The sequence below is a fragment of the Macrotis lagotis genome, chromosome 1 (genome assembly GCF_037893015.1).
Source record: "Macrotis lagotis isolate mMagLag1 chromosome 1, bilby.v1.9.chrom.fasta, whole genome shotgun sequence".
NCBI lineage: Eukaryota > Metazoa > Chordata > Mammalia > Peramelemorphia > Peramelidae > Macrotis > Macrotis lagotis.
Genome location: NC_133658.1, coordinates 347,891,600 through 347,996,750, shown reverse-complemented (window position 1 = coordinate 347,996,750; position 105,151 = coordinate 347,891,600). Strand labels below are relative to the sequence as shown.

General features: G+C 35.9%; 1 protein-coding gene and 1 pseudogene across 5 annotated transcripts; one reads left to right on the top strand and one right to left on the bottom strand.

The window, feature by feature from the left end:
- The first annotated feature begins 1,491 nt into the window (after positions 1–1,491).
- RALGAPB (Ral GTPase activating protein non-catalytic subunit beta) lies at positions 1,492–103,991 on the top strand. Of its 5 annotated transcripts, none has more exons than XM_074211949.1 (31): positions 1,492–1,602; positions 16,519–16,734; positions 18,139–18,341; positions 31,846–32,009; positions 36,564–36,750; positions 37,986–38,117; positions 39,600–39,778; positions 46,338–46,486; positions 46,615–46,831; positions 49,717–49,752; positions 51,007–51,208; positions 54,172–54,339; positions 55,777–55,891; positions 56,254–56,401; positions 58,839–58,903; positions 60,988–61,114; positions 62,728–62,849; positions 64,629–64,811; positions 65,978–66,129; positions 67,860–68,047; positions 69,206–69,312; positions 70,413–70,565; positions 70,792–71,001; positions 78,541–78,699; positions 83,497–83,662; positions 84,591–84,713; positions 89,711–89,847; positions 90,423–90,531; positions 93,107–93,185; positions 94,241–94,392; positions 95,039–103,989. In XM_074211949.1, the coding sequence occupies exons 2-31, from the start codon at positions 16,549–16,551 to the stop codon at positions 95,230–95,232; spliced, it is 4,512 nt and encodes a 1,503-aa protein (XP_074068050.1). In that variant the 5' UTR covers positions 1,492–1,602; positions 16,519–16,548; the 3' UTR covers positions 95,233–103,989. The 5 variants fall into 5 exon arrangements, with proteins under 5 accessions (XP_074068050.1, XP_074068049.1, XP_074068052.1 ...); XM_074211948.1 differs by having other exon boundaries at positions 62,716–62,849; XM_074211951.1 differs by lacking the exon at positions 49,717–49,752 and having other exon boundaries at positions 1,493–1,602.
- LOC141505784 (large ribosomal subunit protein eL34-like) lies at positions 73,648–74,001 on the bottom strand (annotated as a pseudogene).
- Positions 103,992–105,151: the final 1,160 nt, after the last annotated feature.

The following is a 105,151-nucleotide window of genomic DNA, read 5'->3' as shown; positions in this document are numbered from 1 at the left end:
AATGCTATATTGGGTGACTCACGGGCATTTTACAAGACTCTTCCTGTCCATTAGATGCCTTGCCAGGTCTATATAAACTCTTTCCCTTTGGGCAACCCTATTTTATTTCTAACTGGGATATCTCCATTTCAAAGGAAGGACTCCATTATGATTGAATTTCAGGCACTTTGAACTTCTGGGCAAGGAAACAATTTTGGCTGAGTCCTATGTTCACCTCTCACATTGATAGGTAAAATCATCCCCAATCTCTGACCCTGAAAGTCCTCCTTTTAAATTATTTATATTATTGTTGTTTGTTCTTCATTTTGTAAGAGGACCAATGACCTCACAGGGAGATGACTTGACTCCAAGGTGAACTGGATGTAAGTGAGAGAGTTGTAGGATGTTGTCAGCCTCACTCTTTCTCCAGTCATCAAAGATGCCTGTGGATGGTCTTGGCATTTTTTTGTTTTTTTTAGGTTTTTAAGTTATGTGGCTTGCCCAAGGCCACACAGCTAGGTAATTATTAAGTGTCTGAGACCGCATTTGAACCCAGGTACTCCTGACTCCAAGGCTGGTGCTCTATCCATTGTGCCACCTAGCCACCCCAGGTCTTGACATTTTTGATGCTGATCAAGGTCTAAGCCCTCCACAGGGCCTGCTTCAGCTGCTCCATGGGCCACTGGAACAAATTGTTCTTTCCACCCATTTCACCAGAGGAAGCCTTCCTATGCTTGGGGAACGTTATATGTAAATAATGAAAATATAGTTCAATCATTTTAGTTGTATAGGACTCATCATGCCCCCCCCCTTTTTTTTTTAGTAAAATTATTGGAGTGGCTCGCCATTTCCTTCTCTAGCTCATTTTACAGATGAGGAAACTGAGGCAAGCAGGGTCACGTGAGTTGCCCAGTCATTCGGCTGGTAAGTGCCCGAGGGCAAATTCACTGGGCCACCTGGTTTCAAAGAGAATATATGTTTGTGATACAGACCTATTTCCATCCCACGCTCGCACACGTAAGCATTAATCTGGAGGCTGGCAGTAATTTATGAAGGATGGTTTGAAGCCTTGGCTGCCCTTCCGGCCTTCCCGGCCTGCCACGGAGGGCCGCGGCCAGCGCGTGGGACCCACCTCCTCCTCCGGGCTTTTCCCGCCTCCCTCGGGTCCCCCTCCTCCCCCCGCCCTGCCTCTCAGCGTCGGCGCCGTCGCCCCCCCCGCCCCGCCCCGTCCCGTAGCCCAGCCCTATCCCCAGGAAGGGGCGGAGCAGAGGTTTTTTCGCGGGGAGGTCTGGGATGCGCGGCGCCTGCGCACTGGCGAGGTTTCCTCGGTGAGCTATTTGACGCCGCCGCCCCCGGCAGTCGCAGTCGGAAGTTGCGGGAGCTGAAACCTGTCGCCCGCCCGCCGGCCGGCCCTCGGGAGCGACCCTGCAGCCTCCGGCGCCCGGCCGGGCCGCGGCTCGCCTCCTCTCCGCCTCTGCGGCGGCCTGACGGACCGAGAGCCCGGGCCGCGGGGCCCCCATGGCGCCGGCCCCCTGAGGCGGAAGGCTGATCGGCGGCGGCGGCGGCGGTGGCCCTCCCCTCCCCGCCCCGGCCCAGCGATGCGGGCCGGGCCCCTCGGCGCAGGTAACCCGAGGGCGGCGCCGGGCCGGGCCGGGCGGCCTGCGGGACCAGCCCGGACGCGCCGCTTGCCCCGCCGCTCCGGACGGACGCGCTGGCCTTGCCGCGGCCGCGCCGGGTTCCGGGCCGGGGAGCGCGCGGCCTGCCCGCGGACGCTGTGGGGCTGGGCGGCGGGAGGACCCCGAGCCTCGGGCGGGGAGGGCGAGGGCGCCCGGGCACGGCGGCGCCTCGGAGGGTCGCTGCCGGGATGGCTGCCAGTCACCTCTGCAGCGCTGCCCGCCGGGGCGCCCTTGTCTCTGGCTCTCGGCTCGGCGGGGACGCCGGCTTCTGCAGCGTGCTGCCGGCTCCGGGGCTCCGTGGGGCGGCCCCGGGGCCCGATGATCTCGAAGAAAGTTCGGAGAGCCCAGCGGTAAGGTAACGTGCCCGGGAGAAGGGCCAGGACTGGGCCACGGCCAGCGCTGCCCGGGCTGCCAGGTGCCAAGACCAGCACCGCGCTCGGGGAGAGCGAGCTGGGTACAGGGCACTGGCCTGGTGGCGCCCTGGACACTGAACCGGGCAGTGCGGCTTCGCGCTCACGGTGCCCGACACAGGCCTTTAGCAACTTTCCAGCTCAGGTAATCCGAGGAAGGACACACGTCCCAGGAAGCTTTTGAAAATAGATTGTAGTGATGCCCTTTGTCTTTGCATTAATCATTTCCTGCAAACCCAACACACACACTCCCCACACCCCTATCATTCCTTCCAATAAAGAAAAGGAAGCAAAAAGTTAAGCAAAAACAACAGAAATAGAGATTGAAACCATGACTGACTACATAGACAATCTTTTTTACTAGTCTCTAACTTGTGTGTGATTTCTGCTTTTGCCTTTGCACCCCCCCCCCTTTTTTTGCAAGGCAATGGGGCTAAGTGGCTTGCTCAAGGCCACACACAGCTAGAGTCGCATTTGAACTCATGTCCTCCTGACTCCAGGGCCAGCGCTCTATCCACTTCACCACCTAGCCGCTCCCTGCCTTTGTACTTTAAAAGAAACAGATACTTTAGGTGTAGTTTGCTTTCTAATGGTCCTGATATTGTCTGGCAGTTCTTGTACTAGAGGTAGTTTCCCTTCCTTTTTTTGTCTAAAAGCCCCTAATGATGTGCTTATCAACATCTTAGTATTATGAAGCAATGAGTGGTGTAACACAGAAGACTGAGTTCCAATTGTTTCTTCCACTCTGTGAGCAAGTTCTCTCACACTTGCTCTGGAGCTAGGAAGGGAGTCATTTGATCTCCGTAAGTCTCAATTTCCTCTTCTATAAAATGAGGATAATTACCTATACCACAAGGTTATTGGGAGTAAAGTATTTTGTAAGCTATGCAGAACCATATAAATTAAGTTCTTTATTAAAGATTTTATTTATTTTGAGTTTTACAATTTTCCCTCCAATCTTACTTCCCTCCCCCACCCCACCCCCACAGAAAGCAATCTGTCAGTCTTTACTTTATTTCCATGTTGTACATTGATCCAAATTGAGTGTGATGACAGAGAAATCATATCCTTTAAATTCTTTAATTTCTTGTGAAGATCCTTTTCAATTTAACAGATTTGGTGGTGATTCTGAGTTTACCAACATTTACATGTTTGTTTTTGACTAAAACAGAAGAAACCCCCATCCTTCTTTTCCACATATCTTTGTGGATCCTTTAGGTGTGAATCACTTTTATTACTGTGGGTTAGTTTGCTCTGTGAGGATCTTATATTGAATATGTAGACTTCTTAATTCTCATGCTTCCATAGCTTCTCTTTATTCATCCACCAATTCACTGTTCAAAGAAAGCTTGAGAGTCATGTAATGTTACCTCCTTATGAACTCCTAATAAATGTTAACATATAATGTATTCATTGCTATGATTTCTAAAGGTTGTCTCCAGGAGAACAATCTTAGAACTGTTATAAAGATTATTTCCTCAGTTTAAAATTGAAAATAGTTAATAATTTATTCTGTTTTCTATTTAGTATAGAATTGCTAGATTGCTACTAGATTTAAAAGATGAAAGATTGGGATAAATATTTTGCTTGTAGAATTAAGCATAGAAATAGACAAAATAGAATTTACAAATGTCTGCCTTTTTAAAATCATAGTGAAAAGATTTGATGTGCCTTTTTCCTGAAGGGAAAAAATGTCTGTCTTGATTAGTCTTAAAAAAAATCTACTGTTGTATACAAATATTGGTATAGTTAGACCAGATGCAAAAGTTTAATGCTACATTTAACACAGTGAAATTCTACTGAGTTTAAGGATTATTTGGACGTGCTCTTCATATTACACAGTTGTTTTTTATAGAGAAGCCAAGACCTAATAATGCTTATATTAAATCCACATACTTAAAAGACTTGTCTCTTCTCATCTGATTTAGATGTGTGGAAGAAACCCAGTCCAAGTAAGAAAGATCAATTAGCAGTGAGCTGTCTATTCTGTTTCCCCAGAAAAGATGAAAAGTGTTGGGTAGTAATCTGCTAAGGGATGTCTCTGTCTATATACTTCAGGTTAGTCCTTTTCCAAAGATGTATTGGAATTGAGAAAGAGCCCTTCCAAACAAGATACATGTATGCCATCATGTTACCTGGAAGAAACTTGAAAAGTTCATCTCCTCCAACTCCATGTTACATATGAGGAACAAAGTTAGTCACAGGATCAAGACTAGAACATAGGAATTCTGACTCAAGCCAGTGTTCTTTCTTTTTGTTACACTGCCTCTTTGGAGTGAATTTTTTTTTAAAGTGGGAAACACAGTAAGTGAATGGAAGGCTTTGAGTCATGTTTTAGTAAGTTAAAACTGGAAAGAGTTGATCTTCTAATTTAGAACTCTAAAGGGTTTTAGAGATAATAATCTAGTTTGTTACCTTCAAATTATAAAAGAAACTCGGACTCAGAGAAGGAAAATGATTTGGTCAAAATCACACATAGAGCAGGATAGCAGAACAGGAGACTCTTAATCAAATGCTTTTTTTTTTGCATAGGGGAGAGACATACAGAGACTGTGTAAAAGATGAATTAGTGGGACCTGAGCTGGACTGAGTTGGAATTTTGCTGTGTTTTTTAGAGAAGCAAAGAGCCTTATGTATAGATGGGAAAGAATGGCTGTGGTGAGGGTTAAGGAAGATATGTGTCCTAATGTTTTCAGTAATGTGAGAGCTTGATAAATAGAGGGACTTTGGACTATTATAAAGCCAGTGAATAAACTCATATCCTAATTTGACTTGTCTATTCTTCTACTATTATGTGCCTGTTTTAAGTGATAAAGGTCTGTAACAGAAAAAGTAATAACCTCTAGCTCCGGAAGATTTTTAATCTTGTGACAACAGTGCCTGGTGCTTAGCACAGTGCCTGGTGCATAAAAGAAGTTTAATAATTGACTGGGGAGATGGGTAGGAGACAAATTGCTTACACTCTTCAAGCCTTAGTTAGTTTAAAAATGGGTGGTTAGGTGACACAATGGATAGAGAGCACTGGGCCAGGAGTCAGTAAGGCTCAACTTCCTCAGTTTAACTCTGGCGTATACTTGTTTTCTATGTGACCCTGGACAAGTCACTTAAACCTACTTGCCTTAGTTTCTTATCTGTAAAATGATTTGGAGAAGGATATGGCAAAACTATACTAGTATCTCTGCCAAGAAAACCCCAAGTGGGGGTCATGGAGAGTCAAACATGACCCAAAAAAATGTGCTTAATAATTCCTGTGCTATCTATCTAAACTAGTTGTTTTGAGTCTCAAATACAGTATGTAGAAATCATACAAAACATTTATTAAGAGCTTACCATGTGTTAGGCACTATAACGTTGTAAAAATGTACCAGGCATATTGTTACCTTCAAAATAATTATATAAATGCCAGTTGTTTCCCTCTCCAAGTACATAAAGTCCAGAAATGCTCTTATTTACCCTTCTCTGTCCTACATTCAGCCAGTATCTAAGTATTGCTAATTCTCCTTCCACATCATCTTTTAGACTTGTCTTCTTCCCCTCTCCAGATTTATTACACTCCCTTTAGTTTTAAATGCTCATTTTCTCTTACCTGCTCAAAAACCTTGTAACTGTTGCCTGCTGAAGTTCAGTTTCCTTAGCTTGTGTTAAGACATATAGATGTTTAGAAATATTCAGGCAAGGGATCCATATTTTGGCATAAAACCTAAGAGACAAGGAAAAGGACATTCAATTTGAAGACCAGAATACTGGGGTTCAAAATCTGTTGGTGCTTCTTACTACCTGTGTGACCTTTGGCAAATTTCTTTACCTCTCTGGGTTTCATTTTCTTCAACCATAAAATTTAGTTGATTTCTTAAGACCCATTCCAGCTCTAAATTTTTGCTTCTATGAATGAGTCTGTCTTTCCTGCCTTATACTATTACTCCCCTTCATGTGTATATACATTTATGATCTGTTCTTCCCCTCTACTACCCCCTATCCTTTTGAACAACAACTAAAAAAAAGGAAACAAACAGCAAAACACTCTACGTTAATACATATAGTCCATCAATACAAATTCCCTTCTTGTCTATACCTGAAAATTTGTCTTCATATTTAAAATTCACTACCTCTGGGTAGGAGATGGATGGTATGTTTCATTTTTGCTGGATTCATGGTTTCTCATATTTAACAGTTCCTAAGTCTTTCAAAGTTATTTTTCTCTATAATATTTGTCACCATAGTATAAATATTTTTGTACATAAAGGTCCTTTTTTCCCTCTTTTTTTGGATCTCCTTTGGGTATCCATCTATTTAAGGTATCACTAGATCAAAGAGAATGCACAGTTTAGTAACTGGGATCATACCTCCTCCATTTGCTAGACTAGTTAAAGACTACCCACAGTGCACCTGTGTGCCTGTTTTCCTGAAGTCCTTCCAATATTATTTTTTTTTCTCTGTCATCTTTGCCACTTTTGGGTGTGAGGTGCAGCCTTAAGATTGCTTTAAATTGCATTTCTCTATCAGTGATTTGGTACATTTTTTGATATGGTAATTGATAGCTTGAATTTTTTTCCTGTTCATAATCATTTATCTATTGGGAAATAGCTATTTTATAAATATGACTTGCTACAAAGACTTTTTTACCCTAGTTGTTTTCTTTCTGATTTTTACTATGTTAAATTTGTTTATGCAAAACTTTACAGTTTTACATAATTTAGGGTTTTGGGTTTTTTTTTTTGCAAGGCAAATGGGGTTAAGTGGCTTGGCCAAGGCCACACAGCTAGGTAATTATTAAATGTCTGAGGCCAGATTTGAACTCAGGTACTCCTGACTCCAGGGCTGGTTCTTTATCCACTGCGCCACCTAGCTGCCCAGAGAAATCATATTCTTAAGGAAGAAACACGAAGTATAAGAGATAGTAAGATCAGACAATAAGATACTAGTTTTTTCCTAAATTTAAAGTAATAGTCCTTAGTCTTTGTTCAAACTCCACAGTTCTTTCTCTGGGGACAGATGGTATTCTCCATTGCAGACATCCTTAAATTGTCCCTGATTGTTGCACTGATGGAACAAGTGAGTCCATCAAGGTTGATCTCCCCCATGTTGGTGTTAGGGTAGTACTAAATTATTTTGATGATTTTTACTTTGTAGTAGTTTGAAATTCCAGTGTTCTTTCTATTCCAGTGTGATGACAACTCATCATTCATATTAGTTGTCTTACTAAGTGCCACAGTTTGTATGACAATTAGGCATAATAATTCATTTCCCTTTATTGTATTACCTTTCTCTGATTGTTTTTTATAAACTATAAACTGACTAAGAAAGTAGATAGTAGAAGAAATCCAGAGGGTCCATATACACCATTATAAAATCAATAACTTATTACACTATTACATGTTCTTCAGGATTTATACCAGAGTAATTACTTTATAAATGAAACAATCTTAAAATCAGATCCTTAATTGACCTTCTCTCTGCCCTTCCCCTACCCATAGGATTTAAGACATCTGTCTTCTGAAGAAATATGTTATGCTGTATAAGCTGTACAAAATCTTTTTGGTAAAGAGAAAAATATAAAACTATGACTCTGGAAAATCTGAATTTAAACTCCTTGAACAACAGTTTCTTTTACAAAAAGAAATATTGGAATCTCTTAAGATCTTTTGTATGAATTGTCTAACAACAGCAAAATAAAACAAGATTTATGACAATCTCAAAAGACAATATTAAATCATAGACAAGGATATAGATCTAAATCTAAAGTCATAGTTCAAATCAAAAAGACAAGGAAATTTTTCTTGGAGGTAAAGATTGATAAAAATAGTAGCTAGGAAGGATTTAACTTATGCACCTTAAAGATGGTCCATTAAGTGTAAAGTTGAATGCCATTATGCCCTTATAATTGGTACATATATAAAGACACAAAAGGGAAAAATAAGAAATATTTTAAGGTGAAGGTTTTTCCCTTCCATTTTACTTTTCCTCTCTGCACCCCTGCCAAACCAGTTAGGAAATATTTGGATTATAAGTTTTTTAGTTCAATGATTAATAAAGTATTTCAAAGATTAGACTTTCGTGTGTTTTTTCCCCAATAATTTCTAAAAACTATGTAGCAAAAAGATTTTTCTATTAAATTAGTTCCAAAAATTAATTTTTCTATCAAACCATATACTTGGACATTCATGTTACATGACTCGGGATAAAGTCAACTACTCTTAAGAATTTAAGCGTATTTCTCTTTAAAAGTACAGGAGAAACTCTCAAGAAACAGAAAAAATTCTGTTAAACCATTTCAGACTACTGATATCTTGGGGTAAAGGCTAGGTTATAAATTTTGTTGGTTCTTCTAATGCATTTGCAATAGAACCCATTTAAGACTTGATTTTGGAAAGACTTAATTTTGGGGGGAGGGGTTGTTTGTTTTTTGTTTTTTTTGCAAGGCAGTGGTGTTAAGTGGCTTGCCCAGGGTCACTCATCTATGGAATGTTGCAGAATACAGAAGATTTGGGTTTGTTTTTTTTTAAGGTTTTTGTAAGGCAAACGGGGTTAAGTGGCTTGCCCAAGGCCACACAGCTAGGTAATTATTAAGTGTCTGAGACTGGATTTGAACCCAGGTACTCCTGATTCCAGGGCCAGTGCTTTATCCACTACGCCACCTAGCTGCCCCTGATTTTGGGGTTTTTTAGTTCAAAAACACCTATGAAATTCTGCCATAAATATCCTCTTATTCAACAGGATGACAGCTCCTTATATCCTTTGACTCCTTGCTTCTCACCCTAAAATTTCTTCTTATTTATGCCATGTGAAGGAAATTGTCCTTTGTTTGGGAATATGTGTTATGAGTGTATTGTGTGTGTGTGTGTGATCTCAGTAAACACCAATTTCAGGTCCTTCAAGTAGATAATAGTAGTATCCTGAGAAGCAGAACCTACATAGAGTTACCAAGAAATGAGACAGAGTTCTATGTGGAAAAGTTATTAAATTAAGTGTCAAATGGTTTACTCCCCCTCTTTTATCAATTTTTTTCTGGAAATGAGTTTTTACTGAATCTCCTTAACATTGTGGAAGGTATTAAATCCAAGAAAATTCAGCTTCCTCTAATTGTTGATTATTTTTCCCGGTTTTGGGATTTTTTTGCCTTCTTATAAACTGGCAGATACTACAAGATGTAGTTTCCTTAAAGCTCTGTGACAAAAAATTCAAACATTGAAAAATAATTTAATTTGTAATTATTGTTCTTGCCTTTAAAATATATGAAATTTTTTATGACCAAACTATATATACATACATATATATATATATATATATACACACACACACACACACACACACACACACACACACACATACACACACACACACACGTTATTTGTATATTCCTAAAATAACAAATGAACTTTATATCTGTAAAGGGCACTTTAAAAGTTTACATGATGTGAGATTACTTCAGCTTCTTCTTATCTTACTTTCCCATTGTTCTAGGGGAAAATAAAAAATATGCTTTCCAATCCTCATACTTCAAAATATTCAGCACTTTGCCATATCTAAGTCTCAGCCAATTTATAAGGCCCATTATTTTATTGTTGTAGGATCCCCTACTATCACTGCAGATTGCAAGTCCTTCATGTCTTAGTAGAAGGGAATTCATAAATTAACCCCATACACAAACACTATTTTTTTTCTTTTATTAAAGATTTTGAGTTTTACAATCCCCCCCCCCCCCCCCCCCCCCACGGAAAGCAATCTGTCAATCTTTACTTTGTTTCCATGTTGTGCCTTGATCCAAATTGAGTGTGATGGGAGAGAAATCATATCCTTAGGGAAGAAACAAAAAGTATAAGTGATAACAAGATCAGACAATATCAGTTGTTTGTTTTTTTTTTTTTTTATTTCTAAATTAAAGGGAATAGTCCTTGAGCTTTGTTCAAACTCCACAGCTCTTTATCTGGATACAGATGGTATTCTCCATTGCAGACAGCCCCAAATTGTCCCTGATTGTTGCACTGATGGAATGAGCAAGTCCATCAAGATTGATCATCACCCCCATGTTGCTGTTAGGGTGTACAGTGTTTTCTTCTCATCTCATTCAGCATCAGTTCATGCAGATCCCTCCAGGCTTCCCTGAATTCCTGTCCCTCCTGGTTTCTAATAGAACAATAGTGTTCCATCACATACATATACCACAGTTTGCTAAGCCATTCCCCAGTTGAAGGACATCTACTTGATTTCTAATTCTTTGCCACCACAAACAGGGCTGCTATGAATATTTTTGTACAAGTGATGTTTTTACCCTTTTTTTCATCATTTTTTCAGGGTATAGACCCAGTAGTGGTATTGCTGGATCAAAGGGTATACTCATTTTTGTTGGCCTTTGGGTGTACAAACACAATATTTTTATCACCTAATAAGCTCACTTTTTTTTTTGTATCTCTAGTAATTATTGAAGTTGAATATTCATGGCCTTTGAGCAACAACCTTTATCACCACATTGAAATTCTAGAGCTACTGGATTGTAGCTAACAACTACTGCTTCCCCTTAGTTGTTCTTTTACCCTGATTAACAAATAGTAAGAAAGGTGTATTGGGAGGGAGGGGTATCCTGGTATAGTAGAAAATGCATTGGATTAGGAGTTTGATTCCATCGATGAACTTGTTAGAAATTTTAGTGGGCTAGTAATCTTTGTGCGGCATCACTTGATTATTCTGGAGAGGTATAGGAAACAGGAGAGTAAATTAGTAAAACCTGGAGTAAGAATGGGACCTAGCTACCTAGGTTCTTGTTTTTTTACATTAGAATTTTAACTGGAAGTGACCTTAGAGATACCCTAGGCCTCATTAAATTTTTACAGAAGAGGAAACTGAGGGCCTCAAAGGACAAGTGAGTTATATAGCTAATTATTGACAAAACTGGGACTAGAACCCAGCTCCTCTGACTCTTAACACCTCCTACTATATCACATTGCTGAAAAATAAAAATGGGAGGTAACTTCCTCATGTTAAATATGGGTAGAAAATTCTGTCTTAACCATATTTCAAGCAGATCCTCATATGAGTTTAAAATGGGCAAAAGTTAATTTAGAAAAATGAAGATTGGGGTGGCTAGGTGGTGTAGTGGATAAAGCACTGGCCCTGGAGTCAGGAGTACCTGGGTTCAAATCTGGTCTCAGACACTTAATAATTACCTAGCTGTGTGGCCTTGGGCAAGCCACTTAACCCCATTTGCCTTACCAAAAAAACCTAAAAAAAAGAAAGAAAAATGAAGATTAATAAGCTAGTTTCTAGACATGGATGACATTTCTTCCTAAAGTCAAAATATTAGTCTTTAAAAACACAAGTCTAGATATAATTCAAATTTATTAAGAAACAATACTATTGCAGACAATATTTGGATTGGTAGTATCTCATTCTCACAAAATTACAGATAAACTCTGAATAAAACTTTAAAGTTAGTATATTGTATTAAAAATACCTTCAAAAAGCATCATACAGAAACTCTACCCTCTTTAAAAATGTCTGAATATCTTTTTGAAAATGATGAATATACTAAAACTTGGGTCTGAATTATATTATTTAAAATGAACTATAATGTATCTTTTTGAAAAAACTAGCATTCTAATTCCTTCCTGCTAAGAAGAAAAATGCCTTATAAATTGAATAAATGGAGACTTGACCAGATGGAAAGTTGCGTGAAAAATTTGTGACAGCATCATGGTTTAGTATAAAAGGGAATATAGAGCAGAATTCTAATCTCATTTTACATATTTATTGTCATTTGCTAATTGAGTAATTTGGGGCAAGTATTTTATTTACATATGTGTAATGTGTAAAATATTGTGATTTATTGCTAATTTAAAATGGAGGCAGAGTAAGGAATTGGAAAATTATCCTGGAGAAAAGCAAATGTGTTCCTCATTGGAAAACTACCTTAGGATTTTAGTTTATATAGACAGTAAGATCTGTGTTATATTTTCAGCATAGTGACTAGCACATTAAATTAAACAAATCAGTGTTGACAATGATATTTTACCTTATCTATATTTCTTTTTTGAATAGCTTAAAAATTAGTCAGCTTCACAGTATCCTTAGTGTTAGGTAGTTGACTACTGCTTAATTTGGGTTTGGGTTTTTCATCAGCACTTAGTTCTAGTCCTTTGCATATTAGTATAGTAGGTATTTAAGAAGTGTTAGTTGAATTAATGCATGAATCAACAGCTTCATTAAACAGTAGAATTAAACTGACTCTGCTGAGTTCAGCTGAATATTTGTTAATTAATGGAGGTTTTGCAAAATACTTTAAAAGTAAATAGAAATCAGGATACTGTCTTTCGAAGTGATCTGAAACCCTTGGTAATCCTATATTGAAACTACATCCAGTGTTCCCAAGTAGTATCTTCACCATGACCAATCTTCCCTTCCCATCCCAAACAGATAAAAATACTATGGTATTGACCCCACTTACCTTCTCCTAATAGTAATTGTACCAGCTTGGGAAGGACCTCTGGGAAAAGATAATAATAGAAGAATGTTACTGGTGATGTGACTAGCCCACAAGATTCTTATGGGAAGAAAGAGAGAATATTGCTTTAGCCAAAAAATTTTGCTATATTTGATTGATTTTTTTTTCTTAGTTTTATTAGTAAGGCAGTAGGTACCTAGGTATTCATTGAAGGTCAAGCAGTACCCAAGATGATGAGTGTATTAGAATCACAAATTCCTTCTGTCTTCCTCCTTAGAGAATGCCATTCCTATGATCTCTTAAGAAAGTTGGTAAAAGAAGGTATACTAGTGTTCTTAAACAAATGTTGACTGGCATTTTTACTTTTTTTTTAGTTTTTTTTTGGTTTTTTTTTTAGTTTTTACAGGGCATTGGGTTTAAATGACTTGCTCGAGATCACACATCTAGGTAATTATGTGTCTGAGATTGGATTTGAACTCAGGTCCTCCTGAGTCCAGGACTGGTGCTCTATCCACTGTGCCACTTAGCTGTCCCCTATTTTTAATTTTTTCTAATAAAACAATAAGTGGTAACATCATTTGTAGTTGGAATATTTTTTTCCTGAAAGTAACAAAAGAATAGCCTTATTTTAACTGCTTTTTAAAAAGATACACCAAATAATTTTATGACATAGAAAGCAAGGAACTAGCAGAACAGTGAAGTGGAAGGGAGCTAGAGATTGATTCATTTTTGTGTCTACAAGAGAATGACTCTTAAGATCATGATGGGTTTGAAAATTGTGATGGGAACTAGTTGTAAGAATTGGGGAAGTTTAGCCTAGAAGAAAAGCTTGTTAACTGTCTTCCCATATTTGAAGGTCTATATTAGGAAAAATCTCAGTTGAGACAGTCTCAATACTCAGTTGATCTTTTACTCTTTGTGGTCTGTATTTTCCATTCCTTAATAGCCTCAACTATATCCCTAGAATTGGTGTTATCAACTGAGTCTAGACTAGAAAGGCCTTCTCTCTGGCCTAGATGTAGATATGTGCCCTTCCCTTTAGTCCAACTGAGATAAGATCTAACATTTGTAAGAGAAACTTCCCTAAAAACTGGGTGGGGTAGAGTACTGTGTGGTGTAAGTGGGGTGAGAAGTCACAAAGTCTAAAAATGGAAAATTCAGTCAATAAAGTTCTTTTATCAAGATGATGTTTTAACCAAAAACGGGCCTTTCCTACTTGTGACCCTGTCAAGAGAATCTACCCACAATACTCTTTCCTTAGATATTTTTCCCTCCTATTCTTTTTAACTGGTTACCTTTGACATTTAAAGAATTGAACCAAGTTTTAATTGATCTGTCTGTCAGTGGTTATTGAGTTTTTGGCATATTCTCATTTTAGGAAGAGAGCTTCAAAGTAGGGCTATGTCAGCATAGCAGTATACATTGTCCTGGTCTTGTATATATATATATATAAAATTCTTCCTCCTCCTACAGAATGGCAATCCTCCTAACCTCCCACTCCAAGGATTCTGAAGCTACTCTTGGAAGGGGGAAGAAAATGGGGGAGTGAATGGAAAGCTATTTTCTTGGGGATATTAGTAATAACAGACCTTTATGCTTATTAACAGTTTTAGCAGTATTTTAAAGATTTTTTATTGATGCTTATAAAAGTTTTAATTTTATTTATATATTTTATTTTTATATCACCTTTATTTCCTGATGTATCCTTCCTCTGCCCTCTCCATTTCTTATAATAAAGAATTAAAAGGTGGGATGGAATGGGGAGGAGTAGTTCAACATTATATATTTTTTAAAAATCTGAAATTATAAAAAAAATTAGTTGCTTCCCATGGGTTCTGGGTTGGGTCTGACTCAGTCTAATTCTTTGGTTATTTGGGCTTGATACTGAGACAAAATTAGAAATTCATCAGTTATTCAATAGTTAACAAAAAATTTTCTTAACAAATGCAAGACAATGCTATAGAGTAAAGATGTGCTTTGAGAACCCCTTGATTTGATTCAGCTGAATAAAGCTGTCACAAACTATGTAGCATATAAAAGCCCCACTAAGTTCTCATGTGGTTGCTTTGTTATCTAGATGGTAAGGAAGTGAATTCAGCAGTCTGAGCCAACCAAGTCTTGGGAAAATGTTTCAGTACTTTTAAAGGAAAACTAGCCTAACCTACATAGAAGTAGGGCCACTCTGCTCCTCTTTGGTAAGGTCCTTACAGTCTTCTAGAGCAGAGGTGTCAAATATGATATCTGAGAGCAGCATATGGCCCACAGCACTCCTGAATGTGTCCCAGACTAGATTAAATTGTAATTCCATCTGATTTTAATATATTGATGCATTAATAAAAAAACCTGAAACATGTAGATTTCTAAGTCATTATATAACATTATATAGATTCTGTGTACCATTTAGTGGCCCCTGTATTTTTATTTTTATTTTTTTTTTAGATTTTGCAAGGCAATGGGGTTAAGTGGCTTGCCCAAGGCCACATGACTAGGTAATTATGAAGTGTCTGAGGCCGGATTTGAACTCAGGTACTCCTGACTCCAAGGCCAGTGCCCTATCCACTGCGCCACCTAGCCGCTCCCAAGTGGCCCCTGTTTTTATGAGATGACTTTAGAACTGTTACTGGTCAACCTTGACCTCTAATATTTAAGAGGCCTGATATAGGAAGCACTGAAAGAGGAAGATAAAGTAAACATTCAACTAAGTTCCCAAAGTAGTGATCAAATCTGGGAGAGTCCTAGGAATGATCAAATCTTAGATCTAACAGTAAGGTCTACGTAGTGTGAGTGATGCCAGATTTTTAGTTCACAGCAGGTTTCTCAATGTTAAAAAGATAACCATGAGCAGGAGCAATATCAGGAACATCAGATGGTCTATAGAAAATATTATCACACTTTCTGTATAATCATCAAACATTATCACAGGTCAGAAATAATTATCCTGTACTATAGGGTTTTTTCCTCCCAACACTAAAGCGCTGCTATAAACATTTTAGTTTACATGGGATCTTCCCTTTGACTTGTGATTCTCCACCCCCACCCCCCTTGACACACACACAAACACACACACACACACACACACACACACACACACACACACACACACACACATACAGACAAAGATAAAAAAACGGTCTGAAAGTTTAGGATCTTTTTTTTAGGATCTAGATTTTTTTCAGAGTAGTTGGGCTAATTCATAGCTCTATCAAAGTCCCTGTCTTTACCACAACTTCACTAATCTCTTTCTGACTTACTAGTGATTTGGAGCATTTTTATAAAAAATATGGTTATATTTCTTCCTTTGTAAACAATTTAAGCCCTTTGATCCATTGATACATTTATCTATTGGAAAATGATTCTTGATTTATATATTTATATCAATTCTCTCTATATCTTAAGATATTAAGAATATTTGAGCTGAAATTTCACAATACTCCGCATCCCCTGTGTTTTCTCTCTAGGTACATTGATTTTATGCCAAAACTTCTAAATTTTTTGTAGTCTCAAGTGTCTTTTTTTTTTTTTTTGTGATGTGTTTATATAATGTGGTTGGTCATGAATTATTCCCAGAATCATAGATCAGAATGGTGGCTCTTTCAGGTCTCTAATATTTTATCAGTGGAATGAATTCTTTAAAATTATGTATCCAGTTGAAATATATTTTTATGTGTGATAAATGTTTTTCTCAGTCTAATTACGGCCAAACTGCTTTCCATTTTTCTGAATAATTGTTGGAGAGGGAATCAGACCTTGAGTCAGTTTTTTATTCCTCAATTAGACTTCTATATAAGTAATATTCAGAGGATATACCTGAAACATTTAGAAAGAATCCATTGACTTGATTGTTTGCAGTTTGTAGTTCTTAGATTTAAAAGAGACAGTATGATACATCTTCTTGATATATCTTGCTATGAAGCACAACTTAAGTTTTTTATTTACAAATATATATGTTATGGATATATGATATAAATAGATACACATATCTTTTTACAAAAATATATAATTGTTTTTGTTTTCTCAGGTACCATTTGGATAATACTTTAGTGGCACAATGTACTCTGAGTGGCGGTCACTTCATTTGGTTATTCAGAATGATCAGGGTCATACCAGTGTACTTCACAGCTATCCTGATAGTGTTGGACGAGATGTTGCAAATGCAGTAGTACGTCCTCTCGGACAAGCCTTAAATGCCTCTTCAGGGGCTGGAAGTGAAAGTTTGTTAAAAACAGACAAGGAAGTAAGTGTGTTTTTGTGTTCTTGGGTGTCTAAAAACTTGAATGTATTTTCTTTTATAAAAATGAACAGGCATGAATCAATCTGAATATTTCCCTAAACAAAAAATAGAAAAAGAGGACAACATGATATTGTTAGCTTCTACTCTGCACAGCTTACTTAAACTTTATATACTGTTAAAATTAAGTATTGCTGGCTTGTCATGTTTTTAAAAGTATAATGCATCCTACTGGTACAATTATTACTTAACAACATATGGATTTTTCTGTTAGCTCCATTTAGTTTTGTGCTCCACTTCTGAATTATGTAAGTATAATCAGTGGTGAATTGAATCATTTTATTATCTATATTCCCTTCCACTAGGGAATAGGCTCCTATTGTTTTATGAGAAGCCTTTCCATTCCTAATGAGATAGGCATACAACTCAGAGACTAGCTACATTTCAAAATAAAAAGTTCCAGCTTCTGATTCCACTGAAGACCCTAAGTTTCTAAGAGATCACAAGAATGGCATTCTCTAAGGCCAAGCATGCGTTCTCATTATTAAAAAACGCAACAGTCATCATGAGCTTATTGTCTTCATAAAACCAGCAACCTATCCTCAGATAGGTTCTGTTTTTCCAAGGAGAAAAGATAAGTCATAGCTTTAAGATTTCTGCAGAGGAGCTAGATTCCAGGATAGTCTGCAGCTAAGACCATTCTTTCCTTTCCTAAGGTGTGGAGAAAGAATGACACCAATGGAAAACAGTGGGGAGAATAGTGAGGCTGATGGAGGAAGAGATGTCAGAGCTAGGAGGAGAGGTCAGGTCCCTTAGAACTATTTATCTCAGAGACTAGGAAAGTCATGGGGTTTAGGAGTTTCTTAGAGAATCAGTCTCCATTCTTTGAATATGAAAGTGTGAGAGATCTTGGGTCCAACTATGGAAAATCAAGTTATAAGGTACTACTGTGCTAATGGTTAGTGATTGATGTGAATGCATTATTTGAATCTCACTTTAATCCTCATTATTTAATCCTAAAGATGGGTAAGAGACTAGAAAGTATATTTGGAAAAAATGTGACAGTACAGTGGAGCTTGTTGAATTTGTGTGATGTTTTGAAGGAATAGATGGGAGTGTGATTGTTGCCTAGAACTTGAAAGTGACTTGAGCACTATTTTTTAAGAAGTATTATGGTTTGTGCATTTTCAAATGTGCTTTTTTTTTGCTTCCAAGTTTCTGTTTGGAATACATGTAGTAACACATGATTTTTAGAAATTTTATTTCTCAGATTAAATATATATGTGTCAAGATAACTACTGCAGCCCTTCTGATGTAGTGGTAAAAAATAATTGATTTAGCCTAGTTATTTAATTAAATTTGTGTTTAAAGTAGAATAGTAATCTGATGTTGGTATTTTACTTTGCTTAGGTAAAATGGACCATGGAAGTGATTTGCTATGGACTGACCCTTCCATTAGATGGAGATACTGTAAAATATTGTGTGGATGTATATACAGATTGGATTATGGCTCTAGTATTACCAAAAGACTCCATTCCTTTGCCAATCATCAAAGAACCCAACTTATATGTTCAAAACATTTTAAAACATCTGCAAAATCTTTTTGTACCAAGGTAAGAAACAATTTACAGTTGTCTGACTTTACATAATATCATCAAATATTTTTTAACCATAGATTTTCCTTTTAAAAATTTAGAGAAATTAAGCTATTAAAACTTTTAACTGGAAGCAATTATAAATGAAAACCTTTAAACAGATTCCAAAGTGACAGAACTCACCAAAAAAAATAAAAAATAGAGTGAAACAAGTTCTTGAGATATCATGGAGAAATTTCCATAAAGCTCTGTATTACATGGGTAAAAGGGAGTATAGCCTGGTGTAAATGGGAGAGTTGGAAAGCCAGCAGGAGGCTCTTTGCTACAATGCAGCTCAAGCCTTGACTGCAGTGAGGGTTTCAATCCCAGCTTGGAAGACAAGGTTTGAGCCACAGGAATGCTGGGATCCCAGGCAGGAACTTGATTGGGCTACTCTAATGTAAAGAATAAACCACTGGCATCTGAAAAACACCATAGGCAGTGCTATAGGCAAGCGAGGCCTAGACTCTTCTATCCCCCCATCCCAGCACAAAAAACTTGGAATTGTGTCCCCTTTGTTCCAGGAGCAGAGTTCACTTATCAAAATGAGCAAAAAAAAAAAGTGCACGCCATAAAAATTTCTTATTATGAGCATAATTATTTTAATGTTTTTGAGCATAATTATTTCTAAAAATATTTCATTAGTTTTCTAATTATATACAATAGTAGTTTCTACTAATCATTTTCTGTAAGGTTTTGAGTTTTACAATTTTTTCCCCAACCTCCCTTCCCTTCCCCCATCCCCCCACAGAAGGCTATACATTGATCAAAATTGAATATGTTGAGAGAGAAATAATATCCTTGAAAAGAAAAGAAAATATCAGAGATAGCAAAATTATGTTGTACATAAGACACTTTAAAAAAATTGAAGATAATAGACTTGGTCTTTGTTTAAATTCCTCAGTTCTTTCTCTGGGTACAGATGGTATTCTCTTGTCACTTATTGCATTGATGGAATGACCAAGTCCATTAAAGTTGTTCGCCACCCCCATATTGCTGTTATAGTGTACAATGTTCTTCTGGTTTTGCTCATCTCCCTCAACATCAGTTCATGCAAATCTTTAGGCTTCTCTGAAATCCATCTCTCTTGGGCTTCTAATAGAATAATAGTGTTCTATAACATACATATACCACAATTTGTCTAGCTATTCCCCAATTGACGGACATTCACTCAATTTCCAATTTTTTGCTACCACAAACAGGGCTGCTATGAATATTTTTGTACAAATGATGTTTTTGCCCTTTTTCATGAAGACAGGGATAATTAAAACATAATCTCAAAAGAGGAAAGCAGTGACAAAATGCCTATATATGAACCCTCAAAGGGGTTTTTGAATTGATCTCACATCCAAAAATACTTCATGGAAGAACTCAAAGGATTTTAAAAACCAAAGAAAAGAGGAAGAAGAAAAATGGAGAAAAGAAATGAGGAGAATTGTGCAAAATATGGAATTATGAAAAATTGACTGAAGAAACCAATACCTTTAATAGTAAAATTGACCAAAAGGAAAATATAAATCATCTCCTTTAAAAATGACTGGGGGGGGGCGAGCCAAGATGACAGCATAAAGGCAGCATTTCCCGAGGGCTCCAACCCCCACCCACAACCCCCCAAAAAACAAAGGATGGCTCTAGCCAAAGTTTAGAGGGGCAGAACCCACAGAAAGAATGATACATTTTCTCAGTCCAAGACAACTTAGAAGTTCTGGGGGAAATGTGTGCTTCACCAGGAGCAGAGGTTGGAAAAAAAGCTGCAGTGTAGCCCAGCCCAGAGATTACCAGGAACAGCTTGAAGGGGTGGTGAGAGAACTCTGTTGCACCTGGGTGAGTGTGGAATAAGGAGCACCGGCCACGGAATCTGCAGCGAGAATTGGGAGAAAGCAGCCTGCACCCCCCAGAGATGTAAGGGAAGTCTGCAGAGATTTCTCTACTCTCCCAGGGGTAAGACTCTGCTGTTTGCCTACATTCACATATTGCAGTTTGGGCTTCCATACTAAATAACCAAACTGGATCTCTTCTTATATCTTATAGCCCCAGGGCAGAGGGTAGTGCTGTGGTCATCTACATATCAAAGCACAGACTAGAGAGCATAAGACCTTGAAAGAATAAAGGTCCCAGTGGGGTGTGTCATCGTCGCGCCCCCACCCCCCCTCCCCCCCCCCCCCCGCAAAAAACAACAACCCCAAAGCCTTGGATGTGCTATCATTTACTCTTGGGTTGAGGAAATGAGTAAACAGAAAAAGAAGAATCTGACCCTAGAGAATTACTTCAGTCCCATGGAAGATCAAAACACATACTCAGATGATGACAAAATCGAAGCTTCCATATCTAAAACCTCCAAGAGAAATAGAAAATGGGCTCAAACTATGGATGAGCTCAAAAAAGACTTTGAAAAGCAATTAAGGGAGGTGGAGGAAAAATTGGGAGGAGAAATGAAAGTGATGCAGAAAATATTATGAAAACCAAATCAAAAGTTTGGTGAAAGATATACAAAAAAAATACTGAAGAAAATAATGTGTTAAAAACCAGTTTAGGCCTAATGGAAAAAGCAAAACAAAAGGCAAATGAGGAGAAGAATGCCTTAAAAAAGCAGAATTGGCCAGCTGGAAAAGGAGATTAAAAAAAGCTATGAAAAAAATAACTCCTTCAAATGCAAAGTGGAACTAAAGGAAGCTGATGACTTTGCAAGAAAGCAGGAAAAAATAAAAAAGCCAAAAATTAGAAGAAAATGTGAAATATCTCATTGGAAAAACAACTGACCTTGAAAACAGATCCAGAAGAAATAATTTTAAAATATTGGACTGTCTGAAAGCCATGACCAGGAGACGAGCCTAGACTTCATTTTTCAAGGAATAGTACAGCAAAATTACCCTGAGATCCTAGAAGCTGAGGATAAAATAGAAATCGAGAGAATTCACCAATCACTCCCTGAAAGAGCTGTTAGAAGGAGCATATATAGACAGGACATAAGAAGGAGCAGAATATAATGGTATGGTATGGTAAAGGGATGGAGTCAATGGGTGATGGGGCAAAGTACTGGGAGGAAGGAAAAGGAGATGAAGAAGAAGCTGGGCGATTTCACATGAGAGTCAAGAAAAAGTTTTTTCAATGAAGTTGATGTGGGGGGAAGGCAAGGGGGAATGAGTAAATCTTCGTTCTCATCAGAAATGGCTCAGGGAGGAAATGACATACACACTTAATAGGGTGAGGAAATCTCTCTTGCCCTGGAGAAGGATGGGAGGGAAAGGACGGGATGAGGGGGAAGTGGGGAGGGAAGGAGGGAATAGGGTGATAGAAGAGAGGGAAGATCGAGGGAGAGGGTACTCAGATGCAACACACTTTTGGATAGGGCCAGGATGAAAGGAGAGAAAGAGAATAGAGTAAATGAGAGTGGGGAGAAATAGAGTGGAGGTACAGCTAATAATAGCAACTGAGGGAAAAATATTGAAGCAACTTCTCTGGTGGACTTATGATAAAGAAAGCAACTCACCCCAGAAACAGCCATTGAAATCTGAACACAGACTGAAGTATATTTGTTTTGCTCTCTGTTCTTGAAGTTTCCCATCTTCTTGGGGGAGGAGGGCATTTATGTTTACTCTTACAACATTCAGTTTACATCAATGTACTGCAAAGAAACAATGTAGAGACTGTCAAGACAGCCTTCTGGGGGGGGGGATGGAAGAGGGAGAGGAAAATTGTAGAATTCAGAGCCTTACAAAAAATGATGGATACATATTACTATTGTATATAATTGGAAAACAAATAAAATGTTAAAAAAATAAATAAAATGACCAACTGGAAAAGGAATGAAGTCATCAAAAAGTAAAATTAACCAATGGAAAAGAAAACAAAAGCTAACTGGAGAAAATAAAACCTTAAAAATTAAAATTGGACAAATGGAAACTATGCCTCTATGAGACACCAATATTCCATATCAAAACCAAAAAATTGAAAAAAGAAAATATAAAGTACCTCTTGGAAAAAATGACCAACCTGGAAAATAGATCTAAGAGGGATAATTTACGAATTGTTGGTCTATCTGAAAACCACAATCAGAAAATAAGTCTAGGAAATTATCATGAAAAACTGCCCTAGGAGCAGCTAGGAGGTACAGTGGATAGAGCACTGGCCCTGGAGTCAGGAGTACCTGAGTTCAAATCCAGCCTCAGACACTTAATAATTAACTAGCTGTGTGGTCTTGGCCAAGCCACTGAAACCCATTGCCTCGCAGCCCCCCCCCCCCAAAAAAAAACAAAAAAATAACTGCCCTACTGTCCTAGAACAAGAAGATAAAATAGTTTTTGAAAGAATCCATAGATCACCCCCCAGAAAGAGATTCCAAAATAAAAACTTCAAGGAATAATAGCCAAATTTCAGGATATTGCAAGCTGCCAAAAAGGGGCCAAAAAAAGAAGCAATTGAAACATCAGGGAGTCACAGTCAGAATTACTCATACTTAGTAGCTTCAACTTTAAAGGATCGAAAGGCCTAGAATATGATATTCCAGAAGGCAAAGGAGTTTGGATTACAACTAAAAATCAACTGCCCTGAATAGAGGCCTTACAAACTTACCTGTTAAAAAAGACCAGAACTGAACAGAAAATTTGATCTTCAAATACAATACTCAGGAGATGCATGAAAAGGTAAATGGAAAGAAAAAAATGTTAGTAAGAATAAGGAAAAAAATTTTGTAAGACTAAGCAGGAAGAACATCTGTAATGCTTGACTGTTGGGATTCTCTTAGGAAAGTTGAAAGGAACAATTAGACAGGTGTGGGTATTTCTATTAGTATTACTGAAAGTGGGTATTCAGAGTATGGATATAAATTGATCAAACTGTGATGATACTTAAACTCATGAGGGTTATCTTTCTATTGAGACAGCTAGAGGGAGGGTACAGGACTGGACCCAGGGTGTAGGTATAAATTGATTGTGATGTGATGATGTTTATGACTTTTGAGAATTGTACTTCTATCAGAACACTTGAAAGGAATATACCTTGAACAGAGGATATGGATACAAGACAGGTATTAAAAAAACAAGACTTGAAAATAGGATTATACCAGGAGAAGAAGATGGAGGCATTAGAAGATAATTAGCAACTCATGAAGAGTCAGAAAGAGCCTATTATAGTAGAGGGAAAGTAGGCAGAGTATAAACATTGAGTTTACTCTCATTCAATTAGGCTCAAAGAGGGAATGCTATATATTCTCAATTGGATTTAGAAATTTATCCTACCCTAGAGGGAAGTAGGAGGGAACAGGAGAAAGGATAGCAGCAGTGAGACAGGGAGCAATCAAAAGCAAAACATTGGTGAGGAAAGGGATAAGGGGAAAGGAGAAAGAAAATTACAAATAGGGGGAAGATGATGGTGATGTTTTTGTCCTTCATTCTCGAAGAAGACCATGATACCAGGAAAGTGATGTCATGCTGTGCTAAATCACCAGACTCACTTACTCCTTCAGAGTCATCTGGGTCCAGTGACCAGATATGGTCAGGATGACTGCAGATGCCCCTGAATTCGAGGCAATTAGAGTTAAGTGACTTGTTCAGGTTCATACAGCTAAGTCAGTGTCAGTTATCTGAGGCCAGATTCAAACTCCTATCCTCCTAACTTCAAGACCAGTGCTCTATCCACTGTGCCATGTAACTGTCTAGCGGGAACATAGGATGCAGAGAAAGAAAAAGGTTTTTTTTTTTAAGATTATTTATTTTGAGTTTTACAATTATTCCCCTAATTTTACTTCCCTCCCCCCACAGAAGGCAATTTGCCAGTCTTTACATTGTTTCCATGGTATACATTGATTCAAATTGAATGTAATGAGAGAGAAGTCACATCCTTAAGGAAGAAACATAAAGTAAAAGATAGCACAATCAGACAATAAGATATCAGTTTTTTTTTTAAATTAAAGGTAATAGTTCTTAGTCTTTGTTCAAACTCCACAGTTCTTTCTCTGGGGACAGATGGTATTCTCCATTGCAGACAGCCTATACCACAGTTTGCTAAACCATTCCCCACCTGAAGGATGTTCACTTGGTTTCCAATTCTTTGCCACCACAAACAGGGCTGCTATGAATATTTTTGTACAAGTGATGTTTTTACCCCTTTTCATCATCTCTTCAAGGTATAGACCTAGTAGTGATATTGCCGGATCAAAGGATAGGTATGCACATTTTTGTTGCCCTTTGGGCATAGTTCCAGACTGCTCTCCAGAAAGGTTGGATAAGTTCACAGCTCCACCAACAATGTATTAGTGTCTCAGATTTCCCACATCCTTTCCAACATTGATCATTGTCTTTTCTGGTCATATTAGCCAGTCTGAGAGGTGTGAGGTGGTACCTCAGAGATGCTTTAATTTGCATTTCTCTAATAAATAATGATTTAGAGCAGTTCTTCATATGACTAGGGATTGCTTTGATCTCCTCATCTGTAAATTGCCTTTTGCATATCTTTGACTATTTGTCAATTGGGGAATGGCTTTTTTTTAAATTTGGCTCAGTTCTCTGTATATTTTAGAAATGAGTCCTTTGTCAGAAATTCTAGTTGTAAAGATTGTTTCCCAGTTTACTACATTTCTTTTGATCTAGGTTACAGTGTTTTTGTCTGTACAAAAGCTTTTTAATTTAATGTCATCAAAAATCTCCTAGTTTGTTTTTAGTGATGTTCTCCATCTCTTCCTTAGTTATAAATTGCTTCCCTTTCCATAGATCTTACAGGTAAACTACTCCTTGATCTTCTAGTTTGCTTATAATATTATTTCTTATGTCCATATCCTGTATCTATTTGGGATCTTAACTTGGTATAGGGTGTGAGATATTGGTCTAATCTAAGTTTCTTCCATACTAACTTCCAATTTTCCCAACAGTTTTTTTTTTTGAAGCAAGAGTTTTTATCCCAATAGCTGGGCTCTTTGGGTTTATCAAACAGCAGATTAATATAATCGTTGCCTGCTATTGTACCTAGTCTATTCCACTGGTCCACCACTATTTCTTAGCCAAGACCAGTTAGTTTTGCTGACTGATGTTTTATAATATAATTTTAGGTCTGGTAGGGCTAAGTCACCTTCTTTTACACTTTATTTCATTGAATCCCTGGAAATTTTTGACTTTTTATTTCTCCATATGAATTTACTTACCACTTTTTCTAACTCATTAAAGTAATTTTTTGGAATTTTGATTTGTAGGGCACTATCCATGAGCATCTGATATTTGCCCAGTTATTTAAATCTGATTTTATTTGTGTGAGAAGTGTTTTGTAATTGTTTCAAAAAGTTTCTGAGTATACCTTGGCAGGTAGACTCCTAGGTGTTTTATATTGTCTGAAGTTACTTTGAATGGGATTTCTTTTTCTAGCTCTTCCTGCTGTATCTGGCTGGTCAGATATAGAAAAGTTTTATGAGGGTTTATTTTATATCCTGCAACTTTGCTAAAGTTGCTAATTGTTTCCAGTAGTTTTTTTGGATGATTTCTTGGGATTCTGTAGGTACATGTCATCTACAAAGACTGAGAGTTTTATCTCTTCCTTCCTAGTTCTAATTCCTTCAATTTCTTTTTCCTTCTCATTACTGAAGCTAACATTCCTAAAATGATATTGAACAGTAGTGGTGATAATGGGCATCCTTGTTTCACCCATGATCTTATTTGGAATGCCTCTAGCCTATCCCCATTGAATATAGTGCTTGTTGATATTTCAGATACGTATTGCTTATTATTCTAAGGAACTATACAGTTATTCCTTTTCTCTCTAGTGTTTTTAGCAGGAATGGGTGCTGTATTTTGTCCAAAGCTTTTTCAGTATCTATTGATATAATCATATAATTTCTGATAGGTTTGTTGTTGATATAATTAATTATACTTGATATAATTTAATTATACTAACAGTTTTCCTAATATTGAACCAACCCTGCATTCCTGGGATAAATCCTACTTGGTCATAATGTATTATATCCTGGTGATTACTTGTTGTAACCGTTTTGCCAAGATTTTATTTAAGATTTTTGCATCTATATTCCTCAGGGAGATAGGCCTATAATTTTCTTTCTGTGTTTTAACTCTTCCCGGTTTAGGTATCAGCACCATATTGGTGTCATAGAAAAAGTTAGGCAGAGTTCCATCTTTCCTTATTTTTCCAAAGAGTTTATATAGAATTGGAACCAGTTGTTCCTCAAATGTTTGGTAGATTTCATTTGTGATGGGGCTGGGTGACCTGCCTGGGGCTGCACAGCTGGTGATTGTTGGGTGTCTGAGGCCAGATTTGGACCTGGGTGCTCCTGGCTCAAGGGCCAATGCTCTCTGTCTGCCACCTGGTCACCCCTTAATTTTTTGTATTTTTTTTTTTTTGGTTTTTGCAGGGCAGTGGGGTTGGGGTGGCATGTGCAGGGTCACATAGCTGGATGATTGTTGGGTATCTGGGCTCAGGTGCTCCTGGCTCCAGGACTGGTGCTCCATCCATTGCGCCACCTGGCCATACCTACAATTATTATTATTATTATTATTTTTTAATTTTAATTTTTTTCTCTCCCCTTTACTTTATTGCTCATGCAGGTCTATGTTTTTTGGGGGAAGGGGTATTGTGTTTATTCTTAAAAAAGAATATTTTAGGGAGTGGCTAGGTGGTGTAGTGGATAAAGCACCGGCCTTGGAGTCAGGAGTACCTGGGTTCAAATCTGGTCTCAGACACTTAATGACTACCTAGCTGTGTGGCCTTGGGCAAGCCACTTAACCCCATTTGCCTTGCAAAAAAAAAAAAGAATATTTTAGTAATGTATAAAAACATTATTTGTACAAAATAAGAATAAATAAATAAATAAATGCTTAAAAAACAAGAATTCATTTGTGAATCCATCAGGCCCTGGATATTTTTTTCTTAGGGAGTTCAATGATGGCTTATTGAATTTCTTTATTCTGAGATAGGGTTGTCTAGGTATTTAATGTCCTCTTCATTTAACCTGAGCAACTTATATCTTTGTAAATATTCATCCATTTTGCTTAGATTGTCAAATTTATTGGCATAGAGTTGGGCAAATTAATTCTGAATTATTACTTTAATTTCCTCCTCATTGGTGGTGAGTTTACCTTTTTCATTTATGATACTAGCAATTTGGTTTTCTTCTTTCTTCTTTTTAATTAAATTGACCAGAGGTTTATCAATATTATTGATTTTTTATAAAACCAACTTTTGGTTCTGTTTATCAATTCTATGGTTTTTTTTATTTTGATTTTATTAATTTCTCCTTTAATTTTTAGAATTTCTAATTTGGTATTTAATTGAGGTTTTTAATATTTTTTTCTCTATTTTTTAGTTGCGTATTTAGTTAATTGATTTCCTCTTTCTCTAATTTATTCATATAAGTATTTAAAGATATAATATATCCCCTGACAACTGCCTTGAGTGTCTCCCATAGGTTTTGGTATGTTGTTTCATTATTGTCATTATCTAGGATGAAATAATTCTTTATGTAATTTATTGTTTGATCCACTCATTCTTTAAAATGAGGTTATTCAGTTTCCAATTATTTCTGGATCTGGATCTCCCTAGCCCAATATTGCATATGATTTTTTTTGCATTATGATCTGAGAAAGATGTATTTACTATTTCTGCCTTTCTGCAATTATTAGGTTTTTATGTCCTAGTACATGATCTATTTTTGTGTGCCATGTCCTGCAGAAGAAAAGGTATATTCCTTTCTATCCCCATTTAATTTCCTCCATAAGTCTTGTCATGTCTAGTTTTTCTAACAATCTATTTACCTCATTTACTTCTTTCTTGTTTATTTTATGATTTGATATATCTAAATCTGTGAGTGGGAAATTGAGGTCTCCCACTGTAGAGTTTTGCTGTCTGTGTCTTCCTGTAGTTCTTTCAGCTTCTCTAAGAATCTGGATGCTATACCATTGGGTATATACATATTCAGTATTGAAGTCACTTTATTCTCGAATGTTACCCTTTGGGGGATATAGTTGATATAGTTTCCTTCTTTATCTCTTAATCTTATCTATTTTTGCAGCTGCTTTGTCTGAGATAAGGATTGCTATCCCTGCTTTTTTCAGTTCAGCTGAAGCAAAATATATTTTGCTCCAACCTTTTTTTTTTTTTTAAAGGTTTTTGCATTTAAGTGGCTTGCCCAAGGCCTCAGAGCTAGGTAATTATTAAGTGTCTGAGGCCAGATTTGAACTCAGGTACTCCTGACTCCAGGGTCTGTGCTCTATCCACTGCACCACATAGCCACCCCAATTACTAACTCTTTATTGCCCTCCATGCTATCTTCCCTTTGTTTGTATTTTCCCCTCCCTCCCCCCTTATCCGTATTTTGTTTCTGAATATCATCTCTATCTAAGTCATAGAAAATCCTGAGTATCCATCACTTCTGGCTAAGTATATTCTTTCTGATAGTTACAATTCTCAAGAGTTATGAGAATCTTTTTTTCCATGCTGGGATATAGCCAGTTTCATCTTATTGGATAGCAGGTTTTTTTCCTTTACTACCCTCCCCGTTTTTTTTGTTTTTTTTTTTTTGTTTTTTTTACCTTTTTATGTGTCTCTTGGAGCCTCCTGTTTGATGTCCAGATTTTCTATTTAGCTCTGGTTTTTTTATCATTAATTGTTGGAAGTCTTCCATTTCATTAAATGTCTATCTTTTCCCCTGAAAGAGAAGGCTCAGCTTTGCCAGATAGTGGATTCTTATGTGCATTTCAAGCTCCCTTGCTCTTTGTGTTGGGGAGGGGGCTGGTTCACAGGGGCTTGGTGTCAGGATCCCTAGAGGCTTAACTCACTGAGTGTAATATCTTCAGCTGGCCAGTAGGTTGTGCTAGAGGTTTTGTTCTCCGAGTGTAATATCTCCAGCCTGCCAGTAGGGGGTGCTGGTTGATGTCTCTGGAGTGTCTGTGACCTTGATTGAGGCCCCCTCCCTTGGCCTTGAGAAGGTGTTTGATGCTGTTAAATACTTTTGTCTTTGATCAATAGTGGACTATACTGGGGTGAGGTGATCACTCTCCCTATTGTTAGCCAAGGTGGTTCTGCTGCTTGTCCTTAGCCTGGGGCAGAGGTAGTCTGTAATTGTGTTTGTTCTTCACCTGAAATAGAGGTGTGGACTCTGAGTTCCTCCAGATCAGAGCAGCCCAGGGATAGATACCTGCAGTTCTGCTCAGGAACTCTGTCTTTAGCCCTGCAAGCTCAAGAGGGTCAGCCCACCTCCGATGCCTCTGCTCCCTAATTGACCCAAGCTCCCGCAGTGGACCAGGCTCTACCCTGTCTGCTGATCAAGCTGTTCTAGTTCTTGGGCCCTCAGACTCCTGGGTTCCTAGGCTCCAGCCCTGCCACTAATCAGGCTAATCCGTGGCTGATCCAGGCTCCCAAGCTCTCAGTGGTCCAGTTCTCCCAACAGAGTCCGCTCTCTGCCCTTTAACTCACCCGTGATCTCGGAAGACAGATCCTGAGGTGGATGTTCTTCCAATGGATTTTCTTTCTGGGTTTTGTCGATTGATTTCTGTTAAGAAGTTTGGTTCATATTTTTTATAAGGAAAGATAAGGAGACTTTAGAACTCTGCCTGTGTTCTCTCCGCCATCTAGCCTGGAAGTCCCCCAAGAAAAAGGTTTTGCACAGATAAGACCATTGCAACCAAGATCAGAAGGAATGCAGAAAGCTGGGAAACAATTTTTACAACATGTGTTTCTGTAAGAAATAATGAGTGGATAGACCTTTTAAGAACCTGGAAAGACTTGCATGAACTGATGCTGAGTGAAATGAATAGAACTGAATCAGGAGAACATTGTACACAAAACAGAAACATTGTGAGACAGTCAACTATGATGAATCAGCTCCTCTCAGCATTTCTGAGATTAAGAACAATTCTGAGATACTTGTCATGGAAAATGCTATTTACACCCAGAGAAAAAACAATGGAATTGGAATGCAGAGCAAAGCATGCTAATGTTCACTTTTTAAACCTTCTTTTGTGTTGTCTCTTTCTCTTTCATGATCTTTTTCCTCCTTAGCTCTAATTCTTCTTTCACAACATAGCTAATATGGAAATACGTTAAACATAATTGTATATATACAACCTATTGTCCACTGCCCAGGGAAGGGGTGGAAGTTGTAGAAAAGTGTAGAACTCATAAGCTTGTGAAAGGATGAATGTTGAAAACTATCTTTGCATGTAAGTGGAAAAAATAAAGACGGGAGTAATAAAAAATTTAAATTGTGCTACTACTTTTAGGACATTCTGCATGAGTCTTGATTCCATCCAAATTGGACTGCTTACCATTAGCTGATCTTATCCTGTCTTATTTTTCCTCTGTACCTTTGCTTTATTGTTCTTATTTGGGATGGACAGCTCTCTCCTACAAGATTGTTAGATTTTGGAAATCAAAGTATCTTTGATTTCTAAGCACCTGACACAATTTTCCATATACACTTTCCATAGATAGTAGACGTCTAATACTCTATTGGGGATGGAGTCGAGGCAATCAGGGTTAAGTGACTTGTCCAGGACCACAAAACTAGTAAGTGTCAAGTGTCTTGAGTTGAGATTTGCACTCAGGGCCTTCCAATTCCAGAGCTGGTTCTCTATTCACTGTGCTACCAAGCTGCCCCTTAATGCTTTTTGAATAAATGATGTAACTTCTTTGATCACAAAGTTGATTTTATTCTATTTAAGGATGGGATATTTATTTCCATAGAACACTGAAATTAGTTTGAAGTTTGAAATCAACTAGACCAGTCCTCTCATTTTATAGAACAAAGAATTGAGATCAAGGTTGATTTAATCAGAATTCCATAATTTGGATTTAGAAACTAGTTCTCTTGCTTGACAATACAGTTTTACAATAGAGTTTTCACTCTACCATGCTGCTTCCCTTTAAGAAATCAAGATTTAATTTGTTCAACAGAATCAATATATATTAGGTTTTAGGTTTTAGGATGTGTGTTCTCTGAAGATCACAGGCAGGAACATTTTGTACAGGTTTTTCTATAAAAGATGTAGAATGACATAATGAATGGTATTTTCAAAGGCAAATATACAAAAAATAAACTCTTTAGGCAAGTGATTTTATCATCCTGTTAAGGCAGAATATGTAGCATTAAATTAGCTTATGTGAGGAGCTGTGATAATATAGTATCTTTCTGATGTACTAAAAAGAGTAAAAGGTTGGAACTTGAAAAAATCTAGATACTTATATAGTTAATGTGTCCAGTAGATCATCCTTCTCAAATATTACTTGTCTTAAGTTTTGGACTGGTACTACATCTCAACCATAAGCTTTAGGTACCTGATATAAAGGAGGCCAAATTGACATTCCATTGTGAAAGCTTAAGAGATGAACTTGCTTATGTTGTCTGTTTTAGCATGATTACAAGGGAGTATTTTCCAAGTTAAAAAATCTTAGGATGGCTCCAGTATTCTGTATGGTTGATTTGCTTCTTCTCAGGAAAAATAAACCACAAATCTAATTATTTCAGTTATGTTGTCTGTTTTCTCTGTAGGCAGGAACAGGGGTCCAATCAGATTAGGCTATGCTTACAAGTTTTGAGAGCTATCCAGAAACTGGCCCGGGAGTCAACCATCATGGCACGAGAAACATGGGAGGTTTTATTATTATTTCTCCTGCAAATTAATGACATTCTTTTGGCAATGCCAACTGTTCAAGGTATGTGGATTTGGGGGGGGGGTTCATGATTTTTTGGTAGGGTTTTTTAAGGTTCTGTTTTTAAAATAGCTTAAGTCTGGTCCTATTCCTCAACCATATTGTAACCTTTGAACACATCAGTGTTAGAATTAATGACCAGTAGCAAAAATGTCTGAGAAAGTGCTTTGTTTGAAGATGCATTTCTTTTTTCTTTTTCTTTTTCTTTTTCTTTTTTTAGGGTTTTATAAGGCAAATGGGGTTAAGTGGCTTGCCCAAGGCCACACAGCTAGGTAATTAAGTGTCTGAGACCGGATTTGAATCCAGGTACTCCTGATTCCAGGGCCGGTGCTTTATCCAGTGCACCACCTAGCTGCCCCGCATTTCTTTCTTTTTTTTTTTTTAAAGAATTATTTTATTTATTTTGAGTTTTACAATTTTTCCCTCTACTTTCCTTCCCGCCCCCATCCCCCATAGAAGGCAGTCTGTTAGTCTTACATTGTTTCCATGCTATACACTGATCTAAGTTGAATGTGATAAGAGAGAAATCATATCCTTAAGGAAGAAAAATAAAGTATAAGAGATAGCAAAATTACATAATAAGATAATAGGTTTTTCTTTTCTAAATTTAAGGTAATATTCTTTGGTCCTTGTTCAAATTCCACAATTATTTCTCTAGATATAGATGGTTTTCTCCATTGCAGATGGCCCCAAATTGTCCCTGATTGTTGCACTGATGGAATGAGCAAGTCCATCAAGGTTGATCATCCCCATGTTGCTGTTAGGGTGTAGATGTTTTTCTCTGGTTCTGCTCATCTTGCTCAGCATCACTTTATGTTAAGCCATTCTTCAATTGAAGGACATTGCTTAATTTCCAATTCTTTGCCACCACAAAGAGGGCTGCTATGAATATTTTTGTATAAGTGATGTTTTTACTTTTTTCCATAGTCTCTTCAGGGTGTAGACCCAGTAACGGTATTGCTGGATCAAAGGGTATGCATATCTTTGTTGCCCTTTGGGCATAGTTCCAGACTGCTCTCCAGAAAGGTTGGATGAGTTCACAGCTCCACCAACAATGTATTAGTGTCCCAGATTTCCCACATTGTCCCTTTCAACATTGATCATTGTCCTTTCTGGTCATATTGGCCAGTCTGAGATTGGGGATGCATTTTATTGGTCACTGGAACTGAGTTTGGACCTGAAACAGGAGTATCAGTCACAAAGCCTGTCACTTTGATGTTAAATAATGGTACTTTTGGAACCCTATATTCAATGCCATAGTTTTCACAATAATAGTGAAAGTGGGGTGGAATTCACAACAGATGAAAGAAATTAGACAGTAGGCAATGGGTGCCTCCTATAGAAATAGGGTTGAAAAGACTATTTTCTTTCTCCTAAGGAAATATGTGAATTTCATGATTTTAAGATTTAAAAGGTTTATGAAAATATGTTGCAAATCCTTCATAACCAGGCAGGGCATTATTCCTAAGTGTTTGGGCTGTAGAGTTTCTGTTTCTGACACCATCCCAGCTTATTCAGTTAGTGATTTTTCTCAGCTGTGCAGGAGAAAAAGTCTGTGCATCATTGTCAGTGGAAATTTCTCCATGTAGTCTCTAGATGGTATCTGCTAAGTTAGTTTCCCATACCCTTTTTTGCTTTGTACAGGTAACAGATTCTATCTTTTGAACTACCATGGCTTTTTATGTAATTATCTTTCTTTTTTTAAAAAAAATTAAGGCAATGGGGGTTAAGTGACTTGCCCAAGGTCACACAGCTAGGTAATTATTAAGTGTCTGAGAGCAGATTTGAATTCAGGTCCTCCTGACTCCAGGGCTGGTGCTCTGTCCATTATGCCACCTAGTTGCTGCTATGCAAACATCTTTCCTTTTTCTTTTAAGGTTTTTGTAAGGCAAATGGGGTTAAGTGCCTTGCTCAAGGCCACACAGCTAGGTAATTATTAAGCGTCTGAGACTGGATTTGAACCCAGATACTCCTGACTCCAGGGACGCCAGTGCTTTATCCACTGTGCCACCTAGCCACCCCTGTAAATATCTTTCTAAGAAAACATGATTAGTATTGTATTCTGTAACCCATATGTTTTATAAAAAACAGAGGATAGCAAGAGTGAATGAAGAGACTGACTTGCAGTGATTAAGAGTAGCTGTATTATTGGTGCCTGTTTTTTCCCTATCACATAGCTTTTCTGTTTCCCTATATAGCTACTTAATAAATGTTTTTTATTAAATGCAGTCCCTTCTGCAGTGTGCAGAAGATACTTTTTTAACCTTGATATTTTCCTTTTCCCAATAATATATACAAATATTTTTAACATTCATTTTTAAAAATTCTTATCCTGTCTTCTCTCCACCAAAAAGTCAGCAACTTGATATGTTTTGTATGAATGCACATGTATAACCTTTATTTCCATATTAATCATGTTGGGGGGAAAAAAAAGACTAAACTCTCCCTACCCCCCAAAAACCCATAGAAAAATAAAGTGAAAAATGGTATGTTTCAATTTGTATTCAGATTCTATCAGTTCAGTCCTTTGGAAATATCTTGGATCATTTTTGAGAATAGTTAAGTCATTTACATTTGATCATTATCCAGTGTTGTTCTTGCTTTCTGTATAGTGCTTTCCTGGATCTACTCATTTCATTTTGTGACAGTTGTGTAAGTCTTTCCAGGTTTTTCTGAAATTAACCTGCTCAAACTTGTTCAGCCATTCCCCAATTGATGGGCATCCCCTCAATTTCCAATTTTTGCCACCTCAAAAAAGAGTTACCAGGAATGTTTTTGAACAAATAGGTCCTTTTCCTTTTTTAAAATTTTCATTTCTTTTTTATTATAGACCTCATAGTGGTATTGCTGGATCAAAGGATATGTACAGTTTTATTGCCCTTTGGGCACAGTTCCAAATTCCTTTCCAGAATAATTGGATCAGTTCACAACTGCACCAACAGTGCATTAATGTCTCAGTTTTCCTACTTCACCTTCAGATTTATCATTTTCATTTTCTATCATATTAACCAGACTGCTAAGTGAAAGGTGGTAGGTAACTCAGAGTTATTTTGATTTGCTTTTCTCTAATCAGTAATGATTTAGAGCATTTTTAAATGACTTTAGATTTCTTTACTTGAAAATTGCCTTTTCATATCCTTTGATTGTTTGATCAATTGGGGAATGACTTGTACTCTTATAAATTTGACTCAGTTCTCTATATATTTGAGAAATGAGGTCTTTATCAGAGAAATTTTCTGTAAAAACTGTTTCCCAACTTTCTGCTTTCCTTCTAATCTTGGTTACAATAGTTTTGTCAAAGGATGCTTTTTCAAAAAGGAATCGGGGTGGATAGAGTGCAGCCCTGGAGTCAGGAGTCCCTGAGTTCAAATCCGGCCTCAGACACTTAGTAATTACCTAGCTGTGTGGCCTTGGGCAAGCCACTTAACCCCATTGCCTTACAAAAACTTAAAAAAAAAAAGGAATCAGAGGGGCAGCTCAGTGGCACAATAGAGCACCAACTCTGGAGTCAGGAGGAGCTGAGCTCAAACCTGACCTCAGACACTTAATAATTATGTAGCAGTGTGGCCTTGGGCAAGCCACTTAACCCCATTGCCTTGCCAAAAAAAAAACAAACCCTAAAAAAAAGGAATCTGAATCTCTGAATCTTACAGCTGGAAGGAACCCTAGAGGTCATTTAGTTCAGTCTCTCACCTAAGATAGAAATCATCTTGATGGTCATCCTTTTAGCTTGAACATTTTCAGTGACAGAGAATTCAAGGCAGTCCTTTTTTTCTTTTTTCTTTTTTTTTAAACTTCTTAGTGTGGGGCGGCTGGGTGGCGCAGTGGATAGAACCACTGGCCTTGGAGTCAGGAGTACCTGAGTTCAAATCCAGCCTCAGACACTTAATAATTACCTAATTGTGTGGCCTTGGGCAAGCCACTTAACCCCATTGCCTTGCAAAAACTAAAACAAAAAAACAAAAAAAAAACTTCTTAGTGTTACAAAGACCTGTCTTTTATTGTTGAACGGAAATCTATTATTTCTGTTCATTGACCCTAAGTCTGCCTTCTGGAGCCTCACACAATAAAAGATGTCTGGCATCTAATTCCCCGCCCCCCAATAATTTAAAAGCAGCAGCAAGGGGATGCATCTCCATTTATAAAAGATTGGTGTTTATATGCCTGTTTCTCCTTTTCCTTTCTCATTAATCTCCCTGTGTTTTGATTGATAATCTAGTACAAAGGGAGACATAAAAGTGATTTCAGAGCTTTACTGAAAATCTTAATGATTGCTATTATATGATAAATGGGAGTTTGACCTGAAAACTTAAATTATGTTTGAGTTTATTCAAGATTTCTGTCACAGTAGCTTATTCTAATGTGTATTTTAAAGTTTCATTCTTAAAGATACTTATTATCTGAAAGTGAAATTTCAAACTGTTATGTAATTATCATGACTACCTATATGGAGTGAGATTTGTTTAAGCATTTGATGACTTCTACCCACATTCATGTTGGAACTATAATGTTTTTAAATTAAGTGTGCCAAATATATTTTCCTTCATTCTTGTTAAGGTGGTATTGCTGAGAATCTAGCAGAGAAGTTGATTGGTGTTCTCTTTGAGGTCTGGTTACTAGCTTGTACCCGTTGTTTCCCAACCCCACCTTACTGGAAAACTGCCAAGGAGATGGTGGCCAACTGGAGGCATCATCCAGCTGTGGTAGAGCAGTGGAGCAAAGCGATTTGTGCACTCACTTCTAGGTATATGATTTTCTTCTTTAAATTAGTCACACTATATTGATAAAGTCCTTGATTATTTGTTTGAACAAAGCAAATTTTCTCCAAATTTTTTCTTAATTGTGAAATAGGATTTAGGGACAGAATCCAAGTACTTGTGATGGAAAGAACCTCAAAGGACCTTTAGTCTATGCCTTTGCCTACATGAAGCAAATCCCCAATTTCCAGCCCCTGCTTGAAGACTTTTAATGACAAATTCAATATGTCCTGAGAAAGACAGTTCCATTCACTGACCGGTCCTAAATATTGAGAAGTTGTTCTTTATCCTGATCTGAAATACGTCTTTCTATAAATTAAGTCTAGGTCCACTTTCTTGTGTGAAGATAGCTCTCAAGCTTTATAGCTCAATTCCATCTCTGCTTATGAGAATTCTTCCTATCCTTCAAACTCTGGTCAAAATGTCACTTTTTTTTTTTAAAGTTTTTGCAAGGCAATGGGGTTAAGTGGTTTGCCCAGGCCACACAGCTAGGTAATTATTAAATGTTTGAGGTCAGATTTGAACTCAGGTACTCCTGACTCCAACACCAGTGCTCTATCCACTGCACCACCTAGACACCCCAAAATGTCACATTTTCATAAGGATTTTCTTTCTAATCCTTTCTAATAAATATGATCTCTCCCTTTTTGATTTGTATTTTAACTTGTCATTATCCTACTACTGGGCTTAGAAATTTTTTGAAATCAGAGACGATACCTAATTCCCCATAGTAACTAGCACAAGGCCTTGTATATTAGAGTAGTCACTTAATAACTATTTGTTGAGTAATTATTGACAAGCTTCTTAGTAAGTTCAGGCTTTATGCAGTAGATTTTTTTGTAAAAAATTTTTGTAAAATAATAACATTCACTAGTGGTTCTTGCTAGAAGTGAATCTCTTGCTCAGTAAATTAAAATATATGTTATTTATTTCTTTAATTTTTTTTATTGAAAACTTAAGAACCATCAATATCTGAATTCAGATTCCCAAATGAGAAACAAAACCTTACCTAAAACCCCTAACACAATTATATTTCACATTTTAAGAGAGAATTAAACAAATTAGTACTATTTTGCACTGTTTCCTTTCAGGTACAACCGAAGTTTGACTACCTTTTGATTTTCATTTGAATTGGATGTCATCATCTCTTTATATTTTAGTTCTTTGTGTTTTTTATGGCTATTTAAAGGTGAATTTGATAAGTCAATATTTCTTTTCCTAGGTTGCTACGTTTTACATATGGTCCTTCATTTCCCCCATTTAAAGTTCCTGATGAAGATGCCAGTCTTATCCCTCCTGAAATGGATAATGACTGCATTGCACAGACGTGGTTTCGTTTTTTACACATGTTAAGGTATTGTTTAAATGTTTCCCTTGTTTATGCATTATCTCTTCAGTGAGAGTCAAGTTTTCCTTTATATACTTAATAGTGCCTAATGCTATTGGGTAGCTAGGTGGCACAGTAGATAGTCATGAGGACAGGAGTTCGAATCTGGTCTCAGACAACTGATACTAGCTGTGTGACCCTGAGCAATTTACTTAACTCTGATTGTCTCACTTCCAGAGCCATCTCTAGTCATCTTGACTCATATCTGGCAACTGGATCCAGATGGCTCTGGAGGAGAAAGTGAGACTGGTGACTTAGCACAGTGCCCCCTTACTCAAATCCAATTCATGTGCTTATCATTGGCATCACCTCTCTGAGAAGAACAAAGGACAAACTATTAATGCTGTTCAGAATATATAATAGATGCCCAGTTTTTTTAATTGAACCAATTCAAAAAATAAGATAATTTCCTTTTGCATTTTATTGGATTCTTGAAAGTAAATCTGTATAGTTAAAAAAAATCTCTTTGGTATTTGTTATTTTCTCCTACATTCTTAGCATTTTTTCTAGGTGTTAGGTAGTTGTTTTCAACAAAAACATTGATAGTACAATGAAATGGGAAATCCTTTGGCCATTAGCTATAGGGCCACATTTTTCTCTATTCTAAGAGTAAGAAAATAAACTTACACAGAGTTGTTAGGACTAGAAGAGATATTAGAGATAATTTCATGTTATTTGCTATTTTGTAGATGAGGAAACTGAGTGCCAAAGAGGTAAATGGAGTTGATCGAGATGAAAGAATAGAGTAGCTCAGACTCCTTCAGTGGCTTCCTAGTGCTCTAGGGTAAAGTAGAAATACTTTAGTGGGCCATTTAAATATTTTACAATTTGGCTGCTTCCTGTCCTTATTTCATGTTATTCCTCTTCATGTGTTATCTATTCAATTATATTGGCCTATATGCTATTCCACCACAATCTGTTGCATAGTTCTGGTCCTTTAAACAGGCTATTCCCCTATGTCTAGAATTGAACCCCTTCTTCATTTCTTTTATACCTTTTAAGTTTTTCCTGATTTCTGCCCTCCCTCCACTCCTATTATTAATACTCTCTTCATCCTCAAATTGCTTTGTATTATATTCACTTGTGCATATATTATTTCCCTCAGTGGAATTTAAGTTTCCTAATTGCTAGAATTTTTTTCCATTTTGTCTTCTTTAACCCTTGCACAGGGCTTGTACATAGTAGGTCCTTAATGTTTAAGTTAAATACATTGAAAGTTGGAAGCCATTAAGCCATTAAATTCATTCCAAGCCAGTCTTGGAAGAGGACTAGAAAGGACAGGTGACATTTGACAGAGTAACTTAGTAACTGGACTGGTTATCTGTGATATATAAATATAATGGCTCTAAAACCAGATTCTTAAATTATATTTCACTTTATATTAACAAAGTTCTATTTATTAAGGGATTGTTGGTTTGGTAAAGTTAAACTTTTTCTCTTTTTTGATAGTAATCCCGTGGATTTGAGTAATCCAGCCATTATAAGCTCTACTCCCAAATTTCAGGAACAGTTCCTGAATGTGAGTGGAATGACACAAGAATTGAATCAATATCCCTGCCTTAAACATCTGCCTCATATATTTTTTCGTTCCATGCGTGGAATCAGCAGCTTGGTGGATGCATTCCTAGGTGAGTTTTGTATTTATTGGTAAGTAATTTGATCTAAGAATAAATATGCAAAATTTAAGATGTATTTTTCAGTCATAGAATCCACAGGACTAAAAAGTACTTTGAGGTCTTATAGTTCATTCTTTTGATTCAGGCAGTCTAGTTCAGTCGAATTTAATTTTTTTGAGATTAGGAGCTATTCTCTTCTATTTTTGTATCTCCAGAGTGCCACAGATCTTTTGGATCTGTAAACTCTCCCCTCAACTGTGCAGGATATAGCCCATACGTATATACCCTCCTACCTTGTGCAACTTTTTTCCTCTAGACTCCCATAAATCTTTCATTGGCTGCCTTCTTCTAGATCTCTTAATATTGTGTGGATATCAGTAGAGTAGGCAGTCTTTCCATAGTATATCTCTTTCTCCTTAGGGTTTTTGTTTGTTTGTTTGTTTGTTTGTTTTTTTTGCAAGGCAAGTGGGGTTAAGTGCCTTGCCCAAGTCCACATAGCTAGGTAATTTTTAAGTGTCTGAGGCCAGATTTGAACTCAGGTACTCCTGATCTAGGGCCAGTGCTCTATCCACTGCACCATCTAGCCACCCCATAGTATATCTCTTAATACATCACATACTACCTTCTTGTCATACAGCTTTATGATATATCTTTTACTTTGCTTCTCTTGCTCAGCTCCTAATTGATAAATCTGTTGCATTCTCTACATAGCTACCATTGCCTTTTTGGTGACTTATAATTTGAATTTTTTGGACAGTAGAAAAACTCTGATAGTAAAAGATAGGCCTTTGTTTTAGAGAGAAACAAGGAGTCATTCAAAGTGCTATTCAGTTCCCAAAGACAGTTTAGCCCATTTTACCCTTCTTGTTCAATTTTTGGGACCAGCTCTATGAATTTTCCTTTCAGCTTCATGTCAAAGTCTAGACAATAAGTATTCTTCATTTTTTCCCCAGGTCTTTTTTGTTTGTTTGCTTGTGAATCATCAGGCCAAACTTCTAGGTTTCTTTAGGGAGCCTCTACAGTGGTCTGAAACTTGTAATTAACACAACATCTGCAAACAGGCACAACAGAAAAACTTAACCATTCCTCATTTATTTAGACTTCCTATATATTTCAAGAAATTTTGCAAGATTTTGATATATTTATGGGAAATAGGTTGTTGAAGAAAAGACTTTCTGGCATATCCACCTAGCAAATTCTTTTTTTAACCCACAAAAAAATCAGATAATTTGATCTTATATTTTCTATACCATTTAGTCAGTTGAATGTTTATAATGATATAGTCTATAATGATAATAGCCTTTATAAAAAATCTGTCTGTTTCCTTCTCAAAATCATTGAAAATGCCCTCAGAGGTGAAGGAGTATATAGATTATCCTCAAAAAGAATAATTTCATTTCTTTGTAGAGATGTGAAGGTAAAAATATGAAACAAGTTACTGATATTTTTAAGCCCTGCTTTTGTTATGTAATAAAGATCTGAGATTTTTTCCCAAGACTCTGATCTGCTTTACTCTTTCAGATTTGTCTTGAGAATCTATTACATTTGCTTCTAATCAATCAGCTCAATATTTATTAAATATCTATTATGTACCAGTCACGTGGCTAGCAACTAAGAAAATAAATATGAAGAATGAAATAATTTTTGCTTGTAATGAACTGACATTCTAATGAATTGGACATTGAATTTTCTAACCTTAATTCCAGTGGGCCTTCTCTATATATTTGTATAATATATTCTCATCTTCTTTATTTTCTTGACTATTGTTTTTATTTCTTCATGCTAGTGATTGTAATATGAGATATTAATGTTATTACTTCACCATCTTTGATGTGGAGAAAAAAGTTGCAGATCTTTCCCCTTTATTTTTATTAGTCCTAGTCATCCTTACAGTTTTATCCTTAAAGACCCTTAAGGATATTTAGGTTTGGTTCAGTCTGTTGCCAAATTTTCTGTAAAGTCACTTCCCCATGTTTCTCCCCTCCACTGCTTCTTGCTTATTTTATGAGATGATACTTCTCAAAATGATATATCATCCTCCAGTTAGATTCTACTAATAAATTTATATTCTAATCCATTTTTGCCATTGATATATCTTTATTTGGTTCACCTTTGCTGGCCTCAGTGATTTTTTTTAAGACTCTTGTCCTTGTAGAAATTGATCTGTATTGGAATTTATCTAAACTCTCTTACAAAATAGTTGAAATGCCTTAAAAAAAATTAGTCACTGATTCAAGTTACTTACATGATCCAAATCGAACTCTCTTAAATAGAAATGAAGTCTTTTTTATCCTTAAATGTTTCTAGAGGACTCTTCTCAAATGACTATCATTGAAGGCTCTTATGATCTGCATACTTACATGATTTTTCCAAAAAAATAAATAGAAGTTGGGAATACATAAGACTTTCTGTGTTGTTTAGGAAAAGAGAATAACAGGAAAATTCTATTTCTCTGATTTTTTTTTAAAGATTTTTCAGGGCAATGGGGTTAAGTGGCTTGCCCAAGGCCACACAGCTAAGGTAATTAATTATTAAGTGTCTGAGGCCGGATTTGAACTCAGGTACTCCTGACTTCAAGGCCAGTGCTCTATCCACTGTGCCACCTAGCCACCCCAAAAATCCTATTTCTCACAAATCCTCTAAGATGAGTTAAAGTTTTGAAGGTTTATGTCAACAAAGCACAAGATTGAACAAGTTCTACTAAGCCAAAAAGAGTTCCGATGCAGGTTCAGTGATGGATAATCTGTAATTTGAGCACCAGGTTGATCAGACTCTAGCCCATTAGTAGAAGATTGACCAGCAAGGTCAATGCATGGCAGCTCATGAAACCTTTATTTAAATCATGGAAGGAGTTATATTCTTTAGCAATGCTGAGTTTATCTACCAGCATGAACTCATCAGTCTTTGAAGTGCTGAAGAATATTTTATTTTAAAAGCCCTGGGAAAATCAATGTAACATAGAAGAGAGAATGCTGGATGGGGAAATCAGGAGGTCTAAATTTAGTTCCCAGTTATTTTATTTACCTATATGTCCTTGAGCTAGTAATTCAGCCTCCCTAGCATTCAGTTTCCTTATTTTTAACATATTGGCAATGACTAGTTGAATAACCCTAAGGCCCCTTCCAGTGCTAAACCAATAATCTATAACCTAAGTTCTTGGAAAAAGAAAAAAAAAACTTGGCAGAGAATCAATTGATAGGTCCTATGTAATCAATAACTATGTAGGGGAAGAAGGAAAGTAGATAAAATCAAGCCTTTACTCTGGGAATAGAAATTAGAGATTTTCTTTTTCTTTGTTTTGTTTTTGCTTTTTGCAAGGCAGTGGGGTTAAGTGGTTTGCCTGAGGTCACACAGCTAGGTAATTATTAAGTGTCTGATACCAGATTTGAACTCAGGTCCTCCTGACTCCAGAGCTGTTACTTTATACAGTGTGCTACCTAGCTGCCCCGATTAGAGGGTTTTCTTAAGAAAAATTAAACAAAAGCTCCTATTCTCAGTACTGCAGCAACTAGGTTATGCAGTAGATAGATTGCTAGATTTGGAATCAAAAAGACTCATCTTTCTGTATTCAAATCTGCCCTTACTAGCTGTGTGACCCTGGGCAAGTTACTTAACCTTTTTTTGCCTCAGTTCCTCATCTGAGATAAGCTGCAAAAGGAAATATCAAACCATTCCACTATCTTTGTCAATAAAATACAACCACAAAAAGTTGGATATGACTAAAACGAACCTAAATAACAACATTCCCAGCATCAGTTTATCAGGACCAGTCTTGGATATAAACAGTCCTTAGTGCACAAAGTCCCACCTGAGATGACATTCTAGAAAATACCCCAACTTTAACCCATTGTAGTACTTCACATATTTTTGTCACAGATTTCTTTCTTACATTTCAGCTGTTACCCTAAAACTGTAACTTAGTTCCATTTTTCTATCCTTTTAATGGATTGTAGATTAAGAACCACAAGGGACCTTGGTGGTCACCTAGTTCAGTCCCATCATTTTATAAAATGAGCCCCAAAGGTTAGTAAGTAGTGGGAAGAATCAAGATTTAAACTTAAGTCTTTTGATTCCAAATCCAGAGCTACTCCACTGTACCATATCGCTGCTCAATATACTTTATGCATTTATAATTTTATTGAATCATTTCTTATCTTTCTAATTTTTCAACGTTTTAGCCTTCTTTATGTTTCTAAGAGAGTGATTTTGAGACAAGTTTCTGTACTCTGTTCATATTTTCAATGTTTTCATGTTTTCCAGCTCATCAAATCCATAGAAAAAGGGGATTTTTTTGAGATGTGGCTTCTTAAGTCTTTGCTCAGATTGGACTTTTTTCCCCTTAAGGACACTGTCTATTCCACTTTCTAGATCAGTTTTTGGATTGTTGCCTTTTCCCTGTTAATAATATAACCAACTTAATCATAACATCTAATTCAATGCAAAAAGCTTTATTAATTATCTGATACATGGAAGTCACTACACTAGGCACTATGGCTGCAAAGACAGAACCTAAACAGTTTGTGCCAGTAAGGAATTTATATCCACTGAGGGATATAATAAATATATAAGTAAAAACAAAATAATTTCAAGAAGAGAATTCACAGTAACTTAGGGGGAAGGGACAGCAGTAGGAAACATATAGGAAGTGATACCAGAGTTGTGCATCATTCTATGCCCCCATGGCTTCATTCACAATAAGGATTCTACAACCCATGGGTTAAGTGCGTTCAGAAATGAAGAACCATTTGTATGAAAGTATGGAGGCAGGAGATGGAATACGCAGTATGGGGAATAGCCAGACAGGCCAGTTGAACAGAGAAGGAGAGTTCAAACAGGGAACTATAAGAGTGCAAAGTTAGGTGGGAGTCATATTGCAAAGTTTTCTTTAAAAACTTACTTGTTTGTACTTTGTGTTAAAAGTAAGAGGGGACATTGGAGATTGGAGGGGTGGGCATTTGTGTTACAGAGAAGAGACTAAAAACAGGGAGATCATTGGGAGACTAGTTCAAGAGTCCTGGTAGGTATGACAAGGCTCTGAACTAGGGTGCTAGTTGTGTTAATATGGGAAGTCAAATATCTATAGGAGTTGTGAAGGGAGACTCTAAATGACTGGTTCACTGATTGGATAGAGGTATTTCCAGGATTGCAAACCTTTGAGACTAGATTAGAAAGATGATGGTGCAGGCTAGAGAAATAGAAGAGTTTGCTTTTGAGAAAAATATTATTTGGGTTTGAGATTCCTACTGGACAGCCAGAGATACATAGCAGGCAGTAATTAATGTGGGACTAGAATTGAGAAGAAACCCTGTAATTGCATATATACAAAGATAAAATATTATGATCTGGGAATCATCTTCATTGAGAATGTGGTCATTGAAGTGAAACTAAGATCATCAGGAGAAATATGAAGGAAGTGAAAAGAGAAGGGGACCTAGGGTTGAATCTTGGTGAATGCCCACACTTAGCAGTACAAAGAGAATGATTAAAAGAACAATCAGAGAAGAAGAAAGAAAACCAAAATATTAGTCACATACAGAAGAGAGGAGGAAGCTATGATTAAAAAAAATCATCAATATTGCTTTTAAAAATAATTAGAAAAAAGTTGAAAGACTGGTCAAGGTGAAAATCTCCTAAAGTAGCTTGTTAGGAATGGAAATAAGAACACAAACAGCCTTGGTGATCTTTATCTTTTTTTTTTGTTTGTTTGTTTCAGTTACATTTAAAACTTTTGTTGCAAATTAAAATAGTACCTTTTAATACTGTAAGATATATTCTTTGACAATCAATTCAATTGAATTTTCAAAAATTGTTATAAGTTCCTAGGGATATTAGCACATCAAATAACAAGAAAGTTTGAATATTTATATTTTCAAAGAAAGAATTTTCCTGGGGCGTCTAGGTGGTACAGTGGATAAAGCACCGGCCCTGGAGTCAGGAGTACCTGGGTTCAAATCCGGTCTCAGATACTTAACTAATTACCTAGCTGTGTGGCGTTGGGCAAGCCACTTAATCCCATTTGCCTTGCAAAAAAACAAAAAAAAAGAATTTTCCTATATATTTAGTTTATCATAGAAAATCACTAAATTTATTTTAGAATCCTAAGTTTAAACTATTTATTGTAAGTAAATGAAAAAGCATTTATTCAAAGCTTATTATAGACTAAACCCTATGGGCTAAACTACTCCTTGCTCTTAAAATACTAATAGGGGACACAATAAATATAGGAGATTGGAGAACATAGAGAGATTTTGGTTCAGCAAATTTCAGGGATTGTAAATGAAAGGACATAGAATGCTGCACTCTTTCCAGGAGAAATATTAGTGTTGATTTGATTATGGATCTAAAACAGAACAGGAGAATGAAGAACCCAAAAAGACCCAAGTCAAGATAGAAGGAGCTGTTAGGCAAGAGGGTCAAGTTACTGGTCCCAGTAGCAAGGGTGAGGGTAATGGTAGGAAGTGAATATTTTGTTGGTATAAAAACCTTGAATTTTGGGTGGGGAAGATGTTTATGATAATGGTCCTGTTGAACTATGACCATTTTTTCTCTTTACTGTGTTTTTATGCTTTAGGTATTTCTCGACCTAGATGTGACAGTGCTCCCCCAACACCAGTGAACAGGTTAAACATGCCCCAAAGCACGGCCAGCAGCACAACTCCCCCTCATAATCGAAGGCATCGAACGGTTACTGTGAATAAGGCAACCGTGAAGGCTAGCACAGTAAGATCTCTGATTATCATCAGAGTTCCATTTTCCACCTTACGTTTTAAGCATCTGGTCTTGCATTGGGCCTCTTCTTTGTCTTAAACCTTTCCTGCGGGTGGGGGGTCCTCTTGTCCTTCCACTAGGCTAGCATTGGTCATACCTCTAAAGTCCAGCAGCAGACGTCTTCCACTTCTCCACTGTCTAGTCCCAACCAGACTAGCTCAGAGCCTCGACCACTGCCTGCCCCAAGAAGGCCAAAAGTGAACAGCATCTTGAATCTCTTTGGATCATGGTTATTTGATGCAGCATTTGTTCATTGTAAACTTCATAATGGGCTAAACAGAGACAGCAGCATGACTGGTAAATATTGCTCAACAAATACATATATTTTTCTTTTCTTTTTCTGACTTTTCCTACCTGCAAGATTAACACATACCTAAAAAAATTCTTTCTAACAAAGCAGTGTGTTATGGTTAACCCCTTCCAGCTGAACTGCCACTTACTACCTGTGTGATCTTGGGCAAATCCCTTCCCCTCTGGGCTTCAGTTTCCTCTTTTGTAAAATGAGGAGGTTGGACCAGAGAGTCTCTAAGGTCCCATCCAGCTTTAAATCCTATGAATTCAACCAACTGAAATTGGAGTTTTTGCCACCAGCCCATTGTAGGTATGTTTTGTTGGGTTTGGGCTTCACTTTCTCTCTCTTTCTCTTTTTTTTTTATATTAGTCAATTTTGATTGACTCAAAATTAGTGTTATTTTATTTCCTGGCAGTCCCCTTCATGTTAGCCAGGAAATTAACACAATTCAAAGAATAACTTTTTGACTTAAGAATTTGACTTAGTTGGTGTGTTTCTTAGCTACAGGCATACCCCAGAAAGCATTGCCTAAAACAATACCATTTCACAGTAACAACAATAATTTATGACTTTCCATGCCCTCCCAAACACCTCTGTGTTGTTCCCATATGGATGCTGCCCAAACTAGTGGCTCTGACTTCTGCTTCCTTCCTCCTTCTCCTCTGCCACATCAGCATTCCCCATTTTTGCTTTATTTCTGCTCAGTTATGACCTATGGACTGTCTCTTATAATGGTATTTTGCTGTCATTGTGTTTCTGTATAGTAGATCATGAGTTGGGGTATGCCTGTGGTAAAATGACAGTAAAATTGTACACACAAAAACTGGAAAATAGCATAGCAATTTCTTTTTTGTGAAACTAGTGATTTGACTTTAGTCTATGAAAGCATGACTGATTTTGGTGAAATATAAAAATGTCAGTGTACCTCTTTCAGGACATCATTTTAAAATACAGTTTGATGGAATGATAATTTTATTTAATCATACTCTATTAAGAGTGATTTTGAGGATTCAGCCATAGTATCAATATCCAGGTTTGCCATTATAAAACTAAAGCAGTTAGAGACAAAATCCTAGTCTGTTTGTTACCTTGCCCAGAGATACTAATGGTTTCTTTTTTAAAATTATATATTGAATATTTGTAGGCCCTGTATTTGTGGATCAGCCATAATTTACTATTTTACAAAAAAGTTCTTTGGAGTAATTAATATTAACATTACTCTAGAGAATTTCAGAGAAAAAAAATCTCCCATTTCATTAACTATATTCTAAGGTCATGTTTTCATCACATGCCAACAGAATATAACAAATAATTAACATAATTTATTTCAAAATGAAGACCAAACTGTAAACCAGGACTATCCAACCTAACTTTTCAAAGTTTTATTGAAACAATAGATTATATTTTGATTTACCAGTTCAGTAAGAGCTCTGTGGTAGCTCAGCTTCATTCACTAAAGCATTTAGTAAACCCACAGGCGACTGTATAAAGTCACCCTGAAGGTTACATGTGACTGACTTGGATAGCCCTGATGTAAATAATCAAAATGCAAATAATCTTAAGGTCAGAGAAAGTATAAATATAAAGAAATTATCCTCACAAGTATAGGTGGATGAGATTAGGAGTACTTAATAGTAATTCCTAGTTATATACTAACATATTAAAATTAATGTTTCTGGTTTCTGCTATTTGACTTTAAATTGATGTTCTCTATAATCTTATTTCAAGAGAAGTCTAACATTTCTAAGTTCATAATATTTTTCTTTTGTAAGAACAAATGTGAATGTTGTTAAGAATTGCAAATAGAAATATTTAATAATAAGTATGTGGAAATTGTTGAGAAACAACTTTGAAAAAAAGAATTAACATCTGGGAGTGACATTTTCTAGAAAGAGCATTTACTTTTTATTCAAAGTTCTTCCAAGACACATTGACATTTAAACAATTCTTTGTTTTGAGGTCAGACGTGTCTTTCAAAACTAATTTTAACATTTTTACCAAAGTATGTCTTTGTTTTTCTTTTTTTTCCAAAAGTTGATTTCAGACATTTTACAGTTGACACTATACTCCCCAGTTCCAGAGGATCTTCAACTTCATTTCTCTGTGGTGTAGGGTTTATGTGAATCTTTTTACTCTCTAAATAGTCATGTTTCTGTGTATCCATATTAATGATAATCTTTCCATCAGAAGACATTTGTACTGAAAACAGAATAAGATGTGTGTTCAGCACAACTTTTTCTAATAGTCATGGTTTTTTCATGACAGATTGAGACCAACTTTCATTCTTCATTCAGGAACTTAAAGAATTTTTTCTATTACATGCTTTAGACAGAATTAACAGTATAGTGAGGGCTATAAAATAATTGAGTTATTGTAAATAGGTAAAGAAATCAAATTCTATTTAGTTTGTGGAGATAAAACAGGAAATTGGTCTCTAGAAGCTACTGTTTTCATTCATTTTGTGAGTACTGGCTGATCATAAAAGATTCTATTACACAGCTCACCTCAACTTTTAAATGCCTGTTCCTTTGACCTATTAGTTTTAGACTAAACTTATAGCATACTATGCCTCATTAAAGTGACATTGAGCTGGGAAGGGTTAATGAATTCAAATTTTAATGCACGTTGACACGAGCAGATCAAAGCCTCAACTATTTGTAAATATATAATTTTCTTCGTTCATTATTTTGCATGATACAAAATCATAATTTTGGACCTGAATGCCAGTTTCCTATGTGTTTGAACTAGCTTGCTGTATCATAAAGCTTTTAATCTAATTTTTTAAAAAGCTAAAAGCTTCTTAACTATAATAAAATTTCACCATCTTTAAAGTATTTTATAACTACTGCTGTCCTTTGATTTGTTTCCATTTATTTCTATTATCTTGCAGCATCTTTTATCCAAATTCTTCTTTCTTATAAATCTTGTAAGTAGGAACCAGTAGCTTTTCCTTAATTGCAATCATGTTTTTTATTTTGTTCATAACTCCATTTTTTATTTGATTGTCATTGTCATTGTCTCTTGTAGCTTTTGCATTTGGGAAGGAAAATAATTTTTTCTGTTTTGAATGGGGAAGATTGTTGGCAAAAGCAAAAATTAATCTGCCTGAATCAATCCCATTATTTCTGTACACTAGTCTGGTCATGTCATAAATTTCAGGACTTTGCACTAACTGTGTTTTGGCTTTTTTGTTTTTTTTAAGCTTTAAGCTTACTTTTACAGACCTAGTGTTTTGATTTGTATGCATTCTGCATGTAGTGTTTTCTAAGTATATTATGCTAAATAACTTATTCAGGACCAAAATGGCTCATGGGAAGTTGCATAAAGATTAATGCTTTGCTTACATATTCCATTGAATATTTCATATATATATATATGCCAAATAATTTATATTATTTTGTAAAGATCTAAAAAGATGTTTTTTGATGATTTTAATAAAATATTAAATCAGATTTTTTCATTAAAAAATAAAAACAACTTTCAAAGGGCTTCTGTTTCAGTGACCTCCATCCTCCCCACAACCTCCAACAATGGGCAAGATACTCTCTCTCTTTTTCTTGTTGTCTAGTTACAATTCCAACTTCCTTTTTATACCCCCAGCCTGAATTTAGATTTAGTTTTCACCCATGATGGTTGAAAATGATATTCATTTTACTTGGTTGGGAGAAGATTTTGTTTGTGCTTTATAGTAAGGAGAAAATTTTATTTCTCTCCCTCCACCAATACTGGCCTATTGTAGCCCGTATGGATTCTTACATTGAAGATTGTTGTTAGGAAAATAACAAGTTTTACTAGCTAATTTTTTCCGTCGCTTAAAAAAACCTCTCTAGGAAAAGAAATGGAAATTAATAAACAAAAATACCCTAGTTTGCATCATATATCTATACACATATATAGATATATGCACAATTTTAAGTGTAATATGTTCAGTTGAAAAATGCTTCTTATAGTGTTTATTAAAATTTGTAGAACCACTCTGATTTTTCTGCTGTCCATTCTTAGAGAAGAATTCAAATAGCCCTTTATTCTTAAATTTTATAAATAGTTGCTAAACAGAAGCATTATTGATCTATTTGTAGTTTTTAAAATATTTACCAAATTGGATCTTTGTGTCCAGGATCCCATGAGCCTATTTGGCATATTGACTAATACAATAAAGTCCTCCTTTTTCTTTCCTCAGCTATAACGACACAAGCTAGTGTGGAGTTTCGCCGGAAAGGGTCACAAATGTCCACAGATACCATGGCTTCCAATCTCATGTTCGATGCAAGTGAATTTCCTGATAACTATGAAGCAGGACGAGCTGAAGCTTGTGGGACGCTGTGTAGGATTTTTTGTAGCAAGAAGACTGGAGAAGAGATTCTGCCAGCTTATTTATCCAGGTCTAAGACTTTATTCTAATTTTTCTATTATTACAATTTAAGTTTTAAAAAAATGTATGATTCAATAGATTGATCAAACAAGTAAAAAATGATCTAAAAACTTGTAAAGGCCTTTAAGTAATTGTGATAACTCTCTTTCTTGGGCCTTGGTGATAACAGTTATTCTGCCCATTAGAATTCCTTAGGAGTGCTTGTCCAACAGAGAATATATATTGCCTTCCAGGCCCTTTGAGATGGTTATTTTCCTTTTTAGATAAGATCAAAGGAAACCCATTTCCTTTCTTGTCCAGTACCTCACAGAGAGCCCTTGAACATATGATATTCCAGATAGTGATACTATATAGTGCAGAAGAGAATCTTATCCCTCATTCTTATTTCCTGTGAGGAAAAGACTACATTCTGAGAGAAGCTTGTGCACATATATAAATTCCCAATATCTGTCCTTTACACTGTAATTGAATGTAAGCCCCTGCCATGGAATTGTGCTTTTTTAAAAGCCTCTGTCTCCCAACTTTCTTCCATTCTAACTTAGGTCAGCATAGTTCTTTTTATTACTTGCCCTTTACTTAACTCTTCTTCCTTCCTTTATTACCAGAAGCTCTCAGTGCTTTCCAACTGTGCTTATGACATTTTCTAAAGCCTTTATTCATTCTTTCAATGTCTATCAAAAGCCTACTTCATGCAGTTCACTGTGCTAAGTTATGGAGGATACTCATGTATCTTATAGTTTGATGATTGCCAGGATCTCCTAAATCTATTTTCGACCCACCAAAAGGCCCAAGGATGACCATGCAGGCAGATAAACTGATTCTTGCTATGTACATCACCATCAGATTCATTAGAGTACCTTTGTACTTGTGGAATTTGGTTATATAAGGCTTAAAATGAATTATTGGAATGGTTCCTATTCTATCTTGTCTAGGGAAAATGTATAAGATGGACTAAGACAAATAAAGAAAAATTTCATTCCATAACATAAAGGAGGAAAGGCATCTATTAAAGTCTGTTAGGGCTTAATTTTGGTGTGGAGGTGACCCTGCATTTTCAAGGACTGTACTAATAAACTACAAGCTTGAAAAGCTTCATGTATGAACCCAGTGATGGATTGTCTGTCTCCTGAAGACACCCTAGATTAATTGGAAAAACTAGAAAGTCATGAATTTTCCCACCCAGCAATTCTCTTAACTCACTATAAATTATCAGTATCTTAGTAGCCAGGGGGAAAAACAAACAAACACTAATGTAATCTTGGTCTGAATCTAGAGATATAATGTCCAAAACTTGGGAAATGATAGTCCTATCATTACCCTTATCCAACCACATCGGAAGTATTATTTTCAATTCGGGGGGGGGGGGGCACATTTAAGAAGCTGTTAGGGCAGCTTGGTGTTGCAGTAGATAGAGTACCAGCCCTGGTGTCAGGAATACATGAGTTCAAATCCATCCTCAGACATTTAATAATTGCCTAACTGTATGACCTTGGGCAAGTCACTTGACCCCCCCCTTGCCTTGCAAAAAAAAAGATGTTGGTTAGCTGGAGAGCATCCAGAGAAGATTAGTAGTTAGAATAATAAAAGACTTTGAGATTATACCATTTGAAAAGAACTAGAAATTTTTAGCCAAATCTAAAGTAGAGATTTTTTTTTTGCTTGAAAAAAATTTTAGTCAAATGAGGGGCAATGTTTTGAAAATATTTAATAAAGAGCTGTGACATGGAAAAGAAATGAGATGTTTCTGCTTAGCTCCAACAGGTAAATGGGGAGCAATATGTAGACATATCACAAACATGATTTTGGCTCTTTATAGAATTAAGGTTTTCCACAAGAGACATGGAACTAGTTTAGAAGGTAGAAAGTCTGGAGGACCACTTGCTAAATTTATTCTAGAAGAATTCTGCCTCCTGAGGTCTTATCTAGCTCTGAGATTGTGTGATTCCATGATTATCTTCTAATGTTAATGGGATTGTAATCTAGTTAGTAAAGGGAATACCTACATAGATGGATCACAGATTTTGAAATACTGACCTAAGTGAAGTAGTAATCATAGAGTCAGAAATTTTGCTTAAGCATGTTGAGGCAAAGAAGAAATTATTCTTTTAGTCATTCAGAGATTTCTTCATGGAGGAAATATGATTTTAATGAATTTGAATGATTGAAAGAAAAATACTGCATGAGCTAGTACAAAAGTACAAAAGAAGGTACTTTTAGGTGCAATCTAAGAAACTCATGAGATGGGAATAGCTTAGGGACCAGCATAGTCTCACATGTCTAGTAGCAGGTTTTATGTGCAAGTAAAAAGCTGTTAAATAGCCTACTTCAGCTCTGGGGTTTTAGGGGGATGGAGGGGTTTCTAAGAAGTGCTCTTATCTATTTTTGCATCATGCACCTCTTTGGTAATTTGGTAAAACTTCTGATCTCATAATGTTTTAAAATAATTGAAATAATAAATTTGTTAAGAGCTTAAATAAAATAAAAATAAAGATGTGATTTTTTTTTTCTGTCCAAATTCATAGCCCCATGAAACCCTTTGGGTTGGTGAACTCTAAAGATTAAGACACCATCACCTTGGGTTGAATGGAACTATTTGTCTTTTAAATATGAAAAAAAAGCAAGTAGTTTTTCTTATTAAAGCTTTACAGAGTGCTGAAAATTTTGTAATATCAAAAATAAAGGTATTTTTCAGAACTATTACATTTATTGATAATCATTGGAACTGCTTTTTGATCCTTTGAACTTTAGTAAATCTTACTTTGGAGAAGCTCTAACAGATTTGGTCAATCTTCATTAAAAACAGATAACTAACAGACTTGCCACTTTGTAATTTTAAATGGAATCTTTTGCTTAAGATGGATATAATGAAAAGGAGGAATGTACTTCTAATTGACTGCTGAAAATTAATATTATCTAATAATGATTAATGGAAGGTAGTACAGGATATTTAAAATCTTTCTCTTGCTTTCCTAGATTTTACATGCTTTTAATTCAAGGTTTGCAGATAACTGATTATGTATGCCACCCTGTCTTGGCCAGCATTATTCTAAACTCACCTTATTTATTCTGCTGTGACCTGAAAGGGATTGATGTTGTGGTTCCTTACTTTATTTCAGCTCTTGAAACTATATTGCCTGATAGGTAAGTCACGTTTTTTATGCTGTTGCAGCACGTAGGTTTGCTTTCAGTCAGATTTTGCCATTGCATTCCTATTTTAATTTCCTCATTGTCTGACCCAACTCATTTATCAAGGCACTCAGTAACTGAAAATACTCCAGTACCATCTGAAGGCTGTCATGTTGTGTAGTTCTGTTCTATGCATGAAGTCCCTTTATGCTAGTTTTTATTATCTTTTTTGTTTTTTATGTAATTTTCATATCTAAATGATCCCTCCTCCCCTTCTCTCCCTTGGGAAGCCATCTTTTAGAATAAAGAAGAAAAAATGCATTTCAACAAAACCAATGTGTTAATTCAATCTGACAGTATATGATGATACATTCAATGCCTGTATTCTCTCTTTGTGTTGTCAGGTGAACTGTTAAGTTAGTGTGGTCTGTCCTGAAAATGTGGGAGAAAGTTAGGTCAGATCTCTTATACTTTGTTTCTTCCTTAAGGATATGTTTTCTCTCTCATCACGTTCAACTTAGATCAGTGTATACCATGGAAACAATGTAAAGACTAACAACAGACTGCCTTTTGTGAGGGGTGAGGGGAGGGAAGCAAGATTGGGGGGGGGTTGTAAAATTCAAAATAAATAAAATCTTTCTTTAGAAAGATTAGATCTGCAGATGAGGGGAGAATGTGATGGAGTAGAAAGGTCACTAAATTTGGAGTCAAAGACCTAAGTCTGTGTCCCAGTATTGCTTCTTATTATTAGATTGAATATGTCATGGAGCCTCATAGTCTCCATTTTTCTCATTTGTACAAATGTTGGGAGTTCGAATAGAGGATCTCTAAGGTGTATTTCAACTCTTACTCTCCATCTTGGGATTTTGGTATAACATACTTAGGAAGAGGCTTCATCTCTTCAAGTTTTTTCAAATAAAGTAAAAACATTCTAATATTGTTTAAAAATTGCTTAGTTTAGGAATTCACAAAACATAACAATCCCAACCTCAGAAAAATATTATTTATAATATCTATTTATATATAATTATATAACATAATATATGATAATAATATAATTTTATATAATATATATAATTTATAAGGTTAAAAACAGAATTGTAAAACTCAGAAGGAAGGAAACAAGCTTTTAATGAGCACCTATTATGTGTCAGACACTGTGCTAAAGTGCTTTACAAATATTACGTCATTTGGTCCATTTCAGATTTACTGAGCCATTTGTTTATTTTTTTCTTTTAAATTTTTTAAATTATTAACAACCTGAAAAATATTTACATTAATATATCCCATACAAAGAACAGAAAACTATATATGAAATTTGTTTTACTATATATAATTTGTTTTGTTCTTAAAACTATATTGTATATTTAACACTGCCCTACTTACTTTTTGTCACTTCTGAAATTCCTTCTGCTCATCTTCTAAGCTGTTTACTATTTTATCCATTTGCAGGGAACTCTCAAAATTCAAAACTTATGTAAACCCAACAGAGCTAAGAAGAGCCTCTATTAATATCCTACTTTCCTTGTTACCACTCCCTCATCATTTTGGCAATGTCAAATCTGAGGTAATATTTTATTTAGAGTTCCTTGTGCCCCCTTGCTTGTGTGCTAATTCAGTTCTAAGTAGTTTTAAAACGTGGATGGAAATATTTTTTCTGTTTTCCGAGTGTCAGTGATTGACTTATAATGATTTAAGAGTAACATTCCCTTTTCTCAGACTGCCATCACTGCTTACTGACATTTGTTCTTATGCTAAGATGTAGATTACTTATGTTTTCATGGCCTAGCAGAGTGCAGAATCTGGAAGTGATAAGATTGGAAGCCACAGTTGCAGGCAGATCCTTTCTTCTCCCTCTAGAGCAGCTCTATTTTTTTGAGTTCATTATTCAGGATAGTTAATGTTCAATGTTATTTATTTTTTCTCTAGGTTGTTCTGGAAGGAAAGTTTAGTAATGACGACAGCTCTTCATATGATAAACCAATAACTTTTCTCTCACTGAAATTGAGGCTTGTGAATATACTAATAGGTGCCTTGCAAACTGAAACGGACCCCAACAACACTCAGATGATATTAGGTTTGTGTTCATACTTCTTGTATAAGTTAAAAACTCAGGCAGTACTGACTATGGGCATATCATAAAGGCAAGGCAAGGCTGGCTGATGTGGCATAAGCTGAATGACAGCAATAGTTATTCTGATCCTATATTTAGGTTAGGTGGTAAGACTTAAATCTGGAAGTATAAATTTAAATTCTACAAAAATTTATTAAACATTAACTATATTCAGAGTATTAGGCAGGGTTGCATCATGGCTAGAGAGTTAGCCTTGGAGTTAGAAAACCCTGACTTTAAGTCCTACCTCTGACAAATACCAGTTGTGGTACTATGGGCCAGTAGCTTAACTCTTAAAACTATAAATTTAAGATAAGTTACTATTCTACATTGGTAGAATAAATTTGTATACTGGGATTTCTAAATTACAATACCGTACCCTCCAAAAATGTTCATAGTACTATTCAAAGTTTGTAGTCTAGTAGAGAAAAGCTACATATACACTTACTATTTTGCTATCTATTTTTTAATGAGTTTTTTTGTATAAGAGATTCAAGGAAAGGAAACTCTTTGGTGGGAGAGGGCTAAATAAGATTTTATGGAAGAAATTATATTTAATCTATGCTCTAAAAGATAGGTAGGCTTTCCACAGGCAACAAAGAAAAGGAGAATATTCTCGCATAGGAAATAGTGTGAACAAAGGCACAATTTGGAACATTCAAGAAAACTTTTGTAATCTGGCTAGAAATAGAGTCCAGTTGGGGAGAAAGCATGAGCAGGATTGGAAAGCGGTGGCAGAATTGAGAAGGACCTTATGCGAGAGACCAAGGAATGTGAAGTTTCCTTAAAGGTAGTAAGATTTTAAACCAAAGTGTGTCATGTCCAGATTCATTCATGAAATAAAATTCTATTCTTACAGTGGTATGTGGGATGGATCAGTTTAAGGCAAGGTGTAAATAGAAAGATCTTAGTCCAGGTGGGCAGTAAGAAAGCTTTTTAACGTAACATGACAGTGAAATCAGAGAAGGAAGGACAGAATTTAGTGAGATTAATGAGGTAATCCATGGGATTTTGGTGATAAAATGGAAATAAATGTAGGTCAGAGAGTGCTAAGATTTAGAATATAGAAAACTTCCAGTGCCATTGACAGAAATAGATTAGGAGGCAGAGGAGGTAGGGGGAACTTTTTTCATATGACCCTTTATGCTCCTGTTCATTCTGACATGCTTTGGAGTATTTCCTTGGTCACTTTTTTGTTTTTTTCCTACTTCTCTGCTTTTTTTGCCTTTGTAATATAAAGATTGCTTCAGAACATTGTTATTACTCCCTTTTTTTCTGCCACCATTTCTTCTTTGCTCCTTCTTTAGTCCAGTAGTTAGTCCTGGAACCAAAGGGCAAGGGTAACTCATCTCAGATGGGTTCAGCTTTCCCTGGAGTTGTGTCTCATTCAGTCCCTTGCTTCTTTAAGGATGGGTTCATGTGTCTTCAGAAGCTGCTTTAAAGTTGAGTTCTAGCTCTGTTTTCTGGCCTCTTAAACTTGTAGCATGGTTGGTTAACAGTAAGTTTAGAGTCCCTATTCCTTCACTCAGAGTTCCACCTTACACACCTACTCAGCTCTAGAAGCTTCTTTCAGACTTGTTGATGTTTTGTTTTGTTTTAGGAATTCATGGAAACAGTCACTAGAATTGGAACCTTAGAGATTAAATTAGTCCAAACAGTTTTGCCCCTCAACTTCTATTTACATTATCCCTACTATAGTTATTCAGCCTTAGCATACCTTTAGTAATGGGGAAGTCACTACTTTGTTGAAGTATCACCCTTTCTGTTACACACATTTCCTGTTTTCTTAGAAACATAGAGAATAAATCTAATTCCTTTTTCACTTAATTGCCCTTCAGGCTATATGGGGCAGTGTGGTATCACAGAAAGAATGTAGTTTTTAAAGTGCATATTAAAATTGAGAAAGACTTATGCCCTAAACCCTGAGCTTCAGATATAGATAATAAAGAAGTAGAGTAACTTAAGTCACTTCTTTAAGAATTGGGATTGTAGTGGTATTTTTGTCCCCAGTTTTTGCTATATTATTGAAATATTTAAAAGTAATGCTAAGTTATCTTTAAAATATAGCTTCAATGCAGTTTGACCTTAAAAATCATACATGCTCAAATGTTTCTGAACTAATATTTATTCTGTTAATAATCTTAATATAAAATTTGAACCATTAAATTCTCATTATTTTTAGTGAATTCTGGAATACATGTACTATTTGATTATATCTTTTTCCTAGTCTTTCTAGTAATAGTCAATCAAAATTTTAGTTTTTAAGAAATGTTCTTCATAATCTTCAGCAAAAACAAAATTCATATGTCTGTAACAGATCCTGTTCAATTTTCCTAAGTAAAATTTTATCCATTTTGATATTTAAAAAACTCTTGTACATAAAGTACTTTCTTTTTTATAGGTGCAATGTTAAATATTGTTCAAGATTCAGCACTTTTAGAAGCCAATGGCTCTCAGATGGAAATGGTAAGAAGCATTAATACCTTTGTGCCTGGTATTTTGTTTTTCCAGCTATAGGCAACAGTAATTTTTATTGATCATTTTTTTTCAGGTTTTTGAGTTCTACATTTTTCTCCCTCCCTTTCCTTCCCCCCATCCCTCTGACAGAAAACAATCTGATATAGTCTCTATTTTTATAATCATGCTAACCATAGAACAATGTTGAACATGCTTTGAGAGAAGAATAAGATCCAGAGGGGAAAAAGAAAACATTAGAGAGAAAAAAAATGATCTAATACAAGACAGTTTTAAAAATTGAAGATAATAAACTTTAGTCTTCATTTAAACTCCACATTTCCTTCCGAATACAGATGGTATTTTCCATCACAAGTCTTTTAAAATTGTCTTTGATTATTTTACTGCTGAAATGAACAAGTCCCTCATAGTTTTTCATTGCCCTATGCTGTTGTTAATGTGTATAATGTTCTTCTTGTTTTACTCATTTCCCTCAACACCAGGTAATGCAATTCTTTCAAGGCTTTTCTGGAGTCCCATCCCTCATGATTTCTTTTGTTTTGTTTTGTTTTGTTTTTTGCAAGGCAAATAGGGTTAAGTGACTTGCCCAAGGCCACACAGCTAGGTAATTATTAAGTGTCTGAGACAGGATTTGAACTCAGGTACTCCTGACTCCAGGGTTGGTTCTTTATCCAATGCGCCACCTAGCCTCCCCCCCCCTTTTTTTTTGGTTCCTTCATGATTTCTTAAAGAACCAATAGTGTGGGGCTAGGTGGCATAGTGGATAAAGCACCAGCATGAGTACCTGGGTTCAAATCCAGTCTCAGACACTTAATAATTACCTAGCTGTGTGGCCTTGGGCAAGCCACTTAACCCCATTTGCCTTGCAAAAACTTTAAAAAAAAAAAGAACCAATAATGTTCCATCACACACATATACCCAGAATTTATTCACCCACTCCCTAATTGATGGACATCCCCTCAATTTTCAATTCTCTGCCACTATAAAAAGAGCTGTGATAAATATTTTTATATGTCAGGGAATTTTACCCTTTTTCATGATCTCTTCAGGATACAGACCCAGCAGTGGTATTGCTGGATCAATACCTGGTATTTTGTCAGAGAATTTCTTTCTTTCTTTGTTGTTTTTTTTTTGTTGTTGTTGTTTTTGCAAGGCAATGGGGCTAAGTGGCTTGCCCAAGGCCACACAGCTAGGTAATTAAGTGTCTGAGGCTGGATTTAAACTCAGTTACTCCTGACTCCAGGGCTGGTGCTCTATCCAGTACGCCACCCAGCTGCCCCTCAGAGAATTTATTTCATAAAATGTGTTCTGTTGTGATTTTTAAGACACATTTGGATTTTTGAAAACTGTGTTTCAATTGGTAAAGTAAAGGCTTGTTTTTTTACTTTGTTTTAAAATCAACCATTATAAAATATAATGCCTTACACAGAGGCTTCTTTTATGACCTGCTTAATAGCTCGCCATGACATTGTTTTGCTAAGCTAATTATTATACATTCTTTAAAAATGAAATATCATTCATATCTTATCCCTTGACTAACAGTCATTCCAGAAGATGATCTCATGAAAATGCTGGTGTTCATCTTTGTTAAGGACATTGGTAGTGATAGTTTAAAAACCCTTGCCTTATATTGAATTATTTATTTAGAGCCGAACCTCAGAGGTATCAAGTCTGATATTCTCATTGTACTGTTGAGGTCTAAGAAAAGTTGTGACATGGTTACATCACACTAGCTAATCGATGGCAGAACCAGCATTTGAAGCTCAATATCTCTGATTGTGTATCTAGTGTAATTTCTATGACATCACCTTAGTTAAAACAGGAAAAGCTTGAACTGACTATCAGGAGTCAGTCTTACCCTACTTACATTCTCCCTTCATTCCTTGCACCCAATTTATGACTATAAATAAGGTAAATGAGATCTACTATGTCAATAGGCAAGTTTTTTTGTTCCTGTCAAGTTAGTAAAAATAGTCTGATGTTGTTTACCTTCTTATTCATAAATTTCATGTTATTACCTCCAGCTATCAGTGGTTATGATATTTCTATATTTAAATCATCTTTAATTTGTCTAGAATGGTGAAGAAAACCTGAAAAGTCATAGTCGAACTAATAGTGGCATTAGTTCAGCAAGTGGAGGAAGCACAGAGCCTACCACCCCAGACAGTGAAAGACCTGCCCAGGCTCTTCTAAGAGATTATGGTAAGTTGAATATTTCTTTGATATTTTAAAGGATTCTAAGAATAATGTTGCTTTTGGAAATTTTATATAGTAATTTTTTTGGCTAATTCTTACATATTTGAACGTAACTGGGAGAACATTACTAGTCCTCTAGATTTTTTTTAATTTTTTTTTCCTTCTCTAAATGTTAAAGTATTTTGAATTCAGCTGCATTGTTTTATATTTAATGTATTCATTTATATTACTTTCAATTACTACACCACTCTGAAAATATTCTCATGTTTAAAATCATTTATATAGTACAGTATAAGGTTAGGAAATTATTTAATTCATGAATATAAAATATGACACTTGTCAATCCCCTGCTCAATAAAGCCTTTTACTGAATCTTGACTTAAGAGTATTGTTTTTGATGGGTTTTGTAACTTTGTGTGCTTTTAAGTATTTTATGTAAAGAGATGCTGCATTTACAAATTGGACATTAATCCAAGGTCATATTATTTACTTAATTATGAAGTTAGCATCTATTTATTTAGAATTAAACCAAATGTATTTCTGACCTAAACTCAAGTTCCAATAAACCAACCTTGGGTGTGTCATTTATAAAAATCTCTGTGTTATTTAAATGCACATTTGATTAATAGATTTCACTAATATGTGTTCTTTAAAGTAATTCTTACACTATTCATTATACATATACATGGGTTACCCTAGCAATCAATAAGGTAATATTTAAGTGAATATAAACATGATTTTGATATTGAAGCAGTTTTTTTTTACTATATGTGTCCCAGTAGGCATGTGTGAAGTGACTAGTCTGTTTCAGCATTTTGATGAACTGTTAGTAAGTTCTGCTTGTAATGTTGCAAAAAGTTTCGCTAAGAAATCCAGATTTGTGTTAGTGTGCTGCATATATGTCTCTCTTTAATGACCATTCCTTTTTCTGTTGTCACTGCCCTCTTCCCAATAGGACTGACAGGTATAATGTCCCACAAGTTTCATTTATGAATTCAATTTCATAGTCTCCTAATTTTGCATTATCAAAATAGTGCTTTCTTTTACTTTTAGAATTGGCAGTCTAAAAAGGGGGTTGGGAATGTTCATTTTCTTACATTTAGGAATAGAGTTCTGGATAGTAAAATTTTAAAAATTAGCTAAGGGTTATTGCATGTAATATTTTATGTAAAGGTTAAACCTTAAAGGCAATGGGTAATAACTGCCAAAGGTTATTTCCACTATATGTGGATGAACTAAAAGCTTAAATTCCATAGTTCAATACACAAAGGATCACAAAAAAATTTGCTGGAAAAGTCTATGACAGTTTTCATTATACTTTTTAAAAATGAAACAAAAACTTGCTAGTTAATATTTTAAGGTTCAAAGTTTTTCTAAAGAATATTTAAATAACAAATTTCCACTTAGATGAAATTGATAGAATTTTGCTTTGATTTTAGAAGCTGTGGTTTGCTGATTAATCAGCCTACATGTAAATGGCTAAATTCATTGTCCAGGTGCTTATTGTGGCTGCTTTGGTTTGTGCATAAGGGAATGCTTTGCTTATTGTTACTAATACTTAGTTGTTTTCCCTCCCTGTGGTATGTGGCATTGGGGTTATATCCTAGCTCTTAATACAGATACAGCTGCTGGACTCCTGATACGCAGCATTCACCTTGTAACCCAAAGACTCAATTCGCAGTGGCGTCAAGACATGAGTATATCATTGGCTGCATTAGAGCTTCTTTCTGGACTGGCAAAGGTGAGGAAAGACTGTATATATATTTTTAGCTCTTTATTTGTTACATATTAATAGGGATAATCAAGAGCTGACTGTATTTTTACCTAAGAGTGAATAAAAACAAACTAAAAATAGAATTCTGTAAAAAGGAACCCATGATAAGATGACAAAATATATTTATATAGCTTTACATATGAAAATATTTATATATGTGTATATATTTGTGTGTATAAATATATACATATATATACATATATATATGTATATATATATATATGGAGAGAGAGAGAGAGAGAGAGAACACATAAAATTTAATTCATCTGATGCCTTAGATAAACCTACTTATGTGTAAAGGTACTATGGTTGCTCTGAGAATAACAAGTTGTAAAAATGACATGATCTTTGTTTTTAAGGAGCTAATAATCTAGTAGAAAAGTTGAAATATGGAAAAAAAATTGATGTTGAAATTCTTCAGGAATAAATAATTTTGTGGATATTTCATCATTTCAGACAATGTTTATGGTTCAATTATCTCAACTGGCTCTTCATGACCCCATCTGAGTTTTCTTGGAAAACAAATTAAAATGGTTTGCCATTTTGTTCTCCAACTCATTTTATAGATGAGGACCTGAGGAAACAGGGTTAAGTGACTTACCTAGGGTCATACAGCTAATAAATGTCAGTAGCCAGATTTGAATTCAGGAAAATGAGTCTTCCTGACATAGACCAGGCATTCTATCCACTGTGTCACCTACCTGCTCCACAGATGGTAACCACTCCATAAATTAGTAAATAGTCTTGTAGGATTTCTAGAAGAAACTGGCCAAGAAATTCATCAGTTTTCAGCAGAGTTGATGATGTACCTCCCCAAATTTAGCTGCATAGTCCCTAGTTTAGCAAACATGAGCTCTGACAATAGTCCCTCATGATACACCTTTCTAAAATGTAGTCCTGACAGTTTATTCTCTGCTATTATCATATTTGAGAGTATAGCATCCTCTCCATATCACAAATATACCAGGCTTTTACTACAAGTTATAATATGATTTACATAGGAAAGGACATTGCTTCTAGTAAGGCAATCAGAGAAGGCATCATGAAGGAGGTAGAACACTTGAGCAAGGTCTTGAAAGAAGAGAAAGTTCAGTAAGCAGAGATGGAGGAGTACATTCTAAACGAGTTTGGCTGGAAGATATAGCATGTGAGGATGAGAAATAAGAGAATTCTAAAATGGTTTTCTCAAGTCGTATTTTACAGAGCTTTGAATTCCAAGCTGTGGGATGTTGTTCTCTACAGCTGTGGTGTCAAATTCATAGAAACAGATCCCAGCAGCCACATATTGACTTGATCTTTGTTGTAGTTTTTATTTTGTTCAACATTTCCCAAATAATGTTTATCTCCAGTTTGACCTGTCTGCTTTAGGCAATAGGGTAGTTGTATAGTGAGACTTGACACATGAATGCATCTACTGGGGAAGTGGGGATATTGTTTAAACTGTGTCCATAGACCTCAGGAATCCACAAGGAAGTGTCTTAAAGACATGGCAAATTGAATTTTTGGCTGATTCAAGGAAATGACATTTTAGAGACCTGAAAAACAATTCTGAAAATTCATGATGTGTATTACCACCATTTTGGGGGGGGGGGGGGGAGTAATTTTAGTGATAGCTAGCTTAGATATAGAAAAGCAAGGTATTCTATGGAGCCTTACATGTTTAATTGATACTGAATACAAGTTATTTGTCATGGATATGAAACTGATATCAACTAATTATTATATTCTTAACCTAAATACCCTTAGGTGAAGGTGACCGTTGACTCAGCAGACCAAAAGAGAGCCATTAGTTCAGTGTGTAGTTACATTGTGTATCAGTGTAGCCGACCAGCCCCACTTCACTCCAGAGATCTTCACTCCATGATTGTTGCAGCTTTTCAGTGTCTTTGTGTCTGGCTGACAGAACATCCTGACATGCTTGATGAAAAGGTGAGAGTACTAGGTTTGAGTGCTTGTTCAGCAGAAGAAATTCTTTATTTAAAACATGACTTTTTCTATTTAAAAAACTGCTGTACTCACGTATTTGTTGGCTATCAATGTAACTCTATTCCTGCTTTAGTATATCTTTCAAGGTAAAGAGTAGCCTATAATTGATTGAGATAAGGAAACATTAATGAGGCTGTGTTAATATGTTGATATATGAGATCCTGCTTAATTTTGTTCTTAGTCTATTTAAAGTTCTAAAGTTTATTTTCAGGAAGATAAAAAATCTCATGTTAGATTGGCCAATAGTCTATATCAGTGATAAATCACTTTAGCTCAGTGAATTACCACCTAGGTTGTAAAAATCAGTGAGAAATGAATAGAGAAGCATTAAGCTAGCATCTGAACATTTTGGTATAGTGATGTAATTACTTTTCTTTTTTATTTAGAGGGAAGAACTAATCTTATGTCCTTAAGAGAACAACTCCCCTCTTACTAGCATGTAGTGTAAAAGGGGAATGACATGCTGACTTAGCAATAGAACTTTTAGAATTCTTTTTTCTTTTTAAAGATTTTTAAAACATTTATTTTTTTATTTGCAAGGCAAATGGGGTTAAGTGGCTTGCCCAAGGCCACATAGCTAGGTAATTATTAGTGTCTGAGGCCAGATTTGAACTCAGGTACTCCTGACTCCAGGGCCAGTGCTCTATCCACTGCGCCACCTAGCCACCCCTTAAAGCATTTCTCAAATAAAAAGTAGCATGATAGAAAATATTTCCATTTTCCATGCATTCTCCAAAGCAAAGATGCAAGAAATTACTTACACATATAAGTAATAATTTAAGATTCTCTTTCAATGTGTTATCAATAACTACTCCATTACTAGCAAAATTTTTTATATGCTTTCACAACTTCATAGTTAAGAAATATGAGACCAGGTCTGTATGATAGAGTATTTTAAAAGAAAATTTATAGAAATATGCCTGTCGAAAATATTTTCTGGCTTTGTACTCAGCTCTACCCTCACCCTAAACTCTACATAATCACAGAACTACTGATTGAATTGAATTTATTTCCTGTAATCTTCCATTCTCTAATCATCTAAGAAAAATGAACATTCATATTTACTTTCTCATGAAAAATTTAACAAATCTTCTTTTCTTCACCTTTAGGATTGCCTGAAAGAGGTTCTAGAGATTGTGGAATTGGGTATCTCAGGAAGCAAGTCCAGGAGTAGTGAACAAGAGGTCAAGTACAAAGGAGATAAGGAACCAAACCCTGCATCTATGAGGGTCAAGGATGCAGCTGAAGCTACCCTTACATGGTATGGAAGCTATTAGTTAGGGATTACGAACCAGAAGTTTGATAGTTGTAAGTTCTCTCATCCTCTCACTGTCTATGAAGAATTGTATGACTTAGCTTTGTATTCTCCAACTTGAAAATAAACAAGATTTTATAGTTCATCATGATTGTACACGTATAACCTATATCAGATTACTCATTGTCGTGGGGAAGGAAAACGGAAGGGAGGGAGGAAGAAAAATGTGAAACTCAAAAGCTTAAAAAAGATGAATGAGGAAAACTATCTTTGTATGTAATTGGAAAAAATAAATAAAATTTTTAAAAAAGGATTTATAGTTTATTTCTACCTTGTAGGATGATATGTTCACCATGGGCCATTGAAGTAAGAAATGAGCAATTTATAGACTGTCACCTACATTACTTTTTCACTTCTTTGCTAGATAACATAAGATCAATCTTCTTAAAATTGACTTTTTATGGGAACTAACTAAACTTGGGTTGAAAACTCAGTAAAAATAAGTCTTCAATTTGAATAAATGTTGTCATGGAATTAACTATTGGGAATCTAATAATAAAAGACGGTTTATCCAAATCATAGATTTTTAGATGTAAAGGGACCCTAGAGACCACTCAGACCTTGGGTCATTTCTATTTTATCAGTGAGAAACCGGAGGCCAAGAAAAGTTTGGTAATTTGCTAAATTAGTGGTAGAAACAAAAGTTCACATCTCCTGGTGTGTCTCTAATCTAGTGCTCTTTCTATTCTATGCTTCTCTTAGATTTGATGTTGCAAGGTTAAATCAAACATCAGGATCCTTTTTTTCCCCTACCTTAATGCTATTAGCACTAAAAAATAAACATAGAATAATGTAAAACAATAGATGATCAAGTGCCAAAGTATGTAGTGTAGACAATTCTGCTTTAAGATAATAGTTATGAGGGGCGACTAGGTGGCGCAGTGAATAGAGCACCGGCCTTGGAGTCAGGAGTGCCTGGGTTCAAATCTGACCTCAGACACTTAATAATTACCTAGCCGTGTGTCTTTGGGCAAGCCACTTAACCCTATTGCCTTGAAAAAAAATCTAAAAAAAAAAGATATAGTTATGAGCAACATGGGGGGCAATGATCAACCTTGATAGACTCACTCATTCCATCAGTGATTGTTGAATCAGGGACAGTTTGGGGCTGTCTGCAATGGAGAATACTATCTGTATCCAGAGAAACAACTGTGGACTTTGAACAACGATCGATGACTATTACCTTAAATTTAGGGGGAAAAAACCTGATATCTTATTGTCTTATCTTGATATCTCTTGAATCAATGTATACCATGGAAAGAAAGACTGGCAAATTGCCTTCTGTGGGGGGAGGAAGTAAAATTAGGGGGAAAATTGTAAAACTCAAAATAAATAAAATCTTTAATAAAAAAAAAAAGAGAGGGAGATTGTTATGCACAAGTGACAATGTTAGGTTTATAACAAATTGAAATTAAAACATGACCCCTTCCCTGAAGTTGGCTTACAGGCTAATAGGGAACAAGATGCATATAACTGTAATTCAAAGTGCAGTATGGAAGTCATATAAAGTGCTTATAAGTGCTTATAAGTACTACAAATGTTTGGGCTAATCATTGTTAGGAAGCAAATTAAAGTAGGATCTAAGAAAGATTACATGGAGAGGATGACATTGACTAAAGTAGGCTAAAGGTGTATGCTTTGGGAATTGTTAACTGAACTTTCTCTTTACCTTTCAGTATCATGCAGTTACTTGGTGCATTCCCTTCACCCAGTGGTCCTGCCTCTTTTTGTAGCCTGGTGAATGAAACTACTTTGATTAAATACTCCAGGCTGCCTACTGTAAACAAACACAGTTTCCGATATTTTGTCCTGGATAATAGTGTCATACTTGCAATGCTGGAGCAACCCTTAGAAAATGAGCAGAGTAAGTGACTTTTATAATAAATTTATAGGACTTTCCTAATGGAGATTTTATAAGGTATTCCACCTTTAGAAGAATTATTTAAGGAAATGTGAGCTGGTCAGAATAATATAGTCTTTGGGCAAGTTTTTGACAGTTACCACTAGCAGCTTACCAAATAGAATGGTTGAGGGATTATGACACAGCTAAAAACGCTGAAGTCAGGGTAATAAAAGAGAGAAGGTAGAGGGTAGTCTACTTCCCCTAGGAAGTAGACTATTCATTTTGGAGTCCTTTGATTCTCTATAGGACCTGTTGGCAACCTCTCCAGAAATTGTTTCGGAACTGAAACTGAATAATACTGAGAGGAATTAAAGAATGTACAAGTCCTTGATTGACCTGTCATTTTGTCCTTTCCTTCCTTTAAAACTGATCTCCCATGATTTTTTTCTGAGGAATTAGAGCTTGATCCTTAAGTAGATTAAAGTTTCATAAACTAATATTATGCACCTCCTCCATTTTATTCAATTCTGAGTCATCTCCCTTACAGATTTATTTAGTCACATGATCTGAACTACAATTCAAATCCCTCTCGTTAAAAAAGATCTCAAAACTTGTGTCTTCCTTCCATTCATTGATGAAAAAACCTACAAGGATATTAAAAGAACAGTGAGGAAAGATTAGATGCCTTAGAGCTCAGTATAAATGGTGATGGATCTACAGTGTAGGAGAGGATATTTATAGAGCCATTATCACTCATTATGAATTAAATTAATCAAACACTATAAATGCTTTGGTAACAATTCATTTTATTAAAAACCTAATTATTCCCTCTCTCTCTAAGAAGAGATTTTTGATGGGAGACAGATGGTAAAAAGACAAATCCAAACATACTAAGGTCATAAGACTATGCAAGAAAAGGATTCAGTGGGCATGGAATGGAGATAATACAACTTTGACTGTGAATCAGAGGTGACTTAAGATTTTTATCCTAAAAGTGATAGGAAAATTGAATGTTATTAGTAGTTGGTAAATCCTTACTTTGATATGACTGATGATGATAATCATAAGTTGCACACAAATATGATTATTTAATATTTAGTTTATTTAAGTTAAAAATGATTTTAATTTTTTAAATTGCTATTGTGTCAGTTCTAAATCGACTTTTCTAACTTCTTACAGATGATTTTTTCCCATCTGTCACCGTTTTGGTCCGTGGGATGTCTGGAAGACTTGCTTTGGCCCAGCAGCTTTCCCTTTTACCAAGAGGAGCAAAAGCAAATCAGAAGGTATCTGTTGGGGTGGCTAGGTGGCATAGTGGATAAAGTACTGGCCTTGTAGTCAGGAGTACCTGGGTTCAAATCCGGTCTCAGACACTTAATAATTACCTAGCTGTGTGGCCTTGGGCAAGCCATTTAACCCCATTTGCCTTGCAAAAACCTAAAAAAAAAAAAAAAAAAAAAAAGGTATCTGTCAAAACTTAGAGGGAAATAATAGGAAGTTGAGAATCGATATATTTTTATTTAAAGATTAAATGATTTACCACAAAAACAAAATCACTAAATATCAAAAAAAGTTTAGAACACACTTGGGTTTGGGTTTATTTTTCAAATTTTTTGGAACGTACTGTTTGTATACAAAATTTTTTTTACAGCTTATATAAAGTTTCTTCATTACCTTTTTGTACTTGGTAATGTATTTTATATGTAAATGCTAGGTATGAAATGAAATATACACACACACACACACACACACACACATACACACTGTTTTAATAACAGGTCAAAACCTTAATCCCAAATATGAAAATCTTTGCAATATATTGTTGCCAAGGTGTTCTGGGTCTTACTACACTATAGGTCATACCAAACAGGCAGTCTTTTGTGGGTAAATCTGGACCAGTAGGGAAATTTTAAGAGTATTAAAGGGAACTGGAATAGTATTAAATAAGCAACAATGCATGTGACAAAAATACAGAGCCTAATTTTCTGATGTTCAGTTCACACCTGAAATGTTATGGGAATTTCTAGAAGCTGAATTAATTTTAAAGAAACAGGTATCTGGGCAGCTAGGTAGCACAGTGGATAGAGCACTGGCCCTGGAGTCAGGAGTACCTGAGTTCAAATCTGGTCTCAGACACTTAATAATTACCTAGCTGTGTGACCTTGGGCAAGACTGATAGGGGTAAGCATTCCTTCCTCTCAGTAAACAGGCTAAACAGGCTAAATCCAAAATAAAGTAGGAATAATCATCAGAGGGAAAGTACTAGAATTAAAGGGGAATCAGGAAAGCCTTTCTGTAGAAGATAGAACTTTGGCTTATATGTTACATTATATATTATAAATTATATAAATATAATCATATAAATTACTTTGCTTCATTTTAACAGCTTTTTGTGCCAGAACCTCGTCCACTTCCTAAAAATGATGTTGGAATTAAATATACAGTGAAGCATCGACCATTTCCTGAAGAGGTGGACAAAATTCCTTTTGTAAAAGCAGATCTGAGCATTCCTGATTTGCATGAGATCGTAAATGAGGAAGTAAGGCACTGGTTCCTAACTATTGTTTATTTCTTGTGCTTGTCAGTATCCTGGAATACCTGTTAAATAGTATGCTGTGCCTTGATTTTCACTTACTGCTTGAATTTTTTAAAATTTACTTTTAATTACAAAACTAATAAGTATTCTTAATTTTATATTGAATATAGTCTTTACACTTATTTTGAAAGTCCTCCCATCCCAAAAAAATGTCTTTGATGAATTTCAGTTAGAAGAGAGACATGAAAAATTGAGGAATGGTATGGCCCAGCAGATCACTTATGAAATATCCATTGAACAGCAAAGTGAAGAGGAATGGCGAAAGAAAAGTTTTCCTGACCCAATTACTGACTGTAAACCCCCACCTCCTGCCCAGGAATTCCAAACAGCACGCCTTTTCCTTTCACACTTTGGATTTTTGTCATTAGAGGCATTAAAGGTAATTTGGTACATATTTATGTGCAAGTGATCTTGTATACTTGTGTTAGATACTAGAGATATAAGTAGTTGTGACACAAAAATACAATGCATTGTTTACAAATAATACAGTCTTAATTTTTTCTTTATGATCGTAGAAGAATTTCATTCAAATGATCTATTGAAGTGGGGAAAACTTGCATGCCGCTGGAGTTTTTATTATATGATTCTTTCCATGTATAGCCCTCAACTCTTTCTGTAGGTGCCTTTATGCATATACTCACACCTGAATTGTAGTTTTCATTTCCAGCTCCAAGACAACTCTTTTTGCATATACAGTCAAATATATTTCCTTGAGTTCTTTAATACTTCTAGCTCTTAATATATTACTGAGATAATTGAAATCCAGACTTTTTAAAAAATACCTTAGTAATTAGTTTCTGTCCCCACAAAACCTCTTTATAGAAGTATCAATGGAAATTACAAACAGCACTTTCAAAATAGTATTTAAAAGGGATGGTTTAGTGGTTTCAAACTTCAGAAGAAACAGGAACCTTTGATTTATATATAAGGATTCCTATAGGCCACAATATTGAGTTATTTTTTAAATGTGACATCTATATTTTCTCATGTTTTTATTTTGTTAAATATTTTCCAATTATGCTTTAATCTGTTTAGGACCATACTTTGGTATATTATGGGCCACTTGGAGCCCAAAGGACATCTCTGCTGTAGACTATCCCATAATACTCATCTAGATATAGTACCCTTATATTTCATATTTGACAACAAAGTAATAGCAGGTTGTTTTTTATTCATTCAGTTGTGTGTATTTATTTGTGATCCCAGGGACTGTAGTACAAAAGACCCTTCTATCCAACACTGTCTCCTAAAAACTGTCCAAGTTCATACTTGTTACTTTCATGATATCCCCTGCCATCCCCTTCTCTTTTTACCTTCAATCTTTCCCAAGTACAAGGTTTTTTCCATTGAGTCCTAGCTTCTTGTAATGTGACCAAAGTATTTATATGCCAGCTGTTGTGTTTGTCCTTCCAATGAATAGCCTGAATTAATTTCTTTAAAGTATTAACTGGTTTGATCTTATTGCCCAAAGGACTCTCAAAATCTTCTCCAGCACACAATTCAAAAGTGTTGATCTTTTGGTGCTCAGCTTTCCTTATAGTCCATCTCTCACAGTTATACATTACTATTGGAAAAACCACAACTTTGCCTATACAGACCTTTTCAGAAAGTGTTCACTCTGCTTTTTAGTGTTCTGTCCAATTTGCTATAACTTTCTTTTCAAGGATCACATGTGTTTTAACTTCACCATCTGCAGTGATCTTTGAGTCTAAAAACAGAAAATATGATATGCTTCCATTTCTTCTCCCCTTCTTTGTCAGGAAGTGATATAACCAGTTGTCCTGATCTTCTTTTATTTGTTTTTAATGTTAAGCTTCAAGCTAGCTTTTACATTGCTCTCTTTCACCTTCATGAGTCTTCTTAATTCTTCACTTTCTGCTGTCAGTGTGATATCATTTGCATATCTAAGATTGTTGATAGTGTTTCCAGCTTTTGATTCATCCATTTCCTATGATGTGCTCTGAATATGTTAAATCTTTTTCAATATTTATGTCCAGTTCTAACTGTTGCTTCTTCGCCTGCATACAGGTTCCTCAAGAAAAAAGTAAGATGATCTGGTTCTCCCATCTTTTTAGGCATTTGTCACATTTCATTGTGATCCAAAAAGTTAAAAGTTTTAGTGTAGTCAGTGAAACAGAAGTAGATGTTTTGAAACAGAAGTAGATGTTTTCTGACACTCCTTTGTTTTCTCCATAATACAACCAACACTAGCACTTTGGGCTCTAGTTCATCTACCAAGATTCTGCAATCTAGGCTTCAACAATATGGGAACCAAGAATTACCAGAACTTCAGATTGAGATCTAGTTCCTCTTCCCCTTTAGAAATGAGTCTACTCTTCTGGTAATATTTGGTTCCCATATTATTGAAGCCTCAATTGTAGAATCTGGCTGGTATGTTAAATATGTGCAATTGTTTGATAACTTGAAAGTTTTTTGGCATTGCTCTTATTTAGGATTAGTACATAAACTGACATTTTCCAGTCCAATGGCCATTGCTGTGTTTTCCAAATTTGTTGGCATATTAAGTGCAAGTACTTTAATAGCATCATCTTTTTTTTTTTTTTTTAGGTTTTTTTGCAAGGCAAATGGGATTAAGTGGCTTGCCCAAGGCCACACAACTAGGTACTTATTAAGTGTCTGAGACCGGATTTGAACCCAGGTACTCCTGACTTCAGGGCCAGTGCTTTGTCCACTGCACTGCCTAGCCGCCCCTAATAGTATCATCTTTTAGGATTTTCAGTAGCTCAGTTGGAATTCTTTTACCTCCATTAGTCTTCTTGTTAGTGATGCTTCCTAAAGCCTGCTTGACTTCATTCTCCAGGATATATGGCTCTAGATCAGTCACCACACCATTGTGATTATTGATGTCAAGATCTTTCAGTTCTTCTGTCTATTCTTGCTACCATTTTTTGTTAAATTTCTACTGTTTTTGTCTTCTGTCCCTTTTTTTTGCATGTTCCCTTGACATCTCTAATTTTCTCTTTTTTTCCTACATTTTATTTTTTTATTCAAAAATATGCTTTTTTTATTTACTCTTTTGATTCTGTGCTTCTGCCTTCAGCATCTTCACAATGATTTTCTGCTCCTCAATCAGGAAAGCATGCTTGATCCTGTCACAAACACATTTAGCACACATGGAGCCACCATAAACCCTGCTGACATGCTCTTTCATCTTTGATAGCCTTATAAGAACTTTAGGTCTCACTGCACAAACACCTTGAAGTCTTCTTGGGCACACACCCCAGGCTGATTTTGATGCTTTTCCAACTTTCTTAGTGTATAGGTAAACAATTCTGTTACTTGGGGTTCATGACAATCAAGTTTTGTTGGAAGCTGTATTGTAGGACAACCTACAGCACTATGTCAGGTGCTGAATCATTTTTAATTCCTTGCCAGGTCCACCACTGGAAGACAGCCATTTTATTTTCTTGCTCTTCTTTTTCTTTGGAATGTTTTTGTTGCTGCCTTTTGTACAATATTGTGAACCTCTGTCCATAATTTTTCACACATTCTCTCAGATTTAATCCCTTAAATATATTTATCACCTCCACTTAATATGCTTAAAGGATAATTTGTAGGTCTTAACTATGGTTTTTTTTTTCAATTTAAATCTAAATTTTGCAATAAAAGAAACACTTAATCTTTACTTCAGTCAGTTCCAGATCTTGTTTTAAATGACTGTGTAGAGCTTCTTTATCTTTGGTTCCAAAGTATATAATCAATCTGATTGCCTTTTGTTGATGTCCTTGTGTAGAGTTGTTGGGGGAAAACATTTTTTTTCTTTAACCCTCAAAATCATCTTAACAAAACTATTAATCTTTGCCCTGCTTCATTTTGTACTTCAGGGTCAAATTTCCCTGTTATTCTCATTATCTTTTTCTAGATATTCTAATTATCTTCAGCATTTCAATTCCTTATCAAGAGTGTGACCTTTTTTTTCTCTTTTTGTTGCTTTTTCTGTAAGATACTGAGAGTTTTCAAAGAATTAGACAACTGGCCTCTTTGGAATCAGTAGTTGGAGTATGGACTTTTGTATTACAGTGATGTTAAACAGTTTGCCTTGAATTCGAACAAATATCATTTTGTCACTTTTAAGATTATACCCTAGTGGGAAAAGATGGATATTGAATGAAATAGGGAACTTTCAAACTTTCCTGATGAAACAACCAGAGCTGAAGAAAAAGTCTGATCTTCAAGGATAGGACTCAGGTGAAGCATAGAGAGGGTGGATGGGAAGGGCAAACTATGAGGGATTTAATGATGTTGAACTGTTTGTATTCCTGCATGGGAAGATAATACTGAAAACTCATATGAACCTTCTCATTTAGTAGGGCAGTTAGAAGGAGTATATAGACAAGACACAAGAGGGAGTTGAATTTGAAGGGATAATATATTAAAAAGATGGAGTCAGTAGAGGAAAAAGGAATAGATTGGGAGAAAGGGAAAGAAGAGGGAGAGTGGGGTAAGTTATTTCACATAAAAGGCAATAAAAAGCTTTTGTAGTGGAGTGGAAGAGGGGGAAGGTGAGGCACAATGAGTGAGCCTTATTCTCACTTGGAAGTGGCTCAAAGAGGGAGTAATATCACACTAAATTGGATATAGAAATCTATCTTACCCTAGAGGAAAATAGGAGAAGAGGGAAGGTGGGTTGTAGATGATAAAAAAGATGGAAGATTGTGGGAGAAGGTAGTCAGATGCAACACACTTTTGGGGACAGACAGGGTGAAAAGAGAGAAAGAACAAAATAAATGAGAGTGGGGAGAATAGGATGGAGGGAATTACAGCTAGCAAAAGCAGTTCGGGAAAAAATATTTAATTAGTTTCTCTGATGGCCTTATGATAAAAGAATGCTAACTATCTATCTCAAAGACAGAGCTGATTATGTCTGAATACAGACTGAAGCATACCTTTTTTTTTCCTCACTTTATTTTTCTTGAGTTTGTCTTTCTTTGGGGAATATGTTTGCTTTTACAACATGACTATTGTAGTCATGTTTTTCATGACTAACATATTTTTAATCTATACCAAGTAACTTGCTTTCTAGGTGGAGGAAGCGGATTAAACCCTAATACTTCTTTTTTTATCCTTTTGCTGACTAATGTGGGCTACTCCATTTCTTCTAAGGGACTCTGGTCCACAGTAGCATATGTAATGAATTAAATTTACCCATTCTTATCCTTTTAAGTTCACTGACAGCCAAGATGTTTATATTTTAAAAAACTTTCTATCTCTTACCACATTCAACCTGCCTTGATTCCTAAATCTGACTCTCTAGGTTACTAAGCATTATTAATCTTCATATAGCATTGGAACTTTCATCACTAGACATCCAGAGCTCAGCTTCCTCATTCTTTCTGGAACTGTTCTTCCCCAGTAACAATACCTTCTAACCTGAGGGGATTTCTTGGCAAGGATACTGGAGCAATTTGCCATTTCCTTCTCCAATGGATCACCTTTTGTCAGAACTCTCTACTGTGGCCTGTCTGTTTTGGGTAACTCTGCACAGCATAACAACATAACTTGTAATTTCATTGAGTTTTACAAACCCCTCTGCCACAAGAAGACCATGATCTGGGGAAGAACAGAAGCAAGACAGTTCTACTAATTTTAGAATTTCTATATATCTGGAGTCAAGGTCTTTTCTTAAAATGGTAGAAATATTGGGGAGATAAGAGCAAGATCAGTTCTTTGGATATAATCCTCTTTAGCACTATTCTTCTACTTCGTCATCCTTGGGCCTGTATACTGTCTCCTTACCTTAACCAGAAACCCAGCTGGAAGAGATGTCAGTAATGGTCATTTGAAAATGGCTTATTCCTCTCAAGCATATTTATCTTTCAAGGATCCTCAGAGTCGTAACTGCCTATCTTTTTCTCTTAGACCTGATTTGACTTAGAAATTTCATTTTGGTCCATTTCATAAATCACCAGGGAGAGTTATTTGACTTTTAAGTGGATCTCTAATTTCATCAGTCTTGGTACCCCTTCCTCCAGTGCAAATCAGATGGGGTGCCAGACCTAGAGTCAAGAAGACTCATCTTTCTGAGTTCAAATCAAATCCCCAGATACTTTAGTAGCTGTATGGCCTTGGACAAGTCACTTAACCCTCTTTGCCTGTTGCCTCATCTATAAAATGAACTGGATAAAGAAATGGCAAACCATTGCAGTAGCTTTGTCAAGAAAACCCCAAATGAGTTCACAAGAAGTCAAACATGACTGAACAATGGGGATCAGTAATGCTGTCATATGTGAATTGGTGTATTTTGAGAACTTAGCAGTCCACAAGAAATTCTTAGTGTGGGACGCTTAGAATTTTTATACCATGACCTTCAGAGAAAAGAAGGGAATACACATTTATTAATGTATCAGGCACTGTGCTAACACTTCCCAAGTGTCACTTCATTTAGTCATTAGCAAGCCAAGGGTTCTTACTATACTTTGAAATATGCAGAAATAGTTCAAATATCCAGAAATAGTTCAAACTGTAGGGAAGTTCAAAATACTGGTTTATTGAGAATTTCCTTCAATTTCCCCCTATTCTGAAATAGGTAAAAAAAGGGGGGGGGAGTGTCAGTGTTGTAGAATTGTCCCCATTTCTCTTCCTCCTTGTTTAGAAGCTTGTTCAGATATATATCAGTTTCAGCAGTTCCTTTCATAATCTGAAACAAGAGAGACATTATCCCTTACTAAGAGATGTCATTTTGTTAAAGCTAAAGATTTAATTATAATATGACCTGTGTTGTCAGACTTATTTGATGTATTTTGATTGATTTTTGCAGAACTCCTTTTTTTTCAGTCTTTCAAATTCTGGAGATTGGGGACTGATTTATTTGGAAATGAAAGTAATATAAAAACAAAAGTTAACTAGAATAAATTTGGTGGGTTTTTTGTTTTGTTTCATTTTCAAAAATGAATTCTAGTTAGTGTACATCAAAGAGATCATTGTTTATACTATTATCTCAGCCCAAAAAGTCTAGTGATGTAAAGGAAGTTTTGTACTGGATTATAGCCCAGAGACCAGTCTTCCAATCCCATATTACCTATGTGACCATGGGTAAATCCATTTATACCCTCTAAACCTCTGTGCTCCCTTCAGCTATTCAGTAGAAATTACATACTATTTACCTCAGAGTAATTGTAAGAAAAGTGCTTAGAAAACTTTAAAGTGCTTCAGTATGATTAGCATTGTTATTGTTATTATTATTATTATTATTATTATTATTATTATTATTATTTAAAATGCTGGTTTACTTAAGCTAGAACCATTAACACATGACTGTTTATGGTACCTATTTTGATGAGCAAGATGTAAAAATGCAGAACATTTCAGGATCAAACAATATTTTCAATTCATAACCTTACAGCAAAATTGCCTTCAGAATAAAGAATTAACAGAAGGGTATTTGTATGAATGTACCAACTATTATATCTTTATTTTAATTATTACCTGACCTTCTATAGCCATAACATAAATAGATATGTATCATTTTTAAGGCAATTAGGTGTTAGTGGATAGGACATAAGACCTGGAATCAAGAAAACCTGTGTTAAAATTTAACCTCAGACATTTAGTAATTGACCCTGGACAAGTCACACTTTGTCTCACTTTCTTAATCTGTAAAGATGAGAAGTAGTATGACTTATAATAATAAAATAATAGCACCTATCTCTCAGAGTTGTGTGGATAAAATGAAATATTTCTAAAACACCTAATTGTAAATTAAATCTATGTAAATATTAACTATTATTTTTATCCTTTATTGGGATTTCTTTTTAACTTGTACTGTCTTCAAACTAATAATTAAAAGGATATTTATTTTAAAATACATGTTAAATTTATATACTTGCACCAAATCTTTAATTAATTAAATTTAATTAAAATAATTTTATTTTGTCCTCGTTTATTTTTGGATGGAAAGGAACCTACAAATAGTCGGCTACCTCCTCACCTTATTGCACTTGACTCAACAATATCAGGATTTTTTGATGACATTGGCTATCTGGATCTCTTACCATGTCGTCCCTTTGATACAGTTTTTATATTCTACATGAAAGCATGTCAGAAAACAAGTCAAGAAGTAAGTATTCTGGATATATCACAATATCTTTTCTGCCATCTGTACCAAGCTTTAGAAATCTGTTTATCAGACCTTATTTTCAAATGCTATAGGCCTTAGTTTTTTAAGGGAATACAGAAATCTATGTGTGATATTTAAAAGTAGGTTATTTGCAACAAATCTAAATAAGCTTTTTTTAAATTCAAAATGACTTTTTTTTAAAGCATTTCCTTTGTACCAGTCACTGTACTAAGAATTCAAATACAAAAATGATACTATCAAGGAAAAAGAATTCAAAGAATTCAAATACAAAAATGATATTATCAAGGAAAAAAATACTATCAAGGAGTTTATATTGTAAAGTAGGTGTTTGAGTTTTTTGAGAAAATTAAATGCTTTGCACGTGGTAGGTGTTTAATAAGTGTTAGATACATTTTATCTCTGTTTAATGAGATGGTTCTGATTTTTTTTGAAGTAGCTAGATTTGGGTTTTACCTCCCATTCTGTTGCTTCAATTAAATTAAAATTGTATATGCAATTAAAATAAACTTCACAGAATTAGCTATCCTTCTTGGGTATTTTTTCATTGTGTGGCATAGTGCATTATCAGGATGAATTCAACTACAAGACCTAAGTAGTGAGATAATTTTTTTTACACATTCTAAGTGTTGCCATTCAATTGCCAATATTTTTTAAACTCTTAGTGCTAGGCATTGAAGGCTACAACATGTACATAGTTGAGCAAATATAACACTAACCATTGGGAAGATCAAGCAAAGCACTTGGATTGGAAGCTAAGGGTTCCAAGAAGATGTGAAGAAAGAAATATATTCTAAGTTAGGAGACATTGCTAATGTTTCTCTCTGCTCTGACTCTGACTCTGTAAGTACTTTAAAAATTAAATGTTACAAGGAAGATGACAAAATAAGTCAGAAAACTCTCAAGTTCTCCACATTTCCTCCACAGACATAACTGAAAAAAGGGGTCCAAGTAGAATGGCAGAAATAAATAGAAATTGAGACTGAACCCTTGGTCCTCCTCTAATAACCTGAAAAGATATATTGTTCGTGCTTTGTCTTTTTTTTTTTTTTTGCAAGGTAATGGGGTTAAGTGGCTTGCCCAAGGCCACACAGCTAGGCAATTATTAAGTGTGTGAGGCCAGATTTGAACTCAGGTACTCCTGACTCCAAGGCCGGTGCTCTTATCTACTGTGCCACCTAGCTGCCCCTTGTCCTTTGTTTTTAAAGATCTTGATATCGGGGTGCTGTGACAAGCATAAGAATTGGGTTTGAGTGAGGGGATGTTGTGCTTAGTCACCAGCCTCACTTTCTTCTCCAGAACCATCTGAATCCAGTGACCAGATATGAATCAGGACAACTGGAGATGGCCCTGGATGTGGGGCAATCAGGATTAAGTGACTTGTCCAGGGTCACACAGCTCATTAGTCTCAAAGATCTGACACTGGATTCGAACTCCCATCCCTTAGCTGCCCTGAGAAGATCTCTGGACATATATTTCCCCAGAGTGAAATGTAAACACTTCCAGGATAGCTTCATTGAAACAGCTAGCAGTGAGTCCAAGGAGCAGCTGGGTTGGGAGGTAGCCTGGACCTCAGCCACAGGAACTTTCACCTCCCAGACTGTGAAGAGTTGGGTGTTTTGAGCCAGGGAAGAGTGAGGGAACCTCTGCAGACAAGGGATGCCAGGCCCAGTTGTGCTGCCTAGACATGGTCCAGAGTGAAAAGAAACCAACACCTACTTGGTGAGTGCAAAAGCAGTGGCTAGAAACACTACTGGCTGTAGGTACTTAAAGAAGAGCTGAATTCTTGAGGTCTTGGTTTCAGACCAGAGGGGAGAACTGAAATATAGCTACTGGAGTGTTCTTGGGGAAAGTGAGAACATTTCCAGCATAGAGTGCTAGAGAGACCCTATCGGTGATTTTAAGGGGGAAGGGAATGTAGAGGTTGGGCCCAAGACAAAGCTCAAAAAACTACAGTAAGAAGGACCTGGGACCAAAGAAACCATTTCCCACAGGATTAGAGTTGAATTATAAGTGACTTGATAAGGACAAATTGTTTAATTTACATGATGATTGTAAAGCATAAGTCTAGAATTATCATTAGTAATTGGGTAGTTGAAAAGAAAGATTGGAGTAAAAGTATGATGTAATTCTTAAAATGGAGTAGGATAAGATAAAAAGAGTAATTATCTCATAAAAATGAAGTGTGAGAGTAAGAACTGATTGAGATGAATTAGATGGAGGAGGAAAGCAGGTAGTTCTGGAAGCCTACACTCATCCAGAATGGGTTAAAGAGGAAACAATACATATATATATCTAGAATTTATAAAAGTCTTCTAAATTCAGAAAGAAAAAAGAGGGTAAGGGGGATAGGGAGGGTACCAAGTTAGAGGGTAAGGGAATAAGATTAGGGGAGGTAATAAATATAAATTAACAGGAATGGGATAAAGACAGGAAAATATATATATGTATGTATATATTTGAAAGGATATAAAAGCCTTATAAACTGGAACAGAAATGAGAATATTGGGAATAGGGAGAGAGGAGGGATAAAGGAGGGATTTTTGGAAAGGGGAGATAAGTCATTATTCCCCTTAAGGAATAGAAGGGCAAGGAATCAGGTAGAAATAAACCAGAGGAATGAGGAGGAATAGGATAGGGTAAGAATGATAAAGAGGAAAATGAACAAGTAATTAAGTTTAGAATGTGAATTGGATAAATTCACCCATAAAAATGAAAACAGAAAAATTTGAATTTAACATTATTTTGCTTTTAGGAAATACTATAAAAATGATACACATAAACATAAAATAAAGATCAGGAATAGAATTTATTAGATATGAAGAGCAGAGATAGTAGTCATGATCTCAGATAAAGTTAAAGCTAAAATAGATTTAATCAAAAAGAAAATAGGGAAACTATACTATATGTCAGTCATATAAATAATATTAAGACTTTAAAATAGCTAGACAGTATAAAGGATAATATTGCTTTAGTATAGGATATGATGAGCTTGTGGATTTAGGAAAATATGGAAGAACTTGATTATCTTGGAAAACTTCCTCCATTTATAGAGTCTAAAACTATCTACAGTTTAATAAATAAATCATGATAAGTTGCCTGAATTGTATAGAGCTTAATTGATTTCTTCAGGGTTACAGTGTAGTGTCAGACATAGGCTTTTTAAAATCCAGAACTCTTTGCACTACACGGAGCTGTTTTATGGTATCCTGATCAAATTTTGTCTTCTTAGATTTGATTCAGTCGCTTTTAGCCTGTCAAGACCTTTTCTGTTCCTTCTAACTTTGTGTCATCTCCAGTCTGCTGTCTATACCTTTATTTTTGTCATTGATACAAATGTTAAAGCTCAGGCTCAAGAATGAACATTTGGTGCCCTTCACTAGCAAACTTTGAACCAATTCTGAATCTTTCTAACTTTACCATAATCTAGTTCACATCCTTGTAACTTTTCTGAAAGAATAAATGTCTTATTCAAATGCTTAGCTTAATTTACACTGAATTCCTCTGAACTACCAATCAAACAAACCTGCATTTCGTTTATTCATCTATTTATGGCAAGATTTAATATATTTCTTGTCTGTGGTGATTTCATTTTCTCTAAGTTGCTCAAATGGAAAGATATAATTTCCATATAAATTAATTTGGTTTATGTTGAAAATATAAGGATTTGGGATCTAGAAACTGAATTTCCCTTTGTCTAGCACATAGAAATTCATGGGCTATTGAAGACTATGTAACCCTATTTTTTTTTTATTTTTATTTTTAGTTTTTGCAAGGTAATGGGGTTAAGTGGCTTGCCCAAGGCCACACACCTAGGTAATTATTAAGTGTCTGAGGCTGGATTTGAACTCAGGTACTCCTGACTACAAGGCCACTGCTCTATCCACTGTGCCACCTAGCCTCCCCATAACCCTATTTTCAAAAAAAAAAAAAAAGAAATAAGGGGCAGCTAGGTAGTACAGTGAATGGAGCACCAGCCCTAGAGTCAGGAGTACCTGAGTTCAAATCTGACCTCAGACACTTAATAATTACCTAGCTGTGTGACCTTGGGCAAGTCACTTAATTCCATTGCCTTGCCAGAAAAAAAAAGTAGATGAAAGATTGCATCCTTGACAACTCATAGAAAACATAGCTTAAAACACACTTTTGCTGAGAAGAAATAGTACAGGGATGGGATGTCCAGAAATTAAACTAGTAACAAGAAAGAAAATGAAATTTGTATTCATATCTATGGATCTTAATGATTCACATACTATGGAATTTAAATTGTATGTTTATTACAAGACCTTGTAGAATTTTAAATTTTTTGAGGGGATATAAGGAATAAAAAGACCAAGTTTTAATAAATAAGCACCCAGAGCACATGCAAAATAGTCTTCCCACCTTTTGTACTGAATTAATAATTACTTGATTCTTGTGAACCAATCAAGAGTTCCTGAAGTAAATCTAAAGAATAGTTTACTACCCTGTCTTGTCAAGATCACTCCCTTGGCTTGTTGGGCAGCTAAAGACAAAGAAAAAAGCAAACCACTTTATCATGGCTCCTGAATTGCATAGTATAAATATTGTAGAAAAGGGTTTCCAAAGTGAGAACACAATGCCACTTTGCTGTTCTCTTTGAAATAAGAAAGGATATTTAGGATCATTTACTAACATGGTCATGAACTAGTACTAATTACAAGTTACCAAAAAAGGCATCAAATTATTTTTTATTTTTAAATTCAGATTTATTTAATTTATTTCTTCCATTATTATTTCTATTCCTGGTATGTATTTCAGATTCTGAAGAATGCTGAGTCTTCCAAAAACGTTCAACCACATTTCTTAGAATTTTTGTTGTCTCTTGGCTGGTCAGTGGATATAGGCAAGCACCCTGGTTGGACTGGACATGTTTCAACAAGTTGGTCTATTAACACTTACAGTGATACTGACATACCTGAACAAGGTAAAACTTTGCTATTCAACTAAAAAAAAAATTAAGATTTAGAGACATGTCTTTTTTTATTAAAGCTTAATAATGTCCTTTATTCTACTTAACTTGTAATAGGAGAATTAAAATTTTAATTTAGTTTACTAAATTTTCGAGATAACTGGGAAGAAAATGAACAGAAGTCAGTGCTTATCTACTGAAAACAATAATATCTAGAGAATATAGCATGTTCACACATACCTTCCAAAATGGCTTCTCTGACCCCTGCTATATAGCTTGGTTCCTTCCTTCCTCCCTCCCTCCTTCCCTTCCCTTTTTTTTTCCTATTTCCTTTCCCTTCTTCTTTCCTTTTTTTTTTGTTTTGTTTTTGTTTTTGCAAGGCAGTGGGGTTGAGTGATTTGCCCAAGGCCACACAGCTAGGTAATTATTAAGTGTCTGAGGCCAGATTTGAACTCAGGTACTCCTGACTCCAGGGTGAGTGCTCTATCCACTGCGCCACCTAGCTGCCCCTGTGCCACCTAACCACCCCAGCATCACCTAGCCGCTCCCTTCTTTCTTTCTTCCTCTCTCCTTCACTCCTTTTTCCTTCTGCCCTCTTTCTCCCCATTAAGACAGTGGGTATCATAGAGTTAACACCTCTGCCTCTTGCCTCCATCCTACTGTTAGTAAAGGCTTTACTAATTAGGGGCAAGGTACCAAATGGGAAAGTTGCTATAGAAGTTAATAAATTAGGTTTTATAGGAGGTGATGGGAAAACCCTTTTCTAAAATATTTATGCTCTGTTCTGAGACAGAAGCTGAATAAATACTTCTCTTTTAGCACTATACAATGCTGCCTTAGTCTATTTTAATGATTATATAAAATATTATGAAGTTAGATGATTGGCATTCTTCCAAACTTGTTGTATTCTTATTAACAGTGACCCTTGATTTTTTGTTCTTAGAGGAAACAGTTCCATGTGAAGATTGTGGAGCGAGCATTTTCAACGGACAGAAAAAGGTGTTATATTATGCTGATGCCCTTACAGAAATGGCTTTTGTTGTTCCTTCACCTGTGGAATCTTTAAGTAAGAACATTTTCTGTATTCTCTTGCTTCTGTACATTGTTGGATATATAGAGTCCAAAACAGTTGTTTTTCCTCCTGATTTCTTAACAAAGTCCATTTTTATATTTTTAACTGAAATCATCATAACTGTTTACCAGTAGTCACTCCTCACCTTTCTGCTTTAGACTAAATAAGCCTTATTTATAATTGCTTGTGATCAAACCTGTTTTCCAATTTTTCAGGATTTTGCTTAATTCAAGATGGTCCCTTTACCTATTTTTTCACATGGGTTCTTCCATGTTAATAGAGAGCTCAAGAAGTTTTTTGTTCTAATCCCTTGTTTTTGGGCATGGAAATGCCTAGACCATTTAGGACAGGTGTTTTCTGCATAGAATAGAAACTCCATTCCCTCCTTTGCAAGGTTTAGCTGATGTCTCTTTTTTTTTCCTTTTTGGTTTTCTGGGGGGGGGGGTAGGTTTTTGCAAGGCAAATGGGGTTAAGTGGCTTGCCCATGGCCGCACAGCTAGGTAATTATTAAGTGTCTGAGGCCGGATTTGAACTCAGGTACTCCTGACTCCAGAGCCAGTGCTTTATCCACTGCACCACCTAGCTGCCCCTGGATCCCTTTACTTTCCAGGCTTTCTTGGAGACTCCTCTTGAGCCTGCCTTGTGCCAGAACTTTGCATCTGCTCCATGTCTTCTTGCTTCCACCAACTTTTGTCTTTGTGTCTTTGAAGCTTAGCATAGCAGCTAATACAAACTAGTGCTTCATAACCCTGAATCCCCCTCAGACTTTTTCTATTCTAGACTAGTGTAATGATCTTTGGTTCCCTTGGCTTTTTCCCCTCTGTATTATTAGAATATGTAATGGAAATATCACTGGCTTTATACCCTAAAGATTTGGGTTCAAATCCAGACTCCTGTGCATAAGAAAGCAGAAATTAGAATATTCACAAGAATCAACTATCAGGGACAGAAGTGGAGCAAATATGACAGTTTTCTAAGAACACCTTGGTTCTGAAGTGTGCAGCTGCCCCATCAGTTAGTCTGCAGACTTTTGTTAAGAACATCCTGTGTGCCAAATACCATACTGAGCAGAGGGCAGGATACAGACCCTGCTCTCAGGAGTCCTGGTCCAACAAGGGAGACTCCATGCATACGGCTGTAATCAGAGCTTCTCCACCTGGCTAAGGCAGGTGTAGAGAGGCAGGACAGGAGGTGTCTCCCTGGTGAGAGTGTTGTAGTGTAGAAGAAAGAAGCACTTATGACTGTGTGTGATTGCTCAGTAATCTCACCTTGAGACCTTTCTCCTCCATGAATCTTCTCTGGAACCTCGTGCCCTTGCTTGACCTCTTGGACCATGGAATGCCTCCTCCATAAATTGAGGCCAGGATATTCAGCTGATGACATACATTAGCATACCCTTCTCTGCTCCCAGGGTTGCAGGCCTGTCTCATCCGTCCTTCACATGGCTTCCACAGATTTTAAGTTGAAAATCAGATAATATCATTCTCTAGTAGCTGCCTGTTAACTCTGGGATTAAATATCAATGCTGCTTTGTCATTTAAAGAGCTCTACTGCCTATCATTAATCTATTTGCCAGCCTTCTCTTCTCACATGTACATTTCAGTCCAGTCGACTTCCTTACTCTTCCGTTTTATTTGTATCTTTGTATTGACTGAACTCTACCTGAATACGTTCTCTCCTTAGCTCTAATCCTCAGGATTCCTCTAAGTTCGGCTCAGGTACCACCATCCCCCTGAGTCCTTTTCTGGTCCTTTCTATTTTGTGTCTTTTTTATTTTTTTAGTTTTTTTGCAAGGCAAAGGGGGTTAAGTGACTTGCTCAAGGCCACACAGCTAGGTAATTATTAAGTGTCTGAGACCGGGTTTGAATTCAAGTACTCCTGACTCCAGGGTGGGTGCTCTGTCCAATGTGCCACCTAGCCACCCCTTATGTGTCTTTATGTATGTATTATGTACTCATGTTCTTATGTTCATGTATGGAACATGCTGGTCGCGAGCTCCTTGAGTTGGATTTTTTTTTTTTTTGTCTTCCTTTGTCAGTGACTAGCAGAGTTCCTGGAACTTCAGCAGGTACTTAAAAATGCTTGAAGTTCAACAATAGGCTTCTCCTCAATAGCAAGCACTGTGCTAAGTGCTTTTTAAATAAGTCCCTTCCCTCAGGGAGCTCAGTCTAATGGAGGAGACATAATATTTGTCCTTCATTCTCAAAGAAGACCACAACATCAGGAAGATGATGCCATGACAAACACAAGAACTGGATTTGAGTGAGGGGAATGATGTGATAAGTCACCTCCAGTCGCCTCACTTTATTCTCCAGAGCTGTCTGTGTCCAATGGCCAGATATAAATCAAGATGACTGGAGGTAGGCCTGGATGAGGCTATCAGGGTTAAAGTGGCTTACCCAAAGTCACACAACTAGTAAGTGTCAGAGGCTGGATTCATACATCCAATCTCCTGATGCCAAGGCCAGTGCTCTATTCACTGTACCATTATAAACAAGCTATGGATTGGATATAGTCAACTGAAAGAAGGCTTTAGAATTAGGGGGACTCTTAGTAAAGGCCTCTTGTAGAAGATGATTTAGCCAAGGCTCAAAGCAATCCAAGAAAGCCAGAAGGCAAAGATGAGGAAGAGCATTCCAGTCATGGAAGACTGTCCGAATTGGGAGATGATGAGTCTTATTTAAGAAACAACAAGGAAGGATTGAAGAGAATGTGAAAGGGGAGGGGATGAGAAAGGTAGAGTCCAGGTTATGAAGGGCTCTGGAAGCTAGACGATTTTATATTTGATTCTAGAGGTAATGGAGAACTACTGGATTTGATTAAGGTAAGAGGAGGGTGACAGAATTGTACTTTTAGAACAACACCTTGGAGGATAGACTGGAGTGGGGAACAACTTGAGGCAGGCAGACCCACCAATAACTTTTGCAATTGTCCAATCATGAGATGATGAGAGCCTGCACCAGGGTGGTATTTGATATTTATTATTAGCTGTGTGACCTTGGGCAAATAACTTAACTCTAATTGCCTCATATCCTGAACCATCCCTAGTCATCCAGATCTGGCCACTGGATCCAGATGGTTCCAAAGGAGAAAGTGAGGTTAGTGACTTAGAACAGCACCACTTACTCAAATCCGATTCATTTGCTTGTCACCTCCCTAATATGGTTTTCTTCAGAGCAAAGGATAAACATTAGTTATGGGGAGCAGTCAATATTTGAGGATGACTCATAGATTTCCAGCCTGGATGATGGATGACTGGGAAGTTGATGTCATACCCTTAACTGTAATAAGAAATTTAGGGAGAAAAGTGACCGGGGGAAGGGGGTGGGAGGGTTAAGGAAGGGAGGAAGATCAGTTTGGGACATAATAAAACTTCCAAGATATTTACGGGATATGTAGTTCAAAATTTCCAGTAAGTACATGGAGACGGATATCTAGAGAGAGGTTAAGGCTGGGTAGGTAGTAGATTTTAGACTCATTGGCATGTATAATTGACTCTTATCAGAGCTGATAAGATTACTAAATGAAAGAGGGAGAAGAGAAGAGAAGAGGTAGAAAGAACAGTAGATTTGGAGTCAGGAGCCTTGGTCTTAAAAATCTACCTCTTGGGGGCAGCTAGGTGATGCAGTGGATAGAGCACTGGCCCTGGAGTTAGGAGGACCTGAATTCAAATCCAGCCTCAGACACTTAACAATTACCTAGCTGTGTGACCCTTGTCAAGTCACTTAACCCCATTGCCTTGCAAAATTTAAAAAAAAAATTTACCTCTTCCACTTAACTAGCCTGGGTACCCTTTTGGTCATGTTATCTCTAACCTCTTTGTCTTAGCTTTACAGTAGGGATGTCTGTCTGGCTCTACTTTGAGAATCAAATATATAGGAATCAAATCAGAAGATACATAAAGGGTTTTATAAAGCTTAAACTATTATGTCTTTATCATAATTATTAGCTGATTATTTATTAAGTTAGTCTCATTGTCCCACTAGATTGTTCATTGAAGGTAGAAAGAGAGAGTTTTATTGACTACAGAATTCCTGATAGAATTTGTTTCAGATTGAGCAGAGGGAAAAAATCATGAATACTCAATGACCAGAGATAAGAGGGATATATAAGCTCATTTGTGCTTCTCCAGGCTGTCTATTCCAAGAACTACTAACTTGGATAGGGGAGGAGGCTTTTAAAGGGAAAGACAAGCAAGGGAGTGTTGAACTGAGAGAGACAATGGAGGGCTTAGGGAGGATGCACAAGTGTTGGTTAGGGAATCATGTCAGAAATAAGTCAAAGACACCTCATTATTTGAATGACATCCTCTTATCTCAATATTGTTTGAATACCTCGATTCCTTCCATGTCTGGGACATGATTGTTTTTTGACTTGATATTACAGGATACAGGGAGCATGGTATATGGGAAGATTTCTGACCAGATTCAGAGTATGTGAGATAGTTTCTGTCAGCTCAAGGATGGTATAGAATGGTACAAAACCACAACCTTTCCTAGAGATGTGACAAAAGAATAACATTTCTTTAAGTTACACAGGATGGGCTAGTTAACTACTTTCTGGCATAACATTTTTCTCTGCCTAGTATTTCCTCTTCATCATTCCTTCCAGCTGTTAAAATTCTGGGTCACACACCTGTTCCTCTCTTATTCCAATTACTCATTAAATGTGATTTGTATTGAAAAGTCATATATTATGGAATAGTTTTAGCCCTAGTATTTCTGAATATATTTTATAGTTTTTTTAAATAGTAAAATAAGTCTTTGTGTTCCAATATTTTGTGTTCTTTTCAATTCAACAAACATTTACTGCTAATGCCTACTAATAATGTGTAAGATAACTGCACTAGGCATTGAAGATAAAAAGGCTTAATGAATGGGCATTTTTTAAACATTGTTTTGGAAAATTGAATTAATTTCGTCATTGACAAATAATTTTTACCATTTTGGCACAAAAATTAGCAAATTTATAATTATTATTATACTCCACAGCTGATTCAGTGGAAAGTAGCATCTCCGACCAGGAAAGTGATTTAAATATGGATCTTCTACCTGGAATACTAAAACAGCCATCCCTTACACTTGAACTCTTCCCTAATCATACAGACAATCTTAATTCCTCACAGAAGGTAAGGCAATGTATTAATATGTTTTCAAACACTTTTAGTGGTATAGATTTATAAATTCCCAACTAACAGATTTATAACTAATGTCCTGGAATAGTCCTTTTTATCAAATTCTTCCTGCTTCCCTCTCTTCAGTCTGAAACATATGTTTTTCTTCCTGGTTTTCAGCATTAAACAGAGATAATTATACATTTGCTTATCAATAGATTCAGTCTTCTAATTATGTCTTGATTGAGAGCCTGGGATTGGCTATGATTCTTCTCAAATCTTCCTTTTTATAACTCTTTAGGTTTTTTCCTTTAGTCAGCACTTTATATTAATTCTCACTAACATATTTGTGAATTATTTCATTTTAGTTATCTTTATTTGTCATCTCTCCCTAATAGATTACATTCTCCATGACTGTAGTACCATATCTTAGCTTAACTTTGATTTGCCCTAAGGGGGTACATTCTTCTTCTGCACATAGAAGAATAAATCCTAGTAACTACCAGATCACTATTAACAAATTTTACTTTACCAATTAATCAAGGGGTAAACTTCTTTATAATTCATTTTCTTTCCTCTCTCACTTATAGTTAAGCCCTACTTCCCGCCTAAAAAAGTTGCCTCAAGGCCGTACCGTTCCACCTTTGGGACCAGAGACTAGAGTGTCTGTAGTCTGGGTTGAACGTTATGATGATATAGGTAAGAATATCAGATATTTTTTAGAGGCTAAAGGTAACAAAGTAACATTGATAATGATGACTTAGGGAATTTTTTGGTTATATTTTTAAAATTTCTATTAAAGCACTACCTCTTAATGACATATCCTTAGAGAACATAACCTGGGGCAGGTCCTGCCAGCCTGCAGAGGCTCAAAGCAAGATGGTCTAATCCTTGGAAAAACTGTGTCATGGGGGTTGGAGCAATGCACAAAACTATCAACTAAAACTGTACAGGAAATTATAGTAGAGGGAGGATCCTTGATCCAAGATGAATCCTTGAAGAAGTTTTAAAGGCAAATGCCATAAAAATGTTAAAAGACAGAAAATCCTGTTAGAGCGGTTGTGGGAAAGGCAAATACAGTGTTGGTGGAGCTTGTGAAATGGTCTTACTTCTCTAGAGAGTGATTTACAGTTATGCTAAGAAAGTGATTCAAAGTGTCCATACCTACCCTTTTGCTCAGAGATGTACTTCCAAGACATAAATTCCAGTAAAATCAAATTTAGAAAGATCCTAGACATCAAAATATTTGTAGAAATACCTCACGTAGCAACAAAGAATTGGAAACTAGATGTCAGTTGAATGGGAAACGATTAAACAAAATATGGTACAACTGAGTGTCAGGTAGTGTAGACACTAGAGTGCTGATCTTTTGTTGTTGTTGTTGTTGTTTTGTTCTGTTTTGTTTTTGCAAGGCAATGGGGTTAAGTGTCTTACCCATGGTCACACAGCTAAGTAAATTTTAAGTATCTGAAGCTGGATTTGAACTCAGATCCTCCTGACTCCAAGATTGGTGCTCTATCCATTGCACTATCTAACTACCCCATAGAGTTGTGAAAGAGTTAGACTCCACCTCTTCTTTCAGACACTTGTCATTTGACCTCTGTGCCTCAGTTTCCTCATTTTAAAAATGAGAATAATAATGCTGCTTTGAAGTTTATGAGCCTCAAGTGATGAACTCTTATAAAATACTTGGTCAGTCTTAAAATCTTAGTAATGCTAGCTATCATCATCATTATTACTATGTGAATGTAATAGAATATTATGTTTCTATAAGAAAAAATGAATATAAAGACTTCACAGAAGCTTGGGAAGACTTTTTATTTGAACTGATACAGAGTGAAGTAAGCAAAAGCCAGGAAAACCATCTATACTATTTACTACAATGTAGAATGAAAAGAAAAAAAATCAAAACTAAATGCTATGTAAATTAATAATGATCAAACTTGCCCCTCAAGAAGAGAAGAGAAAATACCCCTTTTTTTCCCTTCTTCATAGAGGTGAAAGATTTTAGGGTATCTAATGCTATTTATTTTGACATATTCAGTTAATGTGTTGCTAAGTTTGAACTTTTTTTTCTTCTTTTTTCTTCATTACAAGGAATGACCCCCTGAATAGGAAAGGGTTGTATTTGGAAATTAAAGTAATTTAAGAACAAAATTTTTCATTTTGCCACGATTGATGCTTCAAATAAGATATTGCTGCTGCACTGCAAATGACTACTCAGTCTTTCTTCATAAAGAGAAAGAGAGTAAAGCTTTTATCTACTTTCACCTTCTGGAACCTTTTAAAAATAACTGATGCTTTTTTGTTTTTACATCACCTTCATTTCCACATGTATCCCTTCTGTTCCTTCCCCTACCCAGAAAACCTTCCCTTGAAATAAAGATTAAAAAAGAAATAGTTCGACAAAACTAAGCAGCATCTACCACATCTGACAGTATATGGAGGACTGACTACACTCTTTGTTCCCCTGCCCCTCCAGCCTCTTCAGGGAAGGGAGTCAGGGTCACTTTTTCAACTCTTCTCTGGGGCCAAGCTTGGTAATTATAATTAGTGTTCAGTTTCATTGTGTTCTTTCCATTACATTATCCTCAGTGTGTACGTTGTTTTCTTGGTCCTACATACTTCACTCTTTATCAGTTTACACAAGGCTTCCTTGGGACTTCTTTTTATAAATCTATCTCCTTTTATTAGTTGGGAGGTGAGTCTTGATTAACCAAAACAAGTATTCATGGTAGAATTGAAAGGTTTAGTGTTTTTTTTTTATTTGTAACTACAAATAATTTTTTCCTTAGTTTTTCATATATATATATATATATATATATATATATATATATATATATATGTATGTATATATGTATATATGTATATATGTATATATATAAACTATATAAGAGTGTGACAAATGCCTGTTGGGTCAGATCAGGTCACATTGAGCTTTGTACTCTGTCAAACCATGACCAAGGAATAATTTTATAAGACAATTCAAAAGATGCTCTTAGAGATCTCCAAAGGTTAGATTATCCCATCAGTATCTCTGTCTTGAATAACCCATTTGGAGCCATGAATTGATTAATCTAAGCTTGTCTTGACCTTGCTTGGGAACATTAGAGGTTTTAGTGTTTCATGATTTGAGGGGTTTTTACTGGTCTACATTCTGTTACTGTATATTGTTTAGGGAATTCAGTTTAAAAACATGCTGAATTTTATTCACTTTTGTGTAAGCAGAGATGTAGCAAAATCATAATTATGATCAAATGCTGATTTCTTCTAGAAAACTTTCCCCTTTCGGACTTGATGTCAGAGATCAGCACTGGTGTAGAAACGACTGTAAACAGTAATACTTCTTTGAGGTAGGTCATGTTCACGCAAGAGCCATTCCCTTCTTTGTACTTTTGCTTCCCCTTGTTTTTAAACTGTTCATGTGCTGCAGTGCTTTACAAGAGAAAGTATTGATTTTTTTTTTTTTTTTTTTTTTTGCCAAAAATGGCAATCTGGATTGAAGTATGTTTTGTCCAAATTCTTTTACCTCTTGTTTCTTTGACTCACCCAACTGAAGAAAAGAAAATTGGCTTACTCTACCACAAAATTTTTTTTAGGTGTTTTTTTTTGTTTGTTTAGTTTTTGCAAGGCAGTAGGGTTAAGTGACTTGTTCAAGGCCACACAGCTAGGTAATTATTATGTGTCTGAGGCTGGATTTGAACTCAGGTACTCCTGACTCTAGGGCCAGTGCTCTATCCACTGTGCCACCTAGCCGCCCCTACCACAAAATATCTTGAGCCTTCATATTGATTACATTTCTTCATATAATAAATGTGGTCCTTAAAATGTTCGTGTAAGTTTAATGTAAATCATGTTGTTCTTCTTGTAATAATTTGGGACATAGCTGATGCTTTGACCAAAAAACACTGTCCAAGAAATATTGTGAAGTTTGTCTTTTACCACTTTACACTCCTCCCTCAAGACACCTACCTCATCACTTCAGGGTGGGGGTGCCTTCCCTGCCAGGTTCTTTCCCTTTGTGTTTCCCCAACTCAGGTTGCCATATTTTTTTCCTTTAAATTAAAACTGCAGTTGCTCATTGAAACCTAATCATCCATTTGCTCCCTTCCCTTGAAGGGCCAGATTATTTTTTTTTGTCTTACAATATTAATAAAAGAACTTTAAACAAATCTCCTTTATTCCATGTGAATCAGCTGGTAAGAATGGGAAAAGAGACGAGCTTGCTACTCTGGCAGTAAGTCATGGAAAGTTCTTTTCAATAGGCATGGCCTTCTAATACCTTTTTCACTCCCTGTAGCTAGTCACTGTAATTATGTAAAAATATCAACTCCTTTCTTTAAGCTTACTGGTGACATCCTATTTTTTATCTACTTTAATAAGTTTGTTCCCTTTATCCTTCTTTAAGATCAACAGTCATCATTGAAAAAGAAGTTCCTGTCATTTTCATTCACCCTCTAAAAACTGGATTATTCAGAATAAAAATTCAAGGAGTCACTGGAAAGTTTAACATGGTCATCCCACTGGTGGATGGGATGATTGTCAGCAGGAGAGCACTTGGTAAGATCTTTAAATACTAAGGATAAGAAAGTATGAATTATTTTACCAGGGCACCACTGCATTTTAAAGCTCTAATGTGACTTTAAAAATTGCAACTCAGACTCTTCCTGTCCTCCCCAGTCCCTTATAGCTTTAAGGAAAAACTAAGACCCATGAGGGCAAGGGACTTATTCGAGGTTCTACAAGTTAATTAGTGGCAAAGATTCAAGTGTCTTAGACCCTACCAATTCATTGTTCTTTTTACTACCTTTTTTATATATTATAAAGGTGAAAGTGATCATACTGGGCTTCAGCTATAATTATTTTTTACCACTGATAATAAAAAAGTAAAATGAGAGAGGCATTTAAGCTTAGTATTATGAGTGAAAGTAAGGCAAAATATATCTCAGAAAATATAGCTCTTAAATAAGAATAGTTATACCCCCAGGACTTGATAGGGAAATTTAGAAGATATTTTGATTTCATTATATCCCTTTTAGTTGCTTTTTCTCAGAAGTGCTGCTGTCCTTAGGAGGATGGACAATATCACAGACAGAATTAAATATTGTAGAGGTGCTTAACAAAAATAAAAAATAGTTTAATTCTGATAGTACATGCAGATGATTGATTTTTAATATTTGTTTTTAAAATTCTTTTTGTTTTCAAGGTTTCTTAGTTAGGCAAACGGTAATAAACATTTGTAGAAGAAAGAGACTAGAAAGTGACTTCTACAATCCTCCACATGTGCGACGAAAACAGAAAATTGCAGATATTGTCAATAAATACAGAAATAAGCAGTTGGAGCCAGAATTTTATACTTCACTCTTCCAAGAGGTTGGGCTCAAGAACTACAATTCTTAAACCAAGGTCCTCCAAAGACAATTATTAGATCAGAGATTGGTGGCTACCTGAGGGAACAATGGAAATATGTTACTAGTACTAGTATTGACTGGAGAGAAAAAATACTACTACACCACCAAAAAAAAAAAAGCTTATCTTTCAATCACCAAAACAGAAGAGACACCATTCTAAGTTCAACTTAAGAAGATTTTCTGCTTTCTGGTGAGAGGAGGTCTCCCAAACACAATCATAAGTCCCTTAACAGGGTAGTATAAATTTTATCCAATACAACTTTCTTTTTTAAAATGATAGTTTTACTTAAAATAGTACATTTCGGGAGAATATAAATAACTCTGATAAATGTTCATCAAGAAAAGAAGAATAGCATAAAGTGGTTTATAAATTAAAAGTTGGAGACAGTCTTACACAGCTCACCTTTCCAGGAGGTTCAGTACCAAATTGATTCCTCTCCTAGAATCTCCAAGGACTTCCCCAAATCTAGAGTTGCTTGTGCTGGGGAGAAAAGCAAGAATTCTGGCCTCTTATTCTACCATCAGCTTTACAAAAAGAAGAACCCATAGATATCTCTTGTGCAGATCTTTTTAAAGGATCCAACTTTCAAATATCGATCTTCAAATATCAAAAAGATAGATATGTCAACGTCCTCATCATTCTCCTCATTTATTCAGACCATCTATATAAAAACAACCGCTAATTACTACAGAAGGAGTCCATCCAGAGGGGAGGTTCTGCTTTCTACATTCCTAGCAGTGTAGAAAAAACACCAAATGAAAAACTGACTTAAATCAATGAAACTGTCACTCAACCTGAATCCAGTTCAGCTTAACAGAAAGAAAGAAAGATGTTTGTCAAATACTGGGAAAGGCAGAGATAAGATGTTACAAAATTACTTACTGGTTTCAATAAATTTCAGCTCATAAGTACTGTTGAAAATGATTTGGCTTCATGTATGAACTGTCTTTATATCAGGACCCAACAAGAAAATGTATACAATGAACATCTAGTTAGGAATTTTGAAAATATAAACTAAACTTCACGGATTCAGTTGTATTGCAAAAAGTAATTGCCTATTAGCCAGGAATGTACCCAACTTTTACCTGAATTATTGGGTTCCTTCAGAAATTGTTTCTGTTTGTCATGCGTTCTGTGTTCTAGGCTATGCTATTCTAAAGACATAATACATATTCAAATCCCTACTGTGATTTTAGGCATCCCCTCTACCTGACTTTCACTGTTCTTCCAATGACATAAGGTTTTAGGTGGATCCAAAGTATCCTTATAGTGATTCTTAGAGCAGTGTAAGACAGTATTCTTCCTATTTTTTTCCCTTTATTATTTATTGGAGATTATTTTATCTTCAGGTATTTAAATGACCAATTCAAATTCAGAGAAAATTGATCACACTTTTTTTCCATTGAATTTGTTCATTTTTACATTAGGCATAGTAGGTAGATAATATTCTGTTTGGTTTTATTTCTAGTTTAATTTTTACCACCCACCTTCCCCTGCTCAGTTCAGATCATCTTATTCAATAAGGTATGTGGTTTGCCAACTGTAGGCAGAGATGTGAACTTAACAGCTTTTGTTTTCTAAGTTTGCCCTGCAATGTTTGGGGTTTTTTAAACTCTTCCTTTACATCCAGGTCATTTATTTTTATTCACCCAGTTTACCCCCTCTGGTATAATACAATTCTAATAACTCTTTATTTCTTTTCAAACTAAACAAGAATAAAATTATTTCCAGATTGCTAATGCAGTGGAGGAAATATAATAAATTTTTCCCACCATGAAAATTAAGTGACTGTGTGAAATCTTGATAGGACATCAGGGTTTGCACATTTGCAAGGAAAAACTGACCTTTATCTTTCAGTTTAATCAATCAAGAAGATGGTAGTAATAACTTAAATTTTTTAATCCAAAAATTTTGTTGATTGACTAATAAAGTCTTGCTTATCAATTATTCTTTGAATAAAACTTAATTTTTACAAAAATATTGATGTCAGGAAAAGCTGTATTCATGAAAAAGGAAAATGTTCCTGACTCCTTTTCTTCTTCTTGCTAACATTTCTGGATAATTTTCCCTCTTTAACAAATGAATAAACCTTAAAGAATGCCGTGTGTGTGTGTGTGTGTGTGTGTGTGTGTGTGTGTGTGTGTATACATATATATATATACATATATATGTATGTGTGTGTGTATATATATATACATATATATACACATATATATGTGTGTGTATATATATATATACACACACACACACACACACACATATATATATATATGCTTGCTATTAATGGAAAGAAAACAGTGGACAGTGGGGCTCGGTGATCTCTCTGAAAATCAAAAAAAGCGCAAAAACTGAAACGAATTCTACTTTAGTCCCTAGAAATATGTATGTTGTCTCACATTGCATGACCTCAAGATCAGATAAAAGCTGCAGCCATAGGGGAACTTCTTAACCAAAATTGTTAGACTTATGCAGTGTTGGTTTGAGTGCATGATCACTTAAACTCACCCACTGTGTTACTTTATACAAATCACTCTGGTTAATATGGCCTATGAGAAATCTATTTTAGTCCACATTAAATGGCATGGCCAATGCATGTGCTTGTACTCAGTTGTCACATAAGTCTTTACTATTCCACTATTGAATTTTTCTGCCACTATTGAATTTTTCTGCATATGCTCAATTAACACTTTGGGACATCAAAAGCTACTTCAGTTTACTTCATCTATAATGTATTTGTCTAAAAAATATATTTAGTCACATAAGTGACTTTGCTACAGGTAACTTTAACGGACTATTTGGCTTACACTAGAGGATGAGTATGTCACATGAACAAGAGTTACAAAATTTCAGTTGTAAGGGCAACCACTTTTAACAAGTGCTCATGTACATACACACATTTCTGTTAAGATGTCTTCTGAAATAAACTGCCAAGTTTTTTTCTGTTATCAGCAGCTCTGAAAATGAGTGGATATGACTGATCATCCCCATGCTTTCCCATGCTTCACACCTCTCTTGGCTGCTTATCCTCTTGGTCCATTTTATTTGTTTTTTCCTTCCTTTATTATTCCTAGTTTCTCCTATGTAGGCAGTATAATTATGTAACATTTTTCTTTCTCATCCACTTGTACTTTTTCTGTTCTGAGGAATTGTGTCCATTCTTCTCCTCTTATCCTCTTTCAAGAAATGAAAAATAATAACGGTAAATAATATATGTTGACTATAGGTTGACCAGGATATGAGGCCTTCACAAACTTACCTCTTCTGCATTTGTTGGGAAGTACTTGGTGAATTTCAAGTACCCAAATGCAATAGTATAACAATATTATTGGAAGATTAAATTTTACTCAAAATGGTGAGTATAACTGACCTGGATGGCAGATTATATAATTTTGTGATATCAGAGAATTTGACATTACTTTCCTATTTGGTAATTCAATTTTTCTATTTAAAAACAATTTCAAGTCCCATTTAAGCACTGGATTATACCTTCCTAAACATATTGTTTTGTGCATTTAAACCATCTCAAATGCTTTCTGTACTTAGAGAGCTGCTACAAAGGCAAATCTTAGAAATACCACTTGTAGAAAATTGAAGCAAACAGTTTCTCAGCAGCTCTGCTTCACATGTAATAGTCACTCTCTCAACTTTTATCCCTAATTTTCCTTATTAAATGATAATATAAAGGGTGTTGTTTGAAATTTCACATTTCAAGACTTTCTCTAGAAATAAATGGAGGGCATCTTTCTCAGGCTTTGTAGTTGTGGCTGGCAGTGAGCAAGAGCCATTATTTGCTTGAAATCACAATACAATTTGTATAAACTTATGTATGTTGCCAAGACATGATCTTTTTGTTGTTAATGTATTTTCTGTAAATATTTCTGGCATTAAGTTGTAAAGTAAAGACAACCTGTAAATATGAAGATGTGAACTCTGTTCCCTCCTCTCTAGTATTTTATCTCTTTGTTTAGAGAAGGCACAGAAGCTTGTTTGTATTTATGCCAATTCTTTGTCCAGAAGAAACACATGGAATACTGAATGTAACACATTTAGTCAATTAAATTTTAAGGAGATTCTTATCTAGTGCTCTGTGTGCTTTTGGTTAGAATCTCATTCCTTCTGATTGAGGTCTTTGCATTCCTTGCCTGATCCCAGTGTAGATGGGAGCTTTTTAAGCCAATTTTTGTTCCCTTTGAGCAACAGGATAATGGGCCAACCACTATAGAACTGGAAGAGGAAGAATGTTACAGGGGTCTAAAAACAATTCACTTTTAATCCACCTTTATTTTTAAAACATGGAACCCTCAGAAGGTCTATAAGCTACCAGTGAGGGTTCTGTCCCAAAAGGTGAGAACCACCATGGACAGTGTCAGGTCACACAAGTTCTAGAACAGGAAAATGCCTGTTGTCCTGGTTTTTATTCGGGTGTGGGGAGCACAGGACTGTCACCCCACACGTACTTGGTAAACTTATTTCCATGATCAAATACAGAATGCTCTTAGACCTTCAAAGTTATTTGTAACCTAGCCCCTGCCCAACTTTCCTCTCTTCTTACACTTTCCTCTTACTCTCTCTGGCTGTCCTGTCCCCCATGACAGGAATGCTCTCCTTCCTCTCTTCTACCTACTGATTTCCCTGGCTTTCTTCAGATCTCAAATAATTCTCTTTTTCTGAAAGTCTTCCATAAACCCTCACAATTCCAGTGCCTTCCCTCATTATTTATCTCCTATTTATCTGCTATATAGCTTGTTTGTACATATTTGTTTGCTTATCTCCCCCATTATATAGTAACCATCTTGATGGCAGAGACTGTCAGTTTGTCTCTTTTTCTAGCTCTAGTATACATAGTAGGTACTTAATAAATGTTTCAATTGGAGAGTTTTCATTTACACCAGGGGTAGGGAACTTTTTTCCATAAAGAACCATTTGGATATTTATGATATCATTACATAATTAACTTAAAAATTAGCCTGAGGTATTTAGTCAAATATCTAATTCACCCCTAAAAATCAACCTTTGGTTTCTGTGGCTTACATTCTAGCTTTTAGATACAGATTTTCTTGGTAGAAAGTGGGTCTAGCTGAATCTTGAGAAATTAGTAGACTTGAAACTTAAGCAATACAACCAAGGGGCAGTAGTCATCTCCCTATAATATTCTCTCCCCACCCCATGCTTAAACTTTATTTTGAATTAATACTTGTACCTCCTGTACATTAAGAATTCCCTGTGATGTACCCCCATCCCAGGCCAGCAATGAGAGAGGGTGGGGCCAGAGGTTCTAGGTCAAAGAATGTAAACTCAGTTGGTTATGCATGAAAATGAATGTTTAAGACTGTCTTATCCCAAAAATCCCATGCTGTGACTGGATCTGTTACTGTGCTGTAACTTCCCTACTAGTAATAACCCTCACTTCTCTAACATTATAGGCTTATATAGTACAACAGCCCTTTGAGGCATATTCTACAAGTATTAACCCACTTTACAGATAAGAAAACTGACTTGGGCCAGCTAGGTGGTGCAGTGGATAGGGCACCAGCCCTGGAGTCAGGAGGACCTGAGTTCAAATCCGACCTCAGACACTTAATGATTACTAGCTGTGTGGCCTTGGGCAAGCCAATTAACCCAATCTGCCTTGCAAAAACATAAAAAAAAACTGACTTGAAAAGACTCCTAGTCAGCATCTGAGCCAGCTCTGATGGGCACACACATTTTACACTAGTAGAAAGATGAGTCTTGGAGAGGAGGGTGCCTTACCAATGATTTAACCACTCTCTCAACAGATGGGAGAATGGTTTGGTGATAACTCTTCTTTTCTCCATTCTCCCAAGAAACTAATTGATGCTTAACTCGGGCTGTCTGTGTGTGTGGTGTGTGTGTGTGTGTGTGTGTGTAAGTAATATCTTCTGCCACATTAGTCAACCCAGTGATAGAGTTAATATAGAGTGAGTCAGAAAGTCCCAAATTCAAATCCAGCATCAAATCCTAGCTGGGTGACCCTGAACAAGCTGCTTAACCTGTGTGTGCCTCAGTCTCCTCAATTGTAAAATGTGGATGATAATAGAACCTACTTTATAATTGTTATGGAAATTACATAAGATGTTTGTAAGGTGCTTAGCACCATGCCTTTCATATGGAAGGTATAATAAATGCTTGTCCTCTAAGCTTCTTAGGATTCTAAAGACCATCTCTGTGATGCATCAGGATTGAAAAAAGCATCAAATTCAACCTATGCTTTGCTGGTATCCCTGGTCAAAACATCCCCCCAAAAGCAATCAGCCAACCTCTACTGGAAAATATCCAATGATGGGAATCATACTGCCTCAAAGCAATCCATTCCATTTAAAGGTGCTCTTCTGTCCACTCTTAGTGAGATGTGATCCTTCAGTCATCTTGAGATGTTGTTCGAATGTTGAGAGACCTTCAACATCTCACAAATGTTGCTAAAAACGAGTACATAACCAGAAATTGTTTGTTAAAGGAGTAAGTGACCCCACTTCCCTGTTATCTCCAAATACAACTTCTTTCTGTACCCCCTTGATGTTTCTCTGATCCATCCCTTTCTTCCTATCCACACAGTTACCATCACGAGTCAATCTCTCATAAGCTCTTACCTAAATAATTGTAATAAGCCTTCAAATAGATCTTCCAGCCTTCTACTCTTTCTATATGCCAGACTTTCATCTACACAACTTCCAAAGTCATCTTCCTAAAGCACAAATCTAAACACATTTTTCTTTGCAACTTATTTTTTTAATTACATGTAAAGATAGTTTTCAACATTCATTTTTCTAAGTTTCTGAGTTCCACATTTTTCTCCCTCCCTGCTCCCCTCCCCTTGATAGCGAATAATCTGATATGTTTAACACAGTCATGTTATGAAAGAAGAATCAGAACAAAAAAAGGAAAAAAATAAAACAAATTTTTAAAAGTTAAAATAGTATGTTTTGGGGAGAAGGGAGGAAAGGGATGGTGGTAGAAAAGAATGGAACTCAAAAGCTTAAAAAAGTAATGTTGAAAACTATATTTGAATGAAAGTGGAAAAAAATAACATTTTTAAAGAAAGAAAGTCATATGCTTTTGTCTGCATTTAAACTCCATAGTTCTTTCTCTGGCTGTGAATGGTATTTTTCATCACAAGTCTTTTAGAATTGTCTTTTGATCATTGTACTGCTGAGAAGAGCTAAGTCTGTAATAACTGATCATCAAACAAATTTACTGATAAGGTGTACAGTGTTCCCCTGGTTCTGCTCACTTCCCACATAGCAATTCTTTTAAGTCTTTGCAGGTATTTCTGAATTCTGCCTGCTCTTGATTTCTTAGAGAACAATAGTACTCCCATTACATTTATTCAGCCATTCCCCAATTGAAGGGCATTTCCTCAATTTCCGATTTTTGTTACTACAAAAAGAGCCACTGTGAATATTTTTGTACATATAGGTCTTGTTCCCTTTTTTATGATCTAGTAGTGGAATTGTCGGATCACAGTTTTATAGCCCTGTGGACTATTCTAAATAGTTCTCTAGAATGGTTAGATCCGTTCACAACTCCATTAACAGTGCATTAGTGGGTCTGATCACATTTTAACCACCACTCAAAAACCTGCAGTGTCCCCCATTTCCCTTAGGATAGAACTTTTTAACCTGGATTTAGAACTTTTATTTAAAAAATTTTTTTTATCTATTTCAGCACAATTGGTTTCCTTTGTTAACTCGATGTGTATTATACATTTTAAAACATTCTGAGAAGGGATCCAAAGGCTGATTTAGACAGCCAAAGCTATCCATGACCAAAAAAAAAAAAGTTTAAGAGCTGTTATTGGTAAGTCAGGCTTTTCATTGATTTAGAATTGGAAGGGACCTCAGAAGTCATTTTATTCATACCTTTCCTTTTATGGATAAGGAAACAAGTCCAGATAAAGTGAATAATTTGCATTCATACCAGTAATGAGTTATTATTAGCAGAGATTCACATACAAACTCTCGGTTCACTCATGAGTTTTCCTTCTTTACCATCTAGCTCCAACCTATCCTTCTTGACATAGTTCCCATTACTCTTCTTCCATGAACTCTGCCTTTCGTTCATACTAGATTACTAGTTATTCCTGAACTCATCAATTGGACCCTTAACTAGACATTTACCCAAGCCTGGAGTCCACTCCTTCTTCATCTCTATATTCCACAATCCTTGTCACCATTTTCAAGGTTCACCTTAGTGTCACCTACTTCATGCCTCACCTGATTGCATCAGGAGTTTGTGTAAGTGTAATGACAAAGACTATTTTTTTCCCTTTGTATCCTCAGTTCCCTTTTCACTTCAGTTTTTTTGTCATAAATGATATGTATGGAAAGGACCTGAAAAGTATTACCAAAGATTATGAAATCTTGAGCAAGAAACTGAAGTCCATAGGAGCATAGAAAAACTGGCTGAGGAAGTGACCAGATGATTAAAAAGTTGGTCTCTGAGAAAGGACTTGAACTTTTGGACCACAATTTAAAGTCAAAGAGTGACAGATTCCTGGTCAGGGAAGAATGTTTTACTAGGTCTCTTGCATATCAAACTTTAAGGGATTTTCTAAAAGATGGGAAAGAGAGAAAACATATTTGTCTACAAATGTAGAGAAAGAAAAAAACATGCATATATATATATATGTATATTGCTGTATCTGCATCAAGCTAAAGAACTGGTCTCTAAATTTTATTGATTATGTAACCCATTAGCAATGGGTACTTAGCATACAAACAACTTTATATATTAAAATTTTTTATTCTTGTTTTAAAAAGAGCAGTGTTATGGAATGTCTTTTCTAAATTTTTTTTGGGGGGGGGAACTGTTTAAAGGTCTGGTTCCAAGGTAAGGTTATTTCAGTTTTTATTCAAGTTCAGGTTTTCTCAATTTTAATTTTATTTTTTAAAACCTGGTTTTACTATTATATCTAAAATGATACCTCACAAAGAAAAGTACATACAAATAGAAGTGATTGACCCCACTCAACAAATCATGACATTCATTTTTTCAATTCCACCCACCAATTAATTCAAAGATTGCTGTTAAAAATAATGTAATTTGCTGCTTCCCTGGTGTCAGTAAGTTGTCTTAAAAACCATTTGTACAGTATTGAATGTTTGTACATCTAATGAATGAATTCAAAACCCACTGAAACTTTTTTCAACTTTTTCACATATGCAGAATTTTTGTAAGTGATGTTTTTGGCAACATAATCACTTAAAGATAGAAGCATTTCCAAATAGCTATTTTCAAAAAACTAAACTACAATTTTCTTTTGAAAAGCAGTTATTTTTTTGTTTTTTTTTTAAAAACAAACTAGGAACAGATTAGGTCTACCTTTTTAAAAATTTATATTTACTAGGTAATATGCTACCAGGAGCTACTTGTCATCAGAGAAAGCCAAAACATTTGAAACACTTGTCTTTTTGTAAAAGATACATTTACAGCAGGGCATCTAGGTGGCACAGTGGATAGAGCACCTTGACCTCAGACACTACCTAGCAGTGTAACCTTGGGCAAGTCACTTAACCCCATTGCCTTGCTAAAACCAAAAATACTAAAACAAAAATAAAAAATATATAGCTTATCTTGAAGTCTGACAACTCACTTTGTGACAAGCTAAACAGTTATAAAGTATTGCAAAGATTCTAATATTTAAGGTCATTTTTATTTTATTGTTTAGTCATTTTTCAGTTGTATTTAACTCTTCATGATTCCTTTGGGGGATGTCTTACCAGAGACGTGGAATGATTTGCCATTTCCTTCTCCAGCTTATTTGACAGATAAGGAAACTGAGGCAAACAGGATCAAGTGACTTCCCAGGATCACACAGCTAGTGGGTGTCTGTTACTAGATTTGAAGGCAGGAACATGCGTCTTCCTAGCTCCAGGCCCAGCACTATCAC

Excerpts from the sequence above, each read along its gene's own strand:
- RALGAPB (XM_074211948.1), top strand. The coding sequence starts at position 16,549 with ATGTACTCTGAGTGGCGGTCACTTCATTTGGTTATTCAGAATGATCAG. Across the intron at positions 64,812-65,977 it reads CTGACATGCTTGATGAAAAG|GATTGCCTGAAAGAGGTTCT; the intron begins GTGAGAGTACTA and ends CTTCACCTTTAG. Across the intron at positions 89,848-90,422 it reads ATCTTAATTCCTCACAGAAG|TTAAGCCCTACTTCCCGCCT; the intron begins GTAAGGCAATGT and ends TCTCACTTATAG.